Genomic DNA, 121,896 nt, shown 5'->3' with positions numbered 1-121,896 from the left:
TCATACAGAAGGGGGTGAATTCTCCACATGACAATCCACATGCAAGCTCCTCCTACTTGGGTTTTCTTTAAATTAAACTGGGACAGCTGTCAACTCTACACTCTCTAGGATAGTAAGAAGAGGAAGGAGTAGAGTAACACATTATCGCAGGATCAGACTACACACATGGTTTATTTGAAGTCTGTAACCATAGAAACACATCGGTCTGCATAGGATCTCTATACACAAATTGGTGGGATATTTTTTGAATCAAGATTTGATAATATTCAATATACTAAGTTGAGTTTGTTGAACTCAGCATTTTTTATTGATGCCTATATATATAGTGATAGGTGCAAATTTAAGAATTAGCTCTATGTATTGTAGTTATATTGTAGATTTTATCAGATGGATGAGCGAGATCCCCTTAGCAAAATCAAAATGCCACTCTCACCCCTGGTGCAGACCATCAATCTGCAACACAACAAGCAATCGCCCCAATGTCCCCCCCTTCCCCTGCAGAACCAAAATTACTGCCAAGACTCTCATAGCAACAGCCTGTGAAGCTGGCGTAGTCCTGGTGAAAGAGAATGGACTCGGGGGTAAAACTCCTCACATCAAAAACAGCACTGGTCCCGCGGGCCCCACAACAGTAATGCCTCCTACTTCTATGTATGGGGCACCACTGTCCTCAAACATCACATATGCAAAGATATTGTTGTGAAATGCTATGACAGTGATGATAATGACCTGCAACTGAAAAAAAAATTCTAACCACATCCAATTAATTTTCCCAAAAATTTGGAACATTCGGCCAGAAATGATTATTTTGTAAACCTTAAAGGGAACGATTATCAGGACTGGATTGTTACCAGTTGTATCAATTCTTCACTATGTGATTATTTTTATCACTTTCCTACTTTAAATGCTGTGTACGAAAGACAATGTCACCCTAAATGTCACCACATGTGATCAGATGATGCGAGCAAATGTGGACAAGAAGAAGAGGAGGAGAGCCGGTCAGCAGCGAAGAACAGACTCAGGCTGCATTTTGACAATAGTGGAGATACATTTTCCATGCATAGAACATTCCCACTGTTTGTTTCCCCTCCCCCAAGTCTGCTGCTATCTGATCTATGATGATATGTGATCTCTAGGATACACTCACACACAAGTACCGGGCATTGCTGATCTGCTATGCACCATGTCTCTGCGTTAGTACCACTCTCTGCTTTCAATTCTTTACAATGCTGCCATGCTTCCATTTCTGCCTTTCACCTCTTTTTTGCTTTTGCTGTTTGCTCATTTTACCTCTAGGTTTTCTTTGCCCTTCCGTTTGTATATGTTTGGACTATCACACAATAGATTGCAGGGACCAAGGACTTCTAAGCCTCCCCGACCTCTTTCCTTTGGATATAAGAAAACTCCTCGCAGCCAACAACCACATACAATCCATCCCGGCAGATCTTTTTTTGTTTTATGCAGATCTGGTCTACCTGGATCTCAGGAACAACTCGTTGACCTCACTCGAAGAGGGCACCTTCAGCAGTTCCACCAGACTGGTGTTCCTGGATTTAAGTTACAATAATCTGACGCAGCTGGATGCTGGGATTTTTAAATCGGTGGAGAAGCTGATAAAGTTGAGCCTGGGGAATAACAATCTTTCGGAGGTGCATGAAGATGCCTTTGAGAACTTGGAGTCTCTTCAAGTTTTGGAACTGAATGATAATAACTTACAAAGTTTAAGTGTCAGTACACTAGAATCCTTGCCATCGCTTCGGACTATCCGCTTGGAGGGGAACCCCTGGGCATGTGACTGTGAGTTTGCCAACCTCTTTTTTTGGATTGATGAAAATTCTAATAAACTACAAAAAGGTGGGTAAAAAATATCGACATCATATGAAATAATAATCATCATCACCACCATCATCTCTCAGTGGTTAGCACTGCTGTTTTGCAGCATTGGGGTCCTGGGTTTGACTCGGTCCTAGGACAACATCTGCATGGAGTTTGTATATTCTTCCCGTGTTTTCTTCCGGGTATTTTGGTTTCCTCCCGCGCTCCTTAAATATACTGATAGATTAATTTGCCCTCCAATGAAATTTGCCCTTACATCTGTCTGAAATAGATCATTTAGATTGTGAATCCCATTGGGGACATGGACTGTGACATGGACATGTGAGTGATGACTATCTCTGAACGACGCTGCAGAATATGTTGGTGATATATAAGCAAAGAGAAATATTAATAATAATATTTGTGGCAAGTTAACAATAAGAACATGTTCGATTAGCAACTAGGACTCCAACTAATCTAAAAAAATGTAGGGATCTAAGGCCCCATTGATACTGGAGAGGTAGCAGCTCAAGAGGATTCCACTGAATCCACCCCTACAACATCTCTGATCATAAGTCTGAAAATTTGGGTAAAGTCTTAAATTTGTCTCATAAGTTTTACATTTGGGAAATTTGCAAAAAAGTGCCCAAAAATTCTGGATATCTGAGAGGCCGAACCTCCACCTTTAATATTGTTATGACCTAATTGACAGGCCATGATCATAAATGTAATCGGACAACCCCTTATAAACTCACAGATCCTAAGAATACCCAAAACAAAGCCTTTGTCTAGTTCCACCTACCAAGGGCATCCGTACCATAAAAAGAGTCCATGCAGCCGCTTTCAGACCCATGAAGTAAGTGCCCCATCTCAGGTTGGCACTATCTCCCTTTCCCATGAACTATGTTAACCGATTTACACAGGCAGTGCCATGTTAGTAAGAGGGCAATTACCCCATGGGTCTTGCCACTCCTCACCTATAAGTTTTGCAGGGTAGACCCTAATAGAGAAGGCATGGTGGTTGTTTTTGCATTACACGTAGATGAGGGCACCAATTTTAATCACTGGTTTGTTTTTTTCTTCGGTTTCTAGAATCCTAAAATGTTTCTGGATGATTTGCAATTCATTTACATAAAAAAGACGAGTGAATGAATTTCTCTTCACATCAGCTTTGTAGATGTCCTTGTACTTTGAAAGTAGCTTGTTAAGGAGGACAAGTTGAGGGTATGACTCCCGCTGTGTCTTGTGATAAAGTACTGGCATAATGGATCAGAATATACATCTGCCTGATACAGCGCATTTACACTGTGGTGTGCCTATCCCTGCTTCTGCCTAAGGCCACCACCATCTATGGCCACCTTGACCAAAACATTTCCAAACGTACAAGTCCGAATGTACTCATGTAATATCTGATTTGTGAAAGTCCTACCTTATTTTTTCAATGTAAATTTTTGGATCAAATGTACTTGGACCATTGATGGAGACATGTAATCATCTACATTTTTGATAGCCTTGTTCTTCACACAATATTATTATCCCATATGTCAAGGAATTGCAGACCAGCCTAGCTCAGTGAACATGTTATAATGGAGATAGAAGAACACTAAGGTCCTTCTACATGGTGCTGAGTACAAGGTGATTAGAAGTTCCTACTCATCAGCCAAGTTTCTCTTACATACACACAATGTCTATGGGAGAGTCCGTTGTAGATATAGCCTTGACTAGAACATATGTCTTCATTCCAGACAGTCCATAGAACAGATCACATTAGTCACTCTATCCCATGTGTATGTAGAAGATATCACTAAGGGCTTCTGCAAGTATCAATGTCATAACGTGTTCAACTGATCATAGGGGATCACCCGTACAAGACATTATTTCATATGGTTGGAATTTACATTGCAGCTCCTGGCATAAGGTCACGGGGAATCCCAAGCAGGGGGCATCCCCATCAGATAAGCACTGGCCAAAATTGTTTTTAATAATAGATTTCCCAACACTAGACATGTCCAATGAAAAATAGATTCACAGGAAAATAACTTTTTAAAGAACTTTTTGGCAATGCCCTGCTTTCAAAATACTTACCAAGGTATCCACACTCAAGTGCTGGGGACCGGCAGCCATTTTTTATTTTCTTTGGCTCTGGGAGTAGAAGGGTTAGAGGCCTGTATTAATACATGTTACCCACTCTACTTTAGTATAGCTGGTGACATGGTCAAAACTTTACAGGACTGTTAAGATCCACTGGTGCCATGTATATAAAGGAGTTCCCCTTTAATGTAATCCCTAATCCTATATACTGTATGTGTCTGTGTTTATTGATAAAGCTTTCAAATAAATGGTACTTACTTGCATTTTCTTGAAGTGAAATGATAAAATTTGGGCTGCATGAAGCCACCACTAGGGGGAGCTAACTGTATATGGATTATGAATATATGGATGTAGCCAATTACCACAGCGATGATTTTTTCTTTACACATTTAAAACAAACTGAAGACGTCTTGGTAAAGGATATACATAGCAGTTCTCCATTTAAACCTGAAAGATTTTTCTGGAGATAGTGTGATAATGTTCCTCGTTAGGATTTTCTAGCTTGGTGTGACAACTGTATAGGAGGAGTGTATGTCGTAAGCTTCACACTTTACTTAATACTCTTGTACTGTGTGCGGGTGCAGCAGAGCTGAGTCTGTCGTGTGGCACAACTCATTGTGACGTTACAATGTGTTATCACTGGTTTTCCAAAGGACTGCAGACAAACCATCTGTTATAAATCATAGTGCACAAAGGAAACAACTAAATAACAAATTCAGCTCTGCTACATTTGTAAGTGTAAATATTTCATTTTTGCAGTGCGTTGCAGAAAATCAGCAACTACTGGCTAATAATTGTGCTTGTACAGTAATGGTTCTGCCATCTGTCTCATCCATAAATCAGCAAATACAAGGGCTGTGAGATGGAAAATCATTATATTCTGGACGTCCTATTACCCCTTTAAATAATTGCCAGCTTTGTATATGGAGCCCAATTATTTTATCCAATTATCTGCAAGACGCTCCAAAGACCAAATGTGCAATAGTAACACATTGTATAAATCCCATATGCGAATGTCAGCTCAACAGTCTTCGCACAGCCCCGGTGATTGATGGATATTCACCGACACCCTGGACATATTCATTGAAACTATGCTAATCTTGTCCTTCAGCTGCTCACATTCACATGCTATACACTGGGAACCATATTAGTTTTTCTGTCCCTTAAAAATAATTTTTTGACTGGTGTGTAACTTAAAGTGAGTGTCCCCTTTCCTCCACTAGAGAGAGCTTAGGCTCTTACTACATACTGTTTGTACATAATACGACAGTATGCAGTAAGCTACTTATCCCCCTCTAGTGGCGGCTGCAGGCAGACAGAATTTTTACCTTTTAAATCTATGTAGGTGATATGGATCTCTGTATCAGAAAAACAGAGCTCCGACCGGAAGACAACATAAAGTTAAATGGTCAACAATCACTTGAAGACCTTGTATTGCCATTTTTAAGCTAAAACTTGGATTGCATCTAAAAATAAGTAAAAGTCTAAGCCCTTCCACTAATGGCTTGGATTATAAAAACAAAAAACAATAAAAAAAATAAGTTATTTGAGCTAATACATAGCAACCAATCAAAAAAACATAGCTGCAGTATACAGCATGGCGGAGCAGCAACCTAAGCCTCTAATGAGACAAGATGTGGATTTTAGACTACCACAGACAGCCGAGGTATTCACAAAAATCATAGCAAATCTCAAAATGGGCCTCATTCGCTAATGACAGCTCCTCTAAATGTACGATGCCATTATTACATTTATTGTCCTCCATTTATAGGTTCAGAATTGGGTGCTGATTAATTTCCTAATACATCTGTATAGAAGAGCCCTGTATTTCTGATAAATGATATAACTCTGACTTCATGCTGCCACCACCAGGGGGAGCTGATTGCATATGGCTTTATACAGCAAATAATGACCTCAATGGGAGCTGTACAAATCTGTATGCAGTGAGCTCCCCCTATTGGCAGCTGCCCGCTATGATGACTGGTGAAGTAGTTCAGTGTATGGTCCCCTATCACCAAGCAGTGCCCTGCCTCTATGGTAGGTATCCCACTGGTCTATAATTTTTTTTAGATACTCCTTTTGCTAAGCAGTAATACAAGCAGCGCTAGATGTCACTCACATTCAATAGAGGGAGCAATAGGGGCGGTATAAATCTGTATGCAGTGAGCTCCCCCTAGTGGCGGCTGCAGGTAGCCGCTATGACAGTGTCGCTACAACCAGGAAGGGCCGATTAGTGCCACGCACCTCCCATCAGGTGCCCTATAAAAGTCACGTGCCATGTTTCTATGGATGGCACGGAGGCCTGTACCTGCAGTTCGATAGGCAGCCAGTCTTTCTCTGGACTAGAATTCTAGGCCAAGCGCATTCACTGCTGTAGATACTGAATATTTAATATTTTCAAACTGTCCAAAGAAACATTTATAGAAGATGCCATCAAATTCTGATTTTAAATCGACATTTAACTATACAAAAAATGTGCTGCATTGCCTTGGGTATAGTGAGCGCTCGGTGTTTCATATTCGGTTGGAGCAGACTTGAGACCCCTGTGTGAGATCAATTGCATGCAAAGTTCCGCTGAACTGCAGTTGCCGTGGAAACTGTCAAGGAGATGTGACAAGTTTTATGTTGCTGAATCTTTTGATACATTGTTATTGCACGGTCCCTAATAAAGTGCAAGCTACAGAGGGGGGAAAACAGAAAATCAAACCCTAGGAACAGTTTCAGGTTATAAAATATTTAATAATATTTAATTTCACTTAAAATATTAATCAGAGACACGTGTAAGAATCTGGAAACCGCATAGAGTTAGAGGCTGGAAGGACATGTTCATGTGGGTTTTTAGCAATTTCAGTCTTTCTTAGATCTAAACCCGGCCATATAATAAGACAATGATCTGTCGATCAATCATCCGTGGGATCGTTCAGACAAACGATCTAACCAGCAACAGAAGAGACTAAACTAGCCGATCAGGGAGTCAATTTAAAAAAAATTAATTGATTCCCTGAGGTTGGTGCAAAGTAGCAAATAATCATGCCATACACATGTAGCTTCGGCTGACATCGACCGAAGATTGGCAACCTGGCCGATTACATTTTCGGCAGTCTGCCATTCGCATTAATTTTGCAAACAATGGTCGGCCAATTTGCAAATTGTCCACTTCGGCTGACTTGTATCTCATGTATATGTTTAGCTTAAATGTGTGATCTAAAGGAAGGGGAAACACTCCCCCCCCCCCCCCCCCCGGCCAACTGTAGTCAATTGGGTCTCATTGGAGACAAAAAAAATAATTCTTGTAACCCTCAATATCGTCAAGGCGATATAAGGCTCTGTTCACATCAGCATCAGAGCTGTTGCAGGTCCCGTCAGATTTGACAGCAAAAATAGCGCTGCTTGCTTCGCTATTCTTCCCATCAAAGTAACACAAACAATGACGGACCCTATGGAACGCATTATAAGTCATCGGGGTCCATCGGGCGCCATTTGCATCCGCCATACGACAGGCCCGGCAATGCATCATGGTTTTCCAGTGCACAGTGCTAAGTTCCACCAGGGCTCGATTTCAAGCTCTGCATCCTAAAACTCATTGTGAACAACAGGAATCGCTTCAAACTTGAAAACCGATACAGGAAAAGATTTAGAGAAGCCATTATCACATATTTCTATGTACAGCCACATATCCAATTATCCTCCATAAACCAACATTTCTAATAGGATTGCAGCTCACAATGACATTTCTTCTACTCCGTGACATTGCCAAAGTTGGGAACCATAAAAGAGACATTTTGGGGAAATAACATTTTCAGGCTGTGAAACGGTTTTATGATTCCTTACTGGCAATGACTGTTCTTACTATGACAATACAGAACAGGAATATATATATACACATCGGGGTAGTGGAGGTGAGCCATGGCAGGGTCTCAGGAAAGGAACAAGTAAGGGTAGGAGGTTTTTAGTGATACTTACTAGAAGTAGCCAAATGAGGGCACTCAAAAAAGCCCAGTGGGGTTTGAGGTTAGACAGTCAATCAGTAGCCCAGGCCCAATTTTGCTACGGGGCGCTTCTTCCTCACTGTGCACTCTGATACTTGTACATCTGCAATCTAATGGAATATGGAGGGACGAGAAAAATGATTGCCAGAGGTATCTCCCAGTGATCACATCATACACAGAATCATCGTAATGTGTGTGTTGTGTGTATTATTGTAAGATGGTATAATATGGGCACTGTATGGTGGTATTAATTGTTGTTTTTTTCACTCCAGTATTACATGAGCACTGTATGGCGGTATTATTTTGGCACAGTATGCTATGTTATATGGACTTTTATTATTGTTGTTAGTTAAACATCATACACTACTATTATATGAGCACTATATGGCGGTATTATTTGGACTCTTTTATGGCGATCTTATATGTAACTCATAGTGTTATTTGAGCAATAGTTCAGCACAATCAGATCTACCATGACTCTGATCGTTGGTAAGAGGCAGATGACTGGACTATTTTGTCTTCTCCTGAGTTGTAATGATACAAAATCTCTGAGTTTATGGACTGGGAGCAGCTTCAATATAGAGAACATTCAATGTCAAACGGAAACATTGTTTACTCTGCTTTTCTGAAGTTGTGTTTCAAGGGTAAACCTTTAGAAAATTCTGCTTGTGCAGGATGTAGAGCGGAACACAATCTGGTCACCAGTTGGTGTGACCCTGCCTGGCATGAGATGTGATCCTGCTAATATTGCAAGACACTTAAATATGGCGAATAAGCGTGTAAATTATGAGTTCATTAACTGTTTAAAGGTTAAGACAAGTCCATTGACTTTACTTTTAAATAAATATATATATACTGTATATATAGAGAGGGAACTATTTAGTAATGTACATTTTATACAAATCAACATGGAGTAATCTCATATAGTATCTATCTATCTATCTATCTATCTATCTATCTATCTATCTATCTATCTATCTATCTATCTATCTATCTAATATCTATCTATCTAATATCTTATCTATCTATCTATCTATCTATCTATCTATCTATCTATCTATCTATCTATCTATCTATCTGTCTGTCTGTCTGTCTGTCTGTCTGTCTGTCTGTCTGTCTGTCTGTCTGTCTGTCTGTCTGTCTGTCTATCTATCTATCTATCTATCTATCTATCTATCTATCTATCTATCTATCTATCTATCTATCTATCTATCTATCTATCTACATATCTACTCCTCCCATTTTGCCCTGGGTGATTTTAATTAGTTTAATGCTGATTCCTACCATCCCCAAGAATATGTAGACTTCCCAGTTCTGGGTGCATGTGCAGCGTAGGGACCCACCTTATAGAGGACGCCTTGTCGTGGCTGGTGGGCTCACACAATTTCATCAAAATGTGCGCTAAGGACCTCACTATTGTAAGCAGATTCAGCAGTAATGCATATTTACAGACAGAGCTGCCAACTCTGCCCGGGGGGGATCCTGCTCCAGGAGGAGCCCCTGACGTCAATGTCCATATATGGACAGTGACCTCGGGGATTTCCTCTAGGAGCAGAATCCCAGGCCAGATCATCGGCAACGGGAATTCCGCTCAAGGAGTAGCCACTGACGTCACTGTCCATATCTGGACAGTGACATCACGGGCTTCCCCGAGCCAGCGCTTAAAGTAGTGCTGTGCCCGGGGAGTCCTTGGCGAGCTCCTCCGCTCTGAACGAATTCTGAAGCAGGGAGCTGATGTTTCCCTGCTCCAGAATTGGGTTCAACTGTATCCTGAGGACGCAGATACAGTAGATAGCGGGACATACCCCCGGCCGTCTGGGACAGTGGGACAGTGCCCAGAATCTGGGACTGTCCCGCTGAATCTGGGACGGTTGGGAGGTGATATTGATCAATAATAACTGCATCCTAAGGGCCCCTTCATGCCGCAGGCCCCGTAGCAGTCGGTAGAGTCCTGAAAAGGTTGGTGATTAACTCTATGGATGCTATGGGATCATATAAGCTGTTACTCAGCTTCCACAGGGAGCAGCGCCCCCCTTAGGCTCTGCAATGCACATACAAAAAAGGATCAGTTTTTCCTGAAGTGTTCCTTTAAGAAATCACTGAACTTGACAGAAAAGAACTAAACATTCTCATACCTTCACGGTTTTATAAATTACCCGCAGGAAGAGCAGATCACATATATACGTAAACCCTCCGCCCCTATAGTATGGACACATGGGGTCTTCCAGGAAAACAGTCTTGGTCAGAATTGCAGGTCTGGAGATAGCTGCAGGGAATGGAGACCAGACTGTGAATTATTGATACTGAACATAGCTGTTCTGTCACATCTCAAGGAACTCTGACTTCTTTTATTTAATTACACAGCAGTTCTCCATCAGGCAGCAGAATATAATTCCTGCACTGCACATTACAAATTACCACGCGCATCATATTGTTGGAATTTTTAATATTATAAGGTCTATCACTAGACAGACCCTATAAGTTTCAGACACTTAAACAGGCTGTATAGAATTAGCTAAAAAGGTCTAAAACAGTGCCACATCTGTCCATGAGCTGTGTATGGTATTACAGAGCATCACTATTTATGTAAATGCAATACCATCCACAGCCTATGTACAGATGTGGCGCTGTTTCTGGTAAAAAAAATAAAGACGAAAATAGTTTTCTAATCCTGTACAGCCCCTTTACGAGGTGTAAGCAAGCAGTCACATACAGGGGGCACCATGTCAAAAATTAAAATCCCCCCCCCCTACATTACATCACAACCCACCATCTCAGAACAGGATGACCCACCACTTCTTCTTTCCTTCTCCATTGTAGTAATAAAGGCTGACATGCTCCTCTGGTCATTTACCCCTTAGCAGTTTACTGCAGTTGTGGAAAGGGAGACTAGGCGGGGCCCATTACTAGCATGGATCCCATAACAGCTGCATGTGCTGCCTTTCTAGTAGGACACATACAAGCATATACATCAGCGGCTGTCCACTGTGGCTAATAGACAGCGATCGGGAGCAGATGACCTCCCTATAATACATCTACATGCCCTAATAGACATGTTGCAGGCACGTCAGGATCTCTGGATCATCCAATATGATTGGCTCTGACATTGAACTTAATGGAACTGTATTGTGTACACCTTTAATAACCAGTGGGGTGCCCCCTTCCCTGATTTTATCAGCAAACGAGTCTTCAGAAGATCATCAAAATTGGACGTGCACCTAAAAGGGTTATTCAGGATTCTAAAATTGATAGCCTATACTTAGGATAGGCCTATAATATTAAATCGGTGGGGGTTCAACTCTTGGCATCCCTGACGATTGGCTGTTTTAAGGGGTCACGTCCAAGCACTTTAAACAGCTGATTGGTGGGGTGTCGAGAGTCGGACACCCACCAATCTAATATTGATTGCCTATCCTAAGGATAGGCCATCGATTTGTAAAATCCTCGGTAATGCATAAAATGATGTCACAGTACAGAAATAATACACACAGTGATGTCACAGTACAGGCATAATGAACACAGTGGTATCACAGTACAGGTTAAATGCACAAATTAATGTCACATAAGAAAAATAATGCACACAGTGATGTCACGGCACATAAATAATGCACAAAGTGATGTCACAGTGCAGACATAATGCACAAAGTGATGTCACAGCACATGAATAATGCACACAGTGATGTTAAAGTACAGATATAATGCACAAAGTGATGTCAAAGTGCATGGGTAAAGGACATGATTTATCATAGCACAGCAATAATATACACAAAAATCGCCATGCACATGGTAGCATCGCAGTACAGGAAGATAACACACAATGATGTCACAGTACAGGGGTAATGCACAAAGTGATGCCACAATAGAGGAAATAATGCACACAGCAGGAATGTAACAAGTAACTATGGGGGCTATATAGCCAAACTACAAACTACCGTTGGGCACTATAGTAGCTGCCATGTCTGCCACACTGGTAGTTACGCCCATGCTACGATACATCTGTTACCAGAACGTCTTCTTTTATGAGCAGCAGTGGTTATCAGGTACCAACATGCAAACATTCATTGTGTTCCTTGCAGACACTGAAGCGCCTAGGGAGAGTGTCAGGGACTGCAAGGGGTTAAGAAGGATGGAACGTTTCAATAATGCCCAGGACCAGGATTGGTGAACAAGGGGTTGAGAGGGGCGTGGTTAAGAAGATATAAGGCAGGGGTTTGGGGCAGAAAGCCCTCTTACCTTCAAGCTGCAGTGGAAGAAACACCTTTGCTGCTGCTGGAAGATTCGTGGCGTGATCCTTCAGGACTGATGGCGGAAGATCTTTTGCGGCAGGTTGCACAGCGGGTGGCGTTGGAAGGGCCTGCCTGGCTGGAATCCCTGCTAGCTGATGGGGGACGAAGTGGATCAGAGCGTGTCATGGAACAGCCGGGAGCGGCTACCCGAGGTAGGCCGCAACGCGTTATTCGCCCCCCAGTTCGTTTGAGCCCTAGTCCCGTTGCTGTTCGGGGCGCTATGACTGCTGCACCGGTGTGCGCGGGAGCTGGGACTTACTTCCGGTTCCCGTGAGCCGCCGGGGCCGACGCCATCGCTCCCCGTTCTGTTCTCTGTGCAGCCGGAAATGGCTGTGGGGAGAACAGAGGCGGGACTTCCTGGCCGGCGCAGGTCGGCCAGGAAACAAGATGGCGGCGCCCATGGAAAGAGGATGGCGGCGAGTACAAGGAAGCGAGCGGTGAATACGCGGCATAGCCCTGGGGCGGGGGCTTCTGCTGCGCCTGCTGCTTCTCAACTCCAATCTCCCCCGGTTCCCTGTCAGCAGGGGTCGAGGCCGGGAGGGAAGCGTGCTAGTGAGGATAGGGTCAGGGGAGCGGTGGACCCGTTTTGCCCTTCTCCTGCCTTGTCTCATTTTTCTCCTGCAGGTCCGGTGAGGGAGCGTTCCAGGCGAGGGAGGAAACGCCGAGCTGGAAGACATCGTCATCGCGGCCATCACAGACGTCGCAGATCAGGTGGCGTGTAGAGGCATGGTCGGCGGTCTTCCTCGTCTTCCAGTGAGGGATTCTCCTCCTCGTCAGCGACATCGGCATCTGCCTCGTCAGGGTCGTGGAGGAGGTCGTCGCGGAGATCGTCACGGCCGCAGAGACACAGTCGACGCCGGGAGGTGCGGCACTTGTCGGTGGATCGTGAGCAGCTGTCCCAGGTTGTCCCTCCCGCCGGGCCGGTAGAGGAGGTTCAGGCCGTGGTTCCAGTGCCGCGGCAAGTGGCTGACGGACCCTCTGGAGTCGGTGGGACCTCTGGGAGCGGTGAGTCGGCCTGCGGTGACGCATGGCTTAATAAATCTACTGCTTTGGGTGCTGATTTGATTTCCGTTTTAAAAGCCGTGGTGGCTGGTTTGAATGTGAATGAGGGAACGTCGGTTCCCTCTGTGCCACCAGGGGGGGCTAAGCTCCCGTCTGAGAGAGAAAATACTTTAGCTAGTTTGACGTTTCGAGATTCTTTGTTTTGTGGGGTCGCTCCTCTCGGGACTCATTTGTCAGCTGAGACCAAGGATAAGATTTGCAAGAATGAATTTGTGGATATTTGGTCCTTGGTCTCAGTGGAGCAGGTGACTGTTGATAAGGAGCGTTTTTTTGAGAGAGGTTCGGATAGGAAAGCAAAAGTCGCGAAAACGTTTGGCAACTGGGTACAGTGTTATGCTACACTGGCTCACGTGATTTGCCAGCGGTATCCCGGGAAAGGGGCCGAGTTGTTTGTTTATTTTGACACAATTTTCAGCGCCCACAGGCTGCACGGTGGTGCGGCCTGGTGGCGTTATGATGAAGAATTTCGGCGTCGTTTGGCTTTGTCGCCTGATATTAGTTGGGCGACTAAGGCAACGGACGTGTGGTTGCAGCTCATCTTAGGGCAAGGGAGCAGACAGCAACGACCCTTTCCCGGTGCGGCCGCAGCGCCAGGTCCCGCCCCTGGAGCTGCGGCCGCTAGGCCCACGGGGGCCTGTTGGCTCTACAACGAGGACCACTGTCTGTTCTTTGCCACGTGCAAATTCCGACATGAATGCTCCATCTGTGGGGGCGCTCATTCGGTGCTCCGTTGTTTCCGGAGAGGCAAGCAGCCAGTCAAGGCACCTCCTTCCGGCGCAGCGGAGAACGCCGGTGAACGTTCTCGAGATGGTCCCATGGTTAGAGCGATACCACAGGAGGCGGGAAGCAGAGGTGCTCACTAGAGGGTTTTCGTTTGGTTTTGTGATTCCTTTTGAATATTCTGCAACATTGTCGTTGGCTGACAATTTGAAGTCGATCAATGAGAATGTTGGCATTGCGCGTCTAAAGTTGGCGAAAGAGGTGGAGTTAGGGAGAATGGCAGATCCATTCTGCGAGCCGCTGTATCCGAATCTGCGAGTTTCCCCCCTTGGCTTAGTTCCGAAGAAGGAGCGGGGGAAGTTTAGGCTGATTCATCACCTTTCCTTTCCTCGTGGCGGTTCTGTTAACGATGGGATTCCCAGGGCGGATGCGGCGGTTTCGTATACATCTTTCGATGTTGCAGTGAGGCTGGTATAGGCGGCAGGACAAGGTGCGTTGTTAGCTAAGTCAGATATTGAAGCGGCTTTTCGTTTACTGCCGGTTCATCCGGAGTGTTTTCACCTGCTGGGTTGTTATTTAGATAATGCTTTTTATGTTGATATGTGCCTTCCCATGGGTTGTTCCATATCGTGTAGTTACTTTGAAATGTTTGCGTCCTTTCTAGAATGGGTAGTTCGTTTGGAATCTGGTTTTGCTTCGGTCATTCATTATTTGGATGATTTTCTTTTTGTGCGCCCTGCGGGCTCTGGGTTGTGCAGCACGTTGCTACGGGTGTTTCAGCAGGTAATGTCGCGTTTTGGGGTACCTATTTCGGAAGACAAGACTGAAGGCCCGGTAACTGTTTTGTCATTTTTGGGCATTGAGATTGATACCGTGCAGATGATTTTTTGCTTGCCTGATGACAAGTTGGCAAGTCTGGTGTCGCAAGTTGACCAGGTCAGGGGGTCTAATAAAGTGACGTTAAAACAGTTACAGTCGTTATTGGGACTGCTGGTGTTTGCCTGTCGGATAATTCCAATGGGTCGTGTTTTTTCTAGGCGTTTGTCCTTAGCTACTAGGGGTATATTGAAACCGAATCATTTCATCCGGGTAACGTCCTGGATGAAAAAGGATTTGTTTGTCTGGCATTCCTTTTTGAGTTCATTTAATGGTAGGTCGGTGTGTCAGGACGCTGAGTTGTCTAATATAGATTTGGAATTGTTCACGGATGCAGCTGGGAGTGATGGTTTTGGAGCAATTTTGGGCCGAAGTTGGTGTAGATCCCCTTGGCCCTCGCATTGGGGGGAGTTAGGTTTGGTACGTAATTTGACGTTATTGGAGTTGTTTCCGATTATAGTTGCTATAGAGTTGTGGGGTAGCGTGATGGTGAATAAGCGGATTGTATTTTGGACAGACAACATGGCGGTGGTGCACGCGGTGAACGGTTTGACGTCTAGTTCATTGCCTGTATTAGCGTTATTACGATGGTTGGTTTTAAAATGTTTGGAGTTAAATGTGTGGTTTCGTGCAAAACATGTTCCGGGAGTCCGTAATGTGATGGCCGATGCTTTGTCTCGTTCACAGATGTCCTGGTTTCGGGAATTGCACCCGGCAGCTTTGGCAGAAGGGGAGTACCCCCCCCTTCACTTATGGGCCCTGGTCAAGGACAACTTATGAGACTGTTGAGGGGTTCTGTGGTGCCAGCGACTTGGAAGAGTCATTGCAGAGCGTGGGATCGGTGGTTGGAGATTGCGGGGGGTAATTTCCCATCACAGGATCGTTCTCACCTTGATATCACCCTTGCAAGCTTGGTGCAGTTACGTCAGGAGGGTTGCAGTGCGGCCACTGCAGGAAAACATTTAGCAGGTGTGGCCTTTATGTTAAAATTGTGGGGATGTAGAGATGTTACAAAAGAATTTGTTGTTAGGCAGTCTTTGAAAGGGTGGAGGAAAGAGGCGTTTCCCAGGGACACGAGGCGTCCAGTATCTTTTGCGCTCCTGGGTCGGCTTCTATCCGTGTTGTGTTTTGTGTGCCGGGATGAATATGAGGTTTCGTTGTTTGGCGCGGCTTTTTCTTTGGCTTTCTTCGCCGCATTACGGGTTAGTGAGCTGGTTCCACCCAGCGTGAACACAAGCGGTGGGCTACTCGGATCTGATGTGGTGGTGTTGGGGGATTCCCTCCGGGTCTGCGTTCGGAGGTCAAAGGCAGATACGGCAGGGAGGGGAGCTTGGTTGTCGATTAGGAAGATTGGGGGCCAGGAGTGTCCGGTAAGGTTGGTTCAAGAATTTGTGTCTGTCCGGGCGCCCTGGGTTCAATTCTTGATACATCAAAATGGTTCAGCGATGTCGCGTTTTCAATTTGAGGCGGTTTTTAAGGCCGCGCTAAAGTACCTGGGGCTGCCACAGGGCGAGTTTGGCACGCATTCGTTTAGGATTGGCGCTGCCACGGAAGCAGATGCCTTGGGCTTGGATTCAGTGGCTATCATGCGTTTGGGTAGATGGTGTTCTAATAGCTATAAGTCGTATGTGCGACCGGATTTGGTTTTAAAGTGTGATTAATCATGGTGGTTCCCCTGTTAGTTTCCTTTTTCTCCTCCTCCCCCTGATCCCCCCCTCCCCACCCCTCAACTCCTTCCTCATTTCCATAAGGTATCGTGTTATGCTATTCCTGTCTGTATCCTTTCGCATTTGTCCGGGAATTTAGCTTGACTTTTCTTTTGTTAGGGTCTCGGCGCCCCCAGGTGTGGATCCTGGGGCACTCATATGTGCATTGGGCGGCGGTCCGAGCAGTACGGAGACCGTTGGGTCCGAATTTGGGCCTCTCACAGGCCGACGTCCACTGGAGAGGTGTCCGGGGACTACGGTGGGTGCAGTTACTGCCAGAGGTTGTGGCAGTTACGAGGCACACGGAAGGACCTGTGGTCCTGATCATCCATGCTGGGGGGAATGACATCGGCCAAGTAAAAATGGCCGAGTTATTATCGTTTATACGGACTGATTTGGCGCGATTTCAGGACCTGTTCGCCCGTTGTGTTGTGGTTTGGTCCGAGATAGTGGCGCGCACAGTGTGGCGAGGAGCGAGGAACATGGCGGCATTGGAGAGAGTGCGCAGGCTTATTAATGTGCGGGTGTCGCGGTTCATTCGCTCGATAGGTGGAATTGGGTTGCGGCACCAATCCCTGGAGGGGGATAATGCGGATTTGCTGGCGCCGGATGGAGTGCACCTCAATGATATCGGGCTCGATATCTTTTTATTGGATCTGTTGGATGGTGCCGAGAGAGGGCTGGCGTTGCTTGCTGGGGGTGGTCGGGGGACTGAGTAGGTTTCTCAGTTCCCCTTCTTGGCGGAAAGTACGGCAGAAGAAGACAGAGTTAGCACCCTACATGCCTGATGGAGACATGGAGCATCGGCATTTCAGGAGAAGGAGAGAAAGAAATATATATATATGTCTTCATGCCGATGGTTTAAATATAATAATAAAGCTGTGGCCACTTCCACATTTCCATAAAGAAGGTGTTGGTGTGTTATTTAATGAAGGATGGTATAAGGTCCTGGGCAGGTAAGGTGGATAATGGGTCCTTGCAGTCTTGCAGACACTGAAGCGCCTAGGGAGAGTGTCAGGGACTGCAAGGGGTTAAGAAGGATGGAACGTTTCAATAATGCCCAGGACCAGGATTGGTGAACAAGGGGTTGAGAGGGGCGTGGTTAAGAAGATATAAGGCAGGGGTTTGGGGCAGAAAGCCCTCTTACCTTCAAGCTGCAGTGGAAGAAACACCCGCCCTCCCTCCCCTGGTGGTGTTGGTTTTGTTTTTTGAATTTTTTTTCTACGGTTGTATTCTTGTTCTGGCGTTTTTTCTGGTTTTTCGTAGATGTCACAGCTGGCGGAAAGTACGGCAGAAGAAGACAGAGTTAGCACCCTACATGCCTGATGGAGACATGGAGCATCGGCATTTCAGGAGAAGGAGAGAGAAAAATAAATATATATATATGTCTTCATGCCGATGGTTTAAATATAATAATAAAGCTGTGGCCACTTCCACATTTCCACAAAGAAGGTGTTGGTGTGTTATTTAATGAAGGATGGTATAAGGTCCTGGGCAGGTAAGGTGGACAATGGGTCCTTGCAGTCCTGAGTTTTGCTCTCTTGTGATTACCGGCCTCAGGTGTCATTTGGGGCAAATAATACATTTCAATGTCATGAATTCAAAAAACATCTGTCAAAATCCACATTCGTCTCAGGTCTCCAGTGTATGTTACGGTCATCAGCGCTCTTAACCACTGAACCGGCCTTTCTAAGAAATGCTAAATCATATGAGCCATAAACCGGACACATTTATACCAATGACCTTTCCTGGACATCTAAGAATACAAAACCTGGAAGCAGCTGCAAAATACAATCCCAGGTCAGGAAAAACCCACATTTCTCACATTCCCCTTTACAATTATAAGTAGACATTTGAGGAACTAGAAAATCTTAGCTCCTCCTGCCGTCATGTGCGGTGTCTCGTTTCCTGCAAGTCAATATTTGACACCAGGTTAAAGGGTAACTAAACTTTCAGAAAACGTCTGACATGTCATAGTGACATGTCAGGAGTTTTGATTGGTGGATGTCCGAGCACTGAGACCCCCACCGATCGCTAAAATGAAGCTGCAGAAGAGCTCGGGTGAGCGCTGAGCCACTTAGTTTCTGATCAGCTTTTCTCAGAAAGCTGATCAGTAGGTGTGCTCAGGGAGGGGGGGGGGGGCAAAATGGGCAATTGCCCAGGGCCCCCATCCTTAAAGGGACACCCTCCTTTAGCATTGCAGTTAAGCTGCCTGTCCATGAAAGCAAGCGTGCGGGTAGCTGAAAAACAGTAACAGTCAGGTAGAGAGTCTCTAACATAGAATCAGCATGGAGGAGTGCCATACTTGACTGTTACTTTTTTCAGCCTCCTTCGAGTCCTGGCACGCGCACTGTATCTTCCTGAGGCTATCAGCGTCATGACGTAGTGTACGCTGGGCAGCGTCAGGATACAGTAAACTGCTGCCCATAGGGAGTATAGCAGGCAGGAGCGGAGGAGGAACATTTATACATAGGCAGCACACTGCCATAGAATATTATCTCCAGGGTCTGATTTATTTATTTTATTTTGTGGTCTACGTGACTTTAATCTGGGGGTTGATTCTGAGCAATAAGGAGTTACATATAATATATGTGTGTGTGTATCAAACACACATCAAACACACATCATGTACATACACACATCATACACATATACACATATCACACACACATCATACACATATACACATATCATGCACACATCATGTACACATCATACACATACACATCATACACATATACACATATCATACACACATTATGTACACATCTTACACATATACACAGATCATACACATATCATACACATATCATACACACATCATACACATATCCACATATTATACACACATCATACACACATCATACACATATCATACATATATCATACACATATCATACACACATCATACACATATACACATACCATACACACATCATACACATATACACATCATACATCAGCTTGACTTTAAAATATTACAGAAAGACCTAGATAAGCTGGCAGCATAGGCAAAAACATGTAACTATGTAACATCATATAAACATATCATACTCATATCAAAACACACATCATACACATATACACACATCATACACACATCATACACATACACATATCATACACACATCATACACACATCATGCATATATACACATATCACACACATCATACATATCATACACACGTCATACATATATACACATATCATACACACATCTTACATATATGCACATCATACACATATCATACACACATCATACACATATGCACATATACACACATCATACACATATATCATACACACATCATACACATTTACACATATCATACACACATCATATACACTTATCATACACACATAATTCACATATACACATATCATATACACATCATACCAGGGCCGTTACCAGCCGCAACACAGAGCAGTAGAACAGGGTTTAGGGGGCCCATTCTAGAGATCGGTGCGTGTCCCAGAGTTGGGACCCGCATCTATCTGACATTTATGACATATCCTCTGTCTCTGATGGGAAAACCCCTTTATGATTCTTGAGGTTCTTCAGGATTCATTGTAGATTCACATTATACACAAGAAAATGAGCGACTTTGTCCGCACAGATACTACAGTATATTACAATGAAAAATACACTGCTGACCTCTCATTGAATTGCAGAGGACATGTCACAGGAGAACAGATGAGTGTCACCCCAGGGCAGGCGTATTACACTTTCCTCACGTTTCTCTGCTTAAATTTATAAATAGTCATTAAAGGATCATGAAGCACAACAGGATCAGCAGCATCACACAATCCCCTGCTCTTTAACTCTACTTCACAGTGACTTTTAACCAGGAATGTAATTTGTGTTCTTTTACCCTGCATCCTACCCTCAGCAGCCATATAAATATTACAGTGTTTTCTTTAATCCTTAGTCCCTTCCTTTGAAACCTTAAAATCTTTCCTGCAGAAATTATTTTACAGGATCCCGATAAGAGCCAATCACAAGACAATTAAAGGGACAACACCAGGCAAAACTACACTATGTCTAGTGCAAGGCCTGAAGGGGCGGGGCATGACACAGGGATTCTCTTTTTGGTGGTGTGTGAATTCCTGTGCCATGCACCGCCCTCTCAGGACCTGAACTAGGCAGGCATAACAGCACAATTAGTGTTGCTGGAGTGTTCCTTTAAGTGACCCTACTTCTCACATGATTGGCTAAAAAGCATCACAAGACATGTAGAGGGGGACTCCTATCTGCCTGGGACTCCTAGGAGTCAGGTGCTAACAATTGTACTGCCCATGTTCTGCTCACGCAGTTGATGGGAGTGTTACAATGTATCAGTGTAGGTGGGACTTCTCAGCCTGGAGTCCAGGGCAGGAAAGAAATTTGTGCAACACATAGTTCACAGATGATTGTCTACTAGTGGTGTGTAACCTTTAACCATCTAGCTGTAGTAAAACGACTTTTTCCAGCATGCCCTGACAGCAATTGGCTATCAGATCATGCTGGGAGTTGTAGTTTTAAAACAGTTGAAGAGAAGAAAGAAGCACACCACCTAAACTGATAATAGGTTTTGTATGCAGGACTAGGTCAGGACGGATTTTCATCCTCTGAATGTAAAGAATTATTGTTTCCATTCACTGACAGCATTGGTTTGGGGTTGGGATACTCAGTCCAATGAACCTTTGCTAGCGCTAAAAGCTGATGCTCAACACTGTACAGAAGAAAGCTACACAATGTTTTATCTATGTGCATTCTTAAATATAAGGCCCCATGCACACGACCGAGCCTGTAATGACAGTCCGTGATTACAGGCACGGTCGGCCTCGGACAGTCATTCCCATTTGCGGGCCAGTGCTCCCATTATAAAGTATGGGAGCACGGTCCACAAAATCCAAAAATAGGACGTTCTATGTTTTACGTATACTTTCTTTCTTTTAAATATACGGGAGGGTGCTTGTCCGCCATAGAAATGAATGGAACCATATTTTGATCCGCAATTACGGTCCGTAATTGCGGACCAAAAATACGGTCGTGTGTATGGGGCCTAAGCAGTTAAGTGACTTCTAGTGGTGAAAGAAAATATTGCAGCTTATTATTATTATTATTACTACTACTATTATTATTATTATTATTATTATTTATTATTATTATTACTACTACTATTATTATTATTATTATTATTATTATCATGATTATTATTATTACTATTGTCATTATTACTACTATTATTATTATTATCATTATTATTATTATTATTATTATTATAACTATCATTATTATTATTACTACTATCATTATTATTACGGTTACTAGCGTTGTTATTATTACTATTACTATTATTATTTCTATCATCATTATTATTATTTCTACTAGTATTATTACTACTATTATTATTATTATTATTATTATTACTACATGAGGTTATGCTGCAGAACGTAATAACCTTGCAAAATTTCTCATGCACATTTATTGTAGCCCATTATGCAGACAAACGCTCATACAAAGGGACCTATCAACCTAAGTATTACTATAGAGTTTGTAAAATATTGAAAGAAGGAACAATTGAGGCTACAACAAGTGTAAATATATAAATGATTGAGTATTATTGATTCCATCAAATGTCAGATACAAACAGGAAGCAAAGCAATTAAATGAAATGTCACAGTCCAATTACTGAATATCCATCAACCTTAGGGCCCCCTTACATGGCTCGACTTGGGCCGTGTAAACAAACGCCGATCAACGAGACAGCTCGTTGATCGGCGCTCGTTTGCTCCAAGCGCTCGTTACTACAATCGCTCGTCCCCATATATTCCTATCATGTGGGCAGCACAGATTCCTGTTTACACACCAAGATGTGCTGCCGACAACGATAATATTTTCGGCTGCATAAAACAATACAATCAGCCGATCAATAAGTGTTCATCGGCTGATCGCTGCCCTGTTTACACAGGGCAATGATTGGGAATAAGCGTACTGTAAACACTCGTTTGCCCGATAATTTGCCCTTGTAAAAGAGCCTTTGAAATACCAGACTGCTGTCCCACTGCATATTATAGACTGCTGTCCCACTGCATATTATAGACTGCTGTCCCACTGCATATTATAGACTGCTGGATTTCATTTATTCACACAGGTGTGGCGCCAGTTATATAATAGTTATTCAGATTACAGCATTGAATTAGTGGACTCTGTCATATGACCAGGGACTGTGGGCTAACCCCTTTTTGGAAGCCTCTATAAAACTAGCAGCCGTTCAGTAGCCTCAGTAATGGAGGCAAACGTCTCAGCAGTAAGCCCCACCCTCGTCCTAGCGCTTATTATCTTGGCCACACCTCCGAAACCACCTCGGCTTATAAACTCAAGACAATAATGGGATGGGTGTCAGGAATTAGTGATGTGATTGGTGCTCCAGAGCTGTGCCAGCCATAGTGCCCCTATAATACAACACACCTATCCTCTTCATGGGCCGGCACTACTCCCTTAATAGGAACTTACATGTCAGCAGCCAATCAGCAGCCACTCGCATGTGACCATCACTTCCTGTGCCAATATCTACAGTATAAAGAAATCTAGAAGAAATTTATAATTGACTGTTTCTATCAGGTCAGAAGTGTGAAGTTCCTAATATTGCCCCGGAGATCCAGGTGACTTGGGGAGTCATTGTAATATGACATCTTCTGGTCAGATAATCCAGTATTAGAAAAAATATTTTTCAAGGAACAGTGCCACTCCTGTCCATGGACTTTGTCTGGTATTGCTGCTAAATAGTATAGCCTAATTCACTTGTATAGGGCTTAGCTGCAATACCAGGCACAGCACATAGACAAGAGTGGCGCTGTTTCTGGAAAAAAGGCAGCCCCGTTTTTCTAATCCCGTACAACCCCTTTAAGAATTATGTATGTATGAATGTAAATCTAACCGTTTCCTTCATTTGTTCCACTCTTCATAGGTGTAGAAGAAATTCAGTGCACATTAGAGGACAGGAAAGTCTTCCTTCATGAGCTGTCAGACATCAGCTTCAGCGAATGCAAGTTCACCTTATCACTGACAGATTTTTTAATTATTATATTTTCTGGAGTTGCTGTATCCATTGCTGCCATTTTTTCAAGCTTCTTCCTGGCTACCACTGTGCACTGTTTCCAAAAATGTGCCCCAAGCAAGGATGAAGATGATGATGACGACGATGACTAAGACCCTTGCTATGCTTCATTTTATGACTTGGACATCACCTTGTTGGACCTTCTACATCTACAATGTCCCATTGGTTGTATGGGATAAATTGTCATCATTTCATAAAAGAATGACAAAACTGGTCACTTAGGAGGTCTATTGGAAGGATAACTCTACCCAAAATACAGAAAATCCCTATTATTTTTGTTTCTTAAACCCTGAAGGTGGCTTCCTGTGTTGAAAATCTCCAACTAGGTCCGCAGGTGTCCAAGAACTTCACAGAGCGCCATGAGTCTCCAATTTGGGAAGATGCCAATTTCTGATGTGTCTTTAGGGCATGTAAGACAATCTTTTAAGGTGGATTTCCCCTTTAATTCCTTAAGGAGAAACCATATTTCAGTGTTAAACGCCAACTCACATGGCTAACCAGAAGAACCTTGTTTTGTGCTGATGAGGTCCAACAAGCCAAAACAGACCTGTCCAGAGATGGGTGTCTCTAGTTAGATTATACCTGAGTCTTGTCCTAAGACTCCTTCTGGCATATGATGTGCAGGGCAAGCCACAGATAGATGGCACTAGAAAGAGTTTTTTCCTCCAGAGAAAGCTAATAGGGACTATTTTTTCCTCCATTGTCTTAAAGGGGCTCTGTCACTAGTTTAGTAATGCCCAATCTCCTAGCTAATCTAATAGGCGCTGTCACACTGATAATACTAGTGAAAATTGTGTCCCAAAAAGTTTATTATTTTAAAAGTTATGAGGTTTTTTTCTAAATATGCAAATGAGGTTATACTAGATAAGTGGGTGTGAACACCAGCGATTCTCCTGAGGTGGAGCTACCGCACAGCCTCTGATGCTGCCCTATCAGCATGAAGCTGCTTCTCACAGTGTGAGAGACTGAGGCTGGAGGGAAGGGGGATCAATTCAAACAGCCATATCTCGGGCTGTGGACCACCTAGAACAGCGATTCTGGTGGCATATGAAAGACAAGATTCTAATCTTTTATATGGCACCAGGATCAGTTCTAGCTGTGAAACAACCAGAGGTATCACCAGTTAAAAACATAGTCAAATGGAATCTGTATACTATATGATCACGCTGTGTAGCTGGGTTGGGAAGAGGAGATCTGTATGATGGTGATTGGACAGCGTCATACAGAAAACATTACACCGCCAAGAGTGAAAAGAAAGAGTAACCTCCCATTTGGCTAGTATAGCTAAATAAGCAAATTTAGAAAAATGCTCATAACTTTTCAAATATTAAACGTTTAAAAAAATAAATAAATCACACTGTAGTTATCATCATCATAGCGCCTATTAGATTAGTTAGGAGATGGGGAATTAATAAACTAGTGACAGATCCTCTTTCAAGCTAAACACTCCTCAGCAGACCATGGTATATCTTGGGTAATGTTTTGCTTCCTGTATCGTTTACAGCTAAACAAGCTTAAAGGGGTTGTCCTGTGACAACGTGACAACCTCATTTTTAGTTTCATGACCTGTCAATCAGACAGATCATAAAAGTAAGTTAGATGGGGGTCTGACCTCTGCTACCATCACCATTGCTGAGAACGAGGGGCCCCAAATCCTGGTTTTTGGCTGTAGACCAGGATAAACAAGTACCACTCATCTTCATAGAGGTGAATAGAAATATAAACTGTCGGAAACAGCCGGACATGCTTATTCAATTATGCCTCCGATGGTCCCTTATTCATCTCTTTGGAGAGGGATAGCGCTATATGGTTTTCCAAAAGGCCAGATTACTAATGTCAAATAAGTTCTGAAAGTGCTTCCTTTATCCGATTTACACATAAGGATAACCCTATGCTAAAAAACCTTCTGAGCATTACGACTGTTAATTCTTTTGCAATAAGGGTTTAGTCTGTGACTACTGTCTCTCAAATATGCAAATGAGGACAGCAAACAATATTTCCGATTACATACATAGTGCTTACCAGTCTTATTCTTCTTACTAGTCAGTCACTGGCGTCTCATTTTTGTAAAGACACCAGATTATCTTCTATATTCTTATATTAATCTACACCTTACCATGGACTGCTACTCCTTATTACAAGGGGACATATACGAAAACACAGAAAAAGGCCATACTTACAAATGGACACAGCCAGGTCAGAAAGGCGTCACAAATAGGCTTCTACCTGGCTATACACGTTGTGCCTCATGACGTACACACTATCCCTCCATGTTTCACACACTTGCACCCCATTATCCATTTATTTCTATTGAGGCACTTCACTCATTACTGCCCCCTATATTTCACTCATAGTATTACACTTGCACACACACTATTCATTTATTATTTCTTACTACACATCCCATGCACCACACACACCACTCCCCTCAAGACTAGTGGGAGTGGCTATTATTATTTAAAGCACCTGCTCACTCCTTCATCAGCGTTTCTGACCTGGCTGTGTCCATTTGTAAGTATGGCCTTTTTCTGTGTTTCCTTATTACATTAGTATTACCTAATATTAAACCCGTGCCGCCATTTGAGATACAAAGGCACTGGGCAGGCTCTGTAGAAGAAGCCTGTCCAGATTCTTCTCTAGTACATTCCAGGCAGTACACATAATGCAAGGCAGACAAAATATCACGTGATTTCGGCCATCACTTCAAACCCTTGAGGGAATGTTTAGACGGAGGGAATGTGCTGCGCGCCATGTCGGGAATTATAACTTTTTCTGTGAAAATATACAGATGTTTCTTGGGATGGCTTTGCTTTAAGGTAACCACCATCTTCAATGAGGAATCACAAAATAGTAATCCAAGGAAAATTAGCAAGTGACATTTCTATGACTAGCTAATTATTATTTTTATCTACAGCTGTCACATCTTCCACTATAAAGATGTCAGCCAATTGTTAAGGGGGTGTTTCCGCAAATGGTCATCAATGTTCAATCCCCGGGATCCTCGCTTATTATCAGTCTTCAGGAGCAGGTGAATGGGGTTGAACTGCAGCGCCAGGAACAGCCATACGTATGGGTGAACCGCTGCTCCTGGATAAACAGGAGGTTCCAGTTGTCGGACCCTTCACCGATCAAACATTGAGGGACTATCCTAAGGATTGGCATTAATGTTTAGGCCCGGGAAACCATTTTTAGAATGCGGGGATCAGCTGATCGCTGCGAGTCTGGATTCTGGCACCCCCAGCAAACAGTTGACTTTGCCAGAGGAAGCCATTTCTGGCCAGATATGTCTAATACAGTGCTCCCCTAGTGGTCATACCGCCCCTCTATGATGCTCATATACTCTTAATAGAGTATATGGACAGGGTTCGTCTTAATGAGACTATCCTTTTAACCTCTGTTCACACTGGCATCCTGGCTTCCATTTTTATAGGATCCATGAATGACTTGACGATTCTGTTTTGATCTGTCAAGGTCCATTATGAACCTTTTTTACCATTGACTTATAAGGGTTCTGTCAAGTTTCGGATTTGCTTTACTGGACATAATTGAGCGGCGTGTTATGCTATATTGACCGTCAAAAAGCAACGGACCGTAACAAAGTGTGAGACCATAACACAAGTGTGAACAGAGCCGAGCAATCTCGGTATGTTCCTGAAAGCCTAGTACAGCAGACATTATGTACCGGCCTCATCACCACATTATCCAGCAGACGTCACCGAGTCTAAATGGAGCAGTGTGAGAACAATATGAGCTGTTGAAATCTTATGATTGTGGTCAGTAGTCACCAGGTCCAGGGGGATGTTGAATCCACTTCTGTTGAAAAGCAGAGATACTCTTCACTAGAGCTGATATAGATATATAGGTTATACTTGCAAGCCAGGTAGTGAGAATATGAGCAGTATACATCAAAGAAATCTCCACGGTGGAGTTTCCCTTTAATGAGCTGTATATTACATTGATTTTAATCCATAGCGGAGAGATGACATAGAGAGTGTGGTTACTTGTAAGGATCCACTTGTGGATCTTTCTTTACCATCAAACTGTCGACCAGCCACCAAGTAGTCAATAGTGGTAAAATGCACAGTTACCCCATAGATCTCATGGGTGTTGTCACAAACACAATGAAAGTTAACCCATTTGCAGCTACAACTGCTATAAATAGAGGAGGATGGATTCCCACACAGGTGGAGGCATCTTTATTGCACAAAGTTTTCCATTAACATAATACAATACATACCTAGCACACATGCCCAGATGTATTGTAGAAATTATATATATCTGATATAGTACAACAATGTAATATACTGAGCCCATATATTGATGATAGTTTGTAATCAATTAACGGGAAACATTGTGAACCATTTGGGTAGAAAAGTATTTAAAGAAGACCTGTCCCCATTCTGCTATTAAATACACAGTGTAACAGAGTGGATTTAAAGGGGAGTGTCTTTATGCCCAGAAACAGCGCCACTTTTGTCAGTGGGCTGTGTGTGGTAGTGCAGCATTTGAATTAATGGGACTGAGGTGCAATACCAGATACAGCCTATAGACAAGAGTGGCACTGTGTGTGGGGCTTAATTTTTTCTAATCTATAACAACCTCTTTAATCCACTTTCATGACAATGATCCACAGAAAAATCTCTTCAATATCAAAGTGAAAATAAAATGTATTACAATCATTAACAACAAGATAACTGAATGCTTTACCTCCTGGTATTATGATCATCAATAGAACAACCGATTTATTTTAGACAGTACATGACACCCCTGTGTTGAGTCAAAGTAATTGTAGTTAAAAAGAACCTGCCACTAGGTCATATAAGTTTAACTGGTTATCTGACCTGAATAGCGTTGTCTCCCTGATTCCAGCACTGTTTTTATTTTTTTCCTGGACCCCCCTGTTCCAGAGATATGGCCCAATGTTGTGTTTGCTCCCTCTATGCTAATTTGCTATAGTTAATCAACAGGGCGTGAACTACCTTCAAGCTGCCTCGCGCTGATTGGTCAGCATCAGAGACAGGGAAGCTAGCTCCACCTAGTTGGCTAACTACAACTAATTAGCATAGAGGGCGCCATCAATACAGTGGACCATATCTCTGGAATGGTAGAATAGAGGAAAAAAAGAAAAACAGCGCTGGAATCAGAGAGACAGCGCTATTCAGGTTAGATAAACAGTTCAACTTATATGACCAAGTGACAGATCCTCATAAAGTCAATTTATGAAAAAAAATTATCATGGAAACTAAAGAACACTCCAAACTTCTCTGTGACAGGATTATTGAAAAGTACCAGTCAAGTGAAGGAAACATTTCCTGAATATAGCTCTGAATACATCAAGGGCCCTTTTGGGCATCTGTCGGGCCCATAGTAGTCTATGGATATGTTCAGCATAGGCACATGCAGCGTGAATAGATCCCCAGAGTCCTGGGGTGGCCAAATGAGAGTCTGGATGAGAAATTGTTGATGGACGGGCAAATAGCTGTTCATTCCTGGGCCCATAAAAGTTGAACTGTAAAGGGTATGTCTTATTTATATGGGGGCAAATATACATCATAGATGGGGGCTTTTCGATCAGGACCTCTTCTGTAAGCCAGAGCAAATAGGTGCTCACAAAACTGGCTCTCACTTTGGCAGATGGTCGGCCTTTTGTTTAAATGACCACCCAGTAAGGGTATGTTCACACTGCTTATTTTCAGCTGTTTTTTCAGGCCGTAAATGCCCTGAAAAACGGCTAAAAAAACGGAAGCTGAATGCCTCCAAACATCTGCCAATTGATCTCAATAGGACAAACGGTGTTTCGTTCCGACGGGCGTTTTTTTACATGGCCGTTTGAAAAAACGGCGCATAAAAAAACTCCCCGTAAAAAAAAGTGCATGTCCCTTTTTCAGCCATTTTTGGAACCGTTTTTCATTGTCTGAATAGAAAAACAACTCCAAAAACGTTCGTAAAAAACGCATCAAAAAACGCTTGATGCTTAAAAAACGGCAGAAAATCAGAGGCGGTTTTCCCCGTATTTTACAGCCGTTTTTTGTTTAGTGTGTGAACATACCCTAATACTACTAATGTCTCACTAGAGGCGGATTACTACAGTAATTACAGTTAATATAGACCTATCCGCCCAGAGTCGCAAACTTGAAGGCCGTGAATAATTATGCATTCAATTATTTTTTGTATTTAATAATGATATGCAGATTTGTTTTTTCTTCGACAATAAAGAATCTTTTCGTGTCGATCTGTTTCAAAAAGTGGCATTAAATCCATAGTGAATTAATGATGGTACTGAGTAATAGTGTAAAGTCCAAGGAAGGGGGGTAAATACGTTTTATAGACAATGAATGTCTATTTCGTAGGGGAACAAGTAGCGTCAGTTATTTGGTTTTTTTTAAGAACGTGTCTATTAACTCTAGTGCCATTTGTGAGATATTTAAAGGAATATTTATACTTGAGAAATGATTTGTACTACGACCCCCAGTATTTTATTACCCTGTTGTGTTATACATGTGTTGTATGTGTTTATATTGCATAATGCAATCTGGTGTGATTGTCGTTCTCCATATTTATTACTTCTGGGGTCACAAATATGTTGTACATATTTGTCCGACTTTATTTAATAAAATAATAGCCTGTTCTGTGTATGTCGTGGTGACTCTTTCATATGTCATTGGCAATTTTTCACAAATTACGATTAATCCAACCAGATGTAATAAGACTGATTTCCTCCGCATACCTACCATACAGCTCAATAGATCAGTGGCAAAAAAATGTGTATATATATATATGAAATACATATATTAGAGGAAGTCAAGAAGCGCTACTCCATCCGGAGGTGGATATTAGGTCTGATGAAGGCGCCAGTCCGGTGTTGAAACGCGTTACCTTAATAAATACTCCTTAAATATTTAACTCAATTTCTTTCCACCTCCGGATGGAGTAGCGCTTCTTGACTTTCTCCAATATATGTATTTCATAAATATATATATATTTATTTTTTTCGCACTGATCCATTGCCACGCGGTGGAACTTTTTTGGTCCCATTGGCTAGGAAGCAGCAGCAACTTCATCCATTGTACGCCTTTCAACAGCGTTGTGCCTGGACACTGCACAACTTTCCCAGGTGAGGATAATTCTTACACCTGCATTTCTGTTCAGTATTGTTTTGGGATTCCGCACCATGAGGCGCTTCTTCCTTTGATTTATTTCAGATATAAAGTGTATACAGCACAATAGGGGTGGTCTAAAAATAAACTATGCTACTTATCCAAGGGCCATATCTGGTCATCAACAAAAATTAAACAGAAGGTGTGAATGTTCCCTAATTGGCCCTAAGTAAGTTGTACATGATCAGGACTGGATAGAAACAAGAATGCATCCATTCACTGGCAGCAAGCAGAGGAGTCGAAGAGGAATGGAAACACAAAGTATACTAGAAAGCTGCAGAACTTTTCATTATACAACGATTAAGTATTTTTTACATATAGAAAACCTCTCAGATCATTGCATATATGTAAACATGTCTGAAAATGACAATGTAACCGCTCAGGGTCGTCATGAGGGTCTAACATCAAGATTATCCTTTGATTTATTGAGTGTCGGGGTTAGATGATACATGGATGACCCTGCACGCATTCCATAAATTAATTGCTTCTACAATGCTAAAGATATCCCAGTATACCAGCAGTTAATATATTCTAGCCTCCACCCTCCTTAAATGTCTGGACTGGCCTAGGCAAAGCCCCAAGCTTGTCCCATTCCTCGGTTTATAGCAAACATAGAAATTTATCACAGCATCTCCCAGCGACCCCATCTGATTTCCAAGCCATCACCTTTCTTTTTCCCCTTGGGCAACTGCTGTTGCATAATTTGAAGTTGCAAGTGCATACACTGTGTATAGTGGGACAACACTCCCCGTAAGGAGTATAGGGGTTAGAAGCCAAAGAATCACGTGGACACTTAAGTGGCTTTACTTCAGGACAAGTGACGTTGGCACACTGCCGATCTCCTGTAAAGTAAGAACAGAAATAATTACATCTTACCAAACATGCCTTCCAACTTATTAAAAAGGAAATTAGTAGAGCACCGACCATTGGCATAGCCTAGTATACGAAGTAGCAGATTAATATGCTGGTGTATGGACTAATCAAAACTCCATCCAAGACTTATTTGCAAGGGGTTCCAATTTTTAGAGATCAGGTGGGTTGGAATTTTGGGTGAACCTGTCCCATCAAAATAAGCCAGTGCAGAGATGTCAACCTGGAAGAACCATTCACAGGGTGTTCCTCTAGCTGGGGGTTCAGGACCCTGTGGCTAAGTGGGTCGGATGAAAGTGAATGTGGTTTGCATCATAAGGATTACAATAACTACTTAAATCCAACTGAGTCATAAAAAAAGATGAGGAGTTACCATTCATGGCTGCACTACTGGAACAACGACTCTATATGTACTAATATTATTATACAATAACTATAGGTGCAGATACATCCCTTGGAAGGTTATGCCGGGACGGCACTGTCCACTAATGTAGTGCAATTCCTCTCCCTTGATCTTTTTGATCACGACAAAGGGATATTTTCTGTGCATTACAGGTAGGACTAGCAATTACCAAGTAAATGCAGGTACAGATCTGATGTCGGGGTGCAATTGGGTAACTTCCAGGTAAGTAAATGTCACAGCCAAGTCTAAGGACGCAGAAGCCGTCCGAAACGCGTAGGCTCTGAGGATACCATCCCCCACTTTCTTCACACCAGGACTCCACACTACTGGATTTCTTTTAAAAGGACTATTAAACTTGGAAATCGTTTCCGTTTTACATCCCATACAGCGCTGGATCCAAACCTCTTCTCTTCCAAGTAAATGTCTGTTACCGAGCAGTGCTGGTCAAGTTGTGTTCATATCCTGCTGCCCATTTTCATCTATTTTCCATTAGAGGTATACATTAATTGAAAGAGAAGAGAAACTTTTGCAAACATTTTTTTTTCCATTTCAATATAGTCAATATTAAAATCGAAGCAACTTTGCAAATTGGAAATCTCTTATCACTTGTCTTAAATAGAAATGTCTTACCATGGAGACGTATGCGTCTCCATGGTTACAGACTACAAATAAACCCAGTGTAGTCTGATTCTGCTGTAATCAGGAGCGTAACTAGGAAACACTGGGCCCCATAGCAAACGTTTAACTGCCCCCCCTCCCGTTCCATGGCTGCCAAAAACAGCCCCCCTTGTAGATAGTGCCCCCGTAGATTGTGCCATACAGCCCCCCCCATAGATTCTGCCATACAGCCCACCTGTAGATAGTGCCCCCCTTGTAGATAGTGTCATATAGCCCCCACCTCCCCCTCGTAGACAGTGCCCCCCACTTCCCCTTTGTAGACAGTGCCATACAGCCCCCCACTTCCCCCTCGTAGATAGTGCCATACAGCCCCCCACTTCTCCCTTGTAGACAGTGGCCATACAGCTCCCCCACCTTCCCTTGTAGCTAGTGCCATACAGTCCCCCACCTCCCACTTTTAGACAGTGCCATACAGCCCCCACCCCCTCCTTCTAGACAGTGCTATACAGCACCCCACCTCCCCCTTGTAGACAGTGCCATACAGCCCTCACCTCCCCCTTGTAGACAGTGCCATACAGTCCCCCACCTCCCCCTTGTAAACAGTCCGATAGAGCCCCCCTTGTAGACAGTGCCATTCAGCCCCCCACTATCCCCTTGTGGAAAGTGGCTTACAGTCCCCCACCTCACCCTTGTAGATAGTGCCATATAGCCCCCACCTCCCCCTTCTAGACAGTGCCGTACAGCCCCCACCCCCCCCCCCCTTGTAGACAGTGCTATACAGTCCCAACCTCCCCCTTGTAGACAGTGCCATACAGCCCCCCAAACAAATAAAACAAAACAAATTATACTCACCTAGGTAGCGTTCCCACGACAAATGGAGCTGCTCCACAATGCCCATGGTATCCTTGTGTCGGCCGGCGTGATCCAGTGATGTCATAACGCTGGCCCAGCAGGGATCCTGTCCCTGCACCTGATAGGCTGCAGGCCGAACTGCCTGTACCCTAGTAAATGCCAGAACAGGGAGATACCTCCCTGCTCTGCCATAGTGTTCAATAGTATCTGCGTCCCAAGGATTACTGCTACGGTGGTAGTTACGCCACTGGCAGTAATACTCCGTTCAGTCCCCTACCTTTTGCTAACCTTACAAATAAATGTAAGTAAGAATTAGGGGACAGGGACACTACAAGGTGTTGAGTAGGTTTCTGTCTAGGGCACCATTTAAGGGGGGGATCAATTTAAGTATTTAAAATAATTCACTGCCTTTAAATTTCTTTACACAATCAATTGGAAGCTATGTCCAAGCAATTCATAATTCTGTAGGTTCTTTGGTCCGGTGAGCATTTACCTTTAGGTCATGTCATCAACTGATGCCTCGGAAACCAAGAGAGCTTGTTCAAACCCTGGAAGCGAGAATGACTGCAGGATCAGACTACACAGGATCTGTTTGTAGTCTGTTACCATGGAGACACACCGGTTCACTCAAAAGCAACAGACACAAAATCATAGGTGATTTTTTAACTAAGACTATTTGCAAAGTTGTTTGATTTTAGACGCATTGGAATGATACAAGAAAAAAATTTTGTAGTGAAGGTGGACCTTTTCTTTAAATTAAAGCCTGTCTCTAGTGAAAAATGTAAAACTTGCTACTTAGGGATTGAGATGGGCAGCGGGTGATGTTCATCACTGAGAAGCAGGGCCTCATGTTTGAAATAAAGGCAAAAAAATATGGCCCATAGTGACAAATCAGATTTTCCATTTTTCCCAGTCAGATTCAGGAATAAAAACATTGACCTGATAGATACTATTGGTAATTGCTCCATTGAGTTAAATCATTAGAGAGCCACCATGAGGGTTGTACTCCAGCTAGCTGTGTCTGGATTGTATTCCAGCACGGACAAGGTAAAAAGTATCCTCATCCGACCCACTATATAGAATGGTATTTGGGAAACATTCAGTATATAATCCATTACATCAGGTAAAGAAGTAAAGTCAAGTCATACTTATCACTTTGTAGCAACTTTGTTCATCTTTGAACTGAAAAGTACGGTCACATGTGCTTTTTTCACAAATACACTGGTTATCCACAATGTCGCAGCCATAGCTGCTGCAGGGAAAGTGGAACAAATGTTCATTATAGGCTGTAAAAGGAGAGAAAAGCAAACGTGATAAATAATACTAGGTTGGGCTTCGTTCACATCTGCGTCCGGGCTCCGTTCAGGTGTTCCGTCTGAGCTTTCCATCAGAACGGAACCGTGGCTGAAACAGTCGACTACGGTATTGCTTCAGTCAAAACGACGGAACCCTTGCACAACGGAGACAGACGGAAACCATTTGCAACAGAACCGTCACCATTAAAATCAGTGTTCTGTTCATGGGTTCCCCTGATGGAAAGCTCAGATGGAACGCCTGAACGGAGCCGTGACGCAGATGTGAATGAAGCCTTAGGCCGGATTTACATGAGCGTTGCGCATCTTGGACGTGAAAAGTGGCCGTTTTTCACATCAGAGGTGCATCCGTGCTCTGCGTTGAACAACGGCCGTCACACGGAACAACATAATTCAATGTGGCTGTTCACACGGCCGTTGTTTCAACGGACCGTGTGAAGGGTCCGTGGGAAAATAGGACATGTCCTATTTTTTCACGCTTAACGCATCCCTCCATAGACTCTAGTCTATGTGGGATGGGTAATATCGTGTCCCGCAACGCAGAGAACGGCTGCACCTCGGACGTGAAAAACTGCAGTTTTTCACGTCCGAGATGTGCAACGCTCGTGTGAATCCGGCCTAAGTAGTAGAAATATCCATTTTATATACAATTAGCCCATCCCCATTTAATTTCTATCAAAAATGTGACCAACTTCCCATTCTTCCCATTCTGTGCACCCCCACTTTGCCTAAGTGAACATTGTAGCCATGGCTCTGCCCGTGTAGGACCAAGTACATTTTACAGACGGCTCCGTATAGCACCTTCCTATAGAGTCGAATCAAGGAATTGAAACACAAGGTGGTCAGCTAACTGTATGCAGAGAAACATATCCCACTAGTTTTAATCCTCATTACTCATTTGGCACTAATCTCAATACCGTGTCCCCTGAGTGCCCAACCTAGTGATGACAATTACGCTCCTGATTGTTAGTACCCATATTAGACTGTCTCCACACTAGGGCCACATATTATCTACATAGTGGTGCCACAATGCATAAATCCAACCCCCAGTGCCAATAAAATAATGTAGCATCAACAAAGTAATAACTTGTACACTGAAATGTCCCCACCATTGCGGCCACCACACAGAAGTACCCATAAAATTGTGGCAGCCACATAGCTGTGACCATAAAATAATCACATAGTAGTACCCACAGAGATACAGCACTGCCCATTCAATGTGCCAGGCACCGTTCCCCTATAATGTAACACACACAATCGTCTCTTATCAAGCCCTGGTCTGCTCTGGACTCCATTAACAGGAAGTCACATTTAAGCAGCCAATCAGCAGCAGTTCTAATGTATCTATCACTTCCTGTACCGTGTTCTGCAGTCGGCCCTAGAGTTCCTTGGGTCGGACGCGATCTCCGGTTGATCTCTTCTATCAGGGCAGATTTGCGGCATTCTGGGAGAGTTATGGGACTATATCACTGAATCCTGGACACTTGTTTGGGGAGAAAACCATGTCGTGCAGTGTGGATCCTCCGGTGGGATCAGGCTCAGACACAATAATAGGCACTGACCACAAAGTAATGGGCATACTGCATATATAGGGTATAATAAACTGTATGCTACCGACAAGGGTTTTGCATAATATTTACAATATAGGTCAGTAATACCGTATGTAGTCAACTGTACAAATCCTATTCAAAATCCTATTCAAAATATTAAAGACTGAAACACAGCCATAAACTTACGATCATCAAACTGGGGGTCACAATATAGAGGCATGTAGTGGGACATTGAGAAGTCTGCAATGCATGTACGCTTAGTTATACAATCACATGTTCCCATGACTCTATAACAGCCAGATTGCTCGGGACAGTTCTCATCATCATCTTCAGCATAGTAGGATGGTCTTATGGTACCAGGCATATCTGTAGTAGAGAAAAATAAGATTGAAATTATTTGGATTTATATTAGACATGTACATTTATAAAGCTCATGTAATACCTAAAGTGCGACCCAACATTCGTAAGTAACATGTCGGATTATCCATGTATGGCAGTAATGTCTTTTCAGTACTGATGCTCTGTCAAACAGGCCTTTTCCAGTGAGAGCCATGGCCTTCCCAGTCAAAGTACTCACAGATTGTTTAACCTTAAAGGGGCTATCCAGTGAGGTCAACTCCCTTTCTAAGGCCCCATGCACACAACCGTGCCCGCACTCACGGCCCGCGATTGCAGGCACGGCCGGCCGGTCGGCCACCGACTGACAGACGCATTTTCGGGCCGTGCTCCCATACAAAGTATGGTCTGCAAAAACGGAGTTTTTTTACGGTCGTGTGCATGGGGCCTTAATGTGGTGGCTGGATGCCCCAGTGGTCATCATTTATAGTCGGGCAAGATGCCAATGTCTTAATATGGCACCCATTCACAAGGCTCTTCACCCTTTATAATTGGGGACCCCCTCCACATGATGGCCATCTGCCCTAATAAGTTGTACTCAGCCGTTTCTCTGCTCTACCAAGAGTTAAGATTGGGGCGGTCACTCTTTGTTCTCCTCTCCTTATAAGGGGATAAAAAAAACATTATTTGTTGGCTAGGCACCATGCTTTGTTGCTACTTAACCGGGACACCAGGCCTACCTACCCCCACACTGGAAACATGCCCCACCTACTCTACCCCCTCTGGACACCTGGTACCTAATCATTTGTAGGAAGTATCCTACTGTATAAACAAAGAAGCAAATAAGAGTTTAATAAATCATGAGCCCATATTGTAAACAAAAACAAAAAAGTTAGCACTTCATACAAAGTATAAAAACCCAAGGGTCATAAGAAGGGAGCCTTGTAGGTTTGGTGAGTATTATGACAACTGTGGGGGAAGTGTTTGGTTTCTCTACAGCACTCCCATAGGGTTAATAAAGTATTACACATCTCTTATCGAAATGGGCTGTCAGCATAATGCACAGATGTGCTGGGTCCTCCAGAGTGATAGACGCTCTTGTAGCCGCTCAGGCTATTAGATGAGGGTCTTGAACAAGGAATATCTCCTCTATTGATTGAGAATTCCCTGATCAGGTATTTGAAATGGGAGAAGAAAGGGGGCCCCATATCATATGCTCTGTCACTATGGTATATGCTCCCTTGTCTACACGTCCCTTGTTTTAATACTTCATTATAATAAACTTACCTTTACATACACCTATGTTTGGGAATTCTACCGATCCTGTGCCGTTGATAGCTGCACAACTATAGTAAGTATCACAATAGCCATATTCCCAGTCTGGGCCTCCACAGATATCTCCCTGTTGCCTTGTACAATGTCGACAGCACCCACATGGATCTATAGCTATCCTTCCAGATCCAGAGCAGGGAGTTATCAATGGTGGACATTTTCTGTTTTCGCATGCTGTGCAGTTGTAAGCTGACTGTGCAGGCTGGAAAAAGTATGGAAAAAGAAATAACAAAAACCAAACCAATGTCATAATGTCACAAAATTGTTAAAAACACACTGGAGCTCGGTTTCTTCTAGTCTGAGGCTTCTCTCTCTCTTTCCTACAAATGAAAAGTTTGGACCAAAGAAGCATTTAAAGCTTCATGTATCATTGCAAAATGGGCAGCACAGTAAACATCACAGGGGGCACTGAACTGACCCATGCAAACAAGAGGGAACGAAGTGCAACCAGTCAGTCACGTGTTGTCACCAGAAAAGTACATTGATATATCAGTATCCCAGAGTAAACAGAGCAGCCGCCCTATTGCCATACTCATACTATCTACTATGCTCTGTGAAGTGTTCTACTTTTATTTTATATATATATATATATATATATATATATATATATATATATATATATATATATATATATATATATATATATAAATATATATATATATATATATATATATATATAAAAAAAAATATATATATATATATATATATATATATATATTAAAAAAAAAAATATATATATATATATGTGTATATATATATACCAGACACAACCTGGGGACAGGTGTGGCACTGTTTTGTAAGACATGTTTTTCTAAATCTATGTAACCCCTTTAAACCTGTTAAAACACTTTAAATCCTTATTTTGAATGATAAATGCGAACCATATTGTATATGAAAACTATGTTTATGGACTTACGGCATGTCTACATGACTGTATTTGTATTGGGAAGGCAAATTTTTACATTGTGGTGCTCAGAGCTCCAATTTATAATAAATATCCCCATGCCAATGGTATAAGATTTCTGTATCTCATCCCTTATACAACTCTATTTGACCTGTCACACCTGGGAAATGTAATATTTGCAAAATGACTGTAATTTGTTTATTAGTAAAATGACATTCAGCTTTTTCAAAAATACCAAAGCGGGTAACAAAAATATCACTATTGTCCGAAATAATATAATATATTATTTTATTAATACAACCTGACAGATACTCGGTGCAGGAACTCTGTGCTTGCCGTTACAACATTGCTCCAGGACTAAAGTCATTTTTCAGAAGCCAATGTTGACTGTACATCCAAGTGGCTCTTTGTGATTTGACATCTTGATGTTGATACAAAACAGCATGAAAGGCCGTAGCAAATACACAATACAAAGCTGTAACTTTACCACAATTGACTTTTATGGAAAATAAAAGTGGGGTATGTGGGGAACCAACTTCTGGAACCCCCACTGATCGCAAGGATTAGGGGTGGTTGTTCCAATTGTTGATAAGTGGTTACACAAACATGGTCACTCTCCAATAAAATCAATGGCAGATATAAGGAAATAGTTTAAGGGGGTTTTACACAGGACGATTATCGAGGCAGAGAGGCGTTCATAGGACGCCCATTGCCGATAATTGCCCTGTGTAAAAAGGGCAGCGATCATCAAATGAACGAGCAAACGATCGATCATCTGCTGATCTTTTTGTTTTAAAAAAAGTAAAAGATTATCGTTGCCGGCAGCACATCACCCGTGTAAACAGGGAGACGCGCTGCCGACATGATAATAATGGATGGAGATGAGCGATCAGAGTAACGACCGCTCGTCCTCATCCATAGCTCCGCATGGCAGGAGCAAACGAACACCGATCAACGATGTCTCATTGATCGGCTCTCACTGCACCGGCCGAATGTCGGCCAGTGTAAAAGGCCCTTTAGACTCTATGAGTTTCCCAATGGTTGAACCCATTTTCGGACTAAGGTTCATTAGGTCCACCAGGGGAAATGATTCTTGGGGAGGCATGCTCCATCTATAATTGTATCGTAAATGCATTATTATTATTATCATTGCACACACGGTCTATATAAAATTCCCTTTTAAGAAAATGGAAAACTTCAGAAAGAAAGCTTGAATTAAGATGTGACCACAAAACTTTCTACTATAATTTAAAGAGACTCTGTCACCAGATTATAAGTGCCCTATCTCCTACATAATGTGATCGGCGCTGTAATGTAGATAACAGTGGTTTTTATTTAGAAAACAATCATTTTTCACCAAGTTATGACCTATTTTAGCTTTATGCTAATTACTTTCTTAATGCCCAACTGGGCGTGTTTTACTTTTTGACCAAGTGGGCGTTATACAGAGGAGTGTATGACACTGACTAATCAGCGACCAATCAGCATCATACACTTCTCTCCATTCATAGTGATGCTGCGTTGTTCACCATGTGCAGCCACATACACACACATTAACGTTCCTGAAGTGTCTTCTGAGTTAATAGACATTGCGTCCAACCAGGACGGGATGTCTATTCACAATCCCGACACTTCGCTAAGGTTTGTGTGGGACTTGCAGCAAGGCAAGCATAATCTCGCGAGATCTCGCTGTAAATGACAGGTTACAGCGAGATTACGCTTGCTCTGCTGTAAATCCCACACAAACGTTAGCAATGTGTCGGGATTGTGAATAGACATCGCGTCCTGGTTACTAGTGATGTCTATTCACTCTTAAGACACTTCAGTAACGTTAGTCTGTGAGTATGTGGCTGCACATAGTGATCTGGTAAGATCACTATGTGCTGAGTACATGAATGTAGAGAAGTATATGACGCTGATTGGTTACTGATTGGTCAGCCTCATACACTCCTCTTTACAACGCCCACTTGGTCAAAAGTAAAAACACGCCCAGTTGGGCATTAAGAAAGTAATTAGCATAAAGCTAAAATAGGGCATAACTTTGTGAAAATAGATCGTTTTTCTAAATAAAAAAAACTGCTGTTACCTACATTACGGCGCCGATCACATTATGTACAAGATAGGACACTTATAATGTGGTGACAGAGCCTCTTTAAAGGGGTTGTCCAGGATTAGACAAACATGGCTGCTTTCTTCCAGAAACAGTTCAGCTCCATTGAAGTGAACAAAGCCGAGCTGTAATACCACACACAACCAGTGGAGAGGTGTAGCGCTGTTTTTGGAAGAAAGCAGCCCCTTTAATCAAAGGAGTCACCTACTGTCACTTGCTCAGTCTTCAGTTTCTGGTTTTGTGATATCCCACATTGTACCACAGTTCTGTGCTTGAAACAAGGTCTGGATTGTCAGACTTTTTGGATTATTAGAAGTCGGATTATAAGAATTTCGGATTATAAGAAATGCTCATTATTTGTCAATAAAACTTGTATTTCTGAATAATTTATTCCTATACATTTTATCGGTATATAATTTAAAGGTATCACATGTATGAAATAGGAACATTGACCATCGTGTTTGCCATGGGGCTGCTAGGCAGATGAGTGTAGGGTCCCCCCAATTATAGAAGAGAATCTTGCTCCGATGTGATTTCACTTGTGATGAGTCTAATTTCATTAAACTTTACAAACACTTGTACTTTATTTGAGAAAAACATTTCCCGAATGACATTTTCAATTCCCTGTTGTTTTTTCAGGCTGCCATCCAGAATCATTGTTTCCTTCTCCTATTACCCTTCGAGCAATAATGTCCAATTTATTTAAGAACTTGTATGAGCACCTTACACATCATGACATTAGTGTTGCATTATACCAAGTAGACCTCAAACCTTTTTACTTTTTTTAGGCACAACAGATCATGTGGGTTATCATGCCTCAGGGTAGGACAGTTTTCCCCTTGTATGCTAACCCATGTAGCTACAAAAGGCTCAAGGGCGTTACTATGGGAGGAAATGAGTGCACGTTTACACCATACAATTATCGGGCAAACAAGTGTCCACAAAACGTTCGTCCCCGATAATTGCCCTGTGTAAACAGGGCAACCATCAGCCAATGAGCAAACATCGGGTCGTTCATTGTCTGATTGAATAGTTTACGCAGCCTAAAATATTATCGTTGTCAGCAGTACATCTCCCTGTGTAAAACTTCATGCACACGACCGTGCCCGTAATTACAGACAGCTGACCGTTTTTACGAGCCGTGCAACCCATTATAAAGTATAGGAGCACGGTCCATAAAATTAAAAAATAGGACATGTCCTATTTTTTTCGGCAGGTTTCTACGGCACGGACACCCTCCCGTAGACATACGGGAAGGTGTCCGTCGGCCATAGAAATTAATGGGCCCGTAATTACGGCCGTGTGCATGGGTCCTAAACAGGGAGACGCGCTGCCGACATGACAGAAATGAATGGGGACGAGCGCTTGTCCCCATACATAGCTCCTTGTAAAAGGAGCGAACGATCGCCGATCCACGAGCTGTCTGGTTGATTGGCACTGGTTTACACGGCCCACGACGGGTAGTGTAATAAGACCCTTAGACAAGATTGACAGACATAGGGGGAGAAGTGGGGTGAGGGTAGTAGACTACACTATTGATTCCGGCAAAACGACGGAACCCTTGCCCAACTGAGACAAACGGAAACCATTGGGACTGGATCCGTCACCATTGAAATCAATGGTGATGGAAACGGAAACATTTGGTTTCCGCTTGTGTCAGTGAGGGTCCCGTTCCGACGGAAAGTTCAGACGGAACGGGATCCTGGCGCATATGTGAATGAAGCCTAATTAGTTTTTATTAAAAATTAATTTTACTTTTTGAGATACAGCTGCTCTCTATTCTCTATACAGAGCAGCTATATTTAGAGCTAAATCCCGTACCCGTCAGGTCCGTCGGACTGACGGGTTCATTGAAAGAGTGTCCTGTGCGTCTCTGACACGCAGGATCCACCTGTAATCCATCACATCTAAGTTATTAACATAACATTGGCCGTTGTGTTTGCCATGGGGCTGGAAGGCAGCTGAGTGTAGGGTTCCCCCAATTTTAGAACAGAAACTTTCTCCAAGGTGATTTCACTTGTGATAAGTCTAAATTCTAACTTTACAAACACTTGTATTTTATTTGAGAAATATATTTCCCAAATTACATTTTCAATCCCTTGTTGTTTTTTCAGGCTGCCATCCAGAATCATTGTTTCCTTCACCTATTACCCTTGAAGCAATAATGTCCAATTTATTTAAGAACTGGTATGAGCACCTTACACATCATGGAGAGAGGAATGGGGGGATTATATAAGTGTCTGTATATACTTGTATGGACAGACGTGGCGTATCTGCAGCAAATCCACTTATTGATTTTCTTGGAGATTGTGCTGCAGATTTCACCCTATACACAGCAAAGGATAAAATCTGTTGTGAAAATCTGCGGCATTATCTCACAAGAATCAACATGTTCAAAAACCCCATTCACATGTATTGTACTATAAATTGCTGCGATGCTTTTTTCCCCCGAAGCGCGTTACGATAAGAGATATAAATAAAGAATATTTATTGAATATTCAACATACCATTTACTCATTTTCGACTGGCGTGGACAATTGTTCTTTTCTACTACAGTCAAGTCAGTGCTGAGGTTAAGTGGAGGGTGATGTCACTTGATGTGATGTCATCAGACCACGCTTCTTCCCATGGTAACCAAACTCAGCTGGGAAGAGAGATTTGAAAGGTGACGATGGAGAGCAGCACAGTAGCAGCTTAAGTGACCAACAAGGAGCACTGCGCGGGACCGCAAAGAGTTTAGTAACAACTTGTATGCAGTCAGGTGACTGAACAGGTGACCAAAGACTGTCCTCTATAGACTCCATCATGGCTGACTATAGTTGCAAATTCCTGTTCTTAGTTAGGGCGGATTCACACGAACGTGATTTTCGTCCGTGCAGCACGTGTGGTTTTCACGCGGGTCGCACGGACCTATACAAGTCTATGGGGCAGTGCAGACAGTCCGTGAGTTTTGCGCAGCGTGAGTCCGCTGCGTAAAACTCACGACATGTTCTATATTTAGGCGTTTTTTGCGCATCACGCACCCATTGAAGTCAATGGGTGCGTGAAATTCACGCATGCCCCACGGAAGCACTTCCGTTGGACAAGCATTATTCGCGCAACAGCTGTCAAACTCTGAATGTAAACAGAAAAGCACCACATGCTTTTCTGTTTACAAACATCCAAACGGAGTGTCATAATGATGGCGGCTGCGCGAAAATCACGCAGCCGCGCATCATACGCTGATGACACACGGAGCTGTTAAGTGCCTTTTGCGCACGCAAAACGCCACGTTTTTTGCGTGCGCAAAACGCACACGCTCGTCTGAATCCGCTCTTAGAGTAGAATTCAGCTCTGGAGCAAAAACTGCTGCTATAACCAGTGAAGTTCTGTCCATGAGTACATGTATGTTTAAAAGGGCCATATAATTGCATTGCCAAAATACCAATAATTAAAAGTTATATATTTTATGTAGATTAGAATGAGCAGAGATTTATGAAATCAAAATGACAAACATAGAAGCGAGTGTCATGATTAAACTGTTACGCAAATCTTCTTACTGACAAAAGCTTGTTTGTCGAATTACAACTGATTAAACGGTACCTAATTCTGTAAAGTCTTTCATTATTTCACTTTTATGCAAAATCCAGTCCAATGACAACTTTCACTATATTCTTTATTATAGGGGGCAGTATTGTATTAGTAGGTGCTTGTTAATTAAACATATACAGTTTGGTCAGAAGTTAAATGAAGTTGAAAAGCAACCTCCTTTACAAATTGGAAATATGTACAGGAAGGAGCAACAATGAGCAAAAGAGAAATGGCCCCCTCTTATGGTGCTGGTTTATAGTACCATGCGCCATTCTGAGACAAATCCGTTTCCATCCCTCTTTTTATTCCCTGTAAACAATACAAGCATCAAGTCAGCTTTCTCTCTCCCAGTACGTCTGTGCATTAGATATATAGACAGCACATACTGTACATTTTAATGGGCACCATGTAATGCTTCATTTACCCTGTGGTGGCGCTGCAGTGAAATGATACACTTGTTGACAAACTTTTGCTGCAGACTACAGTTGATCGCTGGGGTTCCCAGCCGCAGGACAATCTCTGATCAGCATCACCAAATTCAATAAACTTATGTTTGTTTTAGTAAAGTCCAAACTTTCAAGGACTGATTATATCATGTTGAGTCCTTATCCAGCTCGAATCTGGTCACATTTACTGAGGAACTTTTAGCCTTAATACAATTATTTGAGGATCTTAACAGGTCAGGTCTAAATAATTCAGTGTCTCCATCCATTCACATGGAATTCGAAGCATTTCAATGCATATGAACATGCCCTTACATGGTGGCCATTTTGCTGCAGAAGAAATGTCTGGCTGGCGGCTTCCCTTAGCAAAATCCGTCGTCTATCAGGGGTAACAGGATTTGGACTTTTGGCGATCAACTGATCGCTGCAGGGGCTCCAATACGAAAGTTGTTGCCTGTAATATTTTTCCCCTTAAAGCCGGCCATACACATAAGGTTTTGATCGGCCAGACTGCGGCCAATCAATCATTAGTGTGATTGTTCGAACTAACGATCCCACCAGCAACATGCTGGACTAAACTGGTCAATCAGGAAACCAGTTTAAAAAATGTGGGTTTGTGCAAAGTGGCACAAATTTGGCCAATTATGCCATACACTTGTATATTCAGACAAACACAGCCAAAACAATCCAAGCTGACAGATCACATTTTTGGCAAATAATATTCTGCCGTCGTTCACCGTGAATAATTTTGAAATGTTGGTCGGCCGAAATAGGCAAAATCGTTCAATTAGCCGACATTTATATTATGTTTATAGCTAGCTTAACAGTAAAGGCCCTATTACACAGGCCAATTTCGGCCGGTGCAATGAGCGCCGATCAACGAGGCTTGTTGATCGGCGCTCGTTTTCTCCTGTCACAAGGAGCTATATAAGGGGACGAGTGCTTGTTACTCCAACTGCTCATTCCCATACATTATTACCATGTCGACAGCGCGTCACCCTCTTTACACACCAAGATGTGCTGCCGACAACGATTATATTTCCGTTTTTTGAAACGATACGATCAGAAGATGATTGAGCGTTTGCTCGTTCATCTTCTGATCGCTGCCCTGTTTACACAAGTCAATTATCGGCAATGAGCGTTCTATGAACGCTTTTCCGCCTAATAATTGCCCAGTGTAAAAGGGCCTTTAGCCGGTGTGTGAGAATTATGCTGTGAGAGGGGAGGGGGAGCAGCAGGGGGACATTTTATTGGTCTAGCTCCACATTTACAGAAATGTACACAAAGAGTTTGCTTGTAGTCTGTTACCATGGAGACACTTTGGTCAGAGTAGGAGCTGTATACACAAAACAGTCGGAGATTTGATAATCAAGACTATGCCATTAACCCCTTCCCTCATTAGCCACTTTTGACCTTCCTGACCGAGCCTCATTTTTCAAATCTGACATGTGTCACTTTATGTGGTAATAACTTTGGAATGCTTTCACCTATCCAAGCGATTCTAAAATTGTTTTCTCGTGACACATTGGACTTTAAGTTACTGGCAAAATTTGCTCGATATGTTCAGTATTTAATTGTGAAAAACAACAAAATTTAGCAAAAAATTGCAAAAATTAGCATTTTTCTCAATTTAAATGTATCTGCTTGCAAGACAGGCAGTTATACCACACAAAATTGTTGCTAATTAACATCCCCCATATGTCTACTTTAGATTGGCATTGTTTTTTGAACATCCTTTTATTTTTCTATGACATCACAAGGCTTAGAACTTTAGCAGCAATTTCTCACATTTTCAAGAAAATTTCAAAAGGCCATTTTTACAGGGGCCAGTTCTGTTGTGAAGTGACTTTGAGGGCCTTATATATTAGAAACCCCCAATAAGTCACCCCTCAAAATATTAAACAGCATTTAGAAAATGTCTTAACCCTTTACACATTTCACAGCAATTAAAGCAAAGTAGAGGTGAAATTTACAAATTTCATATTTTTTTGCAGAAATAAATTTTTAATACAATTTTTTTTATAACACAGAAGGTTTTAGCAGAGAAATTCAACTCAATATTTGTTGCCCAGTTTCTGCAGTTTTAGTAAATATCCCACATGTGGCTGTAGCGTACTACTGGACTGAAGCACCGGCCTCAGAAGCAAAGGAGCACCTAGAGGATTTTGGGGCCTTATTTTTGTTAGAATATATTTTAGGCACCATGTCAGGTTTGAAGGGCTCTTGCGGTGCCAAAACAGTGAAAATCCCCCAAAAGTGACCACATCTGGGAAACTACAAACCTCAAGGAAATTATCTAGGGGTATAGTTAGCATTTTGACCGCACAGGTATTTTACAGAAATTATTGGAAGTAGGCCGTGAAAATTAAAATCGACATTTTTTCAAAGAAAATGTAGGTTTAGCGATTTTTTTTCTCATTTCCACAAGGACTAAAGGAGAAAAAGCACCGCAAAATTTGTAAAGCAATTTCTCCCAAGTAAAACAATACCCCACATGTGGTAATAAACGGTTGTAATAAACGGTTGTTTGGAGACACGGCAGGGCTTAGAAGGGAAAGAGCGCTATTTGGCTTTTGGAGCTCAAGTTTAGCAGGAATGGTTTGCGGAGGCCATGTCACATTTACAAAGCCCCTGAGGGGACAAAACAGTGGAAACCCCCCCCACAAGTGACCCCCATTTTGGAAACTACACCCATTGAGGAAATTATCTAGGGGTATAGTGAGCGTTTTGACCCCACAGGTTTTTTGCATAAATTATTGGAAGTAGGCCCTGAAAATGACAATCTAAATTTTTTCAAAGAAAATGCAGGTTTAGCTAATTTTTTCTCATTTCCACAAGGACTGAAGGAGAAAAAGCACCGTAAAATTTGTAAAGCAATTTCTCCCGAGTAAAACAATACCCCACATTTGGTAATAAACGGCTGTTTGGACACACGGCAGGGCTTAGAAGGGATGGAGTGCTATTTGGCTTTTGGAGATCACATTTAGCAGGAATGGTTTGCAGAGGCCATGTCACATTTACTAAGCCCCTGAGGAGACAAAACAGTGGAAACCCCCCACAAGTGACCCCATTTTGGAGACTACACCCATTGAGGAAATTATCTAGGGGTATAGTGAGCGATTTGACCCCACAGTTTTTTTGCAGAAATTATTGGAAGTAGGCCCTGAAAATAAAAATCTACATTTTTTCAAAGAAAATGTAGGTTTAGCTTATTTTTTCTCATTTCCACAAGGACTGAAGGAGAAAAAGCACCACAAAATTTGTAAAGCAATTTCTCCCGAGTAAAACAATATCCCACATGTGGTAATAAACGGCTGTTTGGAGACAAGATGTGGCTTAGAAGGGAAAGAGCGCTATTTGGCTTTTGGACATCACATTGAGCAGGAATGGTTTGCGGAGGCCATGTCAAATTTGCAAAGCCCCTGAGGGGAAAAAACAATTAAAACACCCAAAAAGTGACACCATTTAGGAAACTACACCTCTTGAGGAATTCATCTAGGGGTGTAGTGAGCATTTTGACCCCACAGATGTTTCATAGAATTTATTAGAATTGGGCAGTGAAAATAAAAACAATCCTTTTTCTTCAATAAGACGTAGCTTTAGCGCAAATGTTTTCATTTTCGCAACAAATAAAGGAAAAAAAAGAAACCAACATTTGTAAAGCAATTTCTCCCGGGTACGGCAATACCCCATATGTGGTCATAAACTGCTGTTTGGGCACACGGCAGGGCTCAGAAGGGAAGGACCGCCATTTGGAGTGCAGATGTTGCTGTATTGGTGTCTGGGCGCCTGTGGGCCCAAAACAGTGGAAACCCCCCAGAAGTGACCCAATTTTGGAAACTACACCCCTCAATGCATTTACCTAGGGGTGTAGTAAGCATTTTAACCCTGCAGGTGTTTTGTAGAAATTAGTGTGAACTCGATGTTACAGAGTGAAAATGGGATTTTTTCCATAGATATGCCAATATGTGGTGCCCGGCTTGTGCCACCATAACAAGACAGCTCTCTAATTATTACGCTGGGTTTCCTGGTTTTAGAATCACCCTACATGGGGCACTAATCTTTTGCCTGGACATTCAACCAGGCTCAGGAGTGAAAGCGTACCATGTCAAATTGAGGTCTAATTTGGCGATTTACAAAGTATTGGTTCACAACTGCAGAGGCTCAGATGTGAAATAATAAAAATAAACCCCTGAGAAGTGACCCCATTTGGAAACTACACCCCTCAAGGCATTTGTTATGGGGTGTAGTGAGCATTTCACCCCACATGTCTTTTCCATAAATGATTGCACTGCGGATGGTGCAAATTAAAAATGTATATTTTTCCCTAGATATGCCATTTCAGTGGCAAATATGTCGTGCCCAGCTTATGCCACTGGAGACACACACCCCAACAATTGTTAAAAGGGTTCTCCCGGGTATGACGATGCCATATATGTGGAAGGAAACTGCTGTTTGGGCATGCTGTAGGGTTCAGATGGGAGGGAACGCCATTTGGCTTTTGGAGAGCGGATTTTGCTTGGTAGTAGTTTTGTTTGAGTATTGCTGGTGTTTCTGTTTATAATGTGGATGTAAGCTGGGCGGAGTATATAAGGGGCATAGTCAGGTGGTATAATAATGGGGTAAAAAAAAACAATAAAATGATCCATAGATGTGTGTTACGCTGTGAAGCAATCCTTTCTGCACAGGCCGGTGTCGCACTGATATATGGCGTCCTTTATTATCCCCCTTTTGGTCCACACTCCGCGCCTTTGCAGTTTGGAGAATTTTGCTGGGAAGTGTTGTCCTTGTATAATTCGGGCACCGTCGCTTCCAGCGGATATGTTTGGGCCCTCCCTTTCCTGGTTCCCTAATTTTAGGTCCTTGATAAATCGCCTCTTCAAACAGAAGAAATGTTCCCCTCGGGCAGCACAACTGCATATTTTTTATTTCCTGACTTATTGGAGCCATAACTAATTTTATTTTTTCATAGACGTAGCGGTATGAGGGCTGTTTTTTGCGGGACAAGCTGTAGTTATTATTGATACCATTGTGGGGTACATGTGACTTTATGATCACCTTTTATCCTATTTTTTGGGAGGTCAGGTAAACAAAAAAAACACAATTCTGGCATAGTTTTATTTTTATTTTTTTATACAGCGTTCACCATGCGTTATAAATTACATGTTAACTTTATTCTGCGGGTCAGTACGATTCCGGCGATACCTATTTTATAGGACTTTATGTTTTACAACTTTTTGCACAATAAAATTACTTTTGTAAAAATAATGTATTTTTTCTGTCGCCAAGTTGTGAGAACCATAACTTTTTTTTTTTTTTGTCGACGGAGCTGTATGAGGGCTTGTTTTTTGCGGGACGAGCTATAGTTTTTATAGGTACAATTTTTGGATACGTGTGACTTTTTGATCACTTTTTAATCCTATATTTATAGGGCAAAGTGACCAAAAAACAGAAACTCTGGTATAGTATTTACGTTTTTTTTTTTACTCTGTTCAAGTAAAAGGGGGCTTGTGCTTTATTTTATTACTTGAAACTTTTATTGTTTTCAAATTTTTATTGTTTTCACTTTTTTTACACTTTTTCTCAAGTCCCACTAGGGGACTTGAAGGTCCAGCTGTCAGATTTATTTTTTTCTAATACATTGCACTACCTACGTAGTGCAATGTATTAGATCTGTCAGTTATTCACTGACAGCAAGCCGATTAGGCTTTTCCTCCCGGCGGAAGCCTAATCGGCTTCCGTAATGGCAGAGCAGGAGACCATTGTGTCTCCTGTTGCCATAGCAGCAGTCGCCAGTCCCGATTGCCTATCAGGGCTGGTGATCTGCTAGTAACCGCTACGATGCAGCAATCGCTTTCGATTGCTGCATCGAAGGGGTTAATGGCAGGGATCGGAGCTAGCTCCGGTTCCTGCCGTTACAGGTGGATGTCAGCTATAACATACAGCTGACTTCCACCGCTGATGACGCCGGATCAGCTCCTGACCCGGCGCCGTCTTGCCGGCGGCTACGGAAGCCGATCAGGCTCCGCCGCCGGGCGGATCTTGACCGGCTTCCATGCTAGGCAGACCGGGAGGCTAGTAATAGGCCTCCGGTTGCCATTGCAGCCACCGGAACCCCGGCAATTTCATTGCTGGGGTTCCGATGAGCTGCAAACACCTTAAATGCAGCTATCGCGTTTGAGCGCTGCACTTAAGGGGTTAATGGCGGGGATCAAAGCTAATTTCGGTCCCTGTCGTTACAGCCGGATGTCAGCTGTAAGATACAGCTGAGATCCGGTGATGATGGGACCGGCTCAGCTTCTGAGCCGGTGCCAAACATTCAGCGTATGGGTACGGCAAAATGCGGGAAGTCAATGCTTTCTATGGCGTACCCATACGGCAAATGTCGGGAAGGGGTTAAACAAATATCTCTTTGAGAAGAACAGAAACATTTAGTTTATTACGTGTGATTATATCCTCAATCCAATAATCTGGTGTAAAAATTTAGGATTCCAATCCTTTAGTCCAATGTTGTTGGTTTTGCTTCTATTTTTGGATTCATGTCTGAGCAGCAGGAGTTGCCGACTATCAGATACTAGACAATTAAAAAATTGTATTACAATGGGAATTTCCTAAATTAATAGCAAAAACTAGAAAATGTTTTTGTATACAAAGTTATTATTTTAAATTTATTATCATATTGTCTTTGTTTATCCATCTAGACGAGTTGAGTAAAAGTATTTAGGACGTTGATGCTGTCAGGTTGTTGTTAGATCTTCCAACTGGGTTGTCTGGGACCTGAAGGTACACTTGACATTTAAAGTCTAAAGCTTTATTGGCATTATTGGGCTGGTGCATGGTACTGGACAGGATGCGGGGAGCTACTCCATAGCGGGTTGTCATAAGCGCGGAGGGCGGTGGTTGCCTGTATGATGCGGAGTAGACGCTTCTCAACTCTTCAGAGACTTGGTCTCGCCAGAGTTTTTGCTTTTCTTGCAGGAGACCAAAATTGGTTGGAGGATCTGCAAAACACAATTCATAAGAAAAAATGTTTGGTTTAGAAAAGCCATTTTCAAATACTCTATAAGGTGATTCTAAATTAATAGAGAGGAGTCCCCATCCATAACTGCCATAAATTAACCGGAGTGAAGAGCAGCTACAAAAAGGGTCTCTCTAGGGGACTGAACATGTCTGTATCTTACAGTGGGCTAACTGACATTTGTCAATGGGCACCACGTAATGCTTTATTTCTCCTGCGGAGGCGCTGCAGAAAAATTACACACTTACTGCTGGATTCCTCCCAGAGATTATAGCTGATCCCTGGGTGTCTAAGCAGAATGACACCCTGTGAGCTGCTTATTATTCGGCAACCGTTCTAACAAAGGGATTGTCCAGAGCAAAAGCAAATAATTCATTTAAGGTCCGATGCATTCAGGTCTTTTAAACACAGACTGAAACCTCTAAATGTAAGACAATGGTCAAAAGTGGGTGATAAAGACCATAAAGACTAACATTTCACCAACTAACTTGGATTAGATTATAATCTCATTGTTGAAGCAGTGCGTTGTGGCAGCTAAACTGCTAGGTCACATGTCTGACAGCAGGGTGGAGCTTAACCATTGTCTGTTTCCAAGGGCAACAAGCAGAATTAAACATTTTGAAGCAGCTATGTATATGAATTAGAGGAAAGACATGAAGTAATTCAAAATCAGGGCACTTACTGCACGGGCAGCCTGGGATCTATAAGGTAAGTATATTACTGTATGATATCTTTAGTCACTAAACATTTTGGTTGGAAAAACCCTTTACATTGTATTAAAAATGTTATTTTACCTGCAGAAGGAAAGTCGGATTTCTCTGGAGCCCAGGTCATGCTGTTTCCATCCCAACGCCTAAGAGGAGGCAAAGTAGAGTTGCCACATCTCATATAATGGTCATCATACTGTGATACTAAGTGTCTAGAACTGGGCTGTCCGTGATGTGACAGTAAATGATGTCCTGGTAAACCCTGCAATGCAACACAAAAATAGTTTTACTGGTTTTTACTGGTTTTACATTTTTTGCAATCACCTATAAAAGCCGGAAAGTCACAGTAAAAATGCTGGAAATTGCTTGGTGTGCGTTCATTATAATAGACTACGATGGTCGCCCCAATATTTACATAAAACATGGTACTTTCATCATGAATCCGGAGGCACAACTTTACAATTTACCCATAAGGCTTTATTCAGATATCCATAGTATGAGAGTCATATATTTAGCTCCAAAAACGGCAATGGATCGGCAACGAGCATACAAGACAACCTTCCCGAAAAAACCTTCAGGAAGGGTTGGTTCGCCCTTCCCTTATGGTATCCAGACCTGTTTTTGGGGCAAAATATACTCTTGCTACATGGAACTATAAGGGTCAATGTACACGATGCGTATGACGTGCCGTTTTGCCGCGTGTATTTGCGGGCGACAAAACCGCAGCGTACTACCGTACCAGCATAGTCAATGAGATTCCAGGAAATCTCATGTACATGCCGCGGTATTTTTCCGCTCGTAAATTCACTTGCGGTGCAGATTTTTAAATCCGCATCATGTTAATTTATCATGCGTTTCCACTTGCGAATTGTATCTGCCTAGTGCTGTGGAATATCGCACCAAAATCCGCAGCATAAAAACGCGCTGAAAAACACATCAAAGCGTAAAAACCTGCACCAAAAATGCATGGAAAAATGCACGATTAGGTGTTGTTTTTACCTGCGAATTTCTTGCGTATTGCTGCAGTTTTGGTGCGTATTTTCCACAGAAAAATACGCAACGCGTGCATGTAGCCTCTGGCCTATGTTCATTCATGTACGCTGATCTATCCTTGAGCGCAGAACTGCTCTAAAATGAATCCATCTGGCCTCTGAGACAATCAAATATTTAGTGATTTGGCCACCCATGTGTGCACAGACAAACTGAATGAAAGTTTATCCATTATTATTATTTTTATTTTTTTGTTAAAGGGACTCTATCACTAGAAAGTGACACGTATAAAATCTTGGCATTGTTGTTTTTTGTCATGTCATGTCTATCCCTGTAAGGGTACGTTCACATGGGCTATTTTCAGCCGTTTTTCAGACCGTAAACGTCCTGAAAAATGGCTGAAAAATCAGATGCAGAACGCCTACAAACATCTGCCCAGTGGTGTAACTACCGCTATAGCAGCTGTAGCGGCTGCTACGGGGCCCGCGGCATGAGGGGGCACGTGTCGCCCGCCGGCACGGGTACCCACCATGGCCGGAGGCTCCGCTAGCAGCCGATATGGCTGATACAGCGCGACACCACTGAACACTACGGCAGAGCAGGGAGGTATATCCCCGCTCTGCCATTAAACAAAAGACATGTATCCCCTATCCACTGGATCGCTGGCATTGATAGGGAGAACAGGGGAAGTTCTCCATCACAAACCTCGGACTTCCGGGGTCTGTGTCGGCAGCTCCGTAGAAATGAATGGAGCACCGGTCGCGCTTGCTCGCATGCGTGACCAGCGCTCCTTTCATTTTTATTGAGCTGCGCAGACGCCGGAAGTCAGTGGTTAGTCATGGAGAACTTGGGGGACTTTCAGTCCCCCGTTCTCCCTATCGCTGCCAGCGATCACACATGTATCCCCTATCCTGTGGAGATCCTGTGGAGAGGGGATACATGTCATTTGTCTTTTCACACTGTAGGTCGCATTTTTTTGGGGGGTTGGGGACGCTGTATGGCATTCCCTACAGGGGGGGCTGTATGGCGTTCCCTACAGGGGGGGGGGCTGTATGGCGTTCTCTACAGGGGGGGCTGTATGGCGTTCTCTACAGGGGGGGGCTGTATGGCGTTCTCTACAGGGGGGGCTGTATGGCGTTCTCTACAGGGGGGGCTGTATGGCGTTCTCTACAGGGGGGTCTGTATGGCGTTCCCTACAGGGGGGTCTGTATGGCGTTCCCTACAGCGGGGGCTGTATGGCGTTCCCTACAGGGGGGGCTGTATGGCGTTCCCTACAGGGGGGCTGTATGGCGTTCCCTACAGGGGGGGCTGTATGGCGTTCCCTACAGGGGGGGGCTGTATGGCGTTCCCTACAGGGGGGGGGCTGTATGGCGTTCCCTACAGGGGGGGGCTGTATGGCGTTCCCTACAGGGGGGGGGCTGTATGGCGTTCCCTACAGGGGGGGGGCTGTATGGCGTTCCCTACAGGGGGGGGGGCTGTATGGCGTTCCCTACAGGGGGGGGGGGCTGTATGGCGTTCCCTACAGGGGGGGGGGGGGGCTGTATGGCGTTCCCTACAGGGGGGGGGCTGTATGGCGTTCCCTACAGGGGGGGGGCTGTATGGCGTTCCCTACAGGGGGTCTGTATGGCGTTCTCTACAGGGGGTCTGTATGGCGTTATCTACAGGGGGTCTGTATGGCGTTATCTACAGGGGGTCTGTATGGCGTTATCTACAGGGGGTCTGTATGGCGTTATCTACAGGGGGTCTGTATGGCGTTATCTACAGGGGGTCTGTATGGCGTTATCTACAGGGGGTCTGTATGGCGTTATTTACAGGGGGTCTGTATGGCGTTATCTACAGGGGGTCTGTATGGCGTTATCTACAGGGGGTCTGTATGGCGTTATCTACAGGGGGTCTGTATGGCGTTATCTACAGGGGGTCTGTATGGCGTTATCTACAGGGGGGCTGTATGGCGTTATCTACAGGGGGTCTGTATGGCGTTATCTACAGGGGGTCTGTATGGCGTTATCTACAGGGGGTCTGTATGGCGTTATCTACAGGGGGTCTGTATGGCGTTATCTACAGGGGGTCTGTATGGCGTTATCTACAGGGGGGCTGTATGGCGTTATCTACAGGGGTCTGTATGGCGTTATCTACAGGGGGTCTGTATGGCGTTATCTACAGGGGGTCTGTATGGCGTTCCCTACAGGGGGGGTCTGTAAAAAAGGCACTATCTACAAGGGGGGGGGGGGTTGTGTGACACCCAGGGAAGGTGGGGCCCCAGTCAAAAGTTTGCTATGGGGCCCAGTCTTTCCTAGTTACGCCCCTGCATCTGCCCATTGATTTCAATGGGAAATACGGCGTTCTGTTCTGACGGGGCTTTTTTTACACCTCATTTGCAAAGAATGGAACATAAAAAGATGCCCCGTAAAAAGAAGTGCATGTCACTTCTTGAGCCGTTTTTTGGAGCCGTTTTTCATTGACTCAATAGAAAAACAGCTCCAAAAACGGCCGTAAAAAAACGCAGCGAAAAACACTAGTTTGATTAAAAAATGTCTCAAAATCAGGAGCCGTTTTTCCCTATTGAAATCAATAGGCAGATGTTTAGAGGCGTTCAGCCCCCGCATTTTTAGCCGTTTTTCAGGGTGTTTACGGCCCGAAAAATGGCTGAAAATAGCCCGTGTGAACTTGCCCTTATAGCTAGTGCAGGACCTGAGGGGGCGGGGCATGACACCGCGATTCTCTCTTTGCTGCTCCTTGAATCCCAGTGCCATACTCTGCCCTCACACGACCTAAATTTTTCATTACATTGTATAAGATTGACTTAACTATAAATGACAACATATATATATATACTTATTTATAACAAGACATAATAATCACAAGTGTTGGGCACAACAAATACTAGGTATATCATTTTCAATCTGAAGGATCTGTTTTACCTCCATTCTTTTTAAGAAATATCTCCTCTGTATTCGATCCGGTTTGCTGTCGGAGAACCGTACAAAGTCGTTTTCATAGCAACTGTTGGATGTCGGGAGGTTGCTTCTCTTAAACTACAAAATAAATGTAAAAAAACGATTAATTTTTTTGGCATACGTTAACCCCTAGAAGATTATGGACACATTCGGTATATACATTAGGAGCATTTCATAGGTTACGCAGGGTTTCCTTTTTCGGCAAATCGGGGATACCAAGTAGATCACAAATCTTTACACTTCTGCTTTCTTATGGATAAAAGTAAGTGGCGCCTCGTTGTGTGAACGCAACCATCGTCTAGAAGGGATTTAATACTAAGAAACTCCCTTCACCCGGTCATTTCATGTGTAGACACATATTGTTCTGTGACTCCACCTTGTGGTCATAGCTGGTATTAAGCTCAGTATATTAAAGTTTTTGAGTTTCCCCTTTAAGGCCTTTTATCGTCTGACATGTCACCCTGATTGTGCCGCTGAATATATTTCACCAGAATTGTGATCCTATAGATAAAAAAAAAATAGCGCAGGTGAGTGATGAACATGTGCAATGCATCGATATTAGGGGTTAATTCTAAACATCTGCTTCTTTTCTTCTAAGCATGAAAGACTTTACAGTGAGTCATTTCCTATATAAGTTTTGGATTTATGGGCAGGTTATGGATTTACCTACAGATATCTCAGCTAAGCAATAGATGCAGAAGTCCCAACAGCAGAGATTATTCATTCAGCGCTGATATACAAGGTGACCTTAGGGGAGCAGACTCACTATTTTATCCACCTGTTTTGCATGGTATCACTCTAGGGAGCAAAACCAGGAAAAAGGGTAGGCAGTCGCTAAGGGCGCCATTGAGAAGAGGGCCATCCTTCTTTTGAATTTGCTTCCCTTCAGTGAGACAGGAGACAATTAAATGAATGACAGTCTACCCGACAGCTGTCACACTGAACTTCGGAGTCCAGAAGGCGGGCACATTCTGAAACTTTGCCCTGGGCGCCGAGAAAACTTGTCCCACCCCTGGGCCTCTCCTTAGTATTTTTCATATGTGTTTTTGCACAAGGTCTCCTGCATTTATCCCACTCCAAGATGTGTCCAAGTCATAGGAGTGCCAATACCGGGAGCCCGCAGCCAAGAGTTGCCACGAAACTCTCAGTCAGCCAAACAAATCCTCTTAGGACTTCCATGAGGAATAAAACAGCTACAACATACAGTAGGACATGCAGTTTTGAATTGAAAATTACATTTAATATAATGTCTAGATTAGAAAACACATTTCCGTTTCCATACACACTATTAGGGAATTCTAAGTTAATAGAGGGGGGGGGGGGGGCATTGTTCGGGATCCTCATCTCTATGCCAGAGTAGAGAGCGGTTACATAGAGCGTCTTTCGCTCTGTAGGACCTGCCCTGTATTACAGAGACGACCCATTAATATGAATGGGAGATGCAATGATTAATTTCCCCTGTGGTGTCGCTGCAGGGAAATTGAACACTTACTGCCAAGTTTCACCACAGATCACAGCTGATCGCTGGGGGTTCCGGAATGGGGAAACTTTGTGATCAACTTATTATCAAGGGACTCCCCTAACCCGTTAGTGACCGCCCCCTAGTGTTTTTACGGCGCTGCATCAGAATAAATGATCAGAGCAGGGAGCCGTTAAATCTCCCTGCTCTCAGCTGCCAGAGGTAGTGGAGAGCATCCTTGCATGAACGGGTGAGATCGATATTAGTATCGATCTTACCCGTTTAACCACTCAGATACGGCGCTCAATAGCGAGCACCGCATCGGAGTTGTTTTGGAGACTCCCTCCCTCTCATCTCACTGACACCCGGCGATAAGATCGCCGAGTGCCCGTGTCTTCGATGGCAGCCGGGGGCCTAATAAAGGCCCCCAGGTCTACCTATAGTGTGTGCCTGCTAGGTCATGCCGGAGGCATGGCCTAGCAGATGCCTGTCCGTTTTACACGGACAGGCATAATACACTGCAATACAGAAGTATTGCAGTGTATTATAAATGCGATTGAATGATCGCATAGTGAAGTCCCCTAGTGGGACTAGTAAAAAAGTAAAGAGAAGTTTAATAAAAAGTGAAAAAAATAAAGTGAAAAAAAAAAAGAAAAACCCACTTTTTCCCCTTACAAACTGCTTTATCATTAAAAAAACAAAATAAAGTAAAAAAGTTACACATATTTGGTATCGCCGCGTCCGTAACGACCCCAACTATAAACTTTTTACATCAGTTAACCCGCACGGTTAACGTCGTAGAAAAATAATATAAAAAAACATGCAAAAATTGCTGTTTTCTTTGAATCCAGCCTTAAAAAAAAGTGATAAAAAAGTAGTATCTACTCCAACATGGTACCAATAAAAACTACAAGTCGTCCCGCAAACAAACAGCCCTCATACAACTGCATCGGAAAAAAAATAAAAAAGCTATGGCTCTTCAAATATGGAGACGCAAAAACAAATCATTTTGAAAAAAAGCGTTTTTACTGTGTAAAAGTAGTAAAACATACAAAATCTATATAAATTTGGTATCGTTGCAATCGCAACAACCCGCTGAATAAAGTTATTGCATCATTTATACGACATGGTAAACGGCGTAAATTTAGGACGCAAAAAAGTGTAGCAAAATTGCAGTTTTTTTTCTATTCCCCCCCCAAAAAAAAGTTAATCAATAAACTCTATTTACCCCAAAATGGTGCTATTAAAAATTACAACTTGTCCCGCAAAAAAACAAGACCTTATACAGCGATGTCGACGCAAAAATAAAAAAAAGTTATAGCTCTGTGAATGAGACGATGAAAAAACGTAAAAAATGGCTTGGTCATTGAGGTCTAAAATAGGCTGGTCATTAAGGGGTTAATAGTACACCCTGAAGGACAATCCTTTATGGAAAAAAAACAGGAAATACTTTTATAGATATTAGAATGTGTATTTCTGTTTCACAAAATAGTCGTCAGTGCTATAAAATATATACATTTAATTTATCACAAAATATTATTCTGTGTCACAAAATGTGCGCCCCATACTCATTTATGAATATATTCAAATTTGGTCTTTAAGAGCTCCAGGACTGCTGTGTGTCGGGGTATAACGGGGGGTCCCCAGACCTGATACAGCAAGTGCGGAGTCGGAGTCCAAATATAGGTGGAATGGTTGCTGGGCACGCTTTCTTGACTGTTTCGGTAACTCCCACAGACTTCAATGGTGAGAGCCGTTGTAATGATGGGGGTAGGGAAACAGACAAGTGAGCCCTAATCTACCCGCCACTCAGTCCCTGCCTACTTGCAACGACCCGCCCTAGGCGACGGGGTACAACTGGGCGACGGTCCCTACACTCAATAAGTGCACGAGACAAACAGATAAGGGAACACAGAACCTAAGGGAAACGGGGCAGTTGCCCACGGCAACACTGTGAGCAGCAAGAGTAGTAAACGAGCCGAGTCAAACCTGGAGAGTACGAGGTGCCAAACGCAGAGCAGGAGAGTAGTCAGAAAGCCAGGGTCAATACGAAGCAGGGTCAAATAGTACAAGAAGCTGCAGCAGGGCCAGGAAACAAAACAAGAAGAATCACAAGCAAGGAGGAACAGGAAAGGCAGGATATAAATAGACAGAGGGCGGGAGCTAGCTCCGTCTGGCCAGGCTGTGATAGGCTCTCCCACTCCTAAGCCTGCCATCCTGAGTGGTGGAAGATGGAGTCAGTCTCCCAGACATAGAAGCAGGTGCAGACTGATTACCTATGGGCGTTGACACAGAAGCTGTGCCTGGCAGATCCTTTACAGCCGTACACATGTGTAAGGACCCCACTCCATTTGGTCTCCCCCTATTTACAGCCATCATCGCAAAAAGTGGGAACCCCGCCTTTAAGACATTTATGTCATACCCTACATATTGTATATGCTGTAAAGATCTGAAGTAGAAAACCCTTTTTAATGATATTGTTTCCTTGAACTACTTTTTAGCAGGTGGATTGTAGTACATAAAAAATAGTCAAAAATTCCCTCGCCCCCATTTATAATCGTGCCACAATGACCCCCCCCTTGTCGCGGCCTTGATGCCACACGGACTTGACTGACACACGGAATTACCTTTTTTCTCTCCTCCACCCAGTTCCCAATCATGACTGTTGGAATATCTCTGCTCAATCCTCCATCCCGGCAGAGTCCACTTCTTGGCACTGTCAGAATATGCGGCCATAGCGTGACTGGGTCTCTCGTGTGTGATGTCTGGTCTGTCTCGTCTCCGGGAGATCACATCTCACTGTTCTTTCTGCAGTCTGAATGTTTACCGCTGCCATGGGAACCACAATGACAGCTCTATTCAGTGCACTCAATGATCTGCACATATCCAATGGATATATTGTATCAAACTCCTAAGGAAAGTAACACTAGGATTATCATTATAATGTATAACGTCACAATGCTGACCTGGCGGGGGAAGGGCAGTCTTATTCTCTCATATGCCCCAATGGAACTCGCAATCTAATCCCCCTGTCCTAAAGACGGACACGCACTACAGGACTAATTTGGGAAGTCTGAATTTTTTTTTCTATTCTTTTTCTATTCTTAAAAAAATTTCTGCATTTTTTCGTTCTTTTTTTAGTGACAAGTATGGCCTTATTTTTTATAAATTTTACACACATGGTATTTGCTGTTTTAAAACGTAGACCTTTTTTTTTATTGCACACAAAAATCCTAAATTAAAATGAATATTTGTATCCGCTGTAGCCTGCCATTTAATTTGATATATGACATGGCCTAGTTAAGGGAATTGTGTCGGGGCCAAATACAGTCGAGGGGGAGGTGTTATTACTTATACCTTTTTTATAGTTTATTAGAACTTATTTTTATTACAACTTGTACCTTACCAGGTATTGCCGCTCAATTCTATACAAGTGAAACAGTGCCACTCTTATCAACTGGCTGTGTCTGGTATTGCAGCCCAGACATAATCATAGTGAATGGAGCTTCAATGCCAAACACAGTCCATGGGCAAGAGTGGTGCTGTTTTGGAAAAAACAAAGCAGATCCATTTTTTTATACTTATACAAAAACTTAATCATTATTAAATGAAAAGTTCTACAACTTCTGATAAACTTTGTGTATCAATTACTCACTAGTTTCAAAATCTATGCTTGCTGCCAGTGAATGGAAGCATTTTTGTTTACATCCAGAGACTGGAAACTCGTTCTGTGTCCAACTGGCACAGGTACACAGCTCCATCAGAAAGACAGAGCTCTGAGACACTTCATGAACTATGTAAGAGATATTTTTGTGTCCAAGTTGGCATCATTTTATGTTATGGGCAGACAGACTCCGGGCAAAAAGTGGAAATTTGGCTTTAGGCCACACACAAGTATTGCAACATTTACAATAAAATTTTACATACCTGAAGGCCAGAATCACCAAAGTCCCCTACTAAGCTGCAGCCTGTACTGGCCATGGCAACTGAGCAGGACTGGCACGAGCCACCTGGTAGGCAGCATAGAGGATAGTAGGTAATCTCTGAAATGGAGGCATTCAGGTATAGAAAACTTTGGGGAGATGTGGAGATTCATGGAACTTGTCAAATGTGGAGTTTCACTTTAAAGGGCAACTAAACTTTTAACATGTCAGACGTTTTGATTAGTGGGGGTCTGAGCAATGAGACCTCCACCGATCACTAAAACGAAGTGGCAGAAGTGCTCAGGTGAGCTCTGCGCTGCTTTGTTTCTGAACATCTTTCCTCAGAGCGGTGTACGGACTTAATACAAAGTCTACGAGCCCGTACACCACTCCCTCGGCTTTCCGAGGTAAACCGTTCAGAGATTAAGCGGCACAGCGCTCACCCAAGCACTTCTGCTGCTTTTTTTTTTTAGCGATCGGTGGGCGTCTCAGTGCTCGGCCCCCCACGGATCAAAACGTCTGACATGTCAAATGTTTTTTAAAAGTTTAGTTACACTTTAATGCTCTGTCTGTATCGTGACTTTCGTTCATAACAGAAGCCGTAGTGCTGTGCCGGATCGGTCATACCACAGATCCAAACGGCACCACACAAATCCCATTGACTTCTAACGTGGTGTGCTGAGGTTTCCATCACTTTGACAGCAAGAACAGTGCTGCATGCTGCAGTATTCTTACCATTAAAATTTGCAGAACTGCCAATGAAGGCTCCAAATGCAACCAAAGGAGGCACCGAAGAAAGACCTGATGACGGCTGTTGACATTGGCAAACATTTATTTTTAATTAACGTTGTTACACATTTGACAATATAGACCTCATGCACACGACCGTAGCCATGTGCATGGCCGTGATTTTCGGTTCGGCCGGCCGCGGAGTGGCATTATTTTCTATGAGCCATAAGACATGTCCGTTCTTTCTGTGGTCCAGGCTCCTGGGCCAAGCACTGACCGTGGAAACCACGGTCGTGTGCATGGCCCTATAGAAATGAATGGGGCCGCAATTCTCCCGTGGATTTTCTGGGGGAATTGCGGCTGCAAAAGCACGTTCGTGTGCATGGGGCTTTAGCTCTACGAAGACTATTCAATCTGGCCACTGATGTCCATATGGAAGGAGAGCCAGACGTGGTGTCCTATACTAGATGTGGGCAAACCTCAAATGTCAAACATTATTAATAAAATTTACAATGTTATCCACAGCCAGCTTTCCGGACTCAAATGACAGTGCGCCATTGTCGAAAAAGCTAATTATTCCATGGAAGCCGTCTTTAAGATGAAACCAGGTGACTGGGACTCCATTGTCCTCCAGACGTTTCTTGTAGAGTATCCCGTCATCACGTAAGACGTCAAACTGACAGGTTAGAATGTAGGCTTTTGGGAGAAGACGGATGACAGAGTCCTCAGCCAACAATGGAGAGAAGTGAGTCTCGAATACTTGCTTGTGGGCTTGATAGACATCCTCAGAATGTGTGGCCATCACACGAGGCTTATAACCCGGGACCTTGAACTCCTCCGGAATATTATCAGGACCCAACCACTTCCTAAACTTCATCTTCAAGTCAACAGGAACGTGGTCTCCATCTAGAATGTCCTCCATCATCTGCAAGTTGCCTTGGACATAGTTTATCATGTAGAACACGGCTCGTTCTCTGTACAGAACGGGCACCGCGCTGTTTTGTGTATATGAAGGCAAGTGGAAATCTAAAGCTTGGACCGCTGGGTATATCAGCACTTGGGCGAGGGGCTTCAGAAGATCTGTATTCACTAGGGCTTGACAAACGGCAGCTGTGAGATTACCCCCAGCACTGTCTCCACTGATTATAACGGAGGATGGGTCTACACCGTATTCTTCTGCCGTCTTCAGGAAATGGATTGTGGCATTAAGACAGTCATCGAATGCTGCAGGGTACCGGTGTTCTGGGGCCAAGCGGTACCTAAGAAAACATATATACATATACTAGTAATTTTACACTGTCATATTGGCATCTGCAGTTACACAACGCATGCGCTGGGGCTGGATCTGTGACGCCTTTTAATGACATACCCAATTAGAGATATACTTTATTAGGAAATTATATAGGGACATTACTTAGCATAGGATTAGAAAAAAATGGCTTCTTTTGTCTAGAAACAGCGCCACTCTTGTCCATGGCTTGTGTCGGGTATTGCAGCTCAGCTCTTTTGAAGTAAGTTGGCTGAGCTGCAATACCACACACAACCTGTGCGCAGGAGTGGCACTGTCTTTTGGAGAAAGCAGCCTTTTTTTTCCTAATTCTATACAATCCCTTTAATCTCAGGGGCTTCTGAACAGTATGAACCCTGTTACGTGTACTTTCAATCATGCAAAAGTAGCTCATCCATTACCATGCCTCGTTTACCTATGTTTCCGTCGCAAACGGGTATCATATCCATAGGGCCCCGTTTATCCAATGGATGCCAAAAGAGTGGCCAAAAGAGTAGTTGACTACTCTATTCCAAACTAAGGCAACAAGTAAAAAACAGACCATATACAGTGTGATATACCTATGCCACTATATACCTAGGCCACTATGTACCTATGCCACTATATACCCGTGCCACTATATACCTGTGCAATGCCATACATCAGAGTTTTCCGTCGGAGGTAGATGTTGGGATAGACCATAAGGCTACTTTCGCACAGGGCGGATACGTTGCACAAAGGTACACAGCGTACCCGCCCTGGCGGCCGCAGGGAATTCCGGCTAAACAACCACACCAAATTGTTTTTCGCCTGTAATGTCCACTGCGGAAAACTGCATGTTATTGGCTGCAGTTGGTCACATGGGATGAAACGTCATCCCAGGAGGCCGACCTGGACGAGGAAGCACAGAATTCAGAGTAAGTATACGATTTTTTTTTCTGAGTTGCGTTTTTTTTGCAGTGGAATCGCAGCGTTTCCGACGCAAAAAAACTCAACACCTATTTGTTGCGGCTTTTACCTCCCCATTCAATTCAATGGAGAAAAGCCGCGACACAAACGCATGGGATCTCCGCTCTTATGAAGGGTTCTCCACATTTGTGGCATGTCGATTAGTTGGGGTGTCCGACCACTAGTACCCCACAGATTCCTTATCCTAGATTCGCAGCAGAGACGTGGTCGCCACATGCACAGAAAATCTCTATTATACTGAGCAGTCAGATTCCCACTTATTAGACATACAGTATATGGCATATACAATCGATAGACTATACATATCTGGAATGGCAAAAACCTCCTAAAAGTACAATATAAGGACCATTTGCAGAAGACGTGTCAGGACAATGCGTCTGATAAACCCCCATAACAGTAATCCACCAATGTAAGCGGCGTGAATAACTATTTTAGAGCAAGCCTTTCTATTAGTTCCCTTTAAAGAAGTCGTAGAAGATTAGAAAAAAAGGCGGCTGAGCTGCAATACCACACACATCCACTGGACAAGAGTGGCACTGTTCCTGGGAAAAGAAACAGGCCCTTTTTCCAATACTGGACAACCCCTTTAAACGTGTGTATGAACCCTGAATGAGATCCCTTACATGTAAGACAAGCAGTTATATATTTTGTTCTTTTTTTTCCCACAATGTCAACATGATAAATCTGAAGAGAAAGATAACGGGTCAGTAAAGTCAGTAAAATGACATCACGTAGTCAAGGACTTACCCGACGGAGACAACCACAGATTCTGTTCCCTTAGAGATGTAGCGACATAGGACATCATAGGAATCTGAGCGATAAATGAAGATATAAAGATAATGGATGATGATGATGATCATTCTGGATTAAAGGAATTTACTGTTAATTCAGAAAAGGTAAAGTTACCATATATTAGGCACCAGACGTTTCATCTTGGCTGATCTTATGTCATATTTGATATCTATAATATATCCAGAATTCATTTCCTTACCAATACTCCCAAACATCCATCCTCCGCCGTGAAAGAACACGACTCCTTTTCTCCCGCCAGCAGATGGCGACCTTGGCTGGTAAACTCTTACCGGAATGCCTTCAAACTTTAGGTCTTTAATTAGGAGTTTTGGGTCTTCTCCTAACTTTCTGACCATAAGTTTATCTCTGATGAAACGGGTGAATTCAAGCTGGCCGCATACGAACATGTTCTGCAGGATCTTCCCCTGTTTAATACAGAAACAATACTTTTTAAAAAGTACATTTCACATATTGTTGGGAAAAACACTTTCTTGGTTTGTACTAGTTTAAAAATAAAATGGAATGACACTTTTGCCAGAAAATCACAAATCTTTAATCCAAATTAGATGACATAGGCCAACAAAATATCATCGTGTCAGTGCAAGAACGAAGAAAGTTTGAATGCAGCTCTGGATGTGAATAGAGTATAAGTCATGATATACACTTTAAAGTAAAATTCCGTGCATAATTATGTGTTATGTCAAGTGCATGGCCTGAAGGGGCGGAGCATGACACAGGGATTCTTTCTTTGGTGTTCTCTGAATTCTTGTGTCAGGCACCGCCCCCTCATGTTTTGTACTTGGCATGGCGTTGTGTATTCATTTGGCCAGGGTCCTTTAAAGTCTAGCTATATGTCATCAGTCTAAAGGATTTAAAATTTTTTTTCCAATATTCTCTATAAAGGAGATGCTACTGCGCTATGATCTTCCATTCCCACAAACACATCTGCTGAGAGAGCTACACTGAAAATCTTATCTGGAATCTGTCGGCACGGTGTTGACAGACACTCCCACTAACATCTTTGTTGAGACCTTAAAAATGCATTCTACTCTGGCAGATTGCATTATGGGAAATTAATCTTTTCATATCTTTTTTACATTACACTACTACACATTACCTGGTGGAAAAATGGGATCTACCACAATGCAAGACAGCAGAGGGTGTCCTGTAGAAAGTCGTATAGGGTAACTAAACTTTTAGAAAAACTTTTGACATGTCCGAAGTTTTGATCAGTGGTAGTCCGAGCATTGAGACCCCAACCGATCACGAAAATGAAGCGGCAGAAGTGCTCGGGTAAGCACTGTGGGGAGGGGCTTAATTCATACCAACAAGCCAACAACCACGTAATGCCCACGTGCCAGCTGTTTCGTCCTACTGTGTGGAGTTCACTGCAATCTTTAACCACAGGGTTGAAGTTTAATGGTCGGAGATTACAAAGTGTTAATGGATAAACTTGGATTATCTTGTGTGTTTTGGCTTTAAACAGTGATAATAACCAAGTAATAATGACAGATAAACTGAAACACCACTGGGCAAAGATTCAACATTCACAACCTACTGTGAAATTCCTTTAATCCATTGTTTCCAGCAAACAACTGCGATATATTGTGGAGAACTCAGAAGACTGAGCAGAGAAAACCAACTAGGAATGTGGGATTAACAGGAGAATATGTGATAATCCTGCAACGATCTGTTCCCTGCAATTCCGGATTAATGGAATTTTACTGTAAATGGCTTTCTCAATAATTAACCCTTTTGTTGCCACAGGTTAAAGAGCTCAAAGTTACGTCTCTTACATTTTCATTATGTTTCCGTTAAACGAAAGGAATTTTTGGGATTATAATGAGATGAATTACAGGCTGCTATCAGGAAGGCGGCAGACGCTAGGCTCATCACTACTAGTTTTTCCAGTTTTGGTTTCGTAAAACCTGAAATGTGACTGGAACAAACAAAACTAGGGGGGAAAACAAGAGGTTTCACTCATTTGGACAGGTCAGAAAATACTATTGTTGGGGGTACATGAGATTGGACGCCCCACTCTGCAAAGTGTCCACACCCCTTAAAGGGATTGTCCGGTTTCAGCAAATTAATGTTATTATTTCATATAATTAAAAGTTAAACAATTTTCCAATATACTTTCTGTTTTAATTTCTCACCGTTTTGAAGATCTCTGCTTGCTGGTATTCAGGAGGAACATTCATTGTTTCCTTCCAGAGGATAAAATTCTGTCCATGGTCATGTGATGGACACACAGGTGCTGGGATCGTTACAGTTACAGTATGTGTATGAGACCTGTGTCTTCTGGTCATGTGATTGACACACAGGTGCATGGCTCGTTACAGTATGTGTATAAGAACTATTTCCTCTGGTCATGTGATGGACACACAGGTGCATGGCTCGTTACAGTATGTGTATAAGAACTGTGTCCTCTGGTCATGTGATGGACACACAGGTGCACGGCTCGTTACAGTATGTGTATCAGAGCTGTGTCTTCTGGTCATGTGATGGACACACAGATGCACGGCTCGTTACAGTATGTGTATCAGAGCTGTGTCTTCCGGTGATGTGATGGACACACAAGTGCATGGCTCGTTACAGTATGTGTATCAGAGCTTTGTCTTCTGGTCATGTGATGGACACACAGGTGCATGGCTCGTTACAGTATGTGTATCAGAACTGTGTCTTCTGGTCATGTGATTGACACGCAGATGCACGGCTCGTTACAGTATGTGTATCAGAGCTGTGTCTTCCGGTCATGTGATGGACACACAGGTGCACGGCTCGTTACAGTATGTGTATCAGAACTGTGTCTTCTGGTCATGTGATGGACACACAGGTGCTGGGATCGTTACAATACGTGTATCAGAGCTGTGTCTTCTGGTCATGTGATTGACACGCAGATGCACGGCTCGTTACAGTATGTGTATCAGAGCTGTGTCTTCCGGTCATGTGATGGACACACAGGTGCACGGCTCGTTACAGTACGTGTATCAGAACTGTGTCTTCTGGTCATGTGATTGAAACGCAGATGCACGGCTCGTTACAGTATGTGTATCAAAGCTGAGTCTTCTGGTCATGTGATAGAAACACAGGTGCTGGAAGTGTTACAAGACACAGCTCTAAAACACATACTGTAACAAGCCGTGCACATGTGTTTCTATCACATGACCATGGACAGAATTGTATCCAACTGAATAACAACAATCAGAGATCTTGGAAACCGTGAGGGGCTAATATGGAAAGTATATTGGAAAATTGTATAACTTTTCATTATACAAAAAAATTACATTAATTTGCTGAAACCAGACAATCCCCTTAAGGGGTCTGGACACTTTGCAGAGTGGGGAGTCCAAGCTCATGCACCACCAGCAAAAGGGCCTATTCTAGATTTTCTGCTGCCCGGAGTGAAAATTGAAACGACCCCCCCCCCCATTTTGATTGACATCCCCCTGGCTGTTCTACATCACTACCAGCCTCCAACAACTTTTGCGGATGCGCCACTGCCTTGTACTCCCCTGGCAGCCGAGGTGCAGCGATGAGGCCGGGCTTCACGGTGGGTGACGAGTAGTACAAGTCATTCTGCCCTGACAATGAGTGCCTTTCAACGATACAGGCGGTGCAATGATATGATCGCGCCGCTTGTGTTACTGATTGTCAGGGTGCCTTGCCATTCAATGACGCAGCGGCGCGATGACATCATTGCACCGCTTGTGTCTTTGAAAGCTCCTGAATAGCAGGGCACGGAACATGCAGCGCTTATACATGTAATTGTATCTGCGTCATATAGACGCAGATAAGATTATAGTGCACGAGGGGGTAGCGGTGGCTGGTTCCAGTAGCGCCGCCGCCAGCTCAGAGTGGCAGCAGGCTGCCGCCTAAGGCGAGAAACTCGTCTCACCTCATGGACGGTGCAGCCCTGACCAGCAATATTATTTTCTGACCTGTCCATGAGTGAAACCGTTTTGTTTTTCCCGTTTTTCCCATTATTTTTTTTTGCTTGTTCCAGCCACATTTCACGTTTTAGAAAAACTAGCAGTGATGAGCATAGGCTGTGCCGCCTTCCTGATAGCAGCCTGTAATTTGTTTCATTATAATCCCCAAAAATCCTTCAACAGTTTAACAGTAACATAATGCAGATGTGAGAGATGTAAACTTCAAGCTCCTTAACCCGTGAGCTGATGAAAACCCACAAATGTTATCTTCTGATCTTCTGACTTGACTGAAAGACACCTCAGTAGGGTTGGACTGGGGTTCCTTGGGGTCACCAGAGGACATGATTCTGAGGACCACCCTCCATTTATACAGAACGTGTCCCCTTTTACTTGCATCATAATCTTTGTTGTTATCATTGTACACACAGGAACGTATCATCAATAAGGACTGATAGGTTATTTGTGAATCATCCCATAAGAAACAGACCCTAGTGGGAAGTGATTGGCTCCAAATGGGGTCACCTCCAAATGGGGTTGTCTACTGATGGACCTTTATAGTATATACTTTACATACAGGAGGATCCTCTGGTGGGCCAGTCCAACGCTGCATGTCAGTAGATATATAAAAGTATATTTTGCCCTTTAATCAACCCATACCAGAAGGTCTAGAGGCTGTGAGAACCCCATCGAGGGGGTCAAGTGGTTCCATCATTAACAGGACAATACAGTCAAATTAATTTTAGTCAGACTGTGATACCCCATTAGCTTGACTCACGAATATAGAATCAATCTAGAGGTCACTGGGGGTCTCAGCTCACTGACCTACAACTGACGTGTCTCAATGATAGCGCTTTAAGGTGGACTTCCACCTTCAAAAAGTTGTCTGCTTTAGACAACCCATTTTTTGTTAGAAGGGTCCCCAACGTTAACCTGATCAAAGGCTGTCCCAGTAATGGGGCTCCTAGAGATCCGATGTGATCTGTGGGAAGTCTGCCAGCACCCCCGAAGGTAAAAGGAAGCATTACATAGTTCAATGGATTGTCCATGTTGTCAGGAAACTGAGGACGGTTTAAATAATTACGAACAAGTAATTGTAAATTGTAATTGTAACAAGTAAAAAAAATATATACATCTCGAGGCAAAGAATATAATGTTCAGAGAAAATAGAGTATACATAGCAATAGTACGATGATACCTACTGCGTGACAAAAGGGATTTCACAAAAGATCAGGTTTCGTCCACAACACAGGATAGTACTCTAGTGGTACGCTGGGAGTTGTAGTTCCGCAGCAGCTATAGGTCTCCTAGATTTCATATACAGAAGGTACTTACCACTACAGCAATGCAAATCGTGATGCAATGAATGATCCGAAGTTTTACTGGATTTGCAACTCCTGGTGGGAGCTCAGAGTTTGTAAATTCAAAATAAATGATGCCCGCCACCAGCAAAATAGCTAACGCAATGAAAATGATGACAAAGATCGCCGCCAAAGCCAGAGCTATGCCCATGTTTCCTGCTGCCAGGTGCTCAGCCCGGCCAGACCTGACTTTGAAGTGACACTTGGTTATTTCCTGATCTTCTATTCACTCCTTAAGTGAGGTGTGGGAGTGGCGGGCCGTGGCCTGGAGGAGATGTTGGGCAAGGGGCGGATTCACACGCGGCAGATTTTGTTGCAGAAATTTCTATTCATCTGTATGGGGTCGTTACTGCAGCAGGTATATGGGTGACTGCACCCTAAGAGCCCATGACAGTGCTGTGTACACTGCGCAATCCCATGGGAACTAGGAATATTCTCACTACAGGCAGCATTTTACCCGGATGATCCGGTTTGTGCAGTTTCAAGGCTTTTAATCAAAATCCTCACTGACAAATTGGTTAAAAATGACTCATTCCTGATAAATGATTTACATATGACTGTTCTAAAGTCTGGCTTTTATGTAAACTTCAGGCCCTATTCTTTCGACTTCTATAGAGAGAATATATTAATACTTTGAAATGTTAAAATACAGTCAGTACACCTGTGTGAATAAGGCCTTAAAGGGAATGTGTCGCTAGAAAAATTATATTTATTTTTTTAGTTAAACAGTTAGTGTATAAATGATTAAACATTGCTCTAATTTTTTTAATTTTTTCACGAGTCAGGAAATATTATAAATTAGATTCTAATTTATAACATTTCCCAGTGCTGGTCACTAGATGGAGCAATTCCCAAAATTGCAGCATTGGCATGTGGTAAAGCAACCACATTGCTTTATGCTGCAAAATTTGAGAATACACTCTCGCTCTAGTGAGCTCACAGAATCCCCCCTCCCTTATCCTGGCTAGTGCCAGGAGAAAGGAGGGGATTGAACGGTCAAACCTCCTACACTGTGTGTCGCCATTTTTTGAGCTAACACACAGTGTAGTAGGTTTACATACAGTAGTAATAATCACACACTAAAACATGTACATACACAGAAATAACTTACCTGCTCCTGCTGCCGCCGCTCCCTCTGGTCCGTCCGCTCCGTCTGCTCCCTCCGCTCCAAGTGCACAAGTCCGGAAGCCGCGACCGGAAGTAGTAATCTTACTGTCCGGCCGCGGCTTCCGGTCCACAAGAAAATGGCGCCAGACGTCGCTCGGCCGAAGACCTTCAATTTGGACTGTGTGGGAGCGGCGCATGCGCCGTTCCCACACAGACGGCGTACAGCATAGTGGATGGAACGGGTCCCGTTCGCATTCACTATGGGGCTGTATGTGCCGTATTCCATGTCTGTATGTGTCGTTAATCAACACATACAGAGATGGAAAAAAAATGGCAGTCCCCATAGACAAGAAAAAGTTAAAAAATAAAAAAAAGTAAAACACAAACACACAAATAAATAAAACATTTTTTAATAAAACACTAAAAGCAAATGGATATAAAAAAATATTTTTTTCGCGACACTCGTCCTTTAAAGGGAGTACAGTATATAGCTTAAAGGGGCTGTCCAGGATTAGAAAAACATGGCTGCTTTCTTCCAGAAACAGCGCCACACCGGTCCACAGGTTGTGTGTGGTATTGCAGCTCTGTCTCATTCACTTCAATAGAGCCAAGCTGCAATACCAGACATAGTGGAGCAGTTTATGGAAGACAGCAGCCATGACAACCTCTTACTGACATTTGACGTAACTGTATGTCATAGTCAGCAGGGAGGGAGTATGGAGTGGATTCACTAGCTGAGTCTACTTTATATGCCATGGGTGTCAGCTTTGTATTACAGCTGACACCCTGCACTAATGGCTGGTTTCGTAGATATCTCCAATCTTGGCCGTTTGATGACTTAGATGACGTAGTCATTACCGATTGCGGCATCTAAGCCACTAGAAAGAGGGGTGGATTCCCTTGTGTCACTCTATCAGCCCCCCTGCGACACAACGGCAACCTGGGGGACTAATGAAGGCGCCCATGTCTGCAATCTTGGTGCTCCTTTTAGGAGACAGGCCTTAATAGTAAATATCACAATACCTAAGTATTGCAGTGTATTGTACCAGCGTTCTAACGATTGCTTGTTCAAGTCCCCTCAGGGGATGGAAAAAAAATAGTTAAAGTTTTTTGTAATGTACATAAAAATAAAACATTTTTTACATTTTTAAAAACCTCTTCTTTTTCCATATATCCCCTAAAGTAATGTAATAAATAAATAAATAAATAAACATAATTGGTATCAGCGTGTGTAAAAGTCCAAACCATTACAATATAATATTATTAGAACGCAGGGTGAACGCCGTAAAAAAAAAAACAAACTTAAAAAACACCCAAAATGATGTTTTTTCGTCACCTCTAAATCGTATCAGTAAAAACTACTGCCCAGTGCTTTGTTACATAGTGATTCTTACAGGCCAAACATACCGATCGGTGGCCTCCATGCATTTCATAGAGAAATTAGAGTGTAAGCTCCGCTAACTATTGATCAATATGAAGTATTGTCTATGCATTGCTGAATATGTCAGTGGTAAGTAATGGTGCCCTGTATCCAGGAGTTCAGAGTACGGTATATTGTATACAGACAGACGGGAAAACTCAGCCTTTGACTTACATTATGTGTATGAAGAGACGATAAGAAATCTATATCTCTATGAGGACATAGTCCATATCAATGAATAACCTGTCACGACCGCTATCACAGCTCCACATCTGGAACATCACTAAAGTGCAAGTAACTGAACACAGAAAAATGATTTCTTGATTATAAGGGGAAGCTCTCTGAATCCTGTTGCGTGAACTCCAGCGACAGACTGCAGGTTAACGATGTATTTCACTGTATGCTTATACAGTGGGATCCGTTGCAGCCTTCCGTCGGAGGCAGGGGCGTAGCTATAGGGGGTGCCGAGGTAGCAGTCGCACCTGGGCTCTGGAGCCTGAGGGGGCCCAAAGTTCTCTCAGCCGCATAAGAAGACAACAGTATTATAAATTATATATGGTATGGGGGGCCCTGTTATAGATTTTGCATTAGGGCCCAGGAGCTTCAAGTGACGCCTCTGGTCGGGGGTATATGTCAGGAGCCTTCCCAACATATATCTCCGAAGTAAGGCTCACAATGCAGTGTGAAAGGAGCCTTAGCTTGTACTGTACTTTTTTGCGGAATTTCAGTGTGGATTCTGCAGCCGAAATTCTGCAACAAATTCACAATGTGTGAATCCAGCCTAACACATGCCGCCTTTCCTGCAATTTGTAAGTTATGCTATTGACATGTTTTTTTTTTTGTATGGGCCGTTCATATATTCAATTAAGTAGACCATAACTAGACCATAACCCCCTTAATTACTTATAAATTCAGTTCTCAAATAGCAAATTTGCGGAGCTGATGGTTCAGTATGGAAGGAGAGGGTTAATATGTTTATGTACTTATGTCTCATCCAAGGAATTATGGAAACTTTCACCATAAATCAATCTTAAAGGGGTTGTAGAATCAAGACAACCCCCTTTTGAAATGAAGCCGGTCCGCAATAAACTGATCCCTACAGGTCCGGCAACCTCTGCAATCTGCTGTTATCGCCAAGAGAAGTTGTGGTCGCCATACATTTTCCCTACAATGGTTGCAAAGAAGCATTATATGGCGGCCTTGTAATACATGGATAGACCGGATACACCAGAGCCACTGGTCCTAAGCTGCTCTCTGCTCTGACTGGCGTCCATATGCCCAAGGAGGAATTCATACAGGTTATCTTAGTGAGACAGCCCCTTTAATAAATTGTTCGATTATCCGTAAACTAATGGTGTAAACATTTTTAATAATCATTATAATATAAAGCCAAAATCCGTCATTTGATATAGAACGTGTAAGTTGTCATATTATCTCAAGCACGACCACACAAATTTCTTCCCATACACGGTCTCAAAGGTCTTGAATATAAGTAATAATATTATCTACAGCCAGCTTTCCAGAAGCCACGTCAGGCTGATCAAAGAAGCTCATAATTCCATGGAATCCATCTTTAACGTGATACCAGGTAACCGGGACTCCATTGTCCTCCAGCCGTTTCTTGTAGAGTATCCCGTCATCAAGGAGGACATCAAACTCACATGTTAATATGTAGGCCTTTGGTAGCTGCCGGAATACAGCATCATCGGAGAGCAATGGAGAACATGGAAGGTCAAAAGCTTTCTTAACTTTCTCATAAACATCTTTATTAAAGGGCGCCATCATGTGTGGTTTGTTGCCTTTGACCTTAAACTCCTTAGAACTCAACCATTTACTTAATTTCAGTCTTATTTCAGGAGGAACATGGCTGCCATTTATAATTTTGTTTGATAAAGAGAGATCACCACCTATATATTGCAATTTGTAGTATACAGAAGAGTCTTGGAGTAACAAAGGGACCATCTTGTTTTGTTGGTATGATGGTGTATTGAAGTCAGCCATCTGGACCACTGGGTATATCATCACCTGGGCAAGAGGCTTTGGAATATCTGATCTACCCACAAGAGCTTGACAAACAGCAGCTGTGAGATTACCCCCAGCACTGTCTCCACATATTATAACGGAAGAAGGATCGACTCCATGATCTTGCGCTGTCTTCAGAAAGTGAATTGTAGCCAGAAGACAGTCATCAAATGCGGCGGGGCATCTGTGTTCTGGTGCCAGGCGGTACCTAAAATGAATTTTTTTAAAACATTTTAATTGGACATTTAATAATGCAAGAAACAAGGGTCAATACCTGGATAAAAAGGAATCCCCTAAGGCCTCATTCACATCTCCGCTAGGCACCTCCATCACAGATCCAACCGAGAATACCGGAAACAATAGCGCAGCATGTTGCGCTATTGTTTCTGGTAAAACCACGGACACCCCAATGGAAACCCGATAGAACCCATTAAAGTCAATGGGTTCTGTTTGGGGTGTCCGTGGTGCAACACTTCCGTTTTTTCCCTTGTCCTCTTCTCTGACGAAGCAGAACAACGGAATGCCGACCGCTAATGTGAACCCAGCCTTACTGTATGCTTACCACCTCTACCTACTTCCCTCAAATTGGAGGTACTTTGCATAAAATATTATACAATTCTGCAATATATATTAGCAGAATGTGGGCCGCCAGCAAGTCCATGTTACCCTAGCAGTGGTACACGGTGCCCATAGAAGTCAGTGGGCCATGGTAAAAGTGAGGTCCTCCAGAGTGAGCGCCACTTTTTGTAGATGATCTCTGCTCTGACTAATAGAGGTGGGTCCTATGTAGCGGACCCCCTCTACTACCACAATATGCGCTAATAGGATATATGGACAGGGGTCGTCTATAGCAGACATTGGGGCAAATTTACTTATGCTGTCTAAGATTTACCAGGCAGTCAGAAGACATGCCAAATTTAACACATTGGCGCACGCTCTATGATAAATTTGGCGCCTCTTGCTAGACATGTTAGACTCTTTTCTCTTCCTTAAACCACCTCTTGGTTGGTTTAGCTTACAACAGTTTTTTTTTGTGCCAAATTTTGGCAAAATTGTGGTGCGCTTTGTCGCAATTTAAACCAGGACCCATTTTCACTATGCCACACCCACTTTCCTAGCTACTTTTGAAAATATCTGTGCAAATATCTGTTCTTTTTGGCACATTCGCTACATAAATAGGTTTTAAAAGGTAACTACGCTTTCAAAACAACTACATATGACGTCAGAATTTTTTTTTAAAGTTTACCCTTTAAACTTGATGCAACATCATGGGCGATATTTTGGCGCATTTAAGGACAGGGTCTAGACACAATCATATTAGTAAATCTGCCCCAATACAGAATATAAGTAGAAAAAATGCTTTGGATAGACTTATCAAAACTAGAGAAAGGGAAAACCGAAGGCCTATGGTATCAGATTGCAGCCCTCGTTTTCCAAAAATGAGCAACTCCACCACTTTTTGGTTTTTAATAATTCTCTTTTATATAACTACAGACAAAAAATGGGGCAGTGGGCCAAAACAACCAATCGGGTACTAGCTTGCATTTTCAGCAGTAATCTGATTGGTTGCTTTGGACAACTCATCCACTTTCCTCCACACCAGTTGTAAAAATCATTTAAATCATTCAGATCTTATGGTCACTACATCATTAGTTCAATTAAAACATAAGAAAATGTTAAACAAATTATAAAATTACCCAACAGAGACAACGACCGCTCCAGAATTCTTTGTCAGGTATCGGCAGAAAATGTCATAACTGTCTAAAACCAAAAAGGAATAAAAAATCATTAGTTCCTGGGATCCATTCTTCCGTCAATGTCAAAAATTCTTACTAGAACAGGACACGTAAAAAATAAAATAAAAAAATGCTCTGATGTCCATAGCAACCACTCATGTTTACATATAGGGATTATCTCTAGATGCTTCTGAAATTAGTTGGATCAAATGGGCCGGTTATAGGCTGTAAATCCGGCGTAATACAATGTCAAACATGTATGGCATTTCCATAGGAGCACACTGGCTCAGCAGTTTTTTGTGACTCCTATATGTTTACCCAGATCACCATGGGCCTCCCAAGCCCACTGGGACCGGCATCTGCCCAGGTTTGCTTGCCCTGGATGGGGGGGGGGGGTGGTTCTATTTCTTTTCTTTTTAAACTGTTCTAGGAAATGTTCATATTACAAATGGTGCATGTAGTTTTTACACATAGCTTTCCTGTTTAATTTTCCGCACTGAGGGCATAGCAAAAATTACGAATGGAAATGTATAAAATTTTATTTGTGAGCATGTAACATCTGTCGGCTGCAATATAGGACTACCTCAAACATTCCATGTCTAAATGTGGTCTTAAAATGGCCATACGCATTAGATAAAAGTCATCTGAACCCGTAGATTTCAGCAGAATCGGCCAATGATCTAACGTGTATGTTAATTTTCGGGGTGGGAAAGAGGCATTGGGCATGCCCAATCCTTTCTTTCTGCAGGAAATGAGCCACTGTCAGAGGAAGTGTCTTATTCCCCTAACCCCACTTAAATAAACTCGCGAGCCCGGCTGAGTGATATGTTTATGATGAAAAATAGCTGTTGGCCAAACATGTGTATGGCCGGCTTATATTTCAACTCTACATGGGTTACGGTAAAACAAATAAATGGACATTGACATCCCACCAGTGCTTTCTCCTGTGTATAGATCAGGGTCGTCGCTAGCACTGGACCTCCGTGGCCCAAGCCCCGGATCTTTGGCCCGGTGCCCCGAATCCCTGGGCGACTGCCGATACAGAGGTCGCAGCGGTCGGAATTGCGATCGGGCCGCTGCCCCCGCACTGCGTCTATAGAAATTTACTATAGTAACTGGGTTATGTCATAAAATATACGGGCCCATTACTATAGGGACGCCACTATAGTTATCTTCCTTCCCAAGCGCATCGGAAGTCCTGACGTCTTCTCGCGTCTTGACGCTGTGCGCCGCACATGATGTCCCGTCGCGGGATGGTGTCGGGACATCCGCTGCACCGAAGAGGTTCCAACAGACAGCATCACACATGGGCCTTAGATACAGGGCCCGCATGTGATACGGTCTGTTGGACCATGTATGTAAGCTTACCACAAGACGGGCTTAGATCCAGGACCCCAGAAGATAGTAATCTTATACGGTATAAGATTACTGTCTGCTGGGGTCCTGTATCTAAGCCTGCCTTGTGGTAAGCTTTGATATATGGTCCAACAGACAGCATCACACATGGGCCCTGTATCTAAGCCTACCACATGTGTTACTAATGTTTTTTACACGTTCGGTCATTGGGCTACGTAGGATTCGAGGACTACTTCGATGAATGCTCTTTTTTATTTTTTATTTTTAATAAATTGGTTAATGAGGGTTGTGTGTTGGTGGGGGGGTTATTTCAATAAAATATTTTTTTTCTATGTCTTTGTATTTTCTTTTAAACTTCATTACTACCGCCTTAGTATTGGCCGCTGGCTGATTGACAGCATCCATTACTAAGGCAGGGCTTAGTGTTAGTCAGTGCAGAGGCTAACACTAACCCCCATTATTACCCCGGTACCCACCACCACCAGGGGTACTGGGAAGAGCTGGGTACAATCCAGTACCTGACCATCTGTAGTGATGGTTGGGAACTGGGGCGGCCGCAGGCTGGTGTTATTATGCTGGGAAAGGCCAAAAACTGTGGCCCTTCACACCCTGGTAATACTAGCCTGCTGCTGCTGCATCTGGCTGGTTATCAAAAATGGAATAAACGTCGTGCAGTCGTCCCCCCTTTTTTCATAACTAGCCAGATACAACACAGCAGCAGCAGGCTAGTATTACCAGGGTGGGAAGGGCCACTGTTTCTGACCTCTCCCAGCCTAATACTACCAGCCTGCAGCCGCCACAGTGCCCCACCATCACTACAGATGGTCAGGTACAGGATCGTACCCAGCTCTTCCCGTCACCCCTGGTGGCGGTGGGCACCGGGCGTTATAATGGGGGTTAGTGTTAGCCTCTGCACCGGCTAACACTAAGCCCCACCTTAGTAATGGACCTTGTCAATCAGCCAGCAGCTATTAATAAGGCGGTAGTAATAAAGTTTAAAAAAATACAAGGACATAGAAAAAATATTTTATTGAAATGAAAAACCCACACAACCCTCGTTATCCATTTTATTGAGAATAAAAAAGCCGTCATTGAAGTAGTCCTCGAATCCAACATAGTCCAACAACCGCACCTGTAAAAAAACACAAACACAAAAAAATAATTAGTAACACATAAAAAAGCAAAGCAAATATTATACTTACCTTTCCTGGGTCCAGCGCTGGACCCGCAATGTCAGCAAACTGAGCCCTGTATTTAATCCTATCATGTGTGATATGGTCTGCTGAGCCACTGTATCTAATCCTATCCATAGCTATAGGGTCGTAGTGCTATAGATATGCTATCTCATATATATGTCTGCTGAGACAATGCATCCAATTCTATTCAGTGGTGTAGCTATAGGAGCCTTAGTCTTATAGATATGCTATCTCCGATATGTATGTAAAAATGTATTTATTTTTAGGGGGAGAGGGGGTAAATATATGTCTCGGGGCTTGTGCCCCTGATCTTTTAAGACCCTAGCAAAGCCTCTGGTATAGATCCATATTTGCTCACCAATACTTCCAAACACGAATCCTCCTCCATGAAAGAACACGACTCCTTTTCTTCCACCGACACAAGGAGATCGGGGTTGGTAGATTCTCACCGGCACATCTTCAAATTGTAAGTCTTTCATGAAGAGCTCTGGATCTTCTTTCAGCTTAGGCACTACTATATTTTGTAGAAAACGGAATAACCTTGTACTGTAAAATTCTCCAAATTTATCAAGAGCCTTCCCCTATAGTTGAAAATGTGAAGAAACACAAAATTAAGAGAAATTAACTTAAAGGGAATGTATTACTAATATTTTTTTAGCTAGAGAATAACTCATTGACATTAATGGGAGAGTGTTGTGGGCGTGCTCTGTGAAATGTGCAGAGATCACTGTGCAGGGAGGAAGAGAAGTTCTGCTGTTGTTAATGGTGTGACCCTGTGTTATCTGCCTCTCCTGGGGGAGTGTGTGGTATCATCTACAGGGGGGAGTGTGTGGCATTATCTACAGGACGGCTGTGTGTGGCATCATCTGCAGGGGGGCTGTGTGTGGTATCCTATACAGGGGGCGGTGTGCCATCATCTATAGTGGGGCTGTGTGGCTTTATCTACAGGTGGCCGTGTGGCACTATCTACTGAGGGAACTTTGCCACTATCTACAGAGGGAACTATGTCACTATCTACAGGGGGCCATGTGGCACTATCTACAGGACAGCCATGTGGCATTATCTACAGGGGGCACTGTGGCATTATATTTAGGAAGCAGTGCATGGCAAAATCTACAGGGAGCAGTTTGTGGCACTATCTACAGTTAGAAGTGTTTGGCAATATCTACTGGGGCAGTGTGGAGCACCATCTACAGGGGGCACTGAGTGTGGCACTATCTGCGCTGGTTTTTACGCTGCCAGTAGTCATCATCACATATCGCCTTGCCCTAGTGATCAAGTGAGATATCACCTGCCTGCATACAACCAGATAACCAGAAAGATACTGGCCACCATATTAGGGTAAGGCCACACGGTGCGGTCACGGTGCATTTATGTTGCGTTTTTAAACTGCAGAAAGTCATTTTTCAATAGAAGTCAAAGGTGACATTTTTGTTATGGACAGACGGCTGCTATTACATTACAATGTGTTTTTTGTGCAGTAAACTGCATCTTCATAATGTCCGACCGCATGCAGTTAATGACCGCGCTGCCAAAGTTGTTGCTGAAATGCTTGTGTTTTTGCTAACAGTTCGGCTATGCCTTGTAATTAACTATATACAGGCAGCACCTAACAAACTTCAACACGGGTGAAAACAATGTCCATCAATTATTTCCTTTACAAAACGCAACAGAACTGCAGCATTACAGAGACAAAAAACGCATGCAGTTGACCGCATGCGGTTTCCAAACGCAACACAACGACGCACCGTGTGGCCTTACCCTTAGATGTCAGCCAAACGAGTGCAGAAATATTTGTATGTTTATTTGTATGTAGAAATTCTAAAAAGAAAGCCACGCCCCCACTAGCCACACCCACCAGATAAACCATGCCCACATTAGACACACCCACCAAAGACGCCACACCCTAAGTGTCCTTAGAAAAAAAAATAATGTTGGCAACTATGCCCTCGCTATGACCTTGTGGTTGCTTATTTGCCTTGTGATTAGTTAAACAACGTCACATGATGAGTATTACCACTATTTTTGCTTTCCCGAAATTTGTGAGGTTTTCAACCACAGATTTCATAAAATCCCATCCACTACAGCGTTATATCTAATCGCCACAGCAAAGGTGCAACAAAACAAGCGCATATAAAACAGTCATAACCAGAATTCTGAGATTTTTAATATATAGAAAGAACAAGTAGCAACAAGAATAAGAAATCTATGACCTAAGATTCAGGACGTGAACTCACCAGGATGATGACGCCAGTGGAAACTGTATGAATTCTCCGCAGTAATTTAGGATTTGCAATCTCCCGTGGGATCTCAGCTTTCGAGGATTCATACCAAGTTACACCCAAAAATATCAGCAGACAAAACACAAGGAAAATGGTGATTACAGACAGCAGAGCGGTCATTGCTTCCAGCATTTTTGCAGATTTTGTTGTTTTCCCAGGAAAACGTTTGTGGGCGTTCAGCTCTAAACTTTGCACTTCCTCGCGATAGAAATCGTCGTGTAGTAAAGGCTGAACTTAACAGGATCATAAAGTAGGAGATCTTTATAACAATATAATGTTCAGATGTGGAGCTCAACTTCTCTGTATGGGCTCCCACGACAACACTTCCTGCTCTGTGCTCTACCTTTTCCCTTAGGGGACTTGACAGCTCAACGAATACACACACAAACATATGACCCTTTTATACATGTGCTGGTTAGACAGCTATAACTTGTTTTTGCAAGGCCCCCTAAAAAACTCACCAAAATTGCTATGAAAACTGCAGCAAAAGCCCCAGATAAATCACTCGGGCGGTCAGTACAATGATTTTATTAAAAAAATTTAAAAAAAAGAAAGGTCCCCTAACTGGACAAAAAAAATAAATGGTCAAAAAATGACAAATTTAGTGATAATATTATATAACATCAAAATATTTTTTATAAAAAAAAAACAATAAACAGGTAAAATTATATTCTTACTAGGTAAACTCGTAATAAATCATATTATAAAGTTATGCCATCCATTAAAGGGGTTTTAAAAAAATCTGAAATTATCACCTATACACAGGATAGGTGGTCATTTTCTGATCCCTGGTGGGCCCACCACTGAATCCCTGTGATCGTGAGAATGGGGGTCCCGAACCCCTTGTTCTTCTTCAATGCTTGACCACAGTGAGGAGGACATTGAATGGTGCGGAGATTGAGCATGCGCGCTGCTGCTCTATTCAAGTCTATGAAAATTACGCAAACAGCTCAGTACATTGCTCGACTGTTTCCGTCATTCTCAAAAGCAGTGAATGAAGCGGCAGCGCGCAAACTCGACCACCGCACCATTAAAGCTCCTCCTTACTGCAAGTGGTGTAGTGAGGAGGATCTGGGGGAGGGGACCCCTATTCTCACCATTATTGGGGGTTCTATCCTGTGGATAGGTGATAATTTATTATTTTGGAGAAAACCCTTTAAGGCTGGGTTCACACACACTATTTACGGACGTAATTCGTGCGTTTTAGCCCCGAATTACGTCCGAAAATGCGGCTCATAAGCATCGGCAAACATCTGCCCATTCATTAGAATGGGTCTTACGATGTACTGTGCCGACGGTCATTTTTTTTACGCGCCGCTGTCAAAAGGCGGCGCGTAAAAAAGACGCCCGCTTCAAAGAAGTGCCTGTCACTTCTTCAGACGTAAATGGAGCCGTTTTCCATGGACTCCATGGAAAAACAGATCCAATTACGTCCGTAATGGACGCAGCGAAAAGCGCCTGCACATGCCATTACGGCTGAAATTACGGTGCTGTTTTCGCCTGAAAACAGCACCATAATTTCAGCCGTAACGGACGCTGCCGTGTGAACATACCCTAAGACTGGATTCACACGAGCGTGTGCCTTTTGCGCACGCAAAAAACGCAGCGTTTTGCCTGCGCAAAAGGCACTTGAAAGCTCCGTGAGGCAGCATCATATGATGCGCGGCTGCGTGGTTTTCGCGCAGCCGCCATAATTATGACGCTCCATCTGGATGTTTGTAAACAGAAAAGCACGTGGTGCTTTTCTGTTTTCATTCATCCTTTTGACTGCTGTTGCGCGAATGACGCTTGTCCCACGGAAGTGCTTCCGTGTGACATGCGTGGTTTTCACGCACCCATTGACTTCAATGGGTGAGTGATGCGTGAAAAACGCAGAAAGAACGGACATGTCGTGACTTTTTCGCCGCGGACTCACGTGGCATAAAAATCACGCACATGCCTGCACGGCCCCATAGACTAATATAGGTTCGTGCGACGCGCGTGAAAATTCACGCGCGTTGCACGGACGTATATATCCCGTTCGTCTGAATAAGCCCTAAGGGTAACAGCAGCTCAGAGTCCTACCTCCATTGATAAAGAAGACCGGTCAGCTTTCCTGTCATGTCTGTTATAAAAAAAAACTTTATTTGAATTCTGAGTTGTGCTGTTCCTCTGTTATTCCTCCTGGAAATGAATGAATAAATTGACAACTAGGTGTTCCCAAATCCTTTTCCTGATAGTTTTCACTATTGATATTTGATAATAAAATGCTAAATAACATACATATTGCTGGGCCAAGCACCAGGTCTCCGACTCTAAGGGCGGATTTACACGAACGTGATTTACGTCCGTGCAACCCGCGTGGTTTTCACGCGGGTCGCACGGACCTATGCAAGTCTATTAGGCAGTGCAGACTGTCCGTGAGTTTTGCGCAGCGTGAGTCCGCTGCGTAAAACTCATGACATGTTCTATATTTCGGCGTTTTTCACGCATCACGCACCCATTGAAGTCAATGGGTGCCTGAAAATCACGCGCACCATACGGAAGCACTTCCGTGGGACGCGCGTTATTCGCGCAACAGCAGTAAAAGAATGAATGTAAACAGAAAAGCACCACGTGCTTTTCTGTTTACAAACATCCAAACGGAGTGTCATAATGATGGCGGCTGCGCGAAAATCACGCAGCCGCGCATCGTTATGAACATGACACACGGAGCTGTCAAGTGCCTTTTGCGCACGCAAAATGACGCGGTTTTTGCGTGCGCAAAACGCACACGCTCGTGTAAATCTAAAGGTTCCAGAAAGTCCACTGATTTCAATGTGCACCATGTAATGCTTTATTCTTCCAGAGATGGCACTGTAGGGGAATTGAGCACAAACTGCCAGGATCCCCCACAGATCTAAACAATCAGACGTGATCAAACCACAGACTGACATAGACCTATCCTTTTAAAATGTAGCAGAGCTCACACTTGTGCACTATTATGGAGGGTTTGGCGGACACTGGTATGTACAGCGGCATCCCGTTATAGTATGACCAGTGCATTATGGACTAGTTTGGCAGCACTGTTTAATGTATAGTACAGCCACGGGTCAGTAGCTGGGTGTAGAGGCCTTTTACATGGGCCAATTAACAGGCAAATGAGTGTTCATGTGAACACTTGTTCCTGATCATTGCCCCGTGTAAATAGGGCAACAATCAGCTGATGAACGCACATACCCTCGTTCATCGGCTGATTGTATCATTTATGCTGCAAGAAATATTATCGTTGTCGGCGGCGCATCTCCCTGTGTAACCAAGGAGATGAGCTGCGGACATGATAGAAATGTATGAGGACGAGCAATCGGAGTAACGAGCACTCATTCCCAAACATAGCTTCTTGTGAAAGGTGCAAACGAGCACCGATCAACGAGCTGTCTCGTTGATCGGCGCTAGTTTACACGGCCCATGTTAGGACCCTAATTGTCAGCTGGCCCTGAAATAAGTGGGCACATCAGAGGGGGACATACCATATGTGCAACGTATGCAGTTACACAGGTGCCCAGGAGGAAAAGAGGTCCATTGTCCCCTTAAAAGTTTCTTTCTACTGTCTATTAGATTGCATGTTTTTGAATTTTGTTAGTCCAACCTACAGTAGATCTCAGCATCAGTGTCCAGTATTTAGTCAATGGCAAATACAAGAGCTCTGTGTCTCCACCTGGTGGTCAAGAGTAGTAGGGGCAAATCTTTAGTAGCTTAAAGAGGCTATGTCACCAGTTTATAAGTTCCCTAGCTCCTACATAATGTGATCGGCACCGTAATGTAGATAACAGCAGTGTTTTTTGTTTTGAAAAACGATCATTTTTGAGCAAGTTACAAACAATTTTAGATTTATATTAATTAGTCTCTTAATAGACAACTGGGAGTTTTTTACCCATTTACCAATTGGGCATTGTAAAGAGAAGCGTATGACGCTTACCAATCAGCGTCATACACTTGTGTCCATTCATTTCCATCTGTATTCACAGCACGTCGTGATCTCGCGAGATCATGCTGTGCTGTCACATACACCCACGGTAACTTTACCGAAGTATCTTGAGAGTGAATAGACATTGCCTCCAGTCAGGACGCGATGTCTATTCACACTCCCGACACTTCGATAAAGTTACTGTGGGAGTATGTGACAGCACAGCGTGATCTCACGAGATCACGCTGTGCTGTGAATACAGATGGAAATGAATGGAGACAAGTGTATGACGCTGATTAGTAAGCCGTCATCCTGGGGAAATTGGCCTTCTTAAAATTAAGTGTTTTTGCCCTCCCAGCCTGTGTTTGTTTTTTACAGTATAGGTAAAATGTAACTATTATGTGATCACTGTTACCGAAGTTTTCACGAACATTGACATTCCCAACAAGCTCTGCATTATTAGAAATTACCAGATCCAGCAGAGCTTCACCTCTAGTCGGGTCTTCCACAAACTGGGCCATAAAATTTTCCTGCAACAGGTTGAGGAAATTTCTCCCCTTCGCAGTTGTAGCCGAACCATGACACCAACTAATATCCCGGTATTTCAAATCTCTCATTATCACTACTGTACCAGCCTGTGCAGCCCGCTCCATCTGTTTATATAGCTGAACTTCCATCTCCTCAGTGCGGGGTCTATAGACTACACCAAAAATATATATTTTTTTAAGTGTTTACCTCCCTTTGTAATTCCACCCACAAGGTTTCAACTTCCTCACAGTCTTCACTCACTATTGTCTCGTTCACACTTCATATCACTTCTCACATACAGACATACAACACCGCCTTCATATTACTTCTCATATACAGACATACACCACCACCTTCATATCGCTTCTCACATACAGACATACACCACCGCCTTCATATTACTTCTCATATACAGACATACACCACCAGCTTCATATCGCTTCTCAAATACAGACATACACCACCGCCTTCATATCATTTCTCACATACAGACATACACCACAGCATTCATATCACTTCTCACATACAGACATACACCACCACCTTCATATCACTTCTCACATACAGACATACAACACCGCCTTCATATCACTTCTCACATACAGACATACACCACCGCCTTCATATCACTTCTCACATACAGACATACACCACTGCCTTCATATCACTACTCACATACAGACATACTCCATCGCCTTTCCTATTTGCCCTGTCTTTTTATATGCATGGACCGGATGCACCAGAGCCACTGGTCCTAAGCTGCTCTCTGCTATGACTGGCATCCATATTTCCAAGGAGGAATTCATACAGGTTATCTTAGTGAGACAGCCCCTTTAATAAATTGTTAGATTATATCAAAACTAATGGTGTAAACACTTTTAATAAGCATTATAATATAAAACCAAAATCCGTCATTTGATATAGAACGTGTAAGTTGTCATATTATCTCAAGCACGACCACACAAATTTCTTCCCATACACGGTCTCATAGGTTTTGAATATAAGTAATAATATTATCTACAGCCAGCTTTCCAGACACCATGTCAGGCTGATCAAAGAAGCAGATAAGTGCATGGAATCCATCTTTAACGTGATACCAGGTAACCGGGACTCCATTGTCCTCCAGCCGTTTCTTGTAGAGTATCCCGTCATCAAGGAGGATATCAAACTCACATGTTAATATGTAGGCCTTTGGTAGCTGCCGGAATACAGCATCATCGGAGAGCAATGGAGAACATGGAAGGTCAAAAGCTTTCTTAACTTTCTCATAAACATCTTTATTAAAGGGCGCCATCATGTGTGGTTTGTTGCCTTTGACCTTAAACTCCTTAGAACTCAACCATTTACTTAATTTCAGTCTTATTTCAGGAGGAACATGGCTGCCATTTGTAATTTTGTTTGATAAAGAGAGATCACCACCTATATATTGCAATGTGAAGTATACAACAGTGTCTTGGAATATCAAAGGGACCATCTTGTTTTGTTGGTATGATGGTGTATTGAAGTCAGCCATCTGGACCACAGGGTATATCATCACCTGGGCAAGAGGCTTTGGAATATCTGATCTACCCACAAGAGCTTGACAAACAGCAGCTGTGAGATTACCCCCAGCACTGTCTCCACATATTATAACGGAAGAAGGATCGACTCCATGATCTTGCGCTGTCTTCAGAAAGTGAATTGTAGCCAGAAGACAGTCATCAAATGCGGCGGGGCATCTGTGTTCTGGTGCCAGGCGGTACCTAAAATAAAAAATAAAAAAATGCAGGAAAAAAGGGTCAATACCTGGATAAAAAGGAATCCTCTAAGGTCTAGTTCACATTTCCGTTAGGCTCGTCCGTCACAAATCCAGCCGAGAATACCAACAACAATAGCGCATCATGCTGCACTTGGTTGAACTTGATGGACATGTGTCTTTTTTCAACCGTACTATGTAACTATGTAACTATGCAATGATGTTTCCTGGTAAAACCACATGCACCTCGACGGAAACCTGACAGAACCCATTAAAGTCACTGGGTTCCGTTGTCTGCCAGTTGAGTCCGTGGTGCAACCGAACTGTAGTTTCCGGTTTTTCTCATGTTCTGCTCTTCTGACGGAGCAGAACAACTGAATTAACAGACTTAATCTAGAAAGTTTATGAGCCTGTATACCAATTGCTAGGCTTTCTGAGAAAAGTAGATCAGAAACTAAGCGGCACAGCGCTCACTCGAGCGTTTTAGCGATCGGTGGGGATCTCAGTGTTCAGACCCCTACCAATCAAAACTTCTGACATGCCAATATGACATGTCCAAAGTTTTTTGAAAGTTTAGTTACACTTTAAACTTGATGCAACATCATGGGCCATATTTTGGCGCTTTTAAGGACAGGGTCTAGACACAATCACATTAGTAAATCTGCCCCAATACAGAATATGTTAAGTATAGAAATGCTTTGGATAGATTTCTCAAAACTAGTGAAATGGAAAGCCGAAAGCCTACGGGATCAGATTGCAGCCCTCGTTTTCAAAAAATGAGCAACGCCACCACTTTTTGGTTTTTAATAAGTCTCTTATATATAACCACAGACAACAAAATGGGACAGTGGGCTAAAACAACCAATCCAGTACTAGCTTGCATTTTCAGCAGTAATCTGATTGGTTGCTTTGGACAACTCATCCACTTTCCTCCACACCAGTTGTCACTGGATTGATAAAAATCATACAGATCTTATGGTCACTACATCATTAGTTCAATTTTAAAAGAATCATGTCAAATTACCCAACAGAGACAACGACCGCTCCAGAATTCTTTGTCAGGTATCGGCAGAAAATGTCATAACTGTCTAAAACCAAAAAAATAATAAAAAATCATTAGTTCCTGGGATCCATTCTTCCATCAATGTCAAAAATTCTTACTAGAACAGGACACGTAAAAAAAAAAAAAAATTAAAAAAAATGCTCTGATGTCCATAGCAACCACTCACGTTTACATATAGGGATTATCTCTAGATGCTACTGAAATTTGTTGGATCACGTGGCCAATCATAGACTGTAAACCCATTTTTTTAAAGTCGTAATACAATGACAAACATGTATGGCCTTTCCATAGGAGCACACTGGCTTGTCTGTTTTCTGTGACTCCTGTATGTCTACCCAGATCGCATGGGCCTCCCAAGCCCAGCGGGCCCTGGCATCTGCCCAGGTTTGCTTGCCCTGGGTGGATGATTTTTTTTTTTTCTTTTTTAATTTTTTCCCTGAAATGTTTCTAGAAGAGGTTCCATATTACAAAGAGTGAACTACACATACACTAGGTTTCTAGCTTTCCTGTTTAATTTTCCACACTGAAGGCATAACAAAAGATTGTGAATGTTTTTTTTAATAAAATTGTATCCGATAACATCTGTCCGCTGCAATATAGGACCCCCTCAAACATTCCATGTCCAAATGTGGTCTTAAAATGGCCATACACATTAGATAAAAGTCATCTGAACCCGGAGATTTCAGCAGAATCGGCCAATGATCTAACGTGTATGTTAAATTTCGGGGTGGGGAAGAGGGATTGGGCATGCCCAATCCTTTCTTTGCGCAGGAAATGAGCCACTGTCAGAGGTGTCTGGAAGTGGCTTATTCCCCTAACCCCACTTAAATAAATGCGCGAGCCCGGCTGAGTGATATGTTTATGGTGGAGTCGGGAAAAATAGCTGTTGGCCAAACATGTGTATGACCGGCTTATATTTCAACTCTACATGGGTTACGGTAAGACAAGTGAATGGACATGGACATCCCACAAGTGCTTTCTCCTCTGTATAGATCAATATTTGCTCACCAATACTTCCAAGCACGAATCCTCCGCCATGAAAGAACACGACTCCTTTTCTTCCACTGACAGAAGGAGATCGAGGTTGGTAGATTCTCACCGGAACGTCTTCAAATTGTAAATCTTTCATGAAGAGCTCTGGATCTTCATTTAGCTTAGGCATTATAATTTTTTGTACAAGACGGATAAACCTTGGTCTGTAAAATTCTCCAAGTTTTTGAAGAACATTCCCCTATATTTTAAGTGAAGAAACACATTTTGAGAAATAACCTTAACCCCTTCCTGCTGCGGCCACACTTGACCTTCCTGACAGAGCCTTATTTTTCAAATCTGACATATCTCAATTTATATAGTAATAACTTTGGAATGCTTTTACCTATCCAAGCGATTCTGAGATTGTTTTCTAGTGACATATTGGACTTTATGTTACTGGTAAAATTTGATCGATACATTGAGTATTTAATTGTAAAAAAAAAGCAAATTTAGCGGAAAATGGCAAAAATTTACATTTTCATCAATTTAAATGTATCTGCTTGTAAGGGAAATAGTTATACCACACAAAATAGTTGCTAATTAACATTTCCCATATGTCTACTTTCAATTTTGCATCGTTTTTTAACATCCTTTTATTTTTACAGGACTCAACAAGGCATAAAACCTTAGCAGAAATTTCTCACATTTTCAAGAAAATTTCAAAAGGCTATTTTTTCAGGGACCGGTGGATAGGTCATCAGTTGTCCGGTAGTGGACAACAGATTTTATGTGATTATGGGGGCAGCCATCTTGCCTGAGCTTCTGCTCTGAGTTGTGAATAGCAGATCAGAGATTTGCTTTACAGCAGCCTCATGGGCATACGAAACCTCAGAGAATGGCTCATTGACATTTATGGGAGAGTGTTGTGGGCATGCTCTGTTAAATGTGCAGAGATCACTGTGCAGGGAGGAAAATAAGTTCTGCTGTTGTTAATTGTGTGACCCTGTGTTATCTGCTTCAAACTTTATAATAGAGGTGTTACCTTACATTGTTATCCTACCATCTGATCATAATGAGATCAGTGTACAAAGCACAAGCTGAAAAGTGATCTCTACAGAACAGGAAGGGTCAGTCTATTATAAGGATCAATGGCAGGGGGAGTCACCATTTATTTTATACATTTCGTTTTTGGAAATATCGGATGCTAAAATCTGTTTCTGTTGCCAATGTTAATTATTTTTGGAGAAGTCCCACTACTTATCATGTGATGTTTATTAGCCAATCACAGTATAACATGGTTGCTCTTGTAGCCAGGCTGTCCTTCGCCAAGGAAAAAAAATTCTGTTAGCTGACCTAGTCCTGTATCTAAGTACCCCGGTTAAGGTAGTGTGGCTTGTCGTCGTCGTCCCCCGACATCCAGCACCTGTGCTTCATGCCCCGTCAGCTCTCTCCCTAGCTATGTGGTTGCTTATTTGCCTTGTGATTGGTTAAAAAGAGTCACATGATGAGTATTGCCATTCACTACAGCGTTACATCTAACCGACGTGGCAAAACCGCAGCATATAAAAAGTCATAACCAGAATTCTGAGATTTGTAATATATAGAAAGAACAAGTAGCAACAAGAATAAGAAATCTATGACCTAAGATTCAGGACGTGAACTCACCAGGATGATGACGCCAGTGGAAAATGTATGAATTCTCCGCAGTAATTTAGGATTTGCAATCTCCCGTGGGATCTCCGCTTTCGAGGATTCATACCAAGTTACACCCAAAAATATCAGCAGACAAAACACAAGGAAAATGGTGATTACAGACAGCAGAGCGGTCATTGCTTCCAGCATTTTTGCAGATTTTGTTGTTTTCCCAGGAAAATGTTTGTGGGCGTTCAGCTCTAAACTTTGTACTTCCTCTCGATAGGAATCGCCGTGTAGTAAAGGCTGAACTTAACAGGACCATAGAGTTGGAGATCTTTATAACAATATAATGTTCAGATGTGGAGCTCAACTTCTCTGTATGGGCTCCCACGACAATACTTCTTGCTCTGTGCTCTACCTTTTCCCTTAGGGTACCTGTCAACTCAACAAATACACACACACAAACATATGACCCTATTATACATGTGATGGTTAGACAGTTCTAACTTGTTTTTGCATCACATTTCATGACTAATATGGCTTTGTTTTCTTGTTACACACATTGGTATTTGTCTTTTTAGAATTGTTGGGTTTTTAGGGTTCATGTATACGGCAAAGCTGCATGCACAGGCCCTTTATGGCAACACATGGACCCATAAGCACTCCATGTACCGCCATGTACCACAGGATAGGTGCTAATTTTCTGATCGCTGGGGGCCCCACCACTGGACCCCTGTGATCGTGAGAACGGGGGTCCCGAACCCCTTGTTCATCCTCAATGCTCGACCGCAGTGAGGAGGACATTGAATGGTGCAATTGATGGAAACATCGGAGTAAGTCGCTCTACTTTTCCGTCATTCCCATAGACAGTGAATGGAGCGGCAAAGCGAATACTCAACCATCGCTACATGTAAGCTTCTTCTCACTGCAGGTGGTGTAGTGAGGAGAATCTGGGGGGGACCGGACCCCTGTTCTGACGATTGGTGAAGGTTCTATCCTGTGCATAGGTGATAATTTATGATTTTGGAAAAAATGCTATAAGGGTAACATTGAATGTAGCAGAGCTCACACTTGTGCACTATTATGGAGCGATTGGAGGACACTGGCATCCCATTATACTATGATCAGTGTATTATGGACCATTTTGGCTGTACTGTTTAAAGTATAGCACAGCCACGGGTCAGTAGGTGGGTCTAAATTATCAGGCAAACGAGTTTTCACAGAAAGCTCATTCCCGATGATTTCCCTGTGTAAACAGGACAACGATCAGCCGATGAATGAGCAAACACTCGCTCATCAGCTGATCGTTTATGCTGCAAAAAAATATTATCGTTGCCGGGGCACATCTTCCTGATTTGATGCCGACATGATAGAAATGTATGAGGACGGGCGACCGGAGTAAGAGGATCTGTCACCAGCTTATCAGTTCCCTGTCTCCTAACTAATCTAGTAGGCGCTATGATGCTGATAACTACAGTGGGATTTGTTTTAAAAAAAATGTTTATTATTTGCAAAGTTATGAGCATTTTTCAAAATATGCTAATGTGGCTGAAATAGGCAAATAGGAGGTGACTCTTTCTTTTCACTCTGGGCGGTGTAATGTTTTCTGTATGACGCTGTCCAATCAGCATACAGCTTCTCCCCCTTCCCTGTACACAGCGTGATCATATAGTATACAGCTTCCATTCCCGACTGTGTCACAGCTATGCTACTGTGATCCTGCCATCTTAAAGATTAGAATCTCATCTTTCATATGCCACCAGTACCGCTATTCTAGGTGGTCCACAGCCGGAGATATGGCTATTTTAATTGATACCCCCTCCCTCCAGCCTCAGTCTCTCACACTGTGTGAAGCAGCTTCATGCTGATAGGACAGCGTCAGAGGCTGTGAGGAGGCTCCACCTCAGGAGAATCGCTGGTGTTGACGCCCACTTGTCTAGTATAGGCTCATTTACATATTTAGAAAAAAGCTCATAATTTTTTAAATAATAAACGTTTTTGGACACAATTTTCACTAGCATTATCAGTGTGACAGCACCTATCAGCTTAGCTAGGAGATTAGGGCATTACTAAACTAGTGACAGATCCTCTTAATGCGCGCTTGTCCCCAAAAATACCACCTTGTGAAAGGAGCAAACGAGCGCCGATCCACGAGCTGTCTCGTTGATCGGCGCTAGTTTACACGGCCCATGTTAGGCCGTGTAAGAGGAACCTAAGATTCAGCTGGCCCTGAAATAAGTGGGCACATCAGAGGCGGACATACCATATGTGCAACCTATGCAGTTACATAGGGGTCCAGGAGGAAAAGGGGCCCATTGTCCCATTAAAAGTTTCTTTCTACTGTCTATTAGATTGCATGTTTTTGATTTTTGTTAGTCCAACCTACAGTAGATCTCAGCACCAGTGTCCAGTATTTAGTCAATGGCAAATTCAAGAGCTCTGTGCCTCCACCTGGTGGTCAGGAGTAGTAATGAACATTTGGTTTCTTCGTCAGAACTTTCTTTGTCACAAAACCCAGTCTTCAGATGTTGAGAGGGGCAAATCTTTAATTCTCCAAGAATATTTAACTTTTTTTCTATTAATTTTACATGATAGGAATTAATCTGGCTGCAAATATCAAACCTGGCGTATTGAGTCTCCAATCCCTAATCAGGAGGTATTAAAGTCTGGAAGATTTTCACACAATTCTGGATCAACACTGTTACTAGGAGCAGAAACGATAGAGGATAAGGGTTTACAGCAAAGGGTCAGTTTGTGCAGGAACAAGATCATTGTACGGAAAAGCTTAAACTCTTATGTAAGAATACGTGAATCCGTCTTTGATATCTTTCAATGTGCACTTGTCTGGAGTGGCTGAGTACCCGGGGAAGGAATGTGATTATTTTTTGTGTAAAGTCCTGAATGAGAGTGGAAAGTTTAACAAAGTATGATCTGTTTCCCAGGCGGCATTCAAATATTTCAATGGATTTACCTACAGTAAACCCAACGTCATAAGATTTTTGGAGCCGTTCTTCTCACTTAGATTTAAAGAGGCTCTGTCACCAGATTTTGCAACCCCTATCTGCTATTGCAGCAGATAGGCACTGCAATGTAGATTACAGTAACGTTTTTATTTTTGAAAAACGAACATTTTTGGCCAAGTTATGACCATTTTTGTAGTTATGCAAATGAGGCTTGCAAAAGTCCAAGTGGGTGTGTTTAAAAGTAAAAGTCCAAGTAGGCGTGTATTATGTGCGTACATCGGGGCGTTTTTAATACTTTTACTAGCTAGGCGTTGTGTATAGAAGTATCATCCACTTCTCTTCACAACGCCCAGCTTCTGCCAGATCACGCTGTGACGTCACTCACAGGTCCTGCATCGTGTCAGACGAGCGAGGACACATCGGCACCAGAGGCTACAGTTGATTCTGCAGCAGCATCAGCGTTTGCAGGTAAGTAGCTACATCGACTTACCTGCTAACGCCGATGCTGCTGCAGAATCAACTGAAGCCTCTGGTGGCGATGTGTCCGACACGATGCAGGACCTGTGAGTGACGTCACAGATCTGCACTGCCAGAAGCTGGGCGTTCTGAAGAGAAGTGGATGATACTTCTCTTCAGAGCGCCCAGCTAGTAAAAGTATTAAAAACGCCCCGATGTACGCACATAATACACGCCCACTTGGACTTTTACTTTTAAACACACCCAGTTGGACTTTTGCAAGCCTCATTTGCATAACTACAAAAATGGTCATAACTTGGCCAAAAATGCTCGTTTTTTAAAAATAAAAACGTTACTGTAATCTACATTGCAGCGCCGATCTGCTGCAATAGCAGATAGGGGTTGCAAAATCTGGTGACAGAGCCTCTTTAAAGTAAATGTCCACCTTTTATCACCATGTCATTTCTAGGTGTAATGTCCGTGGCTGCGGCCCGTCAGCTCAAATCCCCCCTGACAGCCGCAGCCACGAGTCGGCAAGCGCTGGCCCCAGCCTCCTGTAAAGGATCTGCCAGGCACTACATCTGGGTATACTCCCAGGATTAATCAGTCGACACCTGAGGCCAGACCTCTGAGACTGACACCTGCTCCCACCAATCAGGGTGGCAGGCTCAGGAGTGGGAGAGCCTATCGCGGCCTGGTCAGTCAGAGTTAGCTCCGCCCCCTGTCAATTTATACCTGCCGTTTTCTCTTCCTCCTTGCTTGTTATTCTTTTTGGGTTCCTGGCCCCACTGCTGCCTTGCTCCAGCCTGCTTCTGCCGTGCTTCTGCCTTGCTTCAGTTCCGTTTATCCTGCGTTGCTCTACCCCTGGCTTGCTTCTGCTCCGTGCTCCCGTTTGTATACTCCACTACTTCCTGATCCTGACTGGCTCATTCACCGCTCCGTTTCCTCGCGGCGTTCCGTGGGCTACTGTATTCCCTTGCGTGTTCCCTGTTTGTCTCCCTTGCACTTAGACAGCGTAGGGACCGCCGCCAAGTTGTACCCCGTCGCCTAGGGCGGGTCGTTGCAAGTAGGCAGGGACAGGGCGGTGGGTAGATTAGGGCTCACTTGTTCCCTTCACCTCCTTCCTGCCATTACATAATAACAAGCCCTTACCTAGTCTACCATTTCTTCTACGCTGACGCTATCATGGACCCCCTTGAGACCCTGACCCAGCAGATGCAGGGCCTCTCCCTACAGGTCCAGGCCCTGGCTCAGAGGTTCAATCAGTCTGACGCTGCCTTTGTAGTACCCCTCACCTCACCTTTAGAACCCAACCTCAAGTTACCTGACCGGTTCTCAGGGGACCGTAAGACTTTTCTCTCCTTCCGGGAGAGTTGCAGACTTTATTTCCGCCTAAGACCTCACTCCTCAGGTTCCGAGAACCAGCGGGTGGGTATCATTATATCCCGACTCCAGGAAGGGCCCCAAGAGTGGGCCTTCTCCTTGGCTCCTGACGCCCCTGAACTTTCCTCCGTTGATCGGTTTTTCTCTGCCCTCGGTCTCATTTACGACGAGACTGACAGGACTGCCTTAGCCGAGAGTCAGCTGGTAACCTTACGTCAGGGTGGGAGACCTGTTGAGGAATACTGTTCTGATTTTAGAAAGTGGTGCGTAGCTTCTCGGTGGAACGACCCGGCCCTAAAGTGCCAGTTTAGGTTAGGATTATCTGACGCCCTGAAGGATCTGCTGGTTAGCTACCCCTCTTCTGACTCCCTAGACCAGGTTATGGCCCTAGCAGTACGACTTGACCGACGTCTCAGGGAACGTCAGCTTGAACGTTTCAATGTTTTCCCCTCTGACTGCCCTGCGATTCCCCCCGAGTTCCCGTCTCCTCGCTCTTCCACGGAGGACTCGGAGGTACCTATGCAACTCGGGGCCTCCATGTCCCCTCGACAACGTAGAGAGTTTCGCAGGAAGAATGGTCTCTGCTTCTATTGTGGGGACGACAAGCATCTACGGAACACCTGTCCCAGGCGCAAGAATAAGCAGCCGGAAAACTTCCGCGCCTAAGTGATCATCGGGGAGGTCACTTGGGCGCACAGGTATTTCCCGTTAATACTAAACGCAATAAGATTTTGCTTCCCTTTCAGGTCTCGTTTGCTGGCCGGTCTGCCACTGGCAGTGCCTTCATGGATTTGGGCTCATCTGCTAATATCATGTCTGTGGAATTTGCTATGTCTCTAAAAATGCCATTTATTGATTTACCTTATCCTATCCCTGTAGTAGGTATCGACTCCACTCCTCTTGCTAATGGTTATTTTACTCAGCATACTCCTGTTTTTGAACTCCGTGTTGGCTCCATGCATTTGGAGCAGTGCTCTGTACTGGTGATGCAGGGATTATCGTCCGATCTGGTATTAGGTCTTCCCTGGTTGCAGCTGCATAATCCCACGTTTGATTGGAATACTGGGGATCTCACCAAATGGGGTAGTGATTGCCTGATGTCATGTCTTTCGGTTAACTCTATTTCTCCCCGGGAGGAGGTAAACTCGCTTCCTGAGTTTGTTCAGGACTTCGCTGATGTGTTTTCTAAGGAGGCCTCCGAGGTGTTGCCCCCTCATAGAGATTACGATTGCGCCATCGATTTGGTGCCTGGTGCCAAGCTTCCTAAGGGGAGGATATTTAATCTTTCATGTCCTGAATGTAAAGCTATGAGGGAGTATATCCAAGAATGCCTGGCCAAGGGTTTCATTCGCCCCTCGACTTCTCCTGTAGGTGCTGGCTTCTTTTTCGTGGGGAAGAAGGATGGTGGTCTTAGGCCGTGCATTGATTATCGGAACTTGAATAAGGTCACAGTAAGGAACCAGTATCCCCTTCCTTTGATTCCGGATCTTTTTAATCAGGTTCAGGGGGCCCAATGGTTCTCTAAGTTCGATCTACGGGGGGCATATAACCTTATCCGCATCAAAGAGGGGGATGAGTGGAAAACTGCGTTCAACACGCCCGAAGGTCATTTCGAATACCTAGTCATGCCCTTTGGGTTGTGTAATGCCCCTGCCGTCTTCCAGAATTTTATTAATGAAATTCTGAGAGATTACCTGGGTAATTTTCTTGTAGTGTACTTTGATGACATACTGGTGTTTTCCAAGGACTGGTCCTCCCACGTGGAGCATGTCAGGAAGGTCCTCCAGGTCCTTCGGGAAAATAATCTGTTTGCGAAGACCGAAAAATGTGTGTTTGGGGTACAGGAGATACCATTTTTAGGTCAAATCCTCACTCCTCATGAATTCCGCATGGACCCTGCCAAGGTTCAGGCTGTGGCGGAATGAGTCCAACCTGCCTCCCTGAAGGCGCTACAGTGTTTTTTGGGGTTCGCTAACTATTACAGGAGATTTATTGCCAACTTCTCGGTCGTCGCTAAGCCTCTTACGGACCTCACTCGCAAGGGTGCTGATGTCCTCCATTGGCCCCCTGAGGCTGTCCAGGCTTTTGAGACCCTCAAGAAGTGCTTTATCTCGGCCCCCGTGCTGGTTCAGCCCAACCAAAGGGAGCCATTTATTGTGGAGGTTGACGCGTCCGAGGTGGGAGTGGGGGCCGTCTTGTCCCAGGGTACCAGCTCCCTCACCCATCTCCGCCCCTGTGCTTACTTCTCTAGGAAGTTTTCGCCCACGGAGTGTAACTATGATATTGGCAACCGCGAACTTTTAGCCATTAAATGGGCTTTTGAAGAGTGGCGTCACTTCTTGGAGGGGGCCAGACACCAGGTAACGGTCCTTACTGACCACAAGAATCTGGTTTTCCTAGAATCTGCCCGGAGGCTTAATCCTAGACAAGCTCGTTGGGCACTGTTCTTTACCAGATTTAATTTCTTGGTTACCTATAGGGCTGGGTCCAAAAATATTAAGGCTGATGCACTGTCACGTAGTTTCATGGCTAATCCTCCTTCTGAGAAGGATCCTGCTTGTATTTTACCCCCTGGTATAATTGTTTCTGCCACTGATTCTGACTTAGCCTCTGACATCGCGGCTGATCAAGGTTCAGCTCCCGGGAACCTCCCTGGGGACAAACTGTTTGTCCCCCTGCAATACCGGCTAAGGGTACTCAGGGAAAACCATGACTCCGCTCTATCTGGTCATCCTGGCATCTTGGGTACCAAACTCCTCATTACCAGAAACTATTGGTGGCCTGGGTTGCCTAAAGACGTTAGGGCTTACGTCGCCGCTTGTGAGGTCTGTGCTAGGTCCAAGACCCCTAGGTCCCGACCTGCGGGCTTACTACGTTCCTTGCCCATTCCCCAGAGACCTTGGACCCATATCTCCATGGATTTTATCACCGATTTGCCTCCATCTCAGGGCAAGTCGGTGGTGTGGGTGGTAGTAGACCGCTTCAGCAAGATGTGCCACTTTGTGCCCCTTAAGAAACTACCTAACGCCAAGACGTTAGTTTCTTTGTTTGTGAAACACATTCTGCGTCTCCACGGGGCCCCGGTCAATATAGTTTCTGACAGAGGGGTACAATTTGTTTCCTTATTTTGGAGAGCTTTTTGTAAAAAGTTGGAGATTGATCTATCCTTCTCCTCCGCCTTCCATCCCGAAACTAATGGCCAAACGGAAAGGACTAACCAATCCCTGGAACAATATTTAAGGTGTTTCATTTCTGACTGTCAATTTGATTGGGTCTCATTCCTTCCCCTCGCCGAATTTTCCCTGAATAACCGGGTCAGTAACTCGTCAGGGGTCTCCCCGTTTTTCTGTAATTTCGGGTTTAATCCTAGGTTCTCCTCCGTTTCCCCTGGTTGTTCCAATAATCCCGAGGTAGAGGACGTTCATCGGGAACTGTGCACAGTCTGGGCCCAGGTTCAGAAGAACCTAGAGGCGTCCCAGAGCGTACAAAAGATTCAGGCTGATTGTAGACGTTCTGCTAACCCCCGGTTTGTCGTCGGGGATCTGGTGTGGTTGTCGTCGAGGAACTTGCGCCTTAAGGTCCCGTCCAGGAAGTTTGCTCCCCGATTTATTGGACCTTATAAGGTCATTGAAGTCCTCAACCCTGTATCCTTCCGTCTGGAGCTGCCCCCATCCTTTCGCATACACGACGTCTTCCATGCCTCCCTCCTGAAACGCTGCTCCCCGTCCTGGTCCCCCTCGAGGAAACCTCCTGTTCCCATTCTCACCCCTGAGGGGGTGGAATTCGAGGTGGCTAAGATTGTGGACAGTAGGATGATCCAGGGCTCCCTCCAGTACCTGGTCCATTGGAGAGGATACGGGCCGGAGGAGAGGACTTGGGTACCTGCTCGAGATGTTCACGCTGGGGTATTGATAAGGAGGTTCCACCTTCTCTTCCCCACTAAACCGGGTCCTCTTAGTAAGGGTCCGGTGGCCCCTCATAAAAGGGGGAGTACTGTAAAGGATCTGCCAGGCACTACATCTGGGTATACTCCCAGGATTAATCAGTCGACACCTGAGGCCAGACCTCTGAGACTGACACCTGCTCCCACCAATCAGGGTGGCAGGCTCAGGAGTGGGAGAGCCTATCGCGGCCTGGTCAGTCAGAGTTAGCTCCGCCCCCTGTCCATTTATACCTGCCGTTTTCTCTTCCTCCTTGCTTGTTATTCTTTTTGGATTCCTGGCCCCACTGCTGCCTTGCTCCAGCCTGCTTCTGCCGTGCTTCTGCCTTGCTTCAGTTCCGTTTATCCTGCGTTGCTCTGCCCCTGGCTTGCTTCTGCTCCGTGCTCCCGTTTGTATACTCCACTACTTCCTGATCCTGACTGGCTCATTCACCGCTCCGTTTCCTCGCGGCGTTCCGTGGGCTACTGTATTCCCTTGCGTGTTCCCTGTTTGTCTCCCTTGCACTTAGACAGCGTAGGGACCGCCGCCAAGTTGTACCCCGTCGCCTAGGGCGGGTCGTTGCAAGTAGGCAGGGACAGGGCGGTGGGTAGATTAGGGCTCACTTGTTCCCTTCACCTCCTTCCTGCCATTACACCTCCTCTTCAGAAGACGCCAGCGCTCTCTTCCACTCACCTCAGCCGGATCCCATTGGGTGTGCTTGATGAGCTTTGAACCCGTGAGTACCCTGGACTATAAGAGGTGTCCAGCCCACTGCTTCTATGCCTGAGCGTTGTTGATGTTTCCCAAAGTTTGTCTATGTGATGGCCTCCTAGTGTGTTCCAGTTCCTTGCATTCCATACTATCCTGGTTGAGCACTGTGCTGTGCCAAAGTCGTGTCGTGCTGTTTCCACGTCTGACCTGCTTCACCTCGCCTGACGTCTGCCACAGGTACCTATAAGAACTATAGACATTGACCTGTGCCCTGTTGGCCAGCTGCCTTACTGCTAAGGCGGTACGGCCCAGTGGGTCCACAGACCCTTCATGACACTAGGTCTAAAATTATGAGCTGATTTCTTAATATACCTTTATAGCGGTCGGAGCTTAATTTTTCAAACACAGAGCTCAAAATCCCCTGCGTTGACATAGAATAAAATGCTAAAATTCTTGCTGCCTGCAGCCACCACTAGAGGGAGCTCAAGAGCTTACTGCATACTCTGTCATTATTGAGTTCAATGTATTAATGTATTTAGTAAGCTCCTGAGCTCCCTCTAGTGGTGGCTGCAGTAAAACTGAGCTCTCACCATAATAAAGATTATTATTTATTATAGGAAGAAAATAGCAGCATAGAAAGAAAAAATCAAAGCAAGAATTGTATACAAAGGTGGGCATTCACTTTGTTATTGGGATATGTCAGAAAACAGCATTGGAGGACATCCTTGAGCTGGCACTTTCACTGATCACTGGCTCAGATTCTCGTATCTCTGAGATATATCTGTGCGGCTTCCAGTGAAATGAACATGATTGTAATGTGTGTTCACAGGGCATCATAGTTCACCCACCCCACCCCAAATTTAAGGGAACTTTCCAGCAGGGAGACCATTGAAGCGGTGTTCCTAGCTAACATAATAATATGAGTTTACAGGTCACTGCCTCCCACAAGATCAGCATAATCTTCTCCTGCTGCTGCCATCATCTGATTGGCTGTGAGGTTCTAATCCTGCCTACATCAATTCTCATCTACTATTGCTGTACTCATTGTAATGATCTGATTGGTTACAATGTGTTCGATCCCGCCCACTCCAGAAGAGGGCACACAGATGTATACAGAGGACAAAGGCTGATATTAAAAGTTGATTAGAATTTTATCAAACAAGCCCAAGTTATATGGTTGACCCTACATTGTACTTTCCCGGAAGAAAAACTTGCTTATGGATAAATACAGTTCCCATTAAACTCAATAATAAACCCTCCTTTAGTAAGATCTTTAGCTCCCCCTAGTGGCAGCTACAGGCCATAAAGATTTGATTGTTTAAAGTGCTATTCCAATTTTAGAAATTAATGGCATATTCCTAGGATATATCACGAATGTCTAAAATGGGAATACCGCTTTAACCCACTGACTGTGTGATGGGAAGCAGGGGTTTGGAGCTCTGTATGAGAAAAAAATGGAGCTCCCACCCACCGATATAACTATATATTATGAAGTTAATCAGCATAGGATTTTGGACACATTTATTTTCCTTAAAATGCTGCTGAATCTGCACATCCTTTTAGAACGATACTCCGCACTTTCTTGCAATCTAATCTGGGCTGCGGGATCTTATAGTCTAGCCTGCAATATTGGATATGTCTTAAAGGAACACTCCAGGGAAAACTGATACACTGCTTTATGTCCAGAGCAGGGCATGAGGGGGCGGAGCATGACACAGGAATTCAAACACCACCAATGAGAGAATCCCTGTGTCATGCACCACCCCCTAGGCATAGCACAGTGCATATGTTTTGCCTGGAGTGTCCCTTTAATATGATGGATGCTTGGCCAACCCCAAAAATAAAAACTTTTTTTGCTGATAATAATAAGGCAGTCATTCTAAGCGCCATCATTTCTAATCCTATTTGCACCGTGGCTGACATTTTTGGACCGTTCCTATTGCCGATGGACGTGATTCCATTATAATTTATTATGGCATTGATATTTATGTGAACTCCTTCAGAACTGGAATTACAACATTTTAAAAAAGTGGAGTGCCCGTGGCATTTAGGGCTTCATTTTCAATAACCTCCTTGGTAGACATAATGTCAATCAGTATTCAGCCAAAAATGTTTCGGGCCAAACATAACCTTACCCCACCTCTGCGCCAAAGCTTTGTCATTCAATCTCGATCTGATTCATGGCAGTGAAGTCAGTGATATTCTGCGAGGAAGCTGGCTGAACTCTCCCACATATGTGCTCAATATGTGCAGAATCCCGTCCTGGAGATTACCGCTCCGCTGGCGCTCATGTGTTCGCAGGACTTTAGCAGACAAGAAGACGACTGTATAAATCCCAGGCTAGGTGCAGCGGTTTCTGATTTATGTGATATATTTCGAGGAGATCTGGCTTCCCTCACCAGTCACATATTGAACATTTATTCCTTCTTTTCCATATTTGAAGGATTTCAGAGCAGCTGCATTGATTTCATTGTGAAGCGTTTCATGTTTTTTTGGAATAGGATAAGTAATCTAAAATTAGACAATGGTTATTTAGGAACAGTCAAATTTATTTAATCCACTATTAATGGGACCTTGTGGGTGCTGGATTATAAATGTTCCAGAATATCAGACAGTCAAAGAAAATTGTAAAAAATATTTTACTATGACATTTATCTTAGAATCGGTTATCTGTGCTCGGTCTTTTGCTTCTCAAATAATTTTGCAGGGCTGTGGTCTAAGCACATGCTGGACTGTCAGAATTTCTGGACTATCTAATGTAGGACTAAATGATTTTAAAGGGACTGTCTACTTTGTATAAGGGAACCCAGCAACAAAGGAGAGATAGACACTCTTTGTAGCCACTCACCGCACTGGCTAAGAGATAAGGGTCCTTAAAGAGGACCTGCCACTAGGTCATATAAGTTGAACCGGTTTAGTGACATGAATAGCGCTGGCTCCCTTATACCAGCGCTGTTTTTCTTTTTCTCCAGGATCCCCACCGTTACAGAGATATGGCCCACTGTTGTGTTGGCTCCCTCTATGCTAATTTGCGGTACTTAGCCATCAGGGTGTGAACTACCCTCAAGCTGCCCCATGCTGATTGGTCAGCATCAGAGGCAGGAAAGCTAGCTCCACCCTGTTGGCCAACTACAGCAAATTAGAGTATAGGGAGCCAACAAAATTGTGGGCCATATCTCAGGAACAGGGCCCAGGAAAAAAAGAAAAACAGCACAGGAATCAGGGAGACAGCGCTATTCAGGTCAGTAAACCAATTTAACGTATATGACCTAGTGACAGGTCCTTTTTAAAGGGGTTGTCTCATGAAGACTGGGCATATGGACATCATAGAGTAGGGTCCTTCACTTGGGACCCCCCATCCATGAGCCAGAACGGAAAGCTGCTCTGAAGGAGTGGCTTCTGCTCTGGCGGACTCAAACCAAGATGGCCATTCATTTGAATGGCCGCCATGTAATACTACGTTTCCCCTGCCAACATCAGCTGTTTTCAAGGGTTGCCGGGGGCAGGACTGGCGGTGATCACCTGATCACCCCAGGGATTGCATTCTGAAAAGGTTTGTCTTTGATGAGACATGCAGGACTCCCATCTATTAATACAGAACTCCCTAGTTATGATTACAGCAAAATGCCAATAATCTGGCACAGCTGGTAGTACCAAGGTGCCAATTATCAGTAATGCCAGCCCACCAGAAGGAGGAGTTCTATCAATCTAGATCCTGATAATCCATAATTCCCAATAATCACCATCTATCCCGATCAGAGCCACTGTGCTGCGGACGTTAGGCAATAGGATGAAAGCATTGGACCTCAAACCCCGTTGGCACCGCATGGAGATCTCCAGCTTCAATAGATCATTCAGAGTACAGTACCATTGTTTTTATGGTGATTTCCTGAAGGGCAAAAATCTAAAAAAATATTTTGCCTGCATTTCCCCTTTAAGACAGGTTAGTAAACGTGGTTTTACATAGACATTGGCATAGTTTATTCACAATAGTAATCTAGAACATGAAGGCGCCAGTGAACTTTACCACACTTTCCACTTGTCAAGGTCACGGCCGTTATCTCTGTAGACCTGTATAAGCTGTGCGTGCCCTGTATTTACCTTTCCTAGTCGCTTTCAATGCAAAAGATACTGAGAAATTCCCGCAAAGGACAACGCCATACAGTGAGATAAACTAGTAGGAATAAAGCGGCTGCCTTCCCCCAGTCACTTACTTTTTATTTTCTTTAGTTTAATATTTTAAAAGGGGTTTTCCAAACTTTAGAGGATGCTGTAAAAAGTAACTAGTTGTCCCGTGGTCATGTGAAGTAATTATGTGATCATACCTGCGCGGCCACTTTAAGGGGTGCATGATGGTTGTTATACTCATCAGTGCCCCGCCATATACCCATCTCCCCGCTATTACTGCATTTTGTAATAAAGGCCATATTTGGTTCCCTAAACCGAATTGGTCATGACATTGTAGGGATATACTATATATCTGCCAATATGACGCCCCCTGTAGTTAGGGAACGGTACTACCTGAGGTAAAATTATCACCACATGGATGGTGTTGTTACCCATTTCTAAAAAAAAAAATCTGTGGCGGGTCCAGTAATTTTGAAATGCTAAATAATAGTAAATGTAGAGCAAAAATCTAGAACCAAACAGATATCTGGATGGATCTCATCATTATTGTTAATGCGTAACACGCAGGATCCACCTGTAATCACATCTGTTCATAATTTAAGATGTGATTGATTACAGTTGGATCCTGCCTGTCGAGATACGCAGGACCCGCTTTCACTGAATCCGTCAGTGCCGCTGACCTGAAGGATTCAGGTCTCAGCGCTAGATACAGCTGCTCTGTATACAGGATAAAAGCAGCTGTATCTCAAAAAGTACAAATAATTTTTTATAAAAACTAATTAGAAAGTTGCGCCAAACACACTGATACATATTTTTATGGGGGAAAAAAAATCACTTTTGAAGGTGTAGATATCCTTTAACCCCTTCGCGCTCAGCGACGTAATAATCCGTCGCGCTAACTGTATCGTTAGCGCTCAGCGACGGATTATTACGTCGCGGGGATAACGGCCATTTCGGCCGTCTTCCCGACACATACAGGAGCTGTGACAGCTGCTGTCTTGTTCAGCAGCTGTCACAGCTCCTACAGCGGGGACCGATCGCTGTGTCCCCGCTGATTAACCCCTTAAAAGCCGTGTTCAATAGTGATCACGGCTTTTTAGGGGTTAAGCTACAATCGCCAGCCTGCTACGCGATAGCGGCTGGCGATGGTGGCTATGGCAACCGGACACCAAACAATGGCGTCCGGCTCTGCCATCGACGGAAGCCTAGTGGGTCCTGACGAAGTCAGGACCCACTATGCTTGCTGTCAGTGAGTAGCTGACAGTTCTAATACACTGCACTACACATGTAGTGCAGTGTATTAGAATAGCGATCAGTGCCTCCTGCCCTCAAGTCCCCTAGTGGGACAAAGTAATACAGTAAAAAAAAGTTAAAAAAAGTTGTGTAAAAATAAGAAAATAAAAGTTTTAAAAGTATTAAAAGTAAAAATCCCCCCTTTTCCCTTATCAGTCCTTTATTATTAATAAAAATATATAAACAAACAAATAAACTATACATAATTGGTATTGCCGCGTCCGTAACGGCCTGAACTACAAAATAATTTCGTTATTTATCCCGCGCGGTGAACGCCGTAAAAGAAAATAATAATAAACCGTACCACAATAACAATTGTTTGGTCACTTCACCTCGCAAAAAATGGAATAAAAAGAGATCAAAAAGTCACATGTACCGAAAAATGGTACTGATCGAAACTACAGTTCGTTACGCAAAAAATAAGTCCTCGCACGGCTTTATTGATGGAAAAATAAAACCGTTATGGCTCTTAGAATAAGGTAACACAAAAAGTGAATGATTGTTTACAAAACGTATTTTATTGTGGAAACGCCATAAGAAATAAAAAAAAACTATAAACATCTGGTATCGCCGTAATCGTATCGCCCCGCAGAATAAAGTGAATATGTCATTTATAGCGTACGGTGCACGCTGTAAAAAAAATAGATTAAAAAAACAATAGTAGAATTGCTGTTTTTTTGTCACCACACCACCTAAAAATAGAATAAAAACTGATCAAAAAGCCGCATGTACCCCAAGCAAACTACAATGGATTCCTCAAGGGGTCTAGTTTTCAAAATGGGGTCACTTTTGGTGGTTTTCCACTGTTTTGGCACCACAAGACCTCTTCAAACCGGACATGGTGCCTAATAAAAAGGATGCCTCAAAATCCTCTAGGTGCTCCTTTGCTTCGGAGGCCGGTGCTTCAGTCCATTACCGCACTAGGGCCACATGTGGGATATTTCTCAAAACGGCAGAATCTGGGCAATACGTATTAAGTTGCGTTTCTCTGGTAAAACCTTTTGTGTTATAAAAAAATGGTATAAAGAGGATTTTCTGTCAAAATTTTTTTTTTAATTTCACCTCTACTTTGCTCTAAATTCCTGTGAAACACCTAAAGGGTTCATAAACTTTCTAAATGCTGTTGTGAATACTTTGAGGGGTCTAGTTTCTAAAATGGGGTGTTTGATAGGGGTTTCTAATATATAGGTCCATCAAAGCAACTTCAGAACTGAACTGTAACCTAAAAAAAATAAAAAATCAGGCAATACTTGGCTTCTTACATCATACTGATAATGAGCCGTGCCCACCCCGAGATGACCCCAGTTTTGAACGTTTGTATAAACGGAGACCCCTATTAGACCGTTTCAGTGCCCAGTTTTCCCAAGCATAAACCCCCAAGAAGTGTATTTCTATTGATGAGTCCTTGGTGGATTTTAAAGGGAGGCTTCAATTCCGCAAGTACCTGCCGGGTAAGAAAGCAAGGTATGGCGTGAAGATGTATGAGCTGTGCGAGAGTGTATTAGGGTATACCTACAGGTTTAGGATATATGAAGGGAAGGACACCAGTGCTCATGCCCCAGAATGCCCGCCCCTTACTGGGAGTTAATGCAAAAATTGTGTGGGATTTGGTACACCCACTGCTGGACCAGGGTTACCACCTCTACCTGGATAATTTTTATACCGGCGTCCCACTCTTCAACTGCCTCGCTTCCAGTCCTGTGGCATGCGGCACTGCTAGAAGAAATCTGAGAGGCCTCCCTAAGACTCTGCAGGGCAAACAAGAAGGGGTGAGCGCAGGGCACATTCTAGCAGCAACATATTGTGTGTCAAGTACAAGGACAAGAGAGATGTCACATCAGTACCCATGTACCTGTATGAGGTACCAGTACAGAGACCCCTAAACCAGACTGCATCCTGGACTACAATAGGTACATGGGAGGGGTGGACTTGTCAGATCAAGTCCCGAAGCCCTACAGCGCCATGCGGTGTGGTATAAGAAGCTGGCCGGGCACATCATACAGATGGCATTGTACAATGTGTACGTGCTACGTCGATGTACAGGCCAGAGGGGAACTTTCCTGGAATTTCAAGAGGTGATTATCAAGAACCTAATCTTTAGGGACCAGGAACGGGGGGGGCACCCAGTACTTCTGGAAGCGAGGCCACACGCATCGTACCAGGGCAACACTTTCCAGGAGAAGTTCCCCAAACTGGCAAGAAGGGAAAAAGTCAAAAGAGGTGCAAAGTCTGCTATAAGAGGGGTATAAGGGAGGACACAATATATCAATGTAACGCGTGTCCCGAAAAACCAGAGCTCTGTATGAAAGAGTGATTTAAAATTTATCATACATCCCTTGTTTTATAATTTACCCCAATTCTACTTACCCTGATGCACAGCTTATCCCCCCTCGTCTTTCCCCTCTGAGCCCTGCTGTGTGCCCAGGCAGCTGATAACAGCCACATGTAGGGTATTGCCATACCCGGAAGAACCCACATTACAGTTTATGGGGTGTATCTCTCCGGTCAAAATGCTCACTACACCTCTAGATGAATGCCTTAAGGGTGTAGTTTTTAAAAAGGGGTCACTTCTTGCGGGTTTCAACTGTACTGGGGCTTCTGCACACATGACTTTGCGCGAGAAAATCCCCAGTAGGCCAAATGGTGGTCCTTTCGTTCTGAGCCCTCCCATGGGCCCAAACCGCAGTTTATCACCACAAATGGGGTATTGCTGCACTCAGGACAAATTGCGCAACAGAATGGGGTATTTTATTTCTTGTGAAAATAAGAAATTTTCAGCCAAAACTACATATTATTGGACAAAATTAATTTTGTTTTAATTCCAAGCCCAATTCAAATAAGTTCTGTGAAAAAACTATGGGGTCAAAATGGTCACAACACCCATAAATTAATTCCTTGAGGGGTGTAGTTTCCAAAATGGGGTCACTTCTGGTGGGTTTCCATTGCTTTGATACCTCTGGGGCTCTGCAAATGCGACATGGCACCCGAAAACCAAACCAGCAAAATCTGTACTCCAAGAAACACATAGCGCTCCTTTCCTTCTGAGCCCTCCCATGGGCCCAAACAGCAGTTTATCATCACAAATGGGGTATTGTCGCACTCAGGAGAAATTGGGCAACAAAATGTAGTATTTTATTTCTTGTGAAAATAAGAATTTTTGAGCTAAAACGACATATTATTGGAAAAAATATTTTTTTTTTTAATTCCCAGCCCAACTCAAATAAGTTCTGTGAAGAAACTATGGAGTCTAAATGGTCACAACACCCATAAATGAATTCCTTGAGGGGTGTAGTTTCCAAAATGGGGTCAGTTCTAGTGGGTTTCCATTGCTTTGATACCTCTGGGGCTCTGCAAATGCGAGATGGCACCCGAAAACAAAACCAGCAAAATCTGCACTCCAAAGAACACACAGCGCTACTTTACTTCTGAGGCCTCCCATGGGCCCAAACTGCAGTTTATCGCCACAAATGGGGTATTGCTGCACTCAGGAGAAATTGGGCAACAAAATGGGGTATTTTGTTCCCTGTGAAAATAAGAAATTTTGATAAAAAATGACATCTTATTGGAAAAAAATTAATTTTTTTCATTTCACAGCCCAATTCAAATAGGTGCTGTGAAAAAACTGTGCGGTCAAAATTGTAACAACAACCATATTTGAATTCCTTGAGGGGTGTAGTTTCCAAAATGGGGTCACTTCTGTGGGTTTCCATTGCTTTGATACCTCTGGGGCTCTGCAAATGCAACATGGCACCCGAAAACCAATCCAGCAAAATCTGGACTCCAACAAACACATAGCGCTCCTTTCATTCTGAGCCCTCCCATGGGCCCAAACGGCAGTTTATCACCACAAATGGGTTATTGCCGCACTAAGGACAAATTGGGCAACAAAATGGGGTATTTTGTTCCCTGTGAAAATAATACATTTTGATCACAAATGACATCTTATTGGAAAAAATGACATTTTTTTAATTTCACAGCCCAATTCAAATAGGTGCTGTGAAAAAACTGTGCGGTCAAAATGGTAACAACAACCATAAATGAATTCCTTGAGGGGTGTAGTTTCCAAAATGGGGTCACTATTCGGGGATTCCTACTGTTTTGGCACCTCAACACCTCTTCAAACCTGGCATGCTGCCTAAAATATATTCTAATAAAAAAAGAGGACTCAAAATGCACTAGGTGCTTCTTTGCTTCTAGGGCTTGTGTTTTTGTCCATGAGCGCAGTAGAGCCACATGTGGGACATTTCTAAAAACTGCAGAATCTGGACAATACATATTTAGTTGTGTTTCTCTGGTAAAACCTTCTGTGTTACAGAAAAAAAATGAATAAAATTGAAATTCAGCAAGAAAAATGAAATTTGCAAATTTCACCTCCATTTTGCTTTAATTCTTGTGAAATGCCTGAAGGGTTAAAAAACTTTCTAAATGCTGTTTTGAATACTTTGAGGGGTCTAGTTTTTAAAATGGGGTGTTTTATCAGGGTTTCTAATACATAGGCCCCTCAAAGCCTCTTCAGAACTGAAGAAGTACCTTAAAAAAAAGGATTTTGAAATTTTCTTAAAAATATGAGAAATTGCTGTTTATGTTCTAAGCTTTGTAACGTCCAAGAAAAATAAAAGAATGTTCAAAAAACGATGCCAATCTGAAGTAGACATATGGGAAGTGTGAACTAGTAACTATTTTGGGTGGTATAAGCGTCTGTTTTACAAGCAGATGCATTAAAATTCTGAAAAATGCTATTTTTTCAAAATTTTCACTAAATTTTGCAATTTTTCACCAATAAACACTGAATATATCAACCAAATTTTACCACGAATATGAAGCCCAATGTGTCACGAGAAAACAATCTCAGAATCGCTTGGATAGGTTTAAGCATTCCGACGTTATTACCACATAAAGTGAAATATGTCAGATTTGAAAAATGGGCTCTGAGCCTTAAGGCCAAAACTAGGCTGCGTCCTTAAGGGGTTAAGTCAGTTTGTCATGAAGTGCTCAGAGGATCCGGCCCTGTGTGGGCATTATCAATCCTATTCAAGGGAACATTTATAACATATCTGCCATAAATGTTCGATTGGTAGTCATCCATGTAATGGGACCCCCACTGTTACTGTAAACAGGGGTCCTGTGTCCCCTGGTTATGGGGAAAAAAGTGGCTACATATGCACGATCACCCACTATTATAGTGAATAAGAGATATGGAAACCGTTGAGCACGCTCACTTCGCTGGTTGTGTAATAATGAGTTACCTTACCTATCCGCCATCTTGAAAAATGGCATCTTTAATTTTTAAATTGAAAAGGGGTCATGTTCCTGAATGTTTTCCTCACCCCTAAGGTAACAAGAGTCTGTATACATTTGTGTCATTTTTTTATTATTATTTATAGAATATATTTTGCTGCTTTTTAGGTATGAAAATTATTAAGTATGAGAAATCTTGTACGAGTTTTGTATGATACGGCAGATAATTTAGGCTGCAGTTCATCCTCCAGCCACTAGAGGGCTCCAAACCCCACAAAAGATTAAAGGTGACTTCTCATCTATGGATTTAGTCTTGTAATCAGAAGCTGCTGTAATTCTATAAAACATGGAACTGTGGAGAATCTCACATTCTCCCGGCCTCCTGGCAAACCTGTTAGCAGACAGAGGCGCCATTTATATTCAACTAATAGACCTGCCTTTAAATCGCCCACCGCCTTGTAGGTTATTATTTGGTTGCTCTCGCAGCGAAACGGAGCAGTTCCAATAATAATAATGTCAACCAATATGGCCGCCATTACGGATCCCATAGGAGTTGTCACCCAGTCCTGAATGGTAAATGTGACTAGTCCGGCAGATCTAGTGCAGTACTACTTTCGGGACATGAAGCTACTTTCACAAAGAATTAAAAGATGCAGAAAAATCCCTACAAGTTGAAACTGGAAGCATTAATCCCAGATTTATGAAAAGGTCACACAGGCCTGAGCCGCGGGAGGAGGGTGACGTCCTGCTGAATAACATTAGAAGGGGCACAAGAGGACAACGTAAAGGGATTGTCCGGTTTCAGACAATTAATGTTATTTGTTTTTTGGATAATTAAAAGTTATACAATTTTCCAATATACTTTCTGTATTAATTACTCATGGTTTTCAAGATCTCTGCTTGTTGTTAATCACTACAAACATTCATTAATTACTTCCAGTAGATGGAATTCTGTCCATGGTCATGTGATGGACACACAGGTGCACGGCTCGTTACAGTATGTGTATCAGAGCTGTGTCTTCAGGTCATGTGATGGACACACAGGTGCACGGCTCGTTACAGTATGTGTATCAGAGCTGTGTCTTCAGGTCATGTGATGGACACACAGGTGTTGGGATCATTGGAAAACACCGTTTTGATACGCATACTGTAATGAGCTGTGCAGCTGTGTATCCAACACATGACCAGAAGACACAGCTCTGATACACATACTGTAACTGTAACAAGCCGTGCACCTGTGTGTCCATTAAATGACCATGGACAGAATTGTATTCACTGGAAGTAACAATGAATGTTCCTACTATATAACAACAAGTAGAGATCTTGAAAACTGTGATGAATTAATACAGAAAGTATATTGGAAAATTGTATAACTTTTTATTATACAAAAAAATACCATTAATTTGCTAGAACCAGACAATTCCTTTAAGGAATTACATTTTCAATTTGTTGGTCAGGTGTTTCTCTCTCTCTCTCTCTCTCTCTCTCTCTCTCTCTCTCTCTCTCTCTCTCTCTCTCTGTCTCTGTCTCTCTCTCTCTCCTGTGTAACACTTCATTTCCCCTGTGGTGGCGCTGCTGGTGAATTGAACACTTGTTCTCAGGTTCCCTCTTAAATTACAGCTGATCGCTGTGGCTCCCAGCAGGCAGAACACCCTAAGATCAACCCTATGACCAACCACTTTATCCCCTATATGCATGTCCTATATATAAAGTGCTCTATAGGGGAGATTAGACCCCAGAAATCTTTCCTGCTGCCAAAGTAAATTCTGCTAGCCGGAGTTCAAACTTTGCTGGTCATGTGATGCCTTTTAGTCAATCACATGATAAGAATGGTTTTCCAATTTGCCATATGATTGTCTAAAAGGCCAAACAAACAAATACATTTTGCATTGGCAGCAGGAAAGTTTTTGAGGCTCTAATATTGTCTAGAGTAGTGACCTCCAATCCGTGGCTCTCAAGCTGCGCAAAACTACAACTCCCAGCATGCCCTGACAGCATGTACATAAAAAATTTAATCTCACGGTATGTGCACACGAGAACTGTCTTTTACGTCTGAAAAGACAGACTGTTTTCAGGAGAAAACAGCTGCCTCGTTTCAGACGTAAATGCTCCTCCTCGCATTATGCGAGGCGTCTGTGACGCTCGTAAATCTTGAGCTGCTCTTCATTGACTTCAATGAAGAACGGCTCAAATTACGTTGCAAAGAAGTGTCCTGCATATAATGTATATAAGTGTCCTGCATATAATGTATATAAGTGTCCTGCATATAATGTATATAAGTGTCCTGCATATAATGTATATAAGTGCCCTGCATATAATGTATATAAGTGTCCTGCATATAATGTATATAAGTGCCCTGCATATAATGTATATAAGTGCCCTGCATATAATGTATATAAGTGTCCTGCACTTCTTTGCCGAGGCAGTCATTTGACAGCTGTCAAACGACGTCGCGTAAATGACAGGTCGTTTGCACAGTACGTCGGCAAACCCATTCAAATGAATGGGCAGATGTTTGCCGACGTATTGTAGCCCTATTTTCAGACGTAAAACGAGGCATAATACGCCTCGTTTACGTCTGAAAATAGGTCGTGTGAACCCAGCCTAAGACTGGAAACTGGTTTCTATGTTGCCTGTTGATTCACATCTATGATGATTCTACCACTGATCAGCATCCGGCTGACTTTATTCACCATTACCATATAAATGATTTACACGTATCCGCAATTAAAATGGTGAGTCGGCGAAACAAGAATATCACAAATCACTACCTCATTTACACAGGGAGGAAATAGATGACTTTTAATACCTGAACACTTCATAGAATAAGTTATGCACAATGACCACTAGAGGGTGCCATAAGCCCAAACTCCAAATATACTGATCTATAAGATTATAATAAGGGGCATAAGTAGTCACATTGCCAGCAATCAATCCGGAAAAGGGACATGTGAGCGAGATAGTTAGGAAAAAATAGACATTGTACAATAGTTCTCAAATAATACAATTCTGCAAAACCTGGGCCTTTTATAGTAGAAATAACATAAGCTCCATATTAAATACCAGTTTTGCTCTGGTAGGCGCGCGTCTCTCTCCATTATCTTCTATGGGAGTTATGGAAACAGGGGACCCCCATTCTGGAGATTAGTGCAGGTCCCAGAACTGGGACCGGCATTGATCAGACAATTATGGCATATTCTGAGGATTTGCTATAAATGTCTAAGATGGGAATAACTCTTATCTCCCCTAGTGTTTAAATATGGAATTACAACCTTTTCGATAAATGAATATAAAAATATCAAAATCATAAATAATACTAAAGGGGTTTTCCTGCAGATATGCCATAAATGCCTCTGATGGGAAACCCCCTTTAAATGTAAATTATAAATAAAATTATTTCCAGGCGGTGAATAGAGACAAATATATAAAGTAACGTTCATTTTCTGTAACAGATGACTTTTAAAAACTTCAAATCAGTTGAATTTTCTTCTTGTATTTGAGAATATTTCCCCATAGAAACAAAATATCACCAGTAAATATAAGTCCTTGAGTTGCAGCTTGCAGGGGCGTAACTATAGGGGGGGGGGGGGCAAGTTTGCAATTGCACCCAGACCCTGGAGCCTAAGGGGCCCAACGAATCCCTCTGCCCTATATAAGGAGACCAGTAAATTACACATGGTATGTTTCACTGGGGCCCAGGTGTTTAAACTTATGCCTCTGGCCTGTTTTTCTGGGAAAGTTGGGTAATAAACGATATGGCAGCCAACACAGAACTGCAATACCAGACTCAGCCATTATTAAAGAGTGGCGCTGTTTTTGGAAAACAAGCAAACCCTTTATTTCTAATCTCATAAAACCCCTTTAAAGGCACATTTTAGGCCCTTGCCTTATAATTTAGTGAAATGTATCATTCAGAGCTGTGACTCCCTAGGCTGCCTACCCCTGAGCCCTGCATCAACCCTTGACCTCTCCTTGTGGACCTGATTAATTACCGATAGCCACAGGGGGGCACCCTGTTGTTTTGTTTCCAATTTATCTCCGGCGACAACTGTGATAAAAAGGCGACACTTAAACTTGCATTTATCATTAGCCGCAGGAAGCTTGGCCCCTGGAGCTGAAAGATCTCAATCCATTTAATATGTATATCCAATTGCTCCTATTAACGAATAGATATGCACTTGCCCTTTAAGGCCGTGTTCATGAAGAGCTTTTTTGTGGCATTTTTTTAGATGCCTGATGTTACACATTAGCAAATAGGAAAAATATGCGAGGGCTTTTTGCCAATTTTAATGGCAGCGTGTTGAAGGCATGACGTTTTAATGGCGACCACAGAAAAAACAGCAGCATATACCTTAAGGGTTTGTCCACTTTAGACTGTCCCTGTTACTTAGATGGGTCCCTAGATGATAAACTGATCCGAGGCTATCTCACTACTGAGACCCCCAGCAAACAATTGTAATCTGTGGAGTAACCCAGCAGCAAGTGTTCGCCTTCGCTGCAGCACCTCCACAGGGCAACTGAAGCATTACACAGTTCCTATTGAAAGTAATAGTCCGTCTATGTAATGCACGACAGGACAGCTCCTCCAGAGTCAGAGACGCTCTTTGTAACCGCTCTCCACTTTGGCCAAGAGATGAGATTCCTGAACGGGTAAACTTTTGTATGGAAGCGGTTTTCCCATCAGAGACATTTATGGCATATCCACAGGATATGTCATAAATGTCTAATAGATGTGGGTCCCACATCTGGAACCTGCACCTATCTCTAGAATGGGGGCCCCTAAAACCTGTTCTAGCTTACTTGGCTCCGGCTGCATCCCGGACACTTCCTGGTTTTAGGTGGTCCAGAGTTATGGAAACAGCTGAGCTCACTGAGTGTGAATGGGAGTTATGGAAACAGCGTAGCTCAGTGACCTCGGCTGTTTCCGTATCTCCCGACCACCTAAAACCAGGAAGTGACCGGGATGCAGTGGGAGATATACAGCAGTGCTGTACATAGATTGTCATCGTTCACATCAGTCCCTGACCTCATAATAATGTATTTAAAATGAGTCTCCTAAACAAGACAACCCCTTTAAAGGTGAAGTGCGCCAATCACAGAGCGTTTTCCATTGGAAATATTTAAGAGCTGACAATAAATCCCGGGTTTGCCATTTACACAGTCATTCCCTTTAACTAGATTTTCACATGGACTACACCCTTAAGCTGTAATATCAATGTAATGGAAACACTGATGTATACATTGAGGATTAACTGATGTTGCCTTTTTGGCTTCTCTTGTGATGTTTAGCAATGGAAAACCTAACACCTTTCATCACTTCTCTTTACAAGGCGAAATGAACTGCCCAGAAAAAAAATAAGAAATTAAATGTGATCCTAAAGGGGCGAAAATGACTTTTCAGAGTTACTTAAAGGGGTATGCACTGTGCTTGACTATTACCATCACCCCCATAGAGTTTGTATCTAGTGGCAGTGTGCATACTCGACCACCATCTCAGTTCATATCTAATGTATAGGTGGTAAATCTTTTTTGGCTGGAATACCCCTTGATTTTGGGGTAAGTATGCTTAAAGGAAAACTCTACTAGGAATAAGTTACAAGTAACTTTGTAAATACTTTCCTTTTTGGATCTTGAATTTATTTTGTGTTACATGATGTTTTCATCTCCATTCACATTCAGAGCTGCATTCAGAATTCTGCTGACTTCCTGTTACCAGAGAGCAGTGCATTATGGTAGCTCAGATATCAGTTACGAAGTTAAAGTGTCCATCATGGGCCATGATATGATATATAAATGATGCTTAGTCCCTGATACCTTTAAAAAATGTGGTTGATGGTAAATAATGGTTGTTAATGGGGTATTCAGACCGTAGATATTTATAGCATATCCATAGGATATGTCATAAATATGTGATAGGTGGAACCCCAACCTATCTGGAGAATTAGGGTCCTTTACCCTCGCAATACAAAGTAGCTAGCAGCGGCCTAGAAAGGGAGAAGAAGAAAGAGAGAGCAGGCCGAGCATGTGCGCTGCCCTCTCCATTACAGTCTATGGGATTTACAGGAACAGCGAAGAAAGTGATGAGACTGTAATGGAAAGCCGTGACACTCACGACCTTGTGTCTCAGAAGGAAACACTGAGGTTGCGTTACTATTGCGGTAACCCCACAATTGTCCCATGACTGTGTTGCCCTAGTGAGATTGTTTAGCTATTAGGTCACATGTCTGACCGCAAATTAGAGATAAACTGTTGTCTGTTCCCAAGGGCAACCAGCAGAAAAGTCAAATAAATCAAAATCAGAACAAAATGTAGCAAAGTATCGTAGTAACGATCGCTCATCCCCATATATTACTGATCGTTTCTCCTTGAAAGGAGCAAACGAGCACTGATCAACAAGTTGCTTTGTTAATCTGCGCTCGTTTTCATGCCCCATATCGGGCGGTGTAAGGGAACCCTAAGGATAAGAGGTCAAGATTGTAGATGGACATTGCAACTGGACGATTACCACATGTGAGTGGTCACTGCCAGCCATACAACTGACACCCACATGTCTCAGCTGGTTGCCCACAAATGGCCACTGCTGTTCTGTTTTGATGATAGGGTCGTGTGGTCTTAAAACCAGTATTTATCTTTGGAAAAATTGATTAAATGCTATTATGTCATTTGTACTCTGTAGGCCATGGTGAGATAAGACATATTTATAGCGCAAGATGCCTGTGGCACCATGGGCAGTTTAATGTTAAAAAAAATCCCCCGAAAAGTCAAGAAGACAAGGGGGCAAATTTGTGAAGCCTGATTTGGTCTATTGTTGGTCTACTGATTTGGTTTACTCCTTCGGGGGGCGCTCTTGTGCAGGTATTGAAGTAAATCCAGAATCGATTGCCCAAGGATAAGAATTTATTCACATATATATATAAAACAAAGTGCTACGCGTTTCAACCTCGCACCAAGGTTTTCGTCAGGCATCTAAAATCTCCTAGAATCGACTCTCCATAAATACCCTGGCATAGTTTCTAACGCACAGGTCAGATGATAGGGGTAGGAGTTCAATGTGGGAATGTTTAAAGTCTAGTTTGTTGCATTATTACTTTTTATTTATTTATTTATTTATTTATTAAAATCATAAATTCATGTTGTTTTTGTTAGTAAAAAACTTTTTGGTGAATGAATTGTGTTGTTTCTTTTTGACTTTTACTTGTTTATGTTTTTGGCAGCTACGTCATTGTCGCTTGGCAACGTGTAGCTGACCGCTGATTGGCAAGTGCTTTCTAATGCCTTTGATTGGCCGGTGCTTCCCTGGTCTTAGCTGATGCCTGGATGCCAAGAGATTGCTTGCGCTACGGTGGCCGGGAAGGATCAAAGGTCTGCTCGCTTTACTATGAAGACTCTCCCCCGTCCCCGGGCCTCGGGACTGATTAATTCATACACATAGGATTATTGATGGATCCTTGTATTTTTTGGCGTATTTTTTGTCGGAGGATCTGGCTATCTGTCGTGTGTTGGATTACGGCGGAAGGAATGGAGTTGGGATTGGAACGGAAGGGCTTTTTGATGGTAAGTAATTCTCATCCTGAAAGCTAGTTTTATTTTGTTTGGTTTGAATTATATCTTAAACTGTTTCCAGACTCTCATTCAGACCGTTCAGGATTAAAGTTTTGAATTTGAAGATCCAATAGGACTCACGTTTGTTCAAAACCGTGGACCGGATTTGTATGTTCGGGTCTATTTCTTCGATTGGTGAAATTTTTATATTGGTGACATTTGATTCATGGTATTGCAGCAGGTGTCTGGATGGCCTATGTTTAAGGAAACCTTTTCTGGTGTTAAAACGACGACTGTTAAGCCCGCATCGTAAGGTTTGTGTTGTTCTCTCTATGTACTGAATTCCACATTCGCATTCAATCATATATGCTACATAGTTGGAACAGTTCATGAAGGACTTAATCATAAAGGTTTCTTTTGTCACAATTTTGGCCGGTGCAATGAGCGCCGATCAACGAGACAGCTTTTTGATCGGCGCTCATTTGCTCCAGTCCCAAGGAGCTAGTATGGGGACGAGCACTTGTTACTCGGATCGCTGCTCCCCATACATTATCATGTCTGCAGCGCGTCTCTGTTTACACACCAAGATGCGCTGCCGACAACGATAATATTTAACTTTTTTAAAATTATCCGATCAGCAGATGATCGAGCGTTTGCTCATTCATCTGCTGATCGCTGCCTTGTTTACATTGCAATTATCGGGAATGAGCCTTCTATGAATGATCGTTTGCCCGATAATTAGCCCGTGTAAAAGGGCTTTTACACTTTTTTTGCCCTCATCTATATTCAGACAGCATAGGCAGGTCTTTTATTGCATTTGTAGATGCCTACTAGTTGGGGGGGGGGGGGGGGACTGGGAATTGCAGTGGCTAACTTTCTCCTTAATCTGCTAGGTTCTCTTCCATTTTTGATTGTTTTGCCTCGTCTGAAGGTTATGCCAGGTTTTTCTGGTATTATTTTGTTTAAAATAATTCCCCAATGTTTGTTGCTGAGCCTCTGATGGTATTATTGCCAGTATTGTATGTTGTGATGAAGTTACTTGAGAAACCTGCGCCATAATTTCCAAATATTGGGGAATATGTTGCACACTACTGAACCTACCTGCAGGGAACGACCGGCCCACCATAGTCGCAGTGCTCCTCTGGTGGGCCCAGGTTCTGACCTACTTCATCTAAATTTGAAGCAAAACACTATCCACTAGGGTGTAATTTTTTTATTGGTGGACTTACAATGAACCCATGAGACTATAAAGATGATATGTCCTTTGGCTGAGTTTATAAGTCAATTACACATAAATATCCACAGGTTCCTCTCGTGGACCCAAGATATCCTAATCCGACACTGCCGACCTGATATTGTTCATCTTTTCAAAACAGAAAAGTGGCATTAAACTGGATAGCCACCTACCCAATAAAGAGGTGGGGGTACTTCATAAATATAAAGCTTGGCATGAACACCTTTTTGTTTTTTTAAATTTCCCCCATTTCTCCTGCTGTTCCCTACCTACCTAACCCCTTCTCAAAATGAAGACCCACTGGCAATCAGTTGATGGGTGCAGCTGTTGAAAACCCTGGCGATCAGCAATCACCAAGGAAAGCTACAGGTGGCTACATATTTCTCCTGCACTGGCCACTACAGGGGAAATGTGGAATTACATATTGCCCATTTCAATAAATGGTTGACCACAAGATATATTGTCACGCTGTGTCCTCCGGCAGAGATCCATAATTTTGTTTTATATATGAAGAGCCAGAAGGACAAGACAATTCTAAGTTTTCTTTAACATTGTGTATTGTGTGTGGTCAGCGCTATACATTCTTGAGGAACCTGGGCTTATATTATTATAATTATCTTCTTTAAAACATTACTACTCTTGCAATCACAATTATCGGGTTGTCATAGATTATAATGAAGGTTTTACAAAAGATGAAGCTGATGATGTCATTGGTGATTCTGATGATGTCATCACAATACCAGAAATCATCTGTGTAGCTGAGGTGTAATGGTTTAATTGATCTGTAAACGGAACATAGTGAAATCCATTTAGCGGAAGAGCTCGGTTTATAACCAGCAGGCT

General features: G+C 43.2%; 6 protein-coding genes across 6 annotated transcripts; 1 reads left to right on the top strand and 5 right to left on the bottom strand.

The window, feature by feature from the left end:
• Positions 1-1,010: 1,010 nt before the first annotated feature.
• LRRC38 (leucine rich repeat containing 38) lies at positions 1,011-28,761 on the top strand. Its single transcript, XM_075839511.1, has 2 exons — positions 1,011-1,854; positions 23,500-28,761. The coding sequence occupies exons 1-2, from the start codon at positions 1,227-1,229 to the stop codon at positions 23,739-23,741; spliced, it is 870 nt and encodes a 289-aa protein (XP_075695626.1). The 5' UTR covers positions 1,011-1,226; the 3' UTR covers positions 23,742-28,761.
• LOC142661866 (cysteine-rich motor neuron 1 protein-like) lies at positions 27,831-38,431 on the bottom strand. The gene is made up of 4 exons (XM_075839512.1): positions 38,036-38,431; positions 36,599-36,778; positions 34,698-34,835; positions 27,831-31,648 (listed from the first exon to the last, which is right to left on the bottom strand). Exons 1-4 carry the CDS (start codon positions 38,328-38,330, stop codon positions 31,407-31,409), a joined length of 855 nt encoding a protein of 284 aa, XP_075695627.1. The 5' UTR covers positions 38,331-38,431; the 3' UTR covers positions 27,831-31,406.
• An 11,420-nt stretch (positions 38,432-49,851) lies between these two features.
• CFAP107 (cilia and flagella associated protein 107) lies at positions 49,852-61,065 on the bottom strand. The gene is given in 5 exon segments (XM_075840759.1): positions 49,852-52,108; positions 52,920-53,094; positions 56,744-56,857; positions 60,866-60,902; positions 60,904-61,065. Coding segments are annotated over 5 exon segments (678 nt in total). The 5' UTR covers positions 60,975-61,065; the 3' UTR covers positions 49,852-51,827.
• A 1,910-nt stretch (positions 61,066-62,975) lies between these two features.
• On the bottom strand, positions 62,976-71,622 carry LOC142662546 (arylacetamide deacetylase-like 4). Its single transcript, XM_075840757.1, has 4 exons — positions 71,183-71,622; positions 66,118-66,343; positions 65,874-65,937; positions 62,976-64,149 (listed from the first exon to the last, which is right to left on the bottom strand). Exons 1-4 carry the CDS (start codon positions 71,357-71,359, stop codon positions 63,378-63,380), a joined length of 1,239 nt encoding a protein of 412 aa, XP_075696872.1. The 5' UTR covers positions 71,360-71,622; the 3' UTR covers positions 62,976-63,377.
• Positions 71,623-75,096: 3,474 nt separating this feature from the next.
• On the bottom strand, positions 75,097-82,646 carry LOC142662545 (arylacetamide deacetylase-like 4). The gene is made up of 4 exons (XM_075840756.1): positions 82,283-82,646; positions 80,404-80,626; positions 77,455-77,518; positions 75,097-75,965 (listed from the first exon to the last, which is right to left on the bottom strand). Exons 1-4 carry the CDS (start codon positions 82,457-82,459, stop codon positions 75,209-75,211), a joined length of 1,221 nt encoding a protein of 406 aa, XP_075696871.1. The 5' UTR covers positions 82,460-82,646; the 3' UTR covers positions 75,097-75,208.
• Positions 82,647-87,765: 5,119 nt separating this feature from the next.
• Positions 87,766-92,560, bottom strand: LOC142662544 (arylacetamide deacetylase-like 4). The gene is made up of 4 exons (XM_075840755.1): positions 92,216-92,560; positions 90,587-90,809; positions 89,540-89,603; positions 87,766-88,522 (listed from the first exon to the last, which is right to left on the bottom strand). The coding sequence occupies exons 1-4, from the start codon at positions 92,390-92,392 to the stop codon at positions 87,766-87,768; spliced, it is 1,221 nt and encodes a 406-aa protein (XP_075696870.1). The 5' UTR covers positions 92,393-92,560.
• Positions 92,561-121,896: the final 29,336 nt, after the last annotated feature.

This window comes from Rhinoderma darwinii, chromosome 10 (assembly GCF_050947455.1).
Source record: "Rhinoderma darwinii isolate aRhiDar2 chromosome 10, aRhiDar2.hap1, whole genome shotgun sequence".
Taxonomy (NCBI): Eukaryota; Metazoa; Chordata; class Amphibia; order Anura; family Rhinodermatidae; genus Rhinoderma; species Rhinoderma darwinii.
This window is presented reverse-complemented; position numbering and strand designations above follow the sequence as displayed.

Coding starts and splice junctions, on each gene's coding strand:
- LRRC38 (XM_075839511.1), top strand. CDS start 1,227: ATGCTGCCATGCTTCCATTTCTGCCTTTCACCTCTTTTTTGCTTTTGC. Junction 1,855..23,499: donor TTCTAATAAACTACAAAAAG/GTGGGTAAAAAA, acceptor CACTCTTCATAG/GTGTAGAAGAAATTCAGTGC.
- LOC142661866 (XM_075839512.1), bottom strand. CDS start 38,330: ATGACATTGGTTTGGTTTTTGTTATTTCTTTTTCCATACTTTTTCCAG. Junction 36,779..38,035: donor AAACATAGGTGTATGTAAAG/GTAAGTTTATTA, acceptor TCTCTACTACAG/ATATGCCTGGTACCATAAGA. Junction 31,649..34,697: donor AAGTTGCTACAAAGTGATAA/GTATGACTTGAC, acceptor CTTACTTTACAG/GAGATCGGCAGTGTGCCAAC.
- LOC142662546 (XM_075840757.1), bottom strand. CDS start 71,359: ATGGGCATAGCTCTGGCTTTGGCGGCGATCTTTGTCATCATTTTCATT. Junction 66,344..71,182: donor CGATTTGCATTGCTGTAGTG/GTAAGTACCTTC, acceptor TGTATTAAACAG/GGGAAGATCCTGCAGAACAT. Junction 64,150..65,873: donor TCTGTGGTTGTCTCCGTCGG/GTAAGTCCTTGA, acceptor ATGTTTTCTTAG/GTACCGCTTGGCCCCAGAAC.
- LOC142662545 (XM_075840756.1), bottom strand. CDS start 82,459: ATGCTGGAAGCAATGACCGCTCTGCTGTCTGTAATCACCATTTTCCTT. Junction 80,627..82,282: donor CCACTGGCGTCATCATCCTG/GTGAGTTCACGT, acceptor TTTCAACTATAG/GGGAAGGCTCTTGATAAATT. Junction 77,519..80,403: donor ATTCGTGTTTGGAAGTATTG/GTGAGCAAATAT, acceptor TTTTGGTTTTAG/ACAGTTATGACATTTTCTGC.
- LOC142662544 (XM_075840755.1), bottom strand. CDS start 92,392: ATGCTGGAAGCAATGACCGCTCTGCTGTCTGTAATCACCATTTTCCTT. Junction 90,810..92,215: donor CCACTGGCGTCATCATCCTG/GTGAGTTCACGT, acceptor CTTAAAATATAG/GGGAATGTTCTTCAAAAACT. Junction 88,523..89,539: donor GCGGTCGTTGTCTCTGTTGG/GTAATTTGACAT, acceptor TTTTTATTTTAG/GTACCGCCTGGCACCAGAAC.